This window comes from Hordeum vulgare, chromosome 7H (genome assembly GCF_904849725.1).
Source record: "Hordeum vulgare subsp. vulgare chromosome 7H, MorexV3_pseudomolecules_assembly, whole genome shotgun sequence".
NCBI classification, from domain to species: domain Eukaryota; kingdom Viridiplantae; phylum Streptophyta; class Magnoliopsida; order Poales; family Poaceae; genus Hordeum; species Hordeum vulgare.
This window is the reverse complement of record NC_058524.1, coordinates 381632612-381776790: the sequence shown is the minus strand read 5'-3', so window position 1 is coordinate 381776790 and position 144179 is coordinate 381632612.

Sequence of the window (144179 nt, the reverse complement as noted above, 5' to 3'; positions counted from 1 at the left end):
CGGGATCTATGGCAGCAGCGACTTGGCCAACCTGCGGCATCGGGAGACGAAGCAGGGGAGGTTAGGGCAGAGGGAGAATGAAGAAGGGGGGAGAGATGGGGCGGCGAGGTCGACCCGGCGGCCGGCGGCGAAGGCTGGCGCGGCGACGGGGTGCTGCGAGAGGAGGTCCCGACGGGAGCAGGGAGCTGCATGCGAGCGGCGGCGGCGGATGGGTTCGGTCGGGCCCGATCTGGGCCTGGTGGGCCTATGGGAGGAGAGAGGCTGGGGCGCTAGGTAGCGGCTGAGGGTTGGCTCGGCATGGGGATCGAGGAGGATTAGGGGCAGTTCCCAAATAGGCAGGTTAGGTCTTCTTAAATAGGAAAGAGGCTCTAGGGTTAGGTGATTAGCCTGTTTTCGGACCCTCCGTTCGTGATCGGACGACACCGATTGCGGTAATGGCTAGGTGGCTTTGTGACTATGTAGAGAGAGGTGTTGGGCTAAGACAAGGGGGAGAAAAGGGCGACCCGGCAACGAGTTTTAAAAATACCAAAAAACGTCTGATGATAGACCGAAGACTGTGCCGTTACGGATGACCGTTCGGGTACTAGACGAATTCCGATTGCGACAAAAATTGGCAGCGACCTACCTGCAACTAAATAGGACCGCACGCCAAGTTTCAACCAAATCAGAGAAAGTTTTATACACACTTTTAAAACAGGGTTTTGACGATACCGCGGGCGCGTGCGTGTGTGGTCAGGCTCAGAACGGACAACAACGAGAACCGGCAACTAACAACGGATGCAAGTTTTGAAAACTGGCGGCAACGGGGTGCCGATGCAATGCAGATGATGCGCATGATGCGGTGATGAATGCAACTACCAAACGAATCACACGACGAGAACAGAATAAGAGGGAATCTTCTGGGGCGTCGGTCTCGGGTTGTCACAACTCTCCTACACTACAAGAGGATCTCGACCCAAGATCCAAGAATGAAAAGGGAAGAGGATGAGAAAGCAAGAGGTAAAACCTAGTCGCTTCTTTGACAAGCGAGTGAAACCAACGATCCTTGAAGGTTGCAAAGAGATGAAGAATGGTAAGAGAAACACGCAAGAATTCACAGAAAATTTTGGCAGCACTTCTGTAGGAAAAGGGGACAAAAATTCGATAAGATGGGAGAATTAGACAAGATTCATAACAAACAACGAAATAGAACAAGGGAACACCATGATCTTGATAGAACAACATGACTGACCCAAAAGAGCAACATCACAATGCCTCCGGAACAAGAGACTAAAACTAGATCATTGGGATCAAAGAATGAATAAGAGAATGACAACTACTAACACAAGAATCTTGAAGAACACTTGAGACAAAGAATTGATATCATGATCCCTCCGGAGGAACAATTGAAATCACTATGAACAAGAATAAGAATTATGTTATGCTTATCCTTCATCAAGTTTAATTGATGACAAGCAACAGATTTAGCATACCACTTATTCTTCTTGAAAGAAACTTGAAGAGAGAGATAGATATGCACCACTTGAAGCATAATTGAAGGAAGCACCGGTAAAAAATCACAATTGAATGGGAATACCAAGAATTAATGGAGACTCATGAGAATGAAGAGATCATGAGCCACCTAACAGAAACTTGGATGAGACACCAGAATACTTGAGAGACGAATGAAGAGACAACAATTGAGAAGAATTGAGGATGAAAGCTGAAAGCTGAGAACGAAGAATCTTCTGAAATGATGGCCTTTGGAGGATCGAGAAATGAACACAACGTTGAAATGCACCGAATAGCAAGAAAGGGATTACTCGTGACTGGGCATAATTCAAGATGATGGCATGAAGCTGAAATGATGAATCTTCAAGAGAATGAACCAAGATTTACGAGGAACACTCCTTCAAATCTTCAATGGAGAGAATGACAAGAAGAACATCACCAAGAATAATTGAGACACTCCGTACTAAAGAAGAATGAAAGGTTGAGCCGAATATGAGAATTAATTCAAATTGATCTTGAAGAAGGGATATGACTGATGAAATTCATACTTATGTCATAGTTGAAAAGAATTAGAGAACTCTGGAAAGATTACAAGAGCCAGATAAGATCCTGGGAAAGAACCTGTGGGTTATGGGCCCACTCAAAGAAACCACCGTTAGAAAAGATTGCTTAGAAGAGAGATATTGCACCGGTATAAAGAAAACTAGATGAGGTTGAGCACCTCGAAATAATTGAAGGATTGAAAATCAGGACTTCTGACATATCTTCAACACTCCGGATATAAAAGAGATGAATGAATAAACCAAATAGGCTGATAAGAATTTCCAACATAGGAAAGAATTAGAGGATGAAAAGTACATGATGAACACTGACAATTGAATTGAATTCACCGAAAAAGATTACAAGATTGAATAAATATGAACACGAAGCTCCTGAGAATCTTCACAACGAATCACCGGATACGACACAAAAGAAAAGATAGCGGAAGCATCACTGAATATAAAAGCACTTGGATGATGACTGAAACATTGAAGAAATGGGTGGGCGGGCTGGAAAAACAAAGTCAACTTCTGACAGATGAGACAAACTCCGGTAAGAATTGAGAGAATGATCTACAAATATTGGAGAGGATTGAATTCACTGAAGAGAAGCACACCGGTTGAAAAAGAATTAACATGACGACTCTGGTTGACAAGAATTGATAAGAAAACTGATTAAGCAAAAGGATTAGCACTCGCCACAAGCTACATCAGAGTCACATCAGTACAATACATAAAGATCATGAAGAAGAGCAGGGTCCGACTACGGTCGAAAACAAATGAGAAAAGAAAACGACGTCCATCCTTGCTATCCCAGGCTGCCGGCCTCGAACCCATCCTAGATCGATGAAGAAGAAGAAGAAGAAGCAACTCCAAATGAACAATCAAAGCGCTCGCGTCAAGTAACCTTTACTTGTACCTGCAACTGGTGTTGTAGTAATCTGTGAGACACAGGGGACTCAACAATCTCATTTCCAAAGGTATCAAGACTAGCAAAGCTTAATACGTGAGGCAGGGTTTAGTGGTGAGGTTGCGGCAGCGACTAAGCATTATATGAGGTGGCTAACTTACGAGTCCAAGAAATAAGAGGTGGAAGATCTACGCATAGCGGACGTGAACTATTGGTGATCAAATGACTAATCCTCAACACCTACTTACGTCAGACATAACCCCACCGTGTCCTCGATCGGAGAAAGAACTCACGAAAGAGACAGTCACGGTTACGCACTCACTTGGCAGGTTTTAATTAAGTTAACTTCAAGTTATCTAGAACCAGTGTTAAACAAAGTTTCCACGTTGCCACATAACCGCGGGCATGGCTTTCCGAAATATTTAACCCCGTAGGTGTGCTCCAACTAATCCATCACAAATTACCACAAGCCGCATAGAAATCCTCGATCACGAAACTCGCGATCTCATCGGACTCCTTAGTGGAAAACCTCAACTCTGAGATTATCCAAAGCATCACCAGAATCCCGATGCACAAGACATTCGTCAAAGGTAAAACTACTCCAGCAAGGCCGCCCGGCGTGTCGACGATCCACATAGGAGCCGCGTATCTCGTTCTCAGGACACGACGGATGAGCGATGGTTACTAGGCCAAACGCCGAGTTGCCCCGGGTAGCGTTAGTAAGCTGCTTTGATTTGGACCAGCACCATCAGCACTGGCCCTCCCTGTATTATGTAAAATTACTCCTCAGGTTCATGACGCCCTAAGCTTTGAGTATTAACAAAATTATTATGTTGGGCAAATGTAGTACCAATGTTGGGCCTTGACAAACCAGCTTTAATCTAAAACGAATTATCAAGGGGGTCCCCATAACAACCCCGATCGTATTAGGAGCGCTCAATTATGGAACATAACACCGGTAGCCGAAACTAAGGGGGCAAAGGTGGAACGAAACACCAGGCTAGAAAGGCCAAGCCTTCCACCTTTTACCAAGTATATAGGTGCATTAAATTAGATAGCATTTAATAGGGTGATATAACAAGGAACCCATGTTATCACATGGAAGCAACTGCACCTGCATCTAGCAACGTAACACATGGTTAAGAAAGCGGTAACATAGCCAATCAGTGGTTTGCTAGGTTGGATCAGGTTGAAGGTTTTCATGTCAATGTTTGGAGGCTGATATTTAACAGGTGGTAGGCAACGAGACATAATCGATAGAAACGGTAAAACTAGCATGGCAATGATAGTAATGGTATCTGGGAAATGGTCATCTTGCCTGAGATCCCGCTTGGAAGAAGAACGACTCCGTGAAGCATACGAACCGATCTTGTCGAACGGGTCCTCACAATCCGACACGCTTGTGGAACTCTATCAAGACAAAGCAAACCGGAAACAAGAATCAACACACGATATACACCACACGATGCACAACACATATGATGCATGAATGGAAGAATATATGCATGACATGGCATGTCAATTCACAGCAATCAAACACTACACATTAAGTGAAGTTCAACATGCAACGAGTTGCATATTGACGAAACTCCACATACAAATTATTTTGTTCTATCCCAATTAGGTACACGGCAATATTAAATGTGATTAAACATGGCAATAGGTGAAGCGTAATTATTCTACCTATCTAGGCATTTTAAATGAGGTCAGAAATGACATATAGCACCTCGGAAACGACCTCACATGTTAATTTATAATTCTGTATGGATCTGAACTAACACATTGAAATGTTTGTTAAACAACAAAAAAAATAGGTTCACGTGATTCTACGCGTCGTTACAAGCAATTTACACATAGAGAACATCTCCAACGGGGCTACGGTCCGAAAGACACGAACACCGCAAGATATGATGGCATGAATGCAATATGTGTGCAATGACAGTCACAAGCATTTCAAAACACACAACCAGCAAGATAATATGAAACTAAGCGAGATTCTAAGCAAGTTTCATATAGGACACGATCAAAACGGAGCAACGGTTCAACAACTACGAGCTAAAGAAGAAAATGACTAGAATGCCAAAATCAGACACATAGCATTTTCTACGCCCCACAACTATGAGCTACACAAAACCAATATGCTCAACCAAGGCATCAGGCGGTAGAGGGCAAGATGTACAACCACATGCAACTTATAACACCTAGCATGGAAGCCTGGATCACTAGGAAAAGAACTCACAAAATGGCATCCCACACACTGTTTCAGACTTAGAGAAAATAACAGTTTATGAAACTGCAGTTTTTGATCTGAAGGCATATTGATAGCACCAAAACCATAAGATACAAGACTCCAAATGACATGAAAATTGACAGCATGCTAGAGAATCCTAAAGTCTACAACTAACTCCATTGCACCAACCTCAAAAGAGCTACAGAACACCAGATAATATCAAGACAAGACAGCAACAAAATATAACAGATTTCAGACTTAGAAATATTTTAGCATCTCCAAATAAGCACTATTTCCTAGCAAGTTGAGAGCAAGCAAACCACACCTATACATGGATTTCTATTGCAACCAAAATTACCAGGGGCTAGACTAAACATCCACGAGCATATCTCTAGTTGACAACTCCTTCAAATCATGCACGGATTAAATCCAACAAAATAAACAAAAGGGCATCACGGCAAAATATCACGCGCACTAACTTGGTCAAAATCTAAAACTAAATGCACAGATAAATCCTATGGATTTTTCTACCCCGAAAACGTCTATAACACGTGGGGTTGCAAAATAAAAATAACGCCACACGTATATGCGGGAATATGTCCTAAACACGGTATAACAAACTAGCTACGGAATCCTACATGCAAAAATACCAGAAACTACTCTAAAGTACATGGATAAAGGTCCCCAAAAACATGAGCATTTTATCTACGGTGTTTGAGCAATCCGGACACGCACGAAAAATAAATACGAAACAAAACCCTAATAGGACAGCATGCAAAACTAGGCATATGGCAAGTCAACTCACTTCAAACATGCATGCAAGATACAAATTACGAATCTACGCGCAAAACTACACAAGTTTCATATACAACTCGCCTCGATCCGACATACGGTTTAAAAACCACAAGTATTTGAAAATATCTATATATTCCTGAAATTGATTTAATCTCCGGAAAATTCTAAAATCTAAAAGGGCCTATATGCAAACAGGCCTAAATCTGGGCAAGCGCGAGAGATCTATCTAGCGGCTATGGCGCCATATAGGGCAGGCAGGGGGGGTTCTCACCTCGGGTCAATGGACCGGCTTGGTGGGGAGCTTGGGCCGGCGGGGGAGGCCGTACTCGGCCATGACACGCTGGTTTGGCCTGGGGTGGCGAAGTGGCCAGCTGGGCCGGCTCGGTCGTTGGGCCTCGTCGGTGGGGGAGGCAGCTGGGCCAGCTGCTGGCCACGCGCGGGCGAGCGCTGCAGTAGGCTGGGCCGAGGGGTGGCATGGGGCGACTGGCCCAGGTGGCGGGGCGAGCGAGGCCTGCTCCCTCGCGTTGCCCTCGCTGCTTTCCATGCCAGGGAGCACGAGGCCCATGGCCATGGCGGCTGTCCTGCGGCGGGAGCACCACCTGCGGGCGCCATGAGGCCGACGGTGGGGCTTCAACAGATCTCGGGAGGCACCGCCAGATCCGGGAGCGGCGCAAGAAGGACGCCGGGGCGAGCAAGGAGCTGCGGAGCGGGATCCATGGCGGCGGCGGCTAGGCTAACCTGCGGCATCGGGAGAGGAAGCAGGGGAGGTTAGGGCAGAGGGTGAAGGAAGAAGGCGGGAGAGATGGGGGCGGCGAGGTCGACCCGGCGGCCGGCGGCAAAGGCTGGCGCGGTGACGGGGTGCTCTGGGAGGAGGTCGCGACGGGAGCAGGGAGGCGCACGTGAGCGGCGGCGGCGGATGGGCTCGGTCAGGCCCGATCTGGGCCTGGCAGGTGCACGGGAGGAGAGAGGCTGGGGAGCTGGGTGGCGGCTTAGGGTTGGCTCGACGTGGGGATCGAGTAGGATTAGGGGCAGTGCCCAAATAGGCAGGTTAGGTCTTCTTAAATAGGAAAGAGGCTCTATGGTTAGGGGATTAGCCTCTTTTCGAACCCTTCGTTTGTGATCGGACGACACCGATTGCGGTAATGGCTAGGTGGCTTTGTGGCTATGTAGAGAGGGGTGTTGGGCTAAGACGAGGGGGAGAAACGGGCGACCCGGCAAAGAGTTTTAAAAATACCGAAGAACGTCCGACGATAGACCGAAGAATGTGCCATTACGGACGACCGTTCGGGTACCAGACGAACTACGATTGCGACGAAAATTGGGGCGGAGTGGGGGAGAGGAAAAAGAGAGGCAAAAAAGTAAATGCAAGAGATGAGTTTGCGACACTTACTTGGATGAGATCTTGACTTGACCCTCCCCGACAACGGCACCAGAAATTCTTCTGTTGCGGCAACAGACAACAGTGCCAGAGATTGACACGCTGACGGAGGCTGGGCTTGCGTTGGTTTTTCCCTTGAAGAGGAAAGGGTGATGCAGCATAGGAGCAGTAAGTATGTCCCTCAGTTTGAGAACCAAGGTATCAATCCTGTAGGAGAATCTCGACAAGTCCAGGGTACCTGTGCAAACACAAACGAGCTTGCACACAACCCTATAAAGGGGTTGTCAATCCCTTCAAGATTGATTGCAAAGTGAGATCAGAAGGCGGAAAGTGCAACGAAGTAAAAGAGTAAGGCTGAAAATATGGTGTGGAGTAGACCCGGGGGCCATAGTGTTCACTAGAGGTATTCCCATTCGTCATTCCCGGTACATTCCCGGTAACTCCGAAAACCTTCCGGTAATCAAATGAGGTAATCCTATATATCAATCTTCATCTCCGGACCATTCCGAAAACCCTCGTGACGTCCATGATCTCATCCAGGACTCCGAACAACATTCGGTAACCATCCATAAAACAACGTCGAACCTTAAGTGTGCAGACCCTGCGGGTTCAAGAACTATGTAGACGTGACCCGAGGGACTCCTCGGTCAATATCCAATAGCGGGACCTGGAAGCCCACATTGGATCCTACATATTCTACGAAGATCTTATTGTTTGAACCTCACTACCAAGGATTCATATAATCCCGTATGTCATTCCCTTTGTCCTTCGGTATGTTAGTTGCCCGAGATTCAATCGTCAGTATCCGCATACCTATTTCAATCTCGTTTACCGGCAAGTCTCTTGACACGTTCCGTAATACAAGATCCCGCAACTTACACTAAGTCACATTGCTTGCAAGGCTTCTGTATGATGTTGTATCACCGAGTGGGCCCTGAGATACCTCTCCGTCACACGGAGTGACAAATCCCAGTCTTGATCCATACTAACTCAACGGACACCTTCCGAGATACATGTAGAGCATCTTTATAGCCACCCAGTTACGTTGTGACGTTTGATACACACAAGGTATTCCTCCGGTGTCAGTGAGTTATATGATCTCATGGTCATAGGAACAAATACTTGACACGCACAAAAACAGTAGCAACAAAATGACACGATCAACATGCTACGTTCATTAGTTTGGGTCTAGTCCATCACATGATTCTCCTAATGATGTGACCCCGTTATCAAGTGACAACACTTGCCTATGGTCAGGAAACCTTGACCATCTTTGATCAACGAGCTAGTCAACTAGAGGCTTACTAGGGACAGTGTTTTGTCTATGTATCGACACAAGTATTGTGTTTCCAATCAATACAATTATAGCATGGATAATAAACGATTATCATGAACAAAGGAATATAATAATAACTAATTTATTATTGCCTCTAGGGCATATTTCCAACATTGAGTTCATGACGAACAGAGTAACGCCTTAAGCAAGATGACATGATGTAGAGGGATAATCTCAAACCAATGATGAAAACCCCATCTTTTACCCTTGATGGCAACAACACGATGCGTGCCTTGCTACCCCTTCTGTCACTGGGTGAGGTCACTGCACGGTATGAACCCAAAACCAAGCACTTCTCCCATTGCAAGAACAGAGATCTACTTGGCCAGACAAAACCCACAACTCGAAGAGAATTACAAGGATATGAAATCATGCATATAAGAGATCAGAATAAACTCAAATAAAATTCATAGATAATATGATCATAAATCCACAATTCACCGGATCTCGACAAACACACCGCAAAAGAAGATTACATCAGATAGATCTCCATGAAGATCATGGAGAACTTTATATTGAAGATCCAAGAGAGAGAAGAAGCCATCTAGCTACTAGCTATGGACCCCTAGGTCTATAGTGAACTACTCATGCATCATCGGAGAGGTCATGGTGTTGATGAAGAAGCCCTCTGTATCTGAATCCCTCCTCCGGCAGGCACCAGAACGTGCCCTAGATGGGATCTTGCGGAGACATAAGCTTGCGACGGCGGAAAAGTACTTTCGATGATCTCCTGATTTTTTTTGGAATTTTTGGGAATATATAGGCGAAAGACCTAGGGCAGGGGAGGCCCAGGGAGCCCACAAGCCTGGGAGGCGCGGGCCTCCTGGCCGTGGCTAGGGGGCTTGTGGGGTCCCTGGAGACCCCCTGCCTTGGTTCTCAAGCTTCCTGATCTTCTTCTGTTTTGGAAAAAATCTTTTTGGAAGTTTTGTTCCGTTTGGACTCCGTTTAAAATCCTCCTTTGAAAAGGGTAAAAAACACGGAGAAAACAGGAACTGGCACTTGACACTGAGTTAATAAGTTAGTCCCAAAAAAGATATAAAAGGCATACAAAACATCCAAAGTTTGACGAGATAATAGAATGAAACCATCAAAAATTATAGATACGTTGGAGACGTATCAAGCATCCCAAAGCTTAACTCCTGCTCGTCCTCGAGTAGGGAAGTGATAAAGACTGATTTTTTGATGTGGAATGCTACCTAGCATAGTTTTCCTGTGTAACTTCTTTCATGTGACATGAATGTTCCGATCCGTAAGATTCAAAACAATAGTTTGCTATTGACATGAAAACAATAATACTTCACGCAAACTAGCAAGTTAATCATGAACTTTCAAAATAACAAGGCCAAAGAAAGTTATCCCTACAAAATCATAGTCTGGCTATGCTCCATCATCCTCACACAACTAATGTAAATCATGCACAACCCCGGTATTGGCCAAGTAATTGTTTTCGCACTCTTACTTTCTCAAACTTTTTTTAACTATCACACAATACATGAGCGTGAGCCATGGATATAGCACTATAGGTGGAATAGAGTGTGGTGGTGGTTGTGAGATAAAAAGGAGGAGATGGGCACATTGGCTTGGCGTATCAAAGGGCTATGGAGGTGCCCATTTAATAGATATCAATGTGAATGAGTAGGGATTGCCATACAAGGGATGCACTAGAGCTATAAGTATGTGAAAGCTCAACACGAGAACTAGTGGGTGTGCATCCAACTTTCTTGCTCACGAAGACCTAGGGCAATTTTGAGGAAGCCCATCATTGGAATATACAAGCCAAGTTATATAATAAATATTCCCACTAGCTTATGGTGGTGACGAAACGAGAGGCTCTCAATCATGAAGAACATGGTGCTATTATGAAGCACAAGTGTGGAAAAAGATAGTAGCATTGTCCCTTCTCTCTTTTTCTCTTTTTTTATTTGGGCTCTTGGTCCTCCCTTTTTTTATTTCCTCACATGGGACAATGCTCTAATAATGATGATCATCACACTTTTATTTACTCACAGCTCAAAGCTTAGAACGATGATGACTCCATAGGAAATGCCTCCGGCAGTGTACCGGGATGTGCAAAGATCTAGCTTGATGTATGACGTTGAAACATCTCGCTAGCTATCTTAAAATCATGCAATGGCAATATGAGAGTGACGGCACAAGTCATGAGATGGAATGGTGGGAGTTGCATGGCAATATATATCGGAATGGCTATGAAAACGCCATAGTAGGTAGGTATGGTGGCTGTTTTGAGGAAGGCATACGGTGGGTTTGTGTACCGGCGAAAGTTGTAAGGCACTTAGAGAGGTTAGCAATGGTGGAAGGTGAAAGTGCATCTATACCATGGACTCACATTAGTCATGAAGAACTCACATACTTGTTGCAAAAGATTTTATTAGTAATCGAAACAAAGTGCTAAACGCATACTCCTAGGGGAAGGGTTGGTAGGTGTTAACCATTGCGCTATCCCGACCTCAACACAAAGGATGACAATCAATTATGCTCCAACTTCCTAACATAGCGGTTCACCATACGTGCATGCTACGGGAATCACTAACTTCAACACAAGTATTTCTAGATTCACAACACCCTACTAACATAACTCTTAATATTACCAAATCCACGTCTCAAAACTAATTGAGAGGAATCAAGACTTCTCTTTCTACTCAATGCACATTAAGATGGAGGTTTTTGTATCCTGTTTGGGTACCTATCACCTTTGGGACTACTTTCATAGCATAAGTCAACTACCAAGTCACGCACCGCCGTGCTCTAAAAGATCTAAGTGAAGCACATAGAGCAAAATTATCTAGCTCAAAAGATATAAGTGAAGCACGATGAGCATTCTAGCAAAATCACGATGAGTGCATGTCTCTCTCAAAAGGTGTGCAGCAAGGATGATTGTGACACATCAAAAATAAAAGACTCCTACGATACAAGACGCTCCAAGCAAAACACATATCATGTGGTGAATAAAAATATAGCTCTAAGTAATGTTACCGATGGATTGAAGACGAAAGAGGGGATGCCTTCCCGGGGCATCCCCAAGCTTAGGCTTTTTGTTGTCCTTGAATTTGGCTTGGGATGCCTTGGGCATCCCCAAGCTTGAGCTCTTTCCACTCCTTATCTCTTTGTCCATGAGAACATCACCCAAAACTTGAAAACTTCACAACACAAAGCTTAAACAGGAACTCGTGATATCATTAGCACAAGAAAACAAACTACCACCCCTTTAGGTACTGTAGCAATTTTGAATTCTATTTATATTGGTGTTGGGCTACTGTATTCTCACTTTTCCATGGATAGTATCCCCCGATAATATCCATAGTTTCATCAAAACAAGCAACCAACTCAACAAAAACATAATCTGTCAAAAACAGACTAGTCTGTAGCAATCTGTATACTTCGTTTACTTATGGTACCTCAAAAATTATGAAAAATTACGAATTTCTGGGAAAAAGGCATATCAACCAGAAGCAAAAAGAATCTACTCAAAAGTTATTTCTGAAAAAAAAATAAAAATCATCTCGTGAGCGAAAAGTTTCTGTTTTTTTCCAGCAGGATAAAACAACCATCACCAAGACTAGTCATAAAGGTTTTGCTTGGCTCAAACACAAAAAGAAACACAAAAGACACAATCATAACAGAATTATGATGGTGTGGACGAAACAAAACAGAAATAAAAAGATAAATTCATTGGTTTGCCTCCCAATAAGCGCTATTGTTTAATGCCCTTAGCTAGGCATAAAAGCGATAGAATCACGTATCGTCGTCTTTGGAGCTCAAACCATAAGTAACGTGATCACTCATCATCTTAAGGTCTTCATATTTCTTACTAGATGATTCAGCACTATTTTTAGGAACAAAAATAGACTTGGTGACCTTATTGTGGGCAAAATTTGCAGTATTCTGCACAGCGGCAAAAGCGGAACCCAAGTTGGTTATAACATCCTCTAGTTTGCCAATCCTAGCGGAATCATGACCTAGTTTTTCGTTAACTGTGGGTTCCTTCTCCTTTAAATTTTTCAAAACCATTCCCACCTTGGATCCGTACTAAGTGATTTGATCGTGGATCTTTTTATCCAAATTCTCAATAAGTTCGATCGTAGCAACTTTATTTTCAATGACATCCAGCCTACACATCACATGTTCCAGAGTTAAGGTAGTTCCATTAACCATGAGTGGGAGTTAGCCTACTAAAATTTATTACAGCTCCATAAGAATCAACGGTATGGCTACCCAAGAAATTTCCACCTACGATGGTGTCAAGAATATACCTATTCCAAGGAGAAACACCCACATAAAAACTGCGAAACAGGAGAGTAGTGGATTGCTTATGAGTGGATCTACTCTCAGCAATGTAAATCCTGTACCAAGCATCATTTAAGTTTTCTTTCTCAATTTGTTTGAAATTAAGGATTTCGATCTCGGGAGTATCATTCGAAGTGGTGGGTCTAGCAATGAGTGACAGGTAGACTATCCCACACAAACGAACAGAAAGCAAGCGAGAGCAAAGGGCGAACGAAAAGGCAAACGAAAAAGGCAATTTGTTTTTTGTAAATTTTTGTTTTTTTCAGAAGTGGGGGAGAGGAAAACGAGAGAAAAAAAAGTAAATGCAAGAGATGAGTTTGCGACGCTTACTTGGATGAGTTCTTGACTTGATCCTCTCCGGCAACGGTGCCAGAAATTCTTCTGCTGCGGCAACACACAACAGTGCCAGAGATTCACACGTTGACGGAGGCTGGGCTTCCGTTGGTTTTTCCCTTGAAGAGGAAAGGGTGGTGCAACACAGGAGCAGTAAGTATTTCCCTCAGTTTGAGAACCAAGGTATCAATCCAGTAGGAGAATCTCATCAAGTCCAGAGTACCTGCGCAAACACAAATGAGCTTGCACCCAACGCTATAAAGGGGTTGTCAATCCCTTCAAGATTGATTGAAAAGTGAGATCTGAAGGCAGAAAGTGCAACGAACTAAAGGAGTGAGGATGAAAATATGGTGTGGAGTAGACTCGGGGGCCATAGTGTTCACTAGAAGCTTCTCTCAACATAGCAAATATTACGGTGGGTGAACAAATTACTATCGAGCCATTGATAGAACCGTGCAAAGTCATGACGATATCTAAGGCAATGATCATACATATAGGCATTACGTCCGAGACAAGTAGACCGATACTTTCTCCATCTACTACTATTACTCCACATATCGACCGCTATCAAGTATGCATCTAGTGTATTGAGTTCATGACAAACAGATAATGCCTTAAGCAAGATGACATGATGTAGAGGGATAATATCAAACCAATGATGAAAACCCCATCTTTTTACCCTTGATAGCAACAACACGATGCGTGCCTCGCTACCCCTTCTGCCAGTGGGTGAGGTCACCGCACGGTATGAACCCAAAACCAAACACTTCTCCCATTGCAAGAATCATAGATCAAGTTGGCCAGACAAAACTCACAACTCGAAGAGAATTACAAGGATATGAAATCATGCATATAAGAGATCAGAAGAAACTCAAATAGGATTCATAGATAATCTAATCAGAAATCCACAATTCATTGGATCTCGACAAACACACCGCAAAAGAAGATTACATCGGATAGATGTCCATGAAGATCATGGAGAACTTTGTACTGAAGATCCAAGAGAGAGAAGAAGCCATCTAGCTACTAGCGATGGACCCGTAGGTCTATGGTGAACTACTCACGCATCATCGGAGAGGTCATGGTGTTGATGAAGAAGCCCTCCGTATCCGAATCCCCCTCCGCCAGGGCACCAGAACGTGCCCCAGATGGGATCTTGCGAAGACAGAAGCTTGCGGCGGCGGAATAGTACTTTCGATTATCTCCTGATTTTTTCTGGATTTTTTTGGGAATATATAGGCGAAATAACTAGGGCAGGGGATGCCCAGGGAGCCCACAAGCCTGGGAGGCACGGGCCCCCTGGCCGCGGCTAGGGGCTTGTGGGGTCCCTGGAGAGCACCTGCCTTGGTTCTCAACCATCCCGATCTTCTTCTGTTTCGGAAAAATATTTTTGGAAGTTTCGTTCCGTTTGGACTCCGTTTAAAATCCTCCTCTGAAAAGGGTCAAAAACACGGAAAAACAGGTACTGGCACTTGGCACTGATTTAATAAGTTAGTCCCAAAAAAATTATAAAAGGCATACAAAACGTCCAAAGTGTGACAAGATAAGAGCATGAAACCATAAAAAATTATAGATACGTTGGAGACGTATCACGTGCGTGTGTGGTCAGGCTCTGAACGGACAACGACGACAACCGGCAACTAACACGGATGCAAGTTTTGAAAACTGGCGGCAACAGGATGCCGATGCAATGGAGATGATGCGCATGATGTGATGATGAATGCGACTACCAAACGAATCACACGACAAGAACAAAATAAGAGGGAATCTTCTGGGGCGTCGGTCTCGGGCTGTCACAATCTACCAGTCTCTATTCCTCAAACACTTGATGAATTTCACTAAGCAACTAAAATTCTTCACGTGATTCCTCAATTGTGAAAAATTCTCGAATCTGTACAACTCTGGAACCCAAGATCAGAGTGCTTAGACAAATTCCTCAACCCACTGGTCAAATTCCTCAACTTCAAATTTTTTCAATTTCTTCAAATCTGAGAACGCATATGACCTCTCCAAATTCCTCGCACCTATACTCTGTTCACAGGTACAAAAATGTCAGCTGATGAATCTCTAGGTTCTCATCAACTTAACTCATTTGCACATTGTCTTGAAGAAAATCTGCGAGTGTCATCAGAATCCTCAAGAGCTCAAATTCCTCAGCAAAATCCTCAGCTGAAGAAAATGGAAGATGACACGAAGCAAAAGGGTGGTAAGAAACTCGAACAAAACAGTGCCATTGATATCCCTGAGGATATATACTTGGACTATTGCACACCATATGAGCAAGAACCAATGCCTAAGAGGAAAATCAGGCTCCAAAAGATAGAATGCAGGTGGGCTAAGGTGTGGAAGGAATACTGCTTCTTCACTCCAAAGTACGCGAAGAAATTCGCTCTTAAGCCACCTGGCAAAAGGCCTCCTCTCGAGGATCATCAAAATGCTCATCCTTCAAGCCTCAAGACTATTGATGATTATCCTGAGGAAAAGGACAAACACTTGTCAAAGCTTCAGAAGCAAGCGGAAGCTGCTATGAGGAAATTCAATGAAGAATCTGCTGCTGCTGCTGCTACAGCCACCTCCTCAACTGCTGAAACTTGAGGCATGGCCATTCCTCAAGTGAAGCCTGTGCCACAGAAATCAAAGGCTTCAAAGCCTAAAGAGCAATTGCTTCAGATGGTTGCAGCTGCGTCTGCGCCCAAACCCTCAACAACCACACATGCTTCAAAGCCTGAACACAAGCAGATTGTCAAGCAACAACCTGCTATCTCCAGCTCCTCTGTTCCATCTGCCACGAGCTCGAAGACAAAGTCTTCACCAACACCGTTGAAGACTAAGATGACTCCTGGAAGAGGAAACAGAACCAGCCCAGGCAAAGTCATCAAAGTCCCTTCTGCATCAGAAGGAAGTGATGAATATGACGAGTAAACACTGCAAGCGATCCTCAGAAACAAGCAGGAACATGTCGCTCAAGCTTCACGCATCGCCATTCATCTTGCCATGGACCCAAAAGTCCTGTTGGACTACATCAGTGTCTTGTATGATGACCCTAACACACCCATTGATGACTTGAAGCTTCCCCCGGGCATCAGCCATATGGTGGCCACATTCATCAATGAGGCCAAATGGAAGGAGACGCAAGCCAAATAAGCAAAGGCTGCAAAGCTGAAGAAGGAGAAATTCCTCAGACAGAATCTCCTCAGCCTGTCGCGTGATGCTCTTGTGTCAACCCAAGCAGAATCAAAGTCTCAAGACCAATTTCATCAAGTTTGCAACCAATGCAGTTGATGATTACAACAAGAAGGCTGCTCCTCCAGCAAAACCCCAACAGCCTGAGTAGTCTGAGCCTAGCTATTCTGTTCAACACAGAAGGGAAGATGAAAAACAAGCAACCCCTGCTGAGGAAATGACTCAAGAAAGCCGTGCTAATGCTCCGGCTATTGAGTAAATAGCTAAGGATATTCCAGCTGATGCATCTAAGCCAGCTGATGAATCTGCTCCAACTGAAGAAAATGCTTCAGCTGAGGAAACTGCCAGGATGGATACTGCTCCGCCTCCTGAAGAGAAAATACCTTCACCAAAATCCTCAAAGGTGAAGAAAATGACTCCGTCTGCATCAGACATGAAGAAAACCAGGGCTGTAGAAAAAGAAGCAAAGAAAAGAAAAGCTTCTTCAACCCCAGAATCATCAGAGGCCAAGCACCTCAAATATCTTGATGAAAATGCTCCTTTGGATGTTGTGCCTCTCAAGATAGCTCCATCCTACACTATGATTCCCTTCGAAAGCGAAGATAAGGAGCATCTGAGTAATGAGGAAATGAAAACTGCTACGTGTGAGGAACACACATATGAGGAGGTTCAAATTGGTGATATTCCTCGGACATTCATTCCTCCTGATGAACCTGCTCAAGGATCAGCTGCAACAGCTGAATAATTTGGCTCCTCCTCCAAGCAAATTCCTCAAGCTGAGGAAAACCATGGAGAAGATCCTTAGCCCAAGGAAAATCCTAATCCTGAGCAAGACACTCAACGTGAGGTTCAGGCTGAAGAAAATCCTAATCCTAAGCAAGACCCTCCACCTAAGGCACAGGCTGATGAAATTCCTCAACCTGAGGAACATGCTGAAGAAAATGCTCCTGCGCCCAATACAGAAACTGCTATTGTAGTTGTCAACACGGAGACTGCCATGATTGTATCTCCTCAAGAGAAGCAGCAAAATCTTCAGCCTATGCAAAATCAGCCTTTCTCAAGGAGGCCAAAGTTTCAGAAGGAAGCATTCTATGAAGAACGTATGTATTTCATCGGCGACAATCCTTATGACAAGCTTCACATCAGGCACTGGAAGTTTTGGACAAGGACTCAGCTCAACTATTATGCATCCGTGCTCTGTGGAAGAAACAAAATATTTCAGCACATGCATATTCCTCATGTTGAGTTAGAAGAAATTCCTTGCTTCGCCCCAGTCCTCAACATTTTTCATGAAGCCGGACTGCTGCCACTTTGCACTGATATCTATGATTGGAACATCGACATTGTTCTTCAGTTCTATGCAACTTGGCACATCTCTGGAGATCCAACAGATATCAAAGCTTGGGTGCTGGATTGGGTGACGCAGCACACACACTACAAGGCCCCTGCGAATGAGCTGCTGTGAGTACTTCCCGTTTCAATTCCTTCAGAACATGCTGTGAAGATGTATGATCAACGGGAATTGCCCAATAAGCTGATGGAAGGCCTCATGAAGCCTTTGGCCAAGGATCAACCACCAAGAACGACTTTTCTGGTCCAAGATCTGAAGTATGAACCGAGGACTGTCTACGGGATTCTGTGCAGTGTCATTGCTCCAATCAAGGGCCATGATGATGAAGAAGATATTGTAGGCATCATGAAGAATATCCTCTTCAACATCATCCATGGCATCCCCATAAACCTTCACGACTTCTTCCTGAGGACGATGGCTTACAATGCTATGTCACCTTTCGACCTGAAGATTTATGCTCCATGGATCATGAGATTCATCAGACGCAGGTCAGGCATCAACTATCATGCTGATTTCAATAATCACATTGGATATATGCCTCCAATCAGAGTCAACAAGAAGACTTTCGAGCGAGTTGAATGAAAAGGCAAGTTTATGATCAATGAAGGAAGTCGGCCCCTTGATGGCGAGTTTCGTGAACCAGATGCATATTCTTCATGGGATGATACTGAAACTCAAGAGACGCCTAGCCCAGTTGCCCAAAGGGCGATGACTAACAGAGAGCTACTCCTCAGTCTTCATCAGAAGGTCAATCACAATCACAAATGGGTCAAACGCCAATTTGGTGCCATAGTGAAAACCCTCAATGAAACTCAGAATGCAGTGAAGATTAATCACAACTATCTTCATGAGGTTTTTGATCGCACCTGGGCCACACCTGCTCATTTGAAGACTCGAGAAGAACTTGATGAATTGGAGTTTACACAGGACTTTGACTGGTAATGGCCACCAAAGAAGAAATTCAAGCCAATTCCAGTTCTAGACCTTGAGGACAGTTCATTTTCTTCATTTTGCACTGCAGAACCTGATGAAGACCAAGAAGACACTGCCACTAGTCCAAGGAGGAATCCTACACCCAAGAATCCTCATGCGTCTTCCTCAATTACCAAGAAGTGAAAGTCTTCACAGGGCGTTAGTCCTCAACTTTGTCCATTTTCTTCACTTGATGACAAAGGGGGAGAAATCTGAGAGTTAGTCTTCATGCGGGATATATTTTGGGGCTTATGAACTTTATTAAGTTACAAACTCTTGGTTCTTCTGAAGTGTTTTATGTAATGAGTTGCAACTTAAGTCCGATGGTACTCTGACACTTTTGAACGTTTTTCTTCGCATGCTTATTCCTCAAAATATTAATGCACGCGATAAAGGGGGAGATCTCCATGATATAAATCATCCATGAGCATTGTTGACATGCAACTATTCCTGACTTGATGCCTCCTCGACAATGGAGCCAGAAAAGAGCTGCTTCCAGTTGCTCAACAATTAGCAATTGTCTTGCAATAGCCCATGAGCGTGTGGGATCACGACAGTTTTCGAGGGTAGAGTATTCAACCCAAATTTGTTGGTTCGACACGATGGGAATGAAAGGATATTCTCTAGTATTAGCAGTTGAGGCGTCACCTCAACCACACCTGAAAGATTAGTATCTGCAAGGAGGATATAAGCAGCAAAGGTAGTATGATAGCAACGGTGCCAGAAACGATCTGTTGACGAGGCAGACTATTCCTAACTGTTGTATTAATGGCGCCAGCAAAGGTAGTATTGTAGCAGGTAGGAGTAGTGTAACGAGTAACAACAGTGGCAATGAACAGCAGTAGTGACAGCAGTAGCTAGTAGCAACAATAGCGAGTAGCAGCAGTAGCAAGTAGCAACAATAGCGAGTAACAGCAGTAGCAACAGTAGTGGCAGCAGCAACAGGACAAAGCAAGTAACAGTAGCAGCAACAGTAGTAACAGCAGCAGTAGGACAAAGCAAGTAACAGTGGCAGCAAGTAACAGTAGCATCAACAGTAGTAACAGCAGCAGAGCAAAACAAGTAACAACAGAAGCAAGAGTAGTAATAGCAGCAGAGCAAAGCAAGTAATAGTGGCAGTGGGACAACCTCGTAGGCAATGGATCGGTGATTTGTTGGATGACATTCATCATGCAACAGTTATAACACGGAGAGATATGTGGCTAGCTCCCGTTCGTCGATGTGATGTAGGCATGCATTCCATGTGTAGTCATACGTGCTTAGGGGAAAAAACTTGCATGACATCTATTGTCCATCCCTCCCGTGGCAGCGGGGTCCAAATGGACACTACGGGATATTAAGGTTCTCCTTTTAATAAAGAACCGGACCAACGCATTAGCACTTGGTGAATACATGAACTCCTCAAACTCTGGTCATCACCGGGAGTGGTTCCGGTTATTGTCACTTCGGGGTTGCCGGATCATAACACATAGTAGGTAACTACAACTTGCAAGATCGGATCTAAAACACACATATATTTGTGACAACATAATAATTTCAGATCTGAAATCATGTCACTTAGGCCCTAGTGACAAGCATTAAGCATGTCAAAGTAGTAGCAACATCAATCTCAGAACATAGTGGATACTAGGGATCAATTCCCGTCAAAACTAACTTGATTACATGATAGATCTCATCCTACTCATCACCGCCCAACGAGCCTACGAATAGATTACTCACGAACGATGAAGAGCTTCATGGAATTGGAGAGGGAAGAAGGTTGATGATGACGATGGCGACGATCTCCTTGATCCGGAGCCCAAAACAGACTCCAGATCTGCCCCCCAGATGAAGAACGGGATGTGGCGGCGCCTCTGGATCGTGAAACGCGATGAAATCTTCTCTCTTGATTTTTCCGGGACGAAAGGGAATATATAGAGCTGAGTTTGGGGGCAGCAGAGCCACGTGGGCCTCACAAGCCCTGACGGCGTGGCCTGGGGGGTGGCCGCGGCCATAGGGCTTGTGGCCCACTGGCTCACCCCCTCCGGTGGATCTTTGCGTAAGTATTTTTCATATTTTCCAGAAATATTCTCCGTAAATTTTTAGGACGTTCCGAGAACTTTCATTTCTACACAAAAACAACACCATGGTAATTCTGCTGAAAACAACATCAGTCCGGGTTAGTTCCATTCAAATCATGCAAATTAGTGTCCAAAACAAGGGCAAAAGAGTTTGGAAAAGTAGATACGATGGAGACGTATCAACTCCCCCAAGCTTAAAACCTTGCTTGTCCTCAAGCAACTTAGTTGACAAACTGAAAGAGAAAGAAAAACTTTGACAAACTCTGTTTGATCTTGTTGTTGCAACTATGTCTAACTCATAACCAGAATTTCAGCAAGATCACAAGTTAACCACATAAGCAAGTGACACAAAGGTCTCATAAACAGCTAGCGAGCAAATAATAATGAGTTTCAGATACCAACAATTCAATCAAAACAAGCATGAAGCAATATGAATAGGTGGTATCTCGCTAGCTCTTTCTGAGACCGCAAAACGTAAATGCAGAGCACTTTCAAAGATCAAGGGCTGACTAAACATTGTAATTCATAGCAACGAAGATCCAGTCATAGTCATACTCAATATCAATCAAAAGCAAAGCATAAAAATGACAGAGTTGCTCTCTAATTGGTGCTTATATAAGAAGAGGATGACTCAACCGGAAAATAAATAGACAGGCCCTTCGCAGAGGGAAGCATTGATTTGCAGAGGTGCCAAAGCTCAAGCTTTGAAAATAGAGATAATAATTTTGGGTGGCATGCTTTCATTGTCAATGCAATGACCAAGAGTTATCAATATCTTCCATGCTACTCATGCTATAGGTGGTTCCCAAACAGAAAAGTAAAGTTTTAACTCCCCCACCACCAATCAATCACACTCCACAGCTAGCCGAATCCTCGGGTACCGTCCATACTAACATCAATCCGGGGGGAGTATTGTTTTACAGTTATGTTTTCGATTTAAGCGTGGAACTGGCCATTCCAATTACCGGCCCCTTTCTCGTGAATGACAGTGAATAAACACATGTCGAGGATAACACGCCTAACATGGAAGATACAAATAGCCCCCTTTCACCACATGAGCGGTACGGGCGTGCAAAACAGATTATTTCTTGAAGGTTTAGCGGATGGCACATGCAAATTTACTTGGAATGGCAGGTAGATACCGCAAATAGGTAGGTATGGTGGACTCTCATGGAAAAACTCTTGGGTTTATGGAGATGGATGCACAAGCAGTATTCCCTCTTAGTACAAGTGAAGACTAGCAAAAGAATGGGAAGCGACCAACTAGAGAGCGACAACAGTCATCAAGATGCAATGAGTTTGACTAACATTGAGTGCAAGCATGAGCAGGATATAAATCACCATGAACACGAACATCATAGAGGCTATGTTGATTTTGTTTCGACTACATGCATGATCATGTGCCAAGTCAAGCCACTTGAATCATTCAAAGGAGAATACCATCCTATCATACTACATCATAGTCATCTCAAAATCTATGTTGGCATTCAAGACAAACCATTATAAGCTCCTAGCTAATTAACCATGGCATCAGAATCTATGATCTCTAAGTTGTCATTGCAGACATGGTTCTCTCTCAACAAAGCTGAATCTGGGACAACAAGCTAGTCATATTTACAAAAACAAAATAGATAGAGTTCATACCATCTTTTCCAGTCTCAGTCACTTCATCATATATCATCATTATTGCCTTTCAGTTGCATGATCGAACGATGTGAACAATAATAAGAGTGCTCGTGCATTCGACTAAAGCTGGAATCTGCAGGCAAACACAAAGGAGAAGACAAAGTAATATGGCTCTTTGAAAGCTAAACAGGTATGCATGCAAGAGCCACTAAACATTGTAACCAATATCTTCTACCTTGACCCAAAGAAAAAGAAAACTACTTACACGGGAAAGTTCCCAACAAGCGAAAGAAGAAAGGAAAATCTTTTTGGTTTTTCTCAAACTAGACAGACACAAGAAAAGAAAACGAGAAAAAGGAAGTAAAATAGCATGGAGAATACAGTGGCAAAGTGTAAACACCGACTAACAAAGTGAAAGCATAAGCATGAATGTAAAGTTGGTGCAAACACGTACTCCCCCAAGCTTAGGCTTTTGGCCTAGCTTGGTCTACTCCCAAGGAGGGAAATAACCAGCTCCGGGATACTCCGGAGCGGAATGTGGATGCCACTGTTGTGTGAGCTCGTCTGGCTCCCATTGATAAACTGGCGTGTGGTACTTGACTGGCGGCTCGGGCACGGGCACTTGTGGTTGGGCCAAGCCCCAATACGCGTAGATGTCCGAGGCATAACAATGTACCTGCCTGCATAAAGGTTGAACAAAGAAGGAGCAGGCAAAGTAATAGTCTCTCGAGTACCCTCACTAAATAACAGGTTATAAATCATCCGTCTACTAGCATCTCTATCCAGAAAATCATGGTGAACCATGCTGTCATAATCCAAATATTTCTCAGGAAGAAGCATTTCTTCTTCCTCGCGAGGTCTAATAGGTATCTCAAAGTGTCTAGCAAGACGAGTAGCATAGATACCTCCATAGACGACACCTTTGGAACGGTTTGTGTTCAACCGCTGAGCTACTATAGCACCTAGGCTATAAGTCTTATTGTTATAAAGGCCTTCGCGCAAAACCGCAAGGTCTGGGGAGCTAAGTGATCCAGGCTCCCCACGGCCAATCAAACATTTTCCCACAGATAATGAGAAGTACCGAAGCACAGGAAAATGTATGCTAGCAATTCTAGCGCGAGACACTCCTCTCTCCTCTCCAACAGCAATAGTTCCTATGAAAGCCTCCAAGTCCCGTGGACGAGGATCAGGAATATCCCCAACATAAGGTAATTTGCACACATTGCAAAAATCCTGTAGTATCATGCACTGGGGGATATCGTATAACATGAACTCAACCATAGGAGGATTCTTCCTTGGATAAAAGTTGAAACTTTGAACGAAAATATTGGTGAGGAGGAGGTATTGTGCGCACTTATCTTCAACGAACGCGGTAAAACCTGCGTTCTCCACCAAGTAATAAAAGTCTTCATAAAGCCCGGCGGCGCGCAAAAATTCATCACTTGGCCACTCGCACGCTCCAACTTTCGTGACTCGAGGAACCACATACTTGGGGTGGTTCTTCTCATCCTCCTTGGGGTTACAGCTTGAAGAGCCTCTCAAGAACCTCCTCATCTTTTCCTTTTTCTAGCTCTGAAAAATTCTAAAATTTTTAGTGACTTCGAAAGAAAAGTGAGTAAGGATTAACTCAACTCGTAGCAACTACTCCTACTAGTGCCTAGAGACCGTATCACACGCTAAAACTACTTGGGACCAGCTAAAATCTGCATGCAAAGCTCAAGAACAGGGTCACCAAGGTAGCAAGAATACGCGAAGGATAAAGCACTAGAGTAGAAACTAATTGGACCAATCGAGGAGTCACTTACCAAGGAGTAATTTCCCCAAAACGGTTCGGAGAATGGTGCTTTGAGCAAGGAGATCAAAAATCACAGCCAAATGAGCAAGAACACGGGTTTGAGCTGCGAAATGATTTTTTCTGGAGGTAGAAGAAGAGGATGGGAGCTGGAATGAGTGGAGGGGGTCCTTGTGGGCCCCACAAGCTTGGTGGCCGCGGCCAGGAGGGAGGCCGCGTCGTCAGGGCTTGTGGCCCACTGGTGTGGGCCCCAGGCCAGCTCTCAGTCCCAGTATTTTTCAAATATTCCAGAAAAAATCATACTAGATTTTTACAACGTTCGGAGAACTTTTGTTTTTAGGGTACTTTTCCACCGGATGCTAAGACAGAAAACAGGGAAAACTAAACTAAACCTATCATTTGTCTACTAAGCAACATAAATTGAAAGCTTAAAACAGAGGTATGTGACTCCTTGATTCATCCATTTCGTGGTCATCGAAAGAAATCCGTCAATGGGGTTGATCAAATCCTCATGAAAAAACCTTTTTAAATCGCAAAAGGAAATGGAGAATTGTCGAATAGCCACTAAGTCACCTCAATGGGGATATGAATCTCCCCAACAAGCAAAACATACTTCATCTTGTCACGAGGAATAGGGCATTCAAAGCTCCCAATAAGTATCGATGAAGTTTTTTCGATAGCATTGATGCAATGTACTTGATATCGTTTCTTCGGAGAGTGCACTGTATGCTCATTACCGTTGACACGCAAAGTGACATTGCCTTTATTGCAATCTATAACAGCCCCTGCAGTGTTTAAAAAGGGTCTTCCGAGGATGACAGCCATGTCATCGTCCTCTGGAATATCCAAGATAAGAAAGTCTGTTAAGATAGTGGTGCTAGCAACCACAACAGGCACATCCTCGCAAATCCCGACAGGGAAAGAAGTTAATTTGTCGGCCATTTGCAGGGAAAGAAGTCCGTCAATAGGGTTGATCAAATCCTTATGACAAAATTTTCTCGAATCGCAAGGGAGAACGAAGAATTGTCGAATAACCACTAAGTCACCTCAATGGGGATATGAATCTCCCCAACAACCAATTCATACTTCGTCTTGACAAGAGTAATAGGGCATTCAAAGCTCCCAATAAGAATCGATGAAGTTTTTTCGATAGCATTGATGCAATGTACTTGATATCGTTTCTTCGGAAAGTGCACGGTATGCTCATTACTGTTGACATCGAAAGCGACATTGCCTTTGTTGCAATATATAACAGCCCCTGAAGTGTTTAAAAAGGGTCTTCCGAGGATGACAACCATGGCATCGTCCTCGAGAATATCCAAGATAACAAAGTTTGTTAAGATGGTGGTGTTAGCAACCACAACAGGCACATCCTCGCAAATGCCGACAGGGAAAGCAGTTGATTTGTCGGCCATTTGCAGAGAGATTTCAGTGGGTGTCAACTTATCCAGTTCAAGTCTACGATAAAGAGAGAGAGGCATAACACTAACACCGGCTCCAAGGTCACATAAGGAAGTTCTAACGTAGTTGCCTTTAATGGAGCAAGGTATAGTGGGCACTCCGGGATCACCAAGTTTCTTAGGAGTTCCACCTTTGAAAGTGTAATTGGTGAGCATGGTGGAGATCTCAAGATCTGGTATTTTCCATTTATTAGTCACGATATCTTTCATGTACTTGGCATATGGAGACATTTTGAGCATATCAATTAACCGCATCTGCAGAAATACGGGTCTCAACATTTCAATAAAGCGCTCAAAATCCTCATCATCCTCTTTCTTGGATGGCTTAGGTGGAAAGGGCATAGGTCTCTGAACCCATGGCTCCCTTTCTTTACCATGCTTCCTAGCAGTGAAGTCATTCTTATCGTATCTCTTAGGTTGTGGGTTATCAGGATTAACCGTAGGTTCAATATCCACATCCTCACTATTGCTAGGTTGAGCATTATTATGAACATCGCTGTCCATATTGTCACCAGGTTCATGTTCATCACCAGATTGTGTTTCTGCATCATACACAGAAATATCATTTGGTTCTTCAGGAGTGATAGTATTTGGTGAACTGACATGTAGGTTTCTATCATACTTCTTCTTCTTCTTAGGATGACTGGGTGTATCAATATTAATTCCTTGAGAATCTTGATCAATTCTCTTAGGATGGCCTACATGATACAAAGGTTCCTGAGTCATTTTGCCTCCTCTAGTAATGACTTTGACACAGTTGTCATTTAATTCATTGAGCAAGTCATTCTGAGCTTTAAGTACTTGTTCTACCTGAGTAGTAATCATAGAGGCATGTTTACTCAGAAGCTTCAGATTATTGACATTTCTGTCTACACAAGCACTTAAATGACTAAGCATACGAGTACTTTGTTCCAATTGTCTGCTAACATAATCATTGAAACTCTGTTGTTTGGCAACGAAGTTATCAAATTCATCAAAGCATAGGCTAGCAGGTTTATCAAAAGGAATATCACTCTCATCAAACCTACACAGAGAATTTACTTCTACTACCTGTATCGGGTTATCGAGACCATGGATCTCTTCGATAGGTGGAAGATTTTTGACATCTTCAGATTTAATGCCTTTCTCTCGCATAGATTTCTTGGCTTCTTGCATATCTTCGGGACTGAGGAATAGAATACCTCTTTTCTTAGGAGTTGGCTTAAGACGTGGTTCGGGAATAGTCCAAGCATTATCGTTGATCAAGATGTTATTCAGTAGGATCTCAGCTTGTTCTATAGTTCGTTCCCTAAAAACACAACCGGCACAACTATCTAGGTGGTCTCTAGAAGCATCGGTAAGTCCGTTATAGAAGATATCCAGTATCTCGTTCTTCTTAAGAGGGTGATCAGGCAAAGCATTCTGTAGCTTGATGAGCCTCGCCCAAGCTTGTGGGAGACTCTCTTCTTTGAGTTGAGCAAAGTTGTATATTTCCTGCAAGGCAGCTTGCTTCTTATGGGCAGGGAAATATTTCTCATAGAAGTAATAGGCCATATCCTGGGGACTACTCACACATCCAGGAGCAAGAGAAGTGAACCAGGCTTTAGCGTCATCCTTTAGAGAGAAAGGAAACAACTTAAGGATATAGTAGTAGCGGATCTTCTCCTCACTAGTGAAAAGGGTGGCTATATCGTGTAGTTTGGTAAGATGGGCTACGACCGTCTGAGACTCATAACCGTGGAAAGGATCAGATTCGATTAGAGAGATAATCTCAGGGTTGATAGAGAATTCATAATCCTCATCGGTGATAAAGATAGGTGAAGTGGCAAACTTCGGGTCGTATTTCATCCTAGCTTTCAGAAATTTTTCCTTCCACTTGAGAAGTAATTTCTCAGCGTCTTATGCATCCATACACGCAAGAAAATCCTCAGCTATCTCTCCCTCCATAACATAACCCTCAGGTATATCAGGCAATTCATATCTAGGAGAGCTAGATCTAGCAGGAGCAAAAGCATATTCTATCTCAATAGTATCGGCAGTTTCAGAAGCATCACGAGCATTGGCAGTAACTCTAGCAATATGAGCATCAAGGAATACCCCTAGTGGCATATCAGGCAAAGTAGTATCTCTAGCAGTATTAAGCATAGCATCATCAGGCAAAATAGCATCTCTAGCATCATCAGGCAAAGCAGTATCAAGCATAACATCTCTAGCAGTATGAGGCATAACATCTCTAGCAGTATCAGGCATAGCATCTCTAGCAGTATCAGGCATAGCAGCATCATAAGCATCATCAAACACAGGCGACATATCAAGATTTCTAGCAGGAGGTGGTGTCGCAAACTTAGTCATAACTCAAGGTGAATCAAGTGCAGAGCTAGATGGCAGTTCCATACCTCCCCACGTAGTTGAGGGCAAGACTTTGGTTCTTGGATCTTTCAGATTCTTCATAGTGATCAGCAGATATAGATCCCAAGTGACTCAGAGAATATAGCTATCCTTCCCCGGCAACGGCGCCAGAAAAATGTTGTTGATGTGCAACTATTCCCGACTTGATGCCTCCCCGGCAACGGAGCCAGAAAAGAGCTGCTTCCAGTTGCTTAACAATTAGAATTTGTCTTGCAATATCCCACCAGCGTGTGGGATCGCGGGTTTTCAAGGGTAGAGTATTGAACCCAAATTTGTTGGTTCGACACAATGGGAATGAAAGGATATTCTCCAGTATTAGCAGTTGAGGCGTCAGCTCAACCACACCTGAAAGATTAGTATCTGCAAGCAGGATATAAGCAGCAAAGGTAGTATGATAGCAATGGTGCCAGAAATGATCTGTTGACAAGGCAGACTATTCCTAACTGTTGTATCAATGGCGCCAGAAAAGTATAATAGCACGTAGCAGCAGTGTAACGAGTAATAGCAGTGGAAAGGAACAGCCGTAGTGACAGCAGTAGCAAGTAGCAACAGTAGCGAGTAACAGCAGTATCAAGTAGAAGCAGTAGCGAGTAACAGCAGTAGCAACAATAGTGGCAGCAGCAGTAGGACAAAGAAAGTAACAATAGCAGCAACAGTAGTAACAGCAGCAGTAGGACAAAGCAAGTAACAGTGGCAGCAAGTAACAATAGCATCAACAGTAGTAACAGCAGCAGAGCAAAACAAGAAACAGCAGAAGCAAGAGTAGTAATAGCAGCAGAGCAAAGCAAGTAACAGTGGCAGTGGGACAACCTCGTAGGCAATGGATCGGTGATTTGTTGGATGACATTCATCATGCAAAAGTTATAACACGGAGAGATATGTGGCTAGCTCCCGTTCGTCGATGTGATGTAGGCATGCATTCCGTGTGTAGTCATACGTGCTTAGGGAAAAGAACTTGCATGACATCTATTGTCCATCCGTCCCGTGGCAGCGGGGTCTAAATGAATACTACGTGATATTAAGGTTCTCCTTTAAATAAAGAACCGGACAACACATTAGAACTTGGTGAACACATGAACTCCTCAAACTATGGTCATCACCGGGAGTGCTTCCGGTTATTGTCACTCCGGGGTTGCTGGATCATAACACATAGTAGGTAACTACAACTTGCAAGATCGGATCTAAAACACATATATATTGGTGACAACATAATAATTTCAGATCTGAAATCATGGCACTCGGGCCCTAGTGACAAGCATTAAGCATGGAAAAGTAGTAGCAACATCAATCTCAGAACATAGTGGATACTAGGGATCAATCCCCGTCAAAACTAACTCGATTACATGATAGATCTCATCCTACTCATCACCGCCCAGCGAGCCTACGAATAGATTACTCACGAACGATGAAGAGCTTCATGGAATTGGAGAGGGAAGAAGGTTGATGATGACGATGGCGACGATCTCCTTGATCCGGAGCCCAAAACGGACTCCAGATCTGCCCTCCAGATGACGAACGGGATGTGGCGGCGCCTCTGGATCATGAAACGCGATGAAATCTTCTCTCTTCATTTTTTCCGGGATAAAAGGGAATATATAGAGCTGAGTTTGGGGGCGGCAGAGCCACGTGGGCTCCACAAGCCTGGGGGGTGGCCGCGGCCACAGGGCTTGTGGCCCACTGGCTCACCCCCTCTGGTGGATCTTTGTGCAGGTATTTATCATATTTTCCAGAAATATTCTCCGTAAATTGTCAGGACGTTCCGAGAACTTTCATTTATGCACAAAAAGAACACCATGGCAATTCTGCTGAAAACAACGTCAGTCCGGGTTAGTTCCATTCAAATCATGCAAATTAGAGTCCAAAACAAGGGCAAAAGAGTTTGGAAAAGTAGATACGATGGAGACGTATCATGCATTTGCTGTGAAAAGCAAATTCCTCAAAGTATGCACATCTTCAGGGGAAATCTCTCAGTATCTTGATTTCAAATTCCTCAAATGAGTATTTACACTTCATACTTTTATCCTCGTTGAAGACTTAACCTAATTGTCATCAACCACCAAAAAGGGGGAGATTTTAAGTGCATCTAGTGCCCCTTAGTGATTTTGGTGGTTTGAAGACTTATAGGTTAAGTATCTAATGTGTTCATGAGTGTACACAGGATCTATAAGACGCTGAGGAGTTTGAAATATACGATGAATATCGACCCATAAAAATGTATATCTTCGGCTAAAGAAATTGGTCTTCTGCTGAAGACTTGAATCGCGAAGAAATTCCGATGAAATTGATATTCCTCATGAAGACATTGAAGATGATGAATTCGGTGTGTCCTGAAGAAAAATGATCCGAAGGCTTCAAAGCGTGAAGATTTATTCTTTCTGTTTCATTTTCTTCACTACTGAGTCATAGGAACACCATACTGTTAAAGGGGGTCGAGGTAGCACTTCAGAATGAATTTCCTCCTCATGCTCAACCCAAGCCTAATCCTACCAAAAGCCTCAATTCAGGAATATGAGAGACATGAGGACTCTTACAGTTGAGGGTCCCGACCGTTGCGGCAATTCGCGCCACATTACCAATCTTATCAACACCAACGGTCATATTATTTAAGGGCATTAATGTCAAATCATGTGGGGATGCTCCCAGGCTATAAATAGCTGCCCCCACAACCATTAGCTGGTTGGCTGCTCCGTTAGCAACTGACACTTTTCATAAGAGAAACCCAAATTCCTCAGAGTCTTTGAGATTAAATCATTAGTGAGAAAATACCCCAAACACCAAACCACAAACCAAAAACCAAGTGATTGAGCATCACTTAAGAATTTGTTCCTGTGTAGGACTGAAGCCTTTTACCTTTGAGGACTGTGCATCCTCCAGACGGTTACGCGTCATGGTCTAGAGCAATCCAGCAGTCAATTGTGGATCGCGAGGTGACCAAGTTTGTGAGGGTTTGGAAGTCTGCCCTCAAGACTTACCACGAGAGTTGGGCGAGGACTGAGTGTTCTTAGCTCAAGGAGAATACGGTAGGGACTGTGTGTCCCGGGACTATGTGTCCCGGGACTGTGTGTCCTTTGATTTCAATACCAAGCCGCTCCAAACCAGATGTACAACTGTCACAACAGTTGGAACTGGGTCATGAACCATTGTCTTCACTGTGAAACGGGTTCTATTTCTTCAACTCTTTAAATTCTACAATATTGTATGTTGAAGATTTTCAATGTCCCTGTTTGAAGAATTTACTGAAGACTTCCTCTGAATTTCCTCAACCCCAAATTCTTCACTCGAGTTAATCATCACCTGCTTACTCTGTGCCTGCATACTGTGCAAACTGCTTTTCATTTTCCTCATCTTGAAAACTGTTGTAGTGATACTTTGCACTCCTGATCCTTGGCTCATCCGCTGCAAGTTAGTCATCAGTGAGGAATTTCCTTAGTGATGAAATTCTAAAAATCTCCTATTCACCCCCTCTAATCGATATAATGCACTTTCAGAATAAAAAAGACTGGCCTAAGCATTTCAACAAAGCGTTAAAATTCTTCATCATCTTTTTTCTTAGTTGGTTTAGGTGAATAAGGCATCGGTTTTTGAACCCATGGATCTCTTTCTTTGCCATGTTTTCTAGCAACAAAATATCTTTTATCATAATGTTCATTCTTAGGTTGTGGCTTATCAAGATCAATAACACGTTCTATCTCAACATCATTATCTGGTTCTTTATCATTATCAAGTTGAGCATCTACATGAGCATCATCATTATCATTTTCATTATCACTAGGTGAATGCTCACTACTAGATTGAGTTTCAGCATGAGAGATAGAGATATCATTAGCATTAGTAGAAGGTTTTCCTACTTCAGGTTCACTAGAAGTATGCAAGGTCCTATCATTTTTCTTTTTCTTTTTCTTCCTAGAAGGACTAGGTGCATGGATATTAATTCTTTGTGAATCTTGTTCAGTTCTTTTAGTCATTTCATGAGTCATTGCTCCTCCTCTAGTCATTACTCTAACAACATGGTCATTCATATTATTAGTCATTTCATGAATAACTCACTTTGTGATTTAGCAACTTGTTCTAATTGGGTTTGAACCATAGAAGCATGTTTTCCTACACCTCTTACTTCATTGGTGATTCTAAATAACAAGTCACTTAAGCAAGCAATCATATCAGAGTTTTATTTCAATTGTTTCATGACATAGGAATTCAAATGATCTTGCTTTATAATATAATTATCAGACTCATATAAGGATTGACTAGGATGTTTATTGTAAGGGATGCCACCTTCATCAAACTTTAGAAGAGAATTTACATCTACCATGTGTGGTATTGTTTGGAGAGCATGTATTTCTTCGATAGGTGGTAAATTCTTAACATCTTCAGCTTTAATGCCCTTTTCCTTCATACATTTCCTTGTCTCTTGCATAGTTTTAGGACTAAGGAATAAGATACCTCTCTTCTTTGGAGTTGGTTTAGGTGGTGGTTCAGGAAGTGTCCATTCATCATAATTCTTCAATATATTAGTCAATAATTCCTTAGCTTGTTTCATAGTTTGTTCCCTGAAAACACAACCAGCATAACTATCTAGGTGGTCCCTAGAAGCATCAGTTAGTCCATTATAAAATACATCAAGTATTTCATTTTTATTAAGAGGATGATGAGACAAAGCATTAAGTAATTGGATAAGCCTCCCCCAAGCTTGTGGGAGACTCTCTTCTTCAATTTGCACAAAGTTAAATATTTCCTATAAGGCGGCATGTTTCTTATGAGGAGGAAAATATTTTTCACAGAAGTACTAGATCATATCATGGGACTACGCACACAATGAGGGGCAAGAGTATTGTACCAAATCTTAGCATTATCCTTTAACAAGAACGGAAATAATTCGAGGATATAGTAGTAGTGAATTTTCTCATCATTAGTAAATAGGGTGGATATATCCTTTAGCTTAGTGAGATGTGCCAGAATAGTTTCATTTTCATAGCCATGAAAAGGATCAGATTCAACCAGAGTGATTATCTCTGGGTCGATAGAGAATTCATAATCCTTATTGGTAACAAAGATAAGTGAAGTTGCAAATGTAGGAACATATTTCATTCTAGCATTGAAATATTTTTCTTTCAACTTGCATAGTAGTTTCTTATGATCATCTCTATCCTTACAAACAAGAAAGTCTCTAGTAATTTCTTCATCCATAACATAACCTTCAATTATTTCAGGCATTTCAGTTCTAGGATAGTCGTGGCTAAAAGGTATTTCAATATTTTCAATAGCAAGGACTTCATCAGTTTCAATAGTGTCATCAATTTCAGCATGCTCAATTTCTTTAGCACTAGTAAGTTGTTCATCAAGAAATTCACCTAGTGGCATAGTATCATCAAGCAAGGTACTAGCAGCATCATCAACACCATTCATAGCAGAGGTATCATCATCAATTACTTGCGACATATCAGTATTAATAGCATGTGGTGGTGGTGTTGCATGTCTATTAAAAACAGAGGGTGAATCAAGTGCAAAGCTAGATGGTAGTTCCTTACCTCCCCTCGTCTTAGAGGGAACAATCTTGGTTCTTGGATCTTTAAGATTCTTCATAGTGATCAATAAATAGATATCCCAAGTGACTCAGCAAATATAGCTATGCTCCCCAGCAACGGCACCAGAAAACATTCTTGGTAACCCACAAGTATATGGGATTGCGATAGTTTTTGAGGGTTGAGTATTCAACCCAAATTTATAGAATCGACACAAGGGGAGCCAAAGAATATTTGCAGGTATTAGCAGACGAGTTGTCAATTCAACCATACTTGGAGATTTAGTATGAGTAGCACAGTGATCAGTAGCACAACAATATGATAGTTTTGATAGCAAGCAGCATGAGTAACACTAATGATGATAGCAGTTTTGTAGCAGTTGTAACAACAGTAGCAACAGTAGTAACTTAGCAAGCACAATATATGGAAAACTCGTAGGCACTAGATCGGTGATATTTCTGGATGATATTCATCATATAATTGTCATGAACATAGGGTGACACAGAACTAGCTCCCGTTCATCAATATAATGTAGGCGGTTATTCGGTAAATAGGCATACGTGCTTATGGAAAAGAACTTGCATGGCATATTTTGTCCTACACTCACGTGGAAGTGGGGTCCATAAGGAAACTAAGCCCTAAGGGATATTAAGGCATCCTTTTAATAGAGAACCGGTACAAAGCATTTACCCATAGTGAATACATGAACTCCTCAAACTAAGGTAATCACCGGAAAGAATCCTAATTATTGTCACTTTGGGGTATGCAGATCCTAACACGTAGCAGGTGCATATAACTTGCGAGATCGGATCAAGAACATAGATATAATGGTGAAAACATAAATGGTTCACGCACTCAGGCCCTAGTGACAAGCATTAACCATAGAAAAGTCATAGCAACATTTATCTCTGAACATAGTGGATACTAGGGATCAAGCCCAAACTAAAATAACTCGATCACATGATGAATCTCATCCACCTCTTCACTGATCAACAATCCTAAGAAGGGATTACTCACTCCCAGTGGAGAGCATCTTGGAATTGGCGATGGAGGAGGGTTGGTGATGATGAAGACCGAAGATTCCCCTCTCCGGAGCCCCAAACGGACTCCAGATTAGTCCTCTGGATGAAGAACATGAGGTGGCGGCGGCTCCGTATCGTCAAATGTGATGAAACCGCCTCTCTGATATTTTCTCCGAAAATAGGAATTTATAGCGCTGGAATTAGGTCAACGGATCCACGTGGGCCCTGATACGTCCCAAACGTATCTATAATTTCTGCTTGTTCCATGATCTTTTGGGTGACATTGTTATATGTTTTGCTACACTTTCATACCTTTTTACACAGGCTTGGAGTAACCTACTAACTCAGTGCACCCATGCCAGTTTCTGTCTGCTGATGTCTATTTTGCAGGGACTTTTACCCTAATTTATAGAGTCCCAAAAATCCCGAGAAAAATATATAAAAAATCAGCATGACGGAAGCTTCTGGAGCACCAAAGGTGGGCCACAGGGGAGCCAGGGCCTACCCAGGCGGCCTCCCTGCGTGGCCTGGCCCCTCGCCGCGCCCACAGATCGCCTGGGTGGCGCCCACCTCCTCTGGTGCCCTCCTTCGGCCTATATTTACCTCTCTGATCGAAAACCTTCCATCATATCCAGAATCACAAATTTCGCCATCGTTCCGCCGCCGCAGCGCTTCCGAGATTGGGAGCGTGAGGAGACCTCTTCCCGGCACCCTGCCGGAGGGAAGATTGACCTCCGGGAGCTTCTCCACCGCCATGGACACTTCCCGGACGTGCCGTGAGTAGTCCTCCTTGGACCATGAGCCCATGACCAGTAGCTATGTGATGTCTACTCTCCATTCCTGTGCTTCAGTGATTGGCCCTTGTGAGCTGCCCTACATGATCAAGGCATCTATGTAATTTTCTTGCTATTGCTATGCTTGGTTTGCTGTGATAGGATGGATTATGAGATTATGTTCAGATTGTGATGAGTTATATATTTGATTATCCTTTTATATTATGTTCTTTAGTGATTCATGCATGTCCTCCGTTGCTCTTTATTGCTTTGGCCGAGTAGTAGATTGTAACTCCAAGAGGGAGCGTTATGCATGATTGTGGGTTTATGCCCTCTGATGTCTAGCTTGAGTGAAAGAAACATGAGACTAGGGGATGTGCTGTTGCCACCAGGGAGAAAACAACGGTGCTTGTGACCGCGGTTGCAAGTATTGTTTACCTTACACAAAGTTCATTAATGCATTTGTCCGTTGCTTTGAGTTTACACTTTGGGTGGGGCTCGCAACTTAATACTAGCGAGATGTTCTGGATAGATATCTCAAGGTGTATGATTAGTAAGTAGATGCTGATGAATAAACGGTATATTTGCCTTGGCATACTGCCCATTACTATTGAGCCTCTCACTTTCAAGTAGTATAATTAGCATTGCGGTGTGTTTACAATTCTGTCAATTGCCCAACTGTAATTTGTTTACCCTGCATAGTTGTTTATCGTCTTTTGGGAGAGAGACATCACTAGTGAACATCATGTGACTCAGGTCCATATTACCACCATTGCTTACACCTCCATCATTTACTGCTTTCATTTACTTTTTCGTTGCAATCACTATCACTATTCCCTCTTGTGTTTTGATCCTTTGCAAACTACAAGGCCGGAGAGATTGACAACCTCTCTGTACTCGTTGGGAGCAAAGTTATTTGTTGTGTGTGCAGGTCCACATCTTCTGCTAGCGCCAGAGCAGCGGACACCTACTTGTTGATCCTCGAAGTCCTCCTGGTTTGATAAACCTTACAGTCCCCATGTAAGGGAAATCTGCTGCTCACTACATCTCCACCTTCCACTTGGGTAACCAACAAGGGGAGAGTAGTATATCCATCAACTCGTCATCAAGCAAATTTCTAGCGCCGTTGCCGGGGACAACAGTCTTCAAGATAGGGGAGTTGCACACTGTCTTTTACCTTTGCTTTGTAGTCTTGTTAGTTTGCTTTCTAGTTTTTTGCTTCAGAGTCTTATACCAAAAAACCACAAAAAAATTAGTTGATTTGCCTTTAGTTGTCCTTTCTACTTAGTCTAGCATGTTAGGGTTTGATGCCTTGAGGAAATCTGAGGTTCTATCACAATCTTAATTTGTTTTCACTAGTTAGGCTTAATGGAAAACAACAAAAATATGAGAGAGCTTTATAAACTTTATCTTGAACTATGACATGAAGTGTTTGACAAGAAAATTAAAAAACCTATGGAACTTTATTATTTGCATAACAATTATGATGGTGGCAATGTTATTAGTATGCTTTCTTTGAATATCAATATTGCTAATGACATGGAAAGCTCTAAGCTTGGGGATGACGGGTTTGATGAACATGATATTTTTAGTCCCCAACTTTTGAGGAGAAAATTTGTTTTGACGATACTATGCTTCCCAAATATGATGATTACCATGATGATAATGATTTCCTTACTCTCACTATTCCTAATAAGAAATATTTTGCTTATAAGCAGAGTAATGATACTCTTATGCTTTTGGATCATGAAAATAATGCCTTATGTGATAGTTATATTGTTGAGTTCATCCATGATGCCGCTGAAATTTATAATGAGAGGGGGAGACATGGATCTAAATATCTAAAAAATAAGAAATTCCCTCTCTTTATGTTTAAGGTTTTGAAGCCGCACTTGTTTTGCCTTCCTATGCTTATTGCTTTGTGACTCAATGAATTATTCTATTGCAATATTCCTATGAATAGGAAGCATGTTAGACTTAAATGTGTTTGGTATTTTCTTCTTGATGCTCTCGTTTGTTCTACAACTCTTATTCCTACGATAGCATCATTAAAATCTTAAGCCTATCTTCCTGGCTATAAAGAAAGAGCTCTAGGGAGACAACCCTTCTTATCTTTACTTTGAGTTTTTACTTTTAGTTTTTAGTGGTCTTGATGTGTGTTACTACTGTAGCAACATCATTGTACCTTTATTTTCAAGCTTTGTGCCAAGTTTTAGCCTCCGATTGCAAGAAAGTTCAAAAGTTGTGACATGTTGTCCAGAAACAGATTATGTCTGCTTGACGGAAACATTTGCCAAAAATCACCAGATCATCTTTTTGATTTGATTGTTTTGGACAGTATGCCCTATATAATTGTATTTCTGGCGTCTGTTCTGAGTTTTTTGATTTGAGTTGCAGAAGTGACCCAAAAAAATTATTTACTACGTGATGTTCTGTTTTTCACAAATTCTGCCACGTTTTGCGTTTTCATCATTTTGCAAATCTTATGCTTCCTTTTTTTGGCAAAAAACTTTTGGCAATCTTTAGAAACAGTAGATATTCATGAACAACTTTATTTCCAGTAGAGAATAAATTATTTTACTATGGGTACTAACCACTCTAATCAGCTTATGAGTTTTCAAGTATGCGATGGAAGATGATGAAAGAAGATCTAGGATTGTCAAGCGCTCAATCTTGGGGATGCCCCCATGCACCCCAAGAAATATTCAAGGGGACTCAAGCGTCTAAGATTGGGGATGCCCCCGTGCATCCCCTTCTCCATCAACAATCATCACTTCGTCCATCTCCATGCTATATTTTTATCACTTCATATGTCATGTGCTATGCTTGGAGCATCCCGCTCTTTAATTTTTAGTTTGTTTTAGTTTTACTTGATGTTAATAACAAGTTGGAACCTATCCTTCTTTGTTTGGGAGAGAAACACGTTCCACTCCACCCTAGAAGACAACATAGGTTTTCATGCTTATCTTTTTGTGTGTTCTTTATCTTTTCATAGCTGCTGTCATGCTTATCTCTTAGTTTTCATGCTTTATCTTTTTAAGAGCTTTTATTTAGGTTTCTTTTGGAACTCTGTTGAGTTATCATGCTTATCTTGTTTAGAGAGTTGGCTTGTTGCACTGAGTTGTGTGTATTTCATGAGTATGTAATTGAGGTTGCTATTTAAGTATAGTAGTAACTTTCAATAGTTTTGAGGTATTTATTGGAGTAATGTTTGGACTATTGGTGCCAAGCGGTTGAGCCTATCAGTGATAGGTGTCGTATTTTGGGAAATCCATGTGTTTTTCAGAAACTAAGAAAATTAGTTGAGAACTCTAGCTACTAGACTGATCACTAACCTCTGGAGTGGTTGGAATATATAGAGTACTACTGGTTATTGAATTGCCGGGCATGGAAGAACCGGTTTTTCGGCAAGAGTTTGTGAAAGACGAACATGTGAACTAGGACGCTTCCCAGTCAAAATGCATGTATGTTAAGGCAGATGGCATGGGTTCACGCTTTCAATGGTTTGGCCTTAATGGTGTTTATTTGTATCAGACGGTACATATGGATGTAAGACTCATTTTATTCAGCTTCTGTGTGTTCAGTGAGCATTGATCTCAGAATGTACACCTGCATTCAGTGATCACGACTTACAAGTCGGGGTCCCCACAGAGCTGGTATGAGAGCCATGCTGACTGTAGGAAACCTTAGTTAGCATGGACGTTAGGTAGGATGAAACCCCCTTTCAAAAGTCATACCTAGCCTTTACACTTAGGAGTTTCTGCATCTCTCACCTCTTCCACTCTATTTTCAAAACCGTTCACTAGAACCTCTCCTTAAACCTTGTAGATGGCCATCATACTCGAAAGCCTCCTAGAGTCCGGCTTTCCCCTACTCCTTGAGAGGACAGCCTGGAGAAGGGTCAGGTATGCCGATCACCCATTTTCCTCTACCACGAGCACTAGGTCGATGCCACCACAAAGGAGTACCACATTGATTTGGCCCTGAAGGCAAATGACTCGCCAACTAGTTGGTTCTTTGAAGGACCGCAAATGGAGACTCTGGTGTTAGGAGTCGAGACAGCGGCACAGAAGGCGCTCATCCACCTTCGCGACATCCTTCCTGAGATGGCCGACGAACCAGCTACTCGTCACTTGCCTTTCGTGAAGGACGAGGTTGGAGGGAGTTGGACATTGACCCCATCCCCGGAAGAAGGAGCATCACTCAGATTCCAGACCTACTTTAGCCTCTCCGTCGATAGTCTGGCTCATAACCTGATCAAGGAATCCGTGAAGCTCCGTCAGGAACTTCACCACATTGTGAATTACTCCGTCAAGCTAAGACGAAGACATGCAAGATCAAGAAGGATGGATCCCCCGAGGGGCAACCCGTTGTCGCGTACAGAGGAGGAATACCTCCAGCTATAGATACACCGACACGGCGTCATCGCATGAGTGCAAAGGAGTATCGTGAGCTCTTCACCGCTCCACTGACAAAGTGTCATTGGGATGGACCTCCCCGTTTCCCGACTCCCTTGACAAGAGATGTTGCCCATACTGATGATGACCAGGAGGAAGACCCAGAGGAGCGTGAGTACGAGACCGAGCACTCCACTACTTGAGTCCGAGAACCCCTAGGGTAGGACAAGCTGTGAACCCCTCATGCGAAGTCAAGTCCGTGTAATGGTTCAGATGAAACCTTGTGTGCTTGTTGTTTGCTTTTCTATTTGTGTTTCAATGCAAGTCACGCTTTTGCCTTAGGCAACATGTAAGCGACTACATCGCTTATCTTATCTTAAGGTTATGTGATGGGTCTTTTGACCCTTTTGTTTGACACACTTACACTATACCAACCCCCTTTTTAGGCGCGTTTCCCTCTTGTGCTTTCCGTTTCATCTATTCCAGTTGTTTGACTTGGCTGCTCCAAACATGATAGTGACTGCTACTTGCACTAGTACTTTTGGCAACCCCAACAATGGCGATTCTAGCTAGCAGCCAGAAGCCGGTGGGTCTACTCAAGCTGGAGCTCACCAGGAGCAGCCACAGGACGGTATTCCCATGCCACCGCTTCCTCCAGAGAACCTGACTATGGCCCAGTTTCTCCAAGCTCTTCGGGAGGAACGCCAAGAAAACACTGCCGCTATCGAGCAGATGGATCAGGTTCTCGTGGACAACCCACAACATGGTTGGAACGACAATGGTCGTTCCACTCTGTCAGAGTTCATGAGGTCTTCGCCCGCGTCCATCACTTAGAGAGCTCAACCTTTGGATGTTGATGACTGGATCCGCACCATCGAGGACCTCCTTGCACTGGTCAACTGTAAAGAGGACCGTGAGAAGGTTCTTTATGCCTCTCACTGCCTGAGACGTACCACGAGAGCTTGGTGGGACAGATTCAAGGTCAGGCAAGCCGAGCGTGTTATCACCTGGGATGATTTCAAGCAAGAATTCCATACTGCCCATATCCCCTCTGGGATTATGGCCATCCAGAAGCGGGAGTTTCGAGCACTGAATCAAGTAAGTGGCTCAGTCAAGGAGTACCTGTAGAAGTTCAACCTCTTATCAAGGTATGCACCTCATGATGTCAGCACTAAGGCAACCAAGATAGAATGCTTCATGGAAGGGCTTCAGCAATCGGTGCAGTACCAACTCGTTGTTTGTGATTGTCGAACCTTCTTCGAGCTGGTGAACAAGGACCTCATGCTTGAAGATAAGGGCCATGCTATGGAAGAAACATGCAAGCGCAAGCTGATCAACATCGGTGGTTCCAGCAACCAGAAGACTCGCCCATGGCAATCAGCCGTGACGAAGCCAAATTATCAGCCTCAGCACCCCAGGACTCCTGCGCTTCGTTCGAGCTACCAGCCTCAACCGTATGCCAACTCCAAGCCGGCATACAACCCTCCCAACAACAACAATGGTGGCAAGACCAACAACTTCGGGCAGGTCATTTGCTTCGGGTGTGGTCAGCCTGGACACATCTCAAGGCAGTGCCCCAACAAGAAGCGAGATGGACCGCACCCTAATGCGCCAAACCAGGGACAAGGGTGTGTAACACCACCTAGGAACCAAGCTCCACGCAACCCGCCCAATAATGTCAGGGGTCGTGTGAATCACATCTTCACAGAGGAACCCTAGGAGGACCCGAATGTCATACTGGGTATGTTCCTTGTCAACTCAACCCCAGCGATAGTTCTGTTTGATTGTGGTGCTTCACATTCTTTTCTCACCAAAAAGTTTTCACTAGAGAGTGGCTTGAAGCCTACACTCTTGAGCGGTCACATGACTATACAAACCCTGGGTGCAGTATTGAGTACCAAGCGAGGGTGTAGAGGAGTTGGGATCAACATCAACGGGGTAGACTTCTTAGGAGATCTCATCGTTCTTAAGTCACAAGGCTTGGACGTGATCCTTGGCATGGACTGGTTAGCCAAGCACCAAGGCTTGTTGGACTGTGCCAAGAGTGCTATTATGATGACCAATAGCTAAGGAGTTGAGGTCAAGTACGTTCCGAACCCTACCTCCAACCAAGCCTCTGAGGTTAATTGCCTTTCGGGAGTAGAGATGGATCAAGTACCAATGGTATGTGAGTACTTAGATGTCTTTCCTAACGGACTGCCCAAAATGCCACCTGATCGTGACATTGAGTTCATTACTGAGCTAACACCCGGAGCTGGACCCATCTATAAGAAGCCCTATAGAATGGGATCCAAAGAATTGGCTAAGCTGAAGGAGCAACTAGGTGAGCAGATCAGAATAGGATTCATCCGTCCTAGATCCTCTCCTTGGGGATCGCCTATTATATTTGTGACAAAGAATGACGGGACCATCCGGCTCTGTGTGGATTACCGTTCCCTCAATGGAGTCACAATAAAGAACAAGTATTCGCTCCCTGAGATTGAGGACCTGTTATATCAACTGAATGGTGCCAAGGTGTTCTCCAAGATTGATCTGAGGTATGCATATTACCAGTTGAAGATCAGACCCGAGGATATCTCGAAGACAATGTTCATGACCAGATATGGCCTGTATGAGTACACGATCATCCCATTCGGGTTAATCAATGCCCCAGCCTACTTCATGTACCTCATGAACAAGGTCTTCATGGATTTTTGGACAAGTTTGTTGTTTTCTTCATCGACGACATACTCGTCTTCTCCAATTCTGAAGAAGAGCATGAGCAACATTTGAGGATGCTGCTGTTAAAGCTTCGAGAGAAACAAATTTATGCTAAGTTCAACAAATGTGAATTCTGGTTGCATGAAGTTGGGTTTTTGGGTCACGTGATGACGAGAGATGGATTATCAGTTGACCCTGCTAAGATTAAAGCGGTGACAAAGTGGAAATCACTGATCAATGTGAAGGAATTCAAAAGCTTCCTCGGACTCGTGGGATACTACCGCAAGTTTGTAAAAGGATTCTCAAGCATCGCCCGACCTATGACTCAATTCTTGAAGAAGGACAAGAAGTTTGAATGGACATTGAAGTGTGAGGAAAGTTTCCGGGAGCTCAAGAAGAGGTTGACGAGAGCCACAATTCTGGCCACCCCTGATATTCACAAGGAGTTTGTGATTTATTGCAATGCATCAAGGACGATGCTTGGTGGTGTCTTGATGCAAGAAGGCAGAGTCATCGCATATCTGCACCGACATCTGCGTCCTCATGAAGAGAACTACACCACTCATGATCTTGAGTTGGCGGAAGTGGTTCATGCTTTGAAGACGTCGCGACATTGCCTTTTGGGGAAACAACGTGCGATATACATGGATGACAAGAGCTTGAAGTATATTTTCACTCAGAAGGAATTGAACATGAGGCAACAGAGATGGTTGGAGTTGATTAAAGATGATGACCTCAGTATTCAATACCACCCCGGGAAGGCCAATGTGGTAGCAGATTCCTTGAGCAGAAAAGCTTGTTCCTTGAACTCTATGATCAGGGAAAGGCTACCCGCCTTGTATGAGGAACTTGAGAGCTTAGGGTTGGAGCTAGTCACACCAGGATTCCTGGCCAACCTCGAAGCAAATCCTACATTGATGGACCATATCAAGGAAGATCATAAGGGACAGGAGAGCATCAAAGGTATCAAGAAGAAGATCAAGGATGGCAAGGCCCCAAGATTCTCCATGGATGAACAAAGAGTCATATGGTTTGGGGACCGCATTTGCGTACCCAACAAAGCTGATCTCAACAACCTAATCTTGCAAGAAGCACACGACACTCCATATTCCATTCACCCTGGAGGAACCAAGATGTACCAAGACCTCAAGGCAAGGTTCTTGTGGCATGGCATGAAGAGAGAGATATCATCTTATGTCGCTAAATGCAACGTATGCTAGAGGGTGTGGGCTGAGCATCAACGACCCGTTGGACTGTTACAACCTATCTAAGCGCATGAATGGAAGTGGGACAAAGTTGGGATGGACTTCATCACCGGTGTGCCCCGATCAAGCAAGGGACATGATTCCATCTGGGTCATTGTCAATCACCTGACCAAGGTGGCCCACTTCATTCCTGTCAAGACGACCTACACCGATAACTAGTTGGCAAGTCTCTACATCAATTGCATCATGAGACATCATGGAGTTCCTGAGGAGATCTTGTCAGATCATGGTACCCAGTTCACCTCGAGATTCTCGAACAGATTCCAAGAGGCCTTCGGAACCAAGCTATTCTTCAGCACCGCTTTTCACCCTCAGACCGACAGGCAAACGGAACGAGTAAACCGGATACTCGAGGACATGCTCCATACCTATATCTTCGCATGTGGAGCCAAGTGTTAATATTGTTTTCCTTTTATCGAGTTCTCCTACAACAACATCTATTAGTCCAGCCTCTACATGGCACCATTTGAGGTGTTGTATGTTCGCAAGTGTCGTACTCCCCTCAACTGGTGAGAAACTGGAGAAGGGCAGGTGTTTGGACGAGATGTTCTCCGTCAAGCATAAGAGCAGGTTCAACTTGTCATGGAACATCTAGAGGCCGCCAAATCAAGACAGAAGAGCTAAGCTGACTTCCATCGTCGAGACATGAGATTCCCTATTGGTGACTATGTATATCTTCGAGTTACGCCTCTCAAGGGAACCAAGCACTTCCACGTCAATGGAAAGCTTGCACCAAGGTACATTGGCCCCTTCAAGATCACCGATAGGCATGGAGAAGTTGCCTACCAGCTGGATCTACCACCTGAACTGTCGGATGTGCATAACGTTTTCCACATGTCGCAACTCCGGAAGTGCCTCCAAGTTCCCAACCGCCCTGAGCTCTACAAGGACATAGATCATCAAGCCATCAATCTTCAGCCAGACCTCACTTATCGTGAGAGGCCAATCCGCATCCTGGATGAAGCCGAGCATTGTACCAGAAGCCGCACCATCAAGTACTTCAAGGTCCACTGGAGCAACCACACTGAAGCAGAAGCAACATGGGAGCGTGAATACTACCTCAGATCCAAGTTTCCTTATCTTTTTAGCGCCTAGCATAGGAACCTCGGGTACGACATTCTTGTAACGGGGGTAGGTGTGTCACAACATGTGTTTGTACCATTTTTGCCACATGTTTCTTTATGAAAATTTGGAACCAATTAAAACTTTTGGATGTTTTTGATGATTGATTTCGGTTGCAACTTGCTTGTGTGACTGATTGAGTTTTGGAATCACTATAGTTGTACTCCTCTCTAAAACCTACCTTCTTGACCCCAAGCACTAGCCCAATGCCATGTGAACAGGGGCAGAAAACCATTTTTTATAAACTACTATTTTAACAAAAGGCTTTTAATAATTTAAATTCTCCAAAACCCCTCATTTGAGATTTGCACTTCAAGTCCCCGAATTAGGAGGGATGTTTTACATCAAAGGTTTTATTTGCGCCATATCATTCAAAAGACTTCCCAAAACCACAAAATAATTATTTTTAAAGTTATTTTCCTATTTTATTTAAATAGCTTTTTGTGCGGACAGAAATGGTATTTCACAGGAAAAAATTACTTTCCTCCTTCATAAATATTTGAGAAAATTTAGGGAAACTCAGTGGACAAATATTTTTCCATACATAAGAGTTTCAACACATGGTCATGTTCAAAATATTGGACAAAACCCCTCAAAACCCTTTGTGCCTATTTCATGCTTTTGAAATATTTCCAAAGGAAATATTCTCAATAAATCCCAAGAAAATACTATCAAGTCACACACGAAGTGTGGTGATCTTGCAAAGTTTCATCTCAATCCAAGTTGATTTGATCCACCTATTAACCCCAAAACACTTCTTGTCCAGAACCAAATTTGAGCAACTCTACATTGCCAAGTTTACCCAATTGCTCTCAAACTTTACATGAGTGATCCAGCCCCCAAATAAGGATGCCACACCAAGTTTTTCATTTGTGGGAGTCGACTCTATCAACTTGGTCCATAGAAATCCGATTCTTTCCATTTGTAGGGTTTTTCATGTCTACATTGTCAACCTTGCTCAAATGAGCTCAAACTTAGTGAATCCTATTGGTTCTGCTCATAATCCAATCCTGTTAAGTATCACTACAATAGGCGAGGTTTATCTTCCTCAAACCAGCATCAAACACCTTCTGGTGAATTGGTAAAGTTGCTACTTTCATCGCCTACACTGTTCTCCTTCACTCCAATTTTTTACCACAAGCCCACAGAGTGACTCTTCACATGCAGTAGCAAGATGCAGCTATATTTCAACCATGGAGTTAGACAAAAACACCCAATTACCCCTCTGGTACAGCCTGGCAGAAGCTTTTCACCCCTCTCCCTTTGACCACAGTCCACCCCCTTGGTTCCAAGGCATCACGGGAGCATCCCCACATACCCCAGACACTAGAGGACAAGGCGCTCTGGCCATGCCGTAGTGTGCACCCGCACATTGGGAGGCCAACCCCGGTCAGCTATGGTAGCGACCGTGTTTTTCAGAAAATAATATCCAGGAAACAGGTCTTTGCGTTTACCAGCCCCAGGATTGTTGTTAGCTGGTAGACAGTTACTTGATACAGAATATCCAAGCAAAATACAAAATATGGGTTACAAGACCATGAAGGTCTATTGGGTTGGACAAAAGCCTGAGATTGACGGTGGAAGCGACTCGAGGAATTCTCCCGTGCCCATGGGACTGCATTCCCCCAGGAATAGCTGACCTGGATAAGTTCATATCTCTCAAGGTTGCTATCTTGGACTCCTAGGTTCCGGGGTTGACGGCGTCATGCTCCGCTCCGAACGCAATCTGGCCAAGACAATAGCCAGGGACAAGCCAGTGAGTACTTTGAATGTACTCGCAAACATCAAGAAAACAAATAAGTTAAAGTAGGTGAGATGCATGCAAATTCCACTAACAATTATATCATGCCATTAGAGTTTAATTCATGAATGCATTTATGCGGATATGCTATTTTCCACCAATGTTGTATAAACAAGCAAGGAAGGTAATAATGAATAAGTAATAATATGCGTGCAACAGTCAGGCGTCTAAGCGACACCACGGAAGGGGCTTATAAGAAGTAATAATAAGCATGCCTCAAGCACTAAATGATCTTTGAAATGCCACTTGAAAGGAAAAGTTTTTGAAAAGAGGCTTTGAGAAGAGCTATGAAGCAATTTATTTCTCAAAATTTTATAGTAAGCAATATTTTATTTCAGAAAAATATTATTAATATTTTGGGGTGTGACAGACAATATCCCCTTAAAAAAATATGATCCCCGAGATTTTCTTAGGGAAAGAACATAATTCACTCATGAAAACACGGAACACGATCACTCAATTCTAGGCGCAAACAAAGCAATCATATAGCAACATTCGCTCATATGCAGGTGTGAAGAATGCAATCAAATGATGCACCACTGCTCACCTAGCATGAGGAAAACATACTGCTGGACTAACGTACACTCCGAGGGCGGTCAACGGGATACATGCAAGGGGTTCCCGAGAAAATACTCTTGGTCGGGGAAAACACATTCTACTTCTTCTAGAAGGAGTTTTTGAGAACGTGTCCCCTTGGTCTGACAACAAGTACCTACCAATCGAAGATCTGAAAATTTTCCACTAGTCTGTGTGTGGAATTATTCCACTCGTTGATGGGTCAACACCCTTGGTGATGACCTGAAGGGCAAGGGATGGGCACACCAGGGCTGCTCTATAATGGGCTGCGAGGCAACACAGTTACCTTTGTGGGGTTGCATCCAGAACATCCGGATGAATCCTAGTGGGTACTCATGGGAAGGACTGACTCGGGGTAGCACACTTCATGAGAAGTGCTAGGTGCGGTAATGGGTGGTCTTACTAGGTACTTGGTTTAGGGACACACAGTATGACACCGGTGTGACCTTGTTCACCTGGGTGAAAACTCGGGTATCAACTCCCAAGTGATACATCACTTAGTTAGCTGGCTTGGTGGCTAGGTGGTCACGCCCAAAAATTTAAACTAAGTCCACACAGACTAGTTTACAGAATTTTACTTATAAAAACAAGGTGTGCACGCATCCTGTAATTTTATTAGAAACCGTTCTAGCACAAATACGTGAATACAACGTTATATGGTAACGCGGTTACTAGGGACTGACAGCTACTTTGACGGACTCGCTCTGCCTTCGTTGACCTCTGAGCCGACGAGATCAATAACCAATAAGGCTCCTCTATTTGCCGAGGCTCCTGAGTCAACAGGGCCATGGAACGGGGCTGTAGGGTTTCGGTGCCGACGACGTCTTGGACGACGCGTCCTTGGCACAACTTCATTGCAGAAGGCATCCAAACTTCGGCGAAGCTCTATCGGGGTCATGGTCGGTGGGGGCAAACCTTAAGGATCCAATAGGTCTTCCAACCAAGATATGCTGGTTGCTAGAGGCGGTTGTGACTTCATGGCTTGCCGGGGTCCGGCGAGCAGTTGGCATGTGGCTCATGACCAAGTCAGAGGTGATCTGATCGATGAATGCCTCCTGCGCTCTCAAATAGTGCACAACCTGCACCAGGGCGGGGTCTGCCTCAAGGTCTTTGCTGGCGACTCGGGTCAGACTACCATAGACTTCGCGACTAGTATAGTAGCAGAACGGTCAGCTATTCATCCATGGCGATAGATGTCGCAACTAGACTGTAGCTTCTCGGGCTGCAGGCTCACGAGCTTTGGCTTCGCTGGTGGCTGCTCTACCGGTAAAATGGCGAGGGCACTCTAGCGAGGGATTCCCCCCATAGATGTGCACCGAGGCCCAAAAGTAACGAATAACATCACTAGTAGGCTCCTCATGCACAACATACAGTGGAGGTTCTTCTATGCCAAAAACTTGACGGCTGAAGTCGGCGAGGATGACTATGAAGTCTCCAGGCTCGGACACGGTGGTCTCATTGCAAAGAACACGGCCAAGCATCTTGCATGTCAATGGGGTTTACTAGGGTAGTGGTCTCAAATTTGCGGTTTGCTGGTTTGGGGCAAGGCCTTACTATATAGGGTAGGGAGCCTTCTATCGCACGCTAAGGGAATGCGACAACTCCGGTGTCGGTCATAGACACACATCTTAAGAGTTAGGTTGACAGGTTAGGCACCGACTGCCAAAAGGTGTCGGATGGCCACTTGGGTTGCCTAGGCTAGGGGTGTGGATATATAAATATCCGGGGTAGGGATAGCGACCTGGCTAAGATATGTTTAGCCAATGGTCAGCCTGGATCTGATACCAAGGTTGTAGCGACCGTGTTTTTCAGAAAATAATTTCCAGAAAACAGGTCTCTATGTTTACCAGCCCCAGAATTTCTGTTAGCTGGTAGACACTTACTTGATATAGAATATCCAAGCAAAATACAAATTTGGGTTACAAGACCATGAAGGTCTACTGGGTTGGGCAGAAGTCTGAGGTTGACGGCGGAAGCGACTTGAGGAATTCTCCAGTGCCCATGGGACTCCATTCCCACACGAACAGCTGACCTGGATAAATTCCTATCTCTCAAGGTTGCTATCGTGGACTCCTAGGTTCTAGGGTTGACGACATCGTGCTCCGCTCCGAACACAATCTGGCCAAGACAATAGCCAGGGACAAGCCAGTGAGTACTTTGAATGTACTCACAAACATCAAGAAAACAAATAAGTTAAAGTAGGTGATATGCATGCAAATTCCACTAACAATTATACCATGCCATTAGAGTTTAATTCATGAATGCATTTATACGGATACACTTTTCCACTGATGTTGTATAAACAAGCAAGGAAGGTAATAATGAATAAGTAATAATATGCGTGCCACAATCGGGCGTGTGAGTGATACCACAGAGGCGGCTTATAAGAAGTAATAATAAGCCTGCCTCAGTCGGGTGTCTAAGCGACACCACATAAAGGGCTTATAAGAAATAATAATAAGCATGCCTTAGTCAGGCGTCTGAGCGACACCACAGAAAGGGCTTATAAGAAATAATAATAAGCATGCCTCAGCCGGGCGTTTGAGCGACACCACAGAAAGGGCTTATAAGAAATAATAATAAGCATGCCTTAGTCGGGCGTTTGAGCTACACCACATAAAGGGCTTATGAGAAATAATAATAAGTGAAGAATGTCAAGGAGGTAGAACCGTCCCAGGGATATTCAACAAACATAATTATAGGGGGTTAGTCCAGAGTAATAATAATAATATGGTCATCCACCACATTTCCGGATTAGTCTCACGATTTCTTTAACTTTCTCCGAAGACCGACACTCAGACCGACACTTGACTAGTCAACCAGTCGTCCTTGACCGCGGACATGGCTACTCAAATAGTTCAGACTCTGCACAAGGTGTACTCTTTACCCACAGCCCACGGGTTTCAATAGTCACTCGGACTAATCCCGCGTACAATATTTTAGAAGTAAACTCTGAGAACTAGTACACACCCATTTTTACCCCCGCGAAGCCTGGCTTCACCCGGACTACGCTGCTAGGGAATAACCATAAGACGGGGAGGCTCCGACCTTGACTATCATGGGGTCAAACTTATACCACGCGCTATTAGGGAAGGGGCATTCCCTCTCGGTCCCAGACCGGAGACACCCATGCCCCCTAACCGGATGACTGGATTTAGTCCAGGGCCATGGATACCTTCATCCTGACCTCTCTACTTCGTGTCTACCTGGTAATAGATTTACGACCTACTAGATCGTATCCCCTTTTGGGAAGACCTTTGGCAGCATGGAGGGTAAGGTTACACACAGACAAGACTCGATCTACGGTCGACTTAGGAGGTTTCATATTTTTCCTGCAAGGGTTAGTACCACACAATCTTGTTGAAGAGATTGTCTCACGATTACTACCATCACACCCCGACATGCTTTCACTGACCACTCTCGTCCCACGAGGTGTCAGCCTATGGTCTTATTTCCACCATACACACCTTACTCCGAGGTTGTCCAAACCAACGTAGCATACAAAGCATGAGGCAGTAACCACTCACCACTTGCCTTCCACAACTTAGCAACAACAATATCCATCACATGCTCTTATGCAAGGTATTATTTCATGCAAGAGTTTTATTAACATAATCTAAAATCACGCAATATATGCACCACCACAAACATCACACAACTTTATGCAAATTTGGATTCAAGATGCTTGCCTTCGGAATTGAGGAGGGTGAGGTGTACCCCAACATCTTGGAGTAGGTCTCCTCTCTTCAAAATCCTATTTTGAAAAATATTTGAATTAACACACAAACATAAAACAACACACAAAAGTTGTTTGAATATTTTTGAAATAAATATGTAGATACACTAGAGGTAATTAGAAAGAGGTATGAAAAAGAATCCGTCCATTTGGAGTTTCCTATAAAAAGTTAGAGCCCTATAAAGTTTGTGTTTTAATATGTTTTTCTGAAAATCTAATATAAAAGAAATGCTTCGGACAGAATACGCTTTCTTACAGGGAAGCGTACCAGGAGGGGTTGCACCACTCGGGGCTGAGGCTGGCTCGCTGAAAGGCGTGGCCCGCCTATCGGGTTCTTCTCCTTCCTCCCGCGTGAGCGTGGGCACAAAGGAGAGGCGCGCTCCGGCAAGGTTCTCCAACGGCACAGGGCACCTCCCGACGTGCTCCGGCTATACACACGCTCGTGGAAGGATGTCACATCCATTTTTTGAGGTTAGGAGAGCGGCGGAGCTCGAGGCTGGGCAGAGCTCCAACAATGGCGGACGGCGGCAGGGGCTCAGCAGGGCAGCGGGCAGCTAGCACACGATGCAGGGGAGAGGGCCGAGGGACGGGTGGCGCTCGGGAGGGGCTCGGGCGGCACCGACTACTATAGGGTCCGGAAGACGCCACGGCCGTCGTGCTGTCGTGACATTACTCCCGCACAGGTTGGCGACTGCTATTCGGGGAGGGGTTGACGCAGCTCTATGGGAAGACCAGAATGCGAGGACGCGTGGACGCAGCGGCTCTGCACGCTCACGTGCAAAACATGCGCTCTAGTGCGCCCAGAGCATGCACGACACTTGTTCGGCAGAATGCCAGCCACTCCTAACGACCACCAAAGCAAATCAAATCAGATCTGGACACGCTCCACATGTGCTTGATGAAACGCCAGAGGCTTCCAATGAGCTTTGATGTCCACCCAATTCTCTAGATCAGGGTCTCTCTAGGTGTTAGTCAAGATAATCAAGTTGGTTTGGCAAAAAAAAAACTTGTTAGTGCAATTGTTAGTGAAAGTCATATCTGGACATAAAGTTGAGGTTAATATCACATGCACTTAAAGTCATTCAATGGGGCTCAACTCGTGGAGTTAAGGTTTTGTTAGGGTGCCATACAAGAATGCAAAATATCAAAGAAAATAGAGCAAGGAAAAATATGGTTGTAGTGCAAAGTACCAGACTGGACCAGTACAGAAAAATGGATGTTTTGCTAAATTTTTCCAAAGCACAAGGTTGGGTTTTTGCATAAAAGTGAATCTCATGCATCTCTTGACATCCCCAAATTTTTATAGAACTTTCGAAAGATTATTTCTAGGGGTTGTAGTACAAACACAAATCGGGACCAGATTAGAAAAGAAGTTAATGTGCCCAAAATTTTCAAAATACTTGGCTAAGTTTTTGAAAAAATGTGATCCAGGGACATCACAGGTCATCTTCAAGTTTTTATAGAATTTTAAGAAAAAGTTATATAAGGTTTGTAGTGCAAAACATGCCGTTAAAGAAAATATAAGTCATGTTTGAAAAAAATAAACCTCTGCAAAATATTAAAATAAAATCTCCCATCAAATTGCAAAATGAAAATAAATGTTTTGATGCAAGCACTCAGGTTACAACATAAATTTTTAAAAACATTTAATTAGGGAAAGAAGCTTTATAAAGGAAAAAAAGGAGTGTTTCAAAGATTAATTGAAAACCCAGAAATTCAGATTTTAAATAAACATGGCCAAAATAATATCCCCATCTAATTAAATGAAGAAATAAAAATGGTCTCAAGTAAGGGCTCAAGCAATAAATGATCTTTGAAATGCCACTTGAAAGGAAAAGTTTTTGAAAAGAGGCTTTCAGAAGAGTTATGAAGCAATTTATTTCTCAAAATTTTATTCTAAGCAATATTTTATTTCGGAAAAATATTATTAAATTTTTAGGGTGTGACAACTTTGGGCCCCTCTGGTTGTCCCCCGTGCCCCCCTCGATGGCATGAGACTTGCGCCACGTCGTGCCCCTCCTCTCTCCACTTCTACTCCCCCTGCGATGCGTGCCCTCGACGGACGATTCGGTCAGATGGAGCACACCACCACAACACACCAGGAGCAAGCTCCCTGCTCCTCCTCGACCCCGTTCCAACCCCATACCGCATACATGAAGACTGCAGAGGCGCTCCCAAAGCCTCTCTCCTCCTCTGGCCGTCGCCATGGTCTCGCTGACGGAGGAACATTCGGTGCACCAAGCCCCGGCTACATAACGCCACCCAGAGCTTCCCTTTCCATCCCTTCGACCTCCTGCTACAACGAATCGCACCCCTGAGCCACCCATTCATCTTGAGGAGCCCTCAGATCCGCTGCATTGGTATTCTGGCAATCTCAGGGTACAAGGCTTCTCCGGGTCTCATTTATTTTCCAATGGGACTGCATCAGCTTCCTGATGCTTTCCCCTCTGTCCCCTGTTCTTTTTGTGTAGGTTTCGGCCCTAACGACCACCCTCCAGAAGCTCCTCCTCTTTGGGACCTCATCTTCGGCGACTCCCTACACCCCTGCTCCTACTTCCTCCACTAGTCGATCGGCGACTCATCCCTGGATCCATTTCCATCCCTAGCCGCACTCGACATGACCTCTGTCGTTGCCGGTGAGCTCGCCGCCCTCTTTGTCCTAAGGTTCAAGATGATAGGCGGGGGCCACTTATCATCCTCATATCTCCCTCGCTTCCCCTCTCTCACACTCGCACCTAGGCCTCGCCTCTCGGGTTTAAACCCTGACGGGTGCGCGCGCCTCGTCCGGTTGGGCTGGTTTGTTCACTGGGCCGATTCGGCGAGCAGCTCCAGGCCCATGAACTATGGCCCTTTTTCCCTTTTCATTTAAATTCTGTTTTATAAAAATTCCACAAGATTAAAAATCTTGTAATATTATGTAGTATTTTAGAGTGCCACTTGTGTAATTTTTACAAAGGTTGCATGCACCGTATTATTTTTAAACCTTGTTTTAGACATTTTAACACTATGTTAATATGGTTTTTGCAACTTTTTGTAGTCCAAAAATAAAACCCAATAATTTTTACAGAACCTAAAATCACCCTAGTACTTTACAAAAATGGTGTGACATTTTTCTGAGTAGAATATTTTCCTTGTTTTTGGTTGAGTGCTTATTTTTGCCAGTTTATATTGCAGCGATAGATTGCGTTGCTGACGAGGGGCTCGGACCAGAAGACCTCGAAGACCCAGGAGACCTATTTTAGCAAGGCAAGCATCCCTTGACCATGTCTGAGCAAATACTTTCATGCATGTCATATGAAGCATTGTATTCTGATGCATAAGACCACGTTGAATCGGTAACTACCTTGGTGGGGTGTTTCCGATAGTTCCTATTGACACTTGCACTTGGTCATAACCCTACCATCTATGAGGGTTGTGCGGTTGGGGGTAGTTAGGTTGCTAGTAGTGCTATGTATGGGAGTGCGCACATGGATGGTGACAGTAAAAGGAGGTGATTTCAAAGGTTTTACGAAAACCCTGTCGGGTGCCACTAATGCCCGAGGGAGATGGTGTGAGCTAGGTAACCACTTGAGAGAGAAGTGGCATACTCAGGCTAGTGAGTGTGTGGTTTTTAAAATCGTATTGGTTTAAGTTGCGAGCATTACTCCAAACTTACATGCGTGACAACGATACCCGTTATGGGAAGGGGCTTCACTGATTACTATGGTCGGTGCTAGTAAAGAGCCCGCATTACTAGTGGCAGGAGTGACGTGATCAATCTCGGGACAGGGTCGTGCCAGGAGAAAAGGCGACCATGGGCTATATTTACAAACACCGAGCACACCGTTGCTCCCTTCATGGATGGTACTTGTGACATACATCATGTGGGTTGTGTGCCAACGAGTGGACTCTTTGCTAGTATCGTCATGGTAAAGGTGATGTTTGGGTACTTACCTCGGATATGATAAATTCCATGAGTCATGTTCTGACACGGAAGTTTTCCGAGTCCTGTGGGTAAAGTGTGCAATCTCTAAGGAGTGTAAAACTATTCAATTAGCCATGTCCATGGTCAAGGACACTTGGATGACCACTCTTGGGCTACGTCCATGTTTACCAAAAAGTGTGTGTGTGTGTGGAAAGGGGTGGTGTATGGGTAATATGGTGCCTCGGATGAGTCGGATGACTTGGCATGATGGGTGAACAACGGTTGTCCAAGCCTTAGTTGATATTGACATATGTAACCCACTCTTGGTTACCGTTTACCTTATGATTCATGCCTCACGAGAAGTTGATCATGTTATTGCACTAGGAAAAGATCCGCTTTCCACAAAATAGAAAACTAGTGTTATGTTATACTTCATTGTTTCCTTGTTCCATATCATGGGTTTCTTGCGAGTACATCCAAAGTACTCATTGGCTTTCCACTGCTTATCTAATTGGCCATGCATGGAAGAACCATAGTTTGGGGAAGAGTTCGTCGAAGACGAACATGCGAACTAGGACACTTTCCATTTAAAATTCCTGTAGGTTAAGGCAGATGGCATGGGTTCACATTTTCAACCAAGATATCTGCTGCTAGTTTGTGTTGGTGTTTCGGCCTTCGAGACACTATCTATGTAATGACTTGGCCTTAAGTGTCTTTATTTGTATCAGACGGTATGTATGGATGTAAGACTCGTTTTATTCAGATTCTGTGTGTTTAGTGAGCATTGATCTCTGGGATCATTTTACATGTGCATTTAATGATCAGGACTCACAAGTCAGGGTCCCCACACCGGCAAGACATGCATGGACAACAGAGTCACACGAGGTTGTGCGTGTGGGCTCCGCCATTGGCTTGGCCATGGTGGTAGAGAGCGTGTGAGGGCGAGCTCACGAGAGAGAGGAAGGAGGGGGATGTGGCCCCGGGCTCAGAGAAACCGTTTTACATTGCGTTGCCAGCCCAGAGATCAAATATTCTGGCAACACTCAAGAACTTGGTACATGAAGATAACCGCTTTATTGATCTCTTGCGGATACAAAGTTTCAACATTACATTATAAGCGAGGCCAAGCGGCACGCACGGTGCAGCTGCACTTATGTACATTATTTAGTAGACAACTCGAGGGGCTTCGATGATAAGGAAAGCAACTACGTGGCAACGGAACAACGAAGTAGCTGGACTCCACTCCACAAGGACACTGCTCGGACACGATCCTAGGCAGTGTCATACCGATGGACATCGACACCTTGCATGGCTTCTCCTGCATGTGTCATGGTAAGCCAGGTGAGTAATTTTAATGTACACGCAAGCTCACGACAAACAAAGCAAGTACGACGAACAATAACAAGGCATTTAACAGGTTAATGCATGATTATAAACATGATGCTACCATGATGTGCATGTGAACTTAGTCTCATTCCCTCGGACCAACTTACCTTTTGAGGGTTACCTCGTAACTACCGCACACAACTTACCACCGTGATCCTCACTGATCACCAAGTGCTATCTCAGAGTTATTAAGTGTGTTGGTTATTTATTATCGTTGACCCATGCCGTGATCCTGAACAAGCTGTGTCCACAACCGAGGACGCGGCTAATAGGGATGTCATTTTTATCCATGGATTTGGATACCCGCGCACACCCGACCGGATTGGGCAAGGGTATGGGGAGCATTTCTCCCCATGGATCCTTGGATCTAGAAACCCATGAATAGCTGGGTTGGGCACAATCGTAATTTTTACTCCATGGATATCCAATGGATAGCCGTATGACACATGGGCGTGTATGGCACTGACACTAAACTAATCAAATGTCCATCCCCAAGTCACTCACAGTCACACAAGGTCAAAGGTCGGCCCATGTTATGTTCCCTAATCCCCACAACTCCAGTAACATAATTATTAAACCTAATTTTAAATAATTAATGATGTTGAGTTAATTTGATATGTGGGTAGGCTTCATGCTGATTTTTCTATGTCCATGGAGCTCCATGGGTATCTGGATATCCAATGGGTTTGGGCATGTGCACAATTTGTGCCCATGGATGTTTTGGTGGGTGTGCAGAGGGTAGGAAGATTGTCCATGGGTTGGATTTGAACCAGCTCCACCCGCTCCACAACCGACCTATTGCCATTAATAGATTATACACTCCCAAGAGTTTAGTACAGTGTACCCACACCATGGAACTCATGGCCTTGTGCTCCCATTCGGGTGGACAAACGATATTTCGACAAAACCTATCTATTGCATGACACTCTCCCGGACACTCTAAAAAACTCCCCTTTGGGATATGCCATGTGTGGCCCCATTGTCAACTCGTGACATCCGCCACCTTTGTGGACGCCACCGTCGTGGCATGACAAACTCGTCCGAAAAGGGGACATCGATACCATACAACTACGAGCACACAAGGTCATGACTGCCCACCGGGCCAGGGTAGCGCAAGCGCATGACCTTCCCTAGTTGGAGGCACCGACGAGAGGCACGTCAATAGACCGCATTAGGGCCTCCCATCCATGCATGTATGGTTGCATTGGTGAGCTCGATTCGGTGGCACCATGACTCGATCAAGAGATTGTTCAAGTTAAATTATCATCAGGTTTAACTTCAAAATTAAAATGATTCAAGTCATGATATGAAGTGAGTTGCATGGGTCATTATGATAATGTATCCATATGAATCACGACAATATGAATCTAAGTAGCTAATGCATCAATTGAATCGTGGCATGGATCATGAACTCTAGATGCCTAGCTTACAAATATGGCATGAAATGAGTGAGTCACATTGATTAAAATAACATGGGTAATTTTAAATTGTTATGCTTAAACAAAAAAGTTTAATCCAAATAAACCATCACCATTGCAATGCCATCCTTGCAAATGAATGTTTTGGCTTGCCTTAGTTAAGAGGAGTGTCATAATACTCCTATTCCCCTTGAAAGCAATTAGATTCTTCTGAAAAATAATATAAATGCAAAAAAAATGTCACATAAAGCATTTTATTGCAGCAGAAATTCCACAGAGCAAAGAAAATTCTCAAATTTGACACACAGAAAGTTTAGCTCAAGACTAATGCAAAAAAGATTCAACACAATTGGACTTATGGTTTAAAAGTTAGAGATGGTCAAAGTCTGGTCAAAATATTTGAATTTAAACAGAAAATCAGAAAATCCAGAGGCGGCCTCTAGTTGGCTAGCTCGTTGATCAATAGATGATCATGGTTTCCTGATCATGGACATTGGATGTCATTGATAACGGGATCACATCATTGGGGAATGATGTGATGGACAAGACCCAATCCTAAGCATAACACTAGATCGTATTGTTCGTGTGGTAAAGCTTTTCTAATGTCAAGTATCATTTCCTTAGACCATGAGATTGTGAAACTCCCAGATATCGTTGGAGTGCTTTGGGTGTATCACACGTCACAACGTAACTGGGTGACTATTAAGGTACACTACAGGTATCTCCGAAAGTGTCTGTTGGGTTGGTACGAATCGAGACTGGGATTTGTCACTCCGTGTGACGAAGATGTATCTCTCGGCCCCCCGGTAATGCATCATCATACTGAGCTCAATGTGAGTAAGGAGTTAGCCATGGGATGATGTGTTACACAACGAGTAAAGAGACTTGCCGGTAACAAGATTGAACCAGGTATAGGGATACCGACGATCGAATCTCGGACAAGTATCATACCGGTAGACAAAGGGAATTGCATACGGGATTGATTGAATCCCCAACATCGTGGTTCATCCGATGAGATCATCGTGGAACATGCGGGAACCAACATGGATATTCAGACCCCGTTGTTGGTTATTGACCGGAGAGGTGTCTCGGTCATGTCTGCATGGTTCCCGAACCCGTAGGGTCTACACACTTAAGGTTCGAGGGCGCTAGGGTTATTCTGAGAATAGTATACGTGGTTACTGAAGGTTGTTCGGAGTCCCGTATGAGATTCCGGACATCACGAGGAGTTCCAGAATGGTCCAGAGGTAAAGATTCATATATAGGAAACGGAGTTTTCATCGCCGGAAGTGTTTCAGGATTTGTCGGTAATGTACCTAGACCACCGGAAGGGTTCTCGGGGTCCACCGGGAGGGGCCACCAGCCCAAAGAGGCTACATGGGCCAAAAGTGGATGGTAACCAGCCCATAGGTGGGCTAGTGCGCGACCCACCTAAGGCCCAAGGCGCACAAGGGCAAGAGGGGCCAACCCTAGGGCATGGAGGGGCTTGCCTTGGGTGGCAAGCCACCCTAGGGCGCCACCTCCTCCTTCTCATTGGCCGCCGCACCTCCTAGGGTTTTCCTAGGGTGACCGGCCCTCCTCCTCCTCCCTCCTATATATCGTGGAGGGTTTTAGGGCTGCAACACACAAGTTCTTCCTCCCTCTCGGTGCAGCCCTACTCCTCCTCCTCCTCGTGCTCCGTAGGGCTTGGCGAAGCCCTGTCAGAATACCACGCAGCTCAACCGTCACCAAGTTGTCGTACTGCTGGTGCTCTCCCGCAACCTCTCCTCTCTCCTTGCTGGATCAAGGACTAGGAGACGTCACCAGGATGCACCTGTGTTGAACGCGGAGGCGCCGTTGTTCGGCACTTAGATCAGAATCCACCGCGATCTGAATCGCTGCGAGTACAACTCCATCAACCACGTTCTAGTAACGCTTCCTCTTAGCGATCTTCAAAGGTATGAAGATGCTCTACCCCTTTACTCGTTGCCGGTTTCTCCTAGATCAATCCTTGGTATGACGTAGGATTTTTTTTGAAATTACTACATTCCCCAACAGTTGATACCAAGGTAACTGTTCACACTGATGACACTGCTATTAAATAACTTATGGAAAAGAAAGATGCTAAACCTAGACTTATTAGATTGGTTATTCTTCTACAAGAATTTGATCTGCATATTATTGATAGAAAGGGCGCTGATGTAACAGCCCAGATGTATTCCTTACCATATTTGGCTCCTTTCCTATTTTGTGGAACCATGTTTTGGATGTTATATACAGTTATCATTTCATGTGGCTTCATTTTATGTCATCATCTTGCATCATGGCATCCTTTTCAATTGGATTGCTTTCCTTCTTGTGTTGCTAGAAGTTGATCCATCATGGTAGTGCTAGCTTGCTTTGAGTGGTGTGAGATGTTGTGGTGTTTTCAAACTATTCTTTCAAACTATGGTGCTTTCAAAACAATGCAAAACCCTTCCCCTTTGTTTATTTTAACTTGTGTGTTATACCTTTTTTGAACCTATTTTAAAAATGTTAAACATTCAGAGAATTTACTTGTGGTTGAGGGGTAGTTGTCATTGTTGTATTAAGAATTAGTTCATGTGGGGTTTTAATCAAAACATCATGTTAATTCCTGTTTTAGGTTGTAATTTAGTTTGTCTAAAATTCTGGTTTGCATTTTTATTAAATAGGGCATAAATCCCTCATGCCCTATTTGTTTTTATTTTCTTTTTCAAGCCCCTGTGTGGCTCTGAGGATTTAGTTTGTTGTTTTATTTATTTTAAAAAGGAAAAACCTTTTATTTTCTTTCCTCTTGTTTTAACCATGCGCAAGAGAAGCCGAGATGGACCGGCTCCCTCCTCTCCACCTAGGCCTCCTCTCCCTTTTCTCCCCCCCGCACGGCCTTCTTCGTGTCCCTTCTTCCTCCTCTGACGCCGTCCCCCTCTTGTTGCTTTCCGTCAGGGTTCAGAGAGAGAGGGAGGTCGTGCACGCCGTTGCCGTCTCTTCCTTACTCTATTTAAACCTCGGCGTGCGTGCCCGATAGTGTTTCCCCCTATTCCCCATCGCGCCGCCGCTCTCTTCCTCCTCCATCTCTCTCTCACTCTGAGGTAAGTCTTTGTAGTTTCAGAGAGAGTAGACCCAACAGAGAGAGAGCAGACCGCCGCCGTTCCCCTCCACGTTGTCGTCATCCGCGGCGTCGGCAGGCATGTCCAGGACCTCGGGGTTCTCCCCGCGTTCTGTTCCCGATGCTAGGAGCCCCGGAGGGCCACCGCAACGACGACCACTTCCTCTTCTTCCTCGTCGTTGTTCTGCTCCGCCGTGTTCGTCCTCCTTCGACTATAGTAGGCGTCCGCGTCTCTTCTTCCCCTGCGACGACTTCGTGTGACCCCAGGGTGAGCACACCGTCTCCTTTCCCCTCCTCCTTCTTCCCTAGTCGCACAGAAGCGCCTCGCCGGCCACCCACCGTTGCGGGCTCTCTCCCGTCGTGGTAAGCCTAGGAATTGGTTTCCCTGGCATCCCGCGTCAAGCGCAAGTAGTCTCCGCGCCGAGTAGATCACCGGAGTATCGCCGGAGGGAATCCCCTGTTCCGGCCGCGTTAGTTGCAGGTAGAGCAGAGGGGGCTGCTCAAAAGAGCAACACCTCCCTGTGTGTTAAGATTCGACAACCTAGCGCAGTGGCAACCGAGCCGCGCGCCTTCGCCAGCATCGCGGGTTCGAATCCCCCCCGGGCGCCATTTTTATTTTATTTTGCCTAGTTGTAGGTGCATCGCCAGAGGGGGCTTACCTAGCCTGAAGCCCTCTCTCTCGTAAGCCCCGATTGCCTAGCCCAGTGGTGCGTGTCTGTTGTTGCACCACGGGGTTGTGGGTTCGATCCCACACCCTTCCCTTGTTATTTTGATTTTGATTTTTATTCCTTTTGCTGTTATTTTGTGTTGCTAATTTCTGCCAGGGGTTTTGCTTGTTGTTTTCTCTTTTTTCTTTCACTCATGTGGCACTAGGGTGTAGTGTATGTGTGTGTAGATAGGATGTGTTGTGTGTGTGTGCATGAGTGTGCACATACACTTGTGCAAGAGGGCCTAATCCCTCATGTTTTCAAATAGACCTGTGGTGTTGTGTGAGTAGTTATTGTGTGTGCATGTGTAGGTGTAGATGGTGTGGTGTGAGTCCATATATATACATGTGCATGTGTATGTGTGTGCACATGTGTGTGTGTGTGTGGATGACCACATTTCTCTATGGTAGTGTGACCATGTTAGTGAGTGCATGCTATGCCTAGATAGGTTGATGTTGCCCTAGTGAATGTGCATGTGTAGACGATACCAAATGTGCTAGCTCTACATGCAATGATAGTCATTTGTAGCTTATAGGATTCCTTGTGATTTTTCGAGCTAGTTTTGTGCATTGTTGTTACATGCAAGTACCCATGTATGATATATGGTATTGTGGTAGAATCATCCCAGGAATCCAATGGTGCAGTAAGATTTCACTTTAGAGCAACTTCATAAAACTTTTATTTTCTGATGTGTTGCCATGTTTAGTGCTTTACATTAGGTGGTGCTTTGGCCCTTTGTGGATGATTCCTTGATGGAATGGCAGTGGATGAACCCCTCTATAGCATGGGGCCTTCATTTTGTTCTTGGGGATTTGTATGCACTTATTGTGCCCTGTCAAAGTAGACACTTGGCTGAAACTGTCAGATTTGTGAAACCCTGTGATTTTCACTAAGTCTGGGAATCTGGAGTTATTTTCTTCCCCTGTTGTCTTGTGTGCATTAGCTCCTGTGTTTGGAATTAGCCCATGCAACAAACTAGTGTTTGTGAACTTTTATGTTTGTTTAGCTCCCTGTTCAATTTTATGCTTATACACCTCCTGTAGATATCATTTTGGAGGCTGCCAAAATGCTTCAGAGCATAAGCAGGTGGTGAAAATATGTGATTTTCACTAAGTCCCAATCTGTGATAGTTTTTGTCCAAGTTAGTGTCTATAGATCTGCTCATGGATGATTCCTTTACCTTAGCTTCTTGTTCAGGGTTGTAGTGCTTTTGGATGGCTTTGGTTTCATGCCTTGTTTGAGTAATTTCTAGGGCTGTTGCTACTTTAGATCTTGTATACAAACTGTTATGTTGCTGTTGAAAACAGATTGTATGTTTGTATTGTTTTGAAGCTTGTGTGGGCATTGTTGATGGTGTGGTGTGTTCCCATGCACCACCCCACTTATAATTTGTTGCTTGATCATGTGGCAACCTGGTTACACCAGGGAGTGCCCATTAGAGTGTGTTTGTGGCTGTTTTGAACCGTAGGCCTTTGAAACTTGTTTTGTAGTTTCCGGTTGAACCGTGACTCCGTTCTCTACATTCTTTATATGTTTTTGCATCATTATCTCGTGATGCACATGTTCATGCCATATTCATGCATGTCAAGATAACTTAATATGAGGTTCTGTACAGAATTCAATCACCTCAACTAATGCATATGAAAGTGTCTAGAATAGTGATGCATGCTTCCTTCCTCACACATGCATCATACTGATTGTTGTTGTCACATCCGTGGAACCGTAACCAAAGTATAGCATTGTGCTCATATCTTCTTTGCATTGCATCCAAGAAAATTTCAACAAGATCAAAGCAAGTGGTGAAGCAAAACTCGAAAACCCCAGCCACTTCTCAATTTAAAGGAAATTCCAAACTTGTTAAAATCAATGAACCCAAAATGGCCTCCAGAAAAATTCAACTTTTCTGATAAATCATGAAAAAAAAATAATCAGGGACGAGAACTCTTTTTAAAACACATTTGGCATTTTATTTAAATTCAAAAAGCTACTGAATTCAAGTTTAAATTTGAATTCAAATATTTTCAAGTTTCAAAAATGTTGCAAACCTTAGGAGTGGTTGGAAATATTCCAACTAATATTTAAGCAAAAACAAATGGGAATTCAAATCAGTGGATAAAATAGAAAACAAAACAAGAAAAAAATAGCAAAACACCTACCTGTCGCTTACCTGGCCCAGGCCCAGCTCCCCTGTGTCGTCTTCCTCCTCGCCAGTGGGCAGCAGGAGGTGGGCGCCGCGAGGCCCGGCGCCTCTACGCAGCTCCGTGCCTGCCTGGATGTCTCGGTGTGCTGGCAAGACGGGGATAACCTCCCCGAGAACGACCCTATCCATCCCCGTGATCCATTCCTCCCCTCTCCTCTCGGTTGCTTCGTTCCCCACTGCCGCCATTGACAGGAGCTCGAGCTCGCGCTGCCCGAGCCCTCTAGCGGGAGGTTCTTCCCCCCGAGTGCTCTGTTTGCTCCCCCGCGACAAGCTGGCCATCCCTGCCGGAGAAGAAGACCCCCCGAGCCCTGCAACGCCAACGGCACCGTCGTCTTCAAGCTTCGGCCGCTGGCGAGCTTCGTTGGATTCATCGCCCACAGCGCCTCCCCGAGCCGTCTAAGCCTTCCACTGCACTCCCCGTGAGCTTGCGCTCGTTTCCCCTCTTCTTCCCCTCGGTTTCGTGCACCCGAGCTACTAGACCGACGAGCCCGAGTTCCGGCCGCCACCTCAGCTCGTCGCCGGTAACCTCCGGTCCTCCCCAGTCCTCCCTCAGGCCAGTACTGGATGAGGCCGAGCCTGGGGATCCTCCCAGTGCTCTCGGCCCTCGATCCCGAGCACCACAGCTAACTCCGGCGACTCTCCAGCAGAGACCCACCGCGGATCTGGTCGCCGCCGGTCAGTTCCGGCGGGATCTGACCTGGCCTCGCTAATCCACATTTAAAACACTAAGCAGTCACCGACCAGTGGGCCCCAGTCGCAAGTGAAACACAATCAGGGGCTGGTCAGCGCGGGATTATCCCTGTGAGGCTGACCAATGGGTCCCCCTGTCGGGTTTGACCTGACTAGGTCAGCCGACGGGTGACGCCATGCTGACGTGGGCCTGACGCAATAAGTAGTTTTTCTGATTTAAAAGAATTCCAGAAAATGCCCAAAACTTCTAAAAATCATAGAAATTAATCTATAACTCCACTAAAAATAATTTATATATGAAAAAGTATCACAAAAATCCAAGGAATCTGAATATGTCATTTTCAAAGATGTTTGAAAATGTTACTAGACCAAACATGTAGAATAATAAATAGGTTAAATTTAATAAATGCTTAGGAGTTGGAATTTGAAAATCATTTGAATTCCACTTCAAATGCTATGATCAAACATTGTTCAATCACAACCAGCAACTTAACATATCATTCCCATTAATGTTAAAAACAAGTTGATCTGAGCATCAGATCGGATCAATTAAAATGGTATTCAAGAATACCTCGTTTGAAGTGATATTTGAATCTGATTCAAATCCACTTCAACCTAATAATGGTAGCTACATTAGCATACCACCATGCATGTTCATGCATCATTTTGTTGCATATGATTGTTATTGATTGATGTCATTTCTATCGGTAGGCTCCGCTTCTCCGGATTCCACCGAATATCCGACTGACGGATATTGTCCCTCCGCTGAGCAACAAGGCAAGCAATCATTTTGATCATCCCTATAAATCCCATGTTCTCCCTCCTGCACTTACTTATTGCATTAGGATCAAATGCTTCAAATGCTTTTGCCATGTTAGTTGAACCGAGTTCCTTTGCATGACCTGTCTTTGTCACAGTAAATAGCTGAACCTTGCAACCTAGCATACCTGGTAGATGCTTGAGCCATGATGTGCCTTATCCTGCTATGCATGCTATGCTTAGAGTTGTGTATGGTTTGTCATATGGGTGATGAACAGAATTGTGAGAATGTGTTCAGTAAGTAAAGGTTGTGTGTTGAACCTGATTTGGTAAAGGTACTGGTGAAAGGCTATGTAGGAGTACATGGCGGGTAGTTTCATTGGAACCGTCCTTAGGAACTGAGTTCCGTGTATGTAATCCAAGACGAGATACTACCACATGCTGGGCCCTGAAATATGACCCCGCTCGACTTATTAATCGCCTAGTACTCGGTCCAGGAGTTGCAAGTAGTTTCTGGTGTTTATAGTCTACTGGATGCCGTGCATAGTGCTGACCTGAGAGGTGGGCTGTGATGCGGTAGGCAGTGGCACGGTGTACCAAGTGGTACCCGGATGGTGGGCTTGGGAACCCTGCGCACATTGTTTGGGGCCGTGGCGGAAACCTCAGCCGGACTTCCGTGAGGGTTACCCTCACATAGGCGATAGACCTGGACTATGTATTAGCGTGGTTAAAGGTCGTGGCCGACTCCCTTGCTGGGCTTCCGCTTGAAGGTTGCCGAGGTGCATGACGTGAACATGGCGATAAGTGGCGAGAGCGTGTGTGAAGAAGTACACCCCTGCAGGGTTATGATCTATTCGAATAGCCGCATCCGCGGATATGGACTACTTGGAGACATATGTTGTTCATAGATAACTTTAATGGCTACTCATAAAATTGTCAAGATAAGCGTGAGTGTCGTGGATGGCATTTCCGTATGGAGACGGAATGGTTCAACGATGGAGTATTGTTGTGGCGTTAGTGGACTCGTGTGCGAGAAATCTAGTTGTCAAAATTATTGAAAAATGCAAGTTGTCTAGCCACGAGTCAAATGCTGGCTTTCCGCATGAAACCCCACAATTCCTTATTGATACATTGCATGAGTAGATAGTTATCCTAAAGTCTTGCTGAGTACTCTTGTACTCATGTTTGCTTAATATTTGTTGCACAGGTTGTTAATGACCCTAATGGAGGGTTCTTCTAGACATCGACGACGACAAGTAGCTCGTATCCCAGCTACGATCTGGCCCTAGGGTGGGTCTGTAGTATAGTTAGGCCATGTGCCTTCTAGTTTCATCTGTCTGTACTCAGACAGTTTATCTACTTCCGCTGGCTTGTAACTTGAATGACTGTTATGATGGGTCGTGAGACCCCTTCTGTGTAATATTATGTGTGAGGCTCTTCCGAGCCTTTTAAATAAAGCTTGTATGTTTATGGTTATGTTGTGATGCCATCGATGTATCTATACATATCGGTATGCCATGCGTATGTGTGTTGTACTTGATATGTATGGGGTTCGATTACCTAGCCGTAGGCTTTAGTAGCATTCCTTACAGGGAAATGCCCCTTTGTGATCTAACGAGCCATGGTAGTTCGCTACTGCTTCGGACACATTGGTTGACCGGCATGTGTCCTTCTTAGCTGTTGTGTGTGTCCCCTTTGGGGAAATGTCACGCGATGTAATGGAGTCCTTGTAGCTTGCTACGACTCGTCTACATTCACTGGTGACCGACACCTGCTTTGCTGGGTCATGTATGCATGTCCCTGTGCGGAACTGCCGCTTTGGTTTATGACTAGACATGTCGATCCGGGTTCTCTGTCACTCGATTGCTAGCGACACAATTGCATACGCGAGTCAAAAGGCACAAACGGTCCCGGCTAAGGTAAAGCTGCAGCCGTGGGGATAACAGTGCGTGAGACCACAAAGAGATGCGATGTGTTACAGGCTGGATTCCTATGACTTAGGATCGGGGTCCCGACAGTTGCATTATGTTTTGCCGGTGTTCATTGGCTGTTATCTTATCTTGGGTAGCATCAGGAACGGAGAGTGAGTACGTGAATTCTGGAGGGTACGTGCATGTGACAGCCCGATGCCGATGTTCCAGAAGATTCCCCCTTCTTTCCGTTTTCGTCGTGTGTCTGTTTTATTTTGTTGCATCATCATCGCATCATTCGCATCATCTGCATTGCATCGGCATCTCCGTTGCCGCCAGTTTTCAAACTTGCATTCGTTGGTAGTTGCCGGTTCTCGTCGTCGTCCGTTCTGAGTCCGACCGCACTCGCACACGCCCGCGGCACCGTCGAAACCCTGTTTTTAAAGTGCGTTTAAAACTTTCTCTAATCGAGGTGAAACTTGGCACGCGGTCGTGATTAGATATAGCTAGGCCGCCTGTCGAATTTCGTCGCGATCGGAGACCGTCTGGTACCCGAACGGTCGACCGTAGCGGCACCGTATTCGGGCTACCGTCGGACGTCTGTCGGTGTTTTAAAATTCGTTGCCGCGCCGCACCGTTTCCCTCTCTTCCTCGGCTAGCCTACTCTACACGGTCATTTAGCCGACCCCGCGTCCGAGTTCGTTCGGTTACGATCGCGTGGGTGAAAACGGGGCCGGATTCGGATAAACCTAGCCCCTACGTCTATAAATAGGCAGCCACTCCTCTCTCATCCTCGAAATCCGCACCACCGAACCCTATTTCCCCACACTCTCTCCCTCCCCCACCAGTCCCAGCCGCCGTGGGCCCGCGAGGCCCATCTGGAGCCCGCCCGAGCCCGCATCGCGCCGCGGTGCAAGCCCGAGCCTCCGCCGCCCATGTTCTGCCTCCCGAGCGTTGCAGCCTCTTGCCCGCGCCGCCCCGAGCGCCTTCCGTGGCTCCTCGTCGTCGCCGGCCGGAGCTCACCAGAGCAGAGCCCGCCGGACCTCCTCTCCTCCCTTCCTCTCCTGCCTTCCCTCTCTCACCTCCTGTTGTCTTCCCCGCAGGAGCCATGGTAGCCATGCTCCCGATCCCGATCTCCTCGGCCGGCCTCCGCCACATGCCGCCGCCGGCGGGAATGAGAAGGGCGACCTCAGAACCGCCCGAATCTGCACCTCCGGTCCCTCCGCCTTGGCCGGAGCCGTTCGTCGCCAGGAGCCGCCGCCGGCAGCCGCCATGGGGCTCGGTCCCGTGCGGGAGGACGGGACGACACGACGCCCAGCGCCAGGCGCGCCCCCCGGCCGAGTCGACTCCCCGGCCCAGCTCCCGCGTTGACCTCCTCAGCGGCCCAGCGACGCGCCTCCAGCGCCTCGGCCCAACTGCCCAGCTGGCCAGCGCCTCCCCAGCCCAGCTCATCCCTCCGCTTGGGCCTTGGCCCACGAAGGTGAGGACCCCCCCTCCCCCCCCCCCCGCCTGAGCATCTTTTTATCAATCTTGCGCCTGTGTCGGCCCATGTAGTCTTTTAGGTCTTATATTTCGTTTTAGGTAATTCCAGTAATTAATGTATTTTGTTTCACCCGTAACTTTTAATCCGTAAGTCGGATCGCGATGATTTTTATATGCTTTTCGTGTAGATTTGCGTGTAGAACCCGTTTGTAGAACTTGCACATTTATTTGACGTAGTTTAACGTGCCAAATGCACTGTTTACCATGCTGTCTCAATAGGAAGTGCCCGCATTTATTTTCCACGCGTGTTTGATTTGCTAGAAATGCCTATGTTTTAGGGGCTATTTTTCCATGTATTTTAGAGTGGTCACTCGTATTTTTGCGTGTAGGATTTGCCTCTAGTTTATTTTCCCGTATAAAGGTTATTCTCCCGCATTATTGTGTGGCTTTATTTTGTGTAGCAAGCCCCACATATTTTATATGTTTCCGGGGTAGAAAAATCCCATGGATTTTTTTGTGCAATTAGTTTTAGCTTTCGAGTAAGTTAGTTCGCGCGATATTTTGCCGTGATGCCCTTTTGTTTAATTCGTAGGATTTATTCTGTGCCTTGTTCGAATTAGTTGTCAACTAGAGAGTTGATCTTGGATGTTATGTTTAGCCTCTGGTATTTTTAGTTGCAATAGAAATGCATGTTTAGGTGTGTTTTGCTTGCTCGCAAGTTGCTAGAAATAGTGCTGTTTTAGAGGAGCTGAAATATTTCTAAGTCTGGAATCTGTGATATTTTCTTGCTGTCTTGTCTTGCTTGCATCTTGTGATCTGTAGCTCTTTTGAGGTTGGTCCAATGGAGTTAGTTGTACCCCTTGTGTTTCTCTAGCATGCTGTGAATTTTCATGCCATTTGGAGACCTGTAGCTATAGATTTTGCTGCTGTCAATATAGCTTCAGACTGAAAACTGCACTTTCAGGAGGTGCTATTTTCACTAAGTCTGAAATTGTGTGTGAGATGCCATTTTGTGACTTCTTTCCCTAGTGATCCATGATGCCATGCTAGTTGCTGTTAGTTGTTTGTAGTAGTGCTTCTTGCCCTCTTCCGTGCCATGCCTTGCTTGAGCTTATCGGAGTTGTGTAGCCGAAGTTGTGAGGCGTAGAAAATGCTATGTGGCTGATTTTGGCAGATTGTAGGGTTTTCTTGTTTTGCTCGTAGTTTTCGAACCGTAGCTCCGTTTTGATCGTGTCCTACATAAAACTTGCTTAGAATCTCGTGTAGTTTCATTTTCTCTTGCTGTTTGTATGTGCTGAAGTGCTCGTAGCCGCCGTTGCACACATTTTTGCATTCATGCCATCATATCTTGCGGTTTGTATCTTTTGAACCGTAGCTCCGTTGGAGAAGTTCTTTATGTATAGATTGCTTGACTTGATGTGTAGAATCACGTGAACCTGTTTGTTTTGCTGTTTAACAACCAACTAAATGCATTAGTTCAGATCTGGACAGAATTGTAAATTAACATGTGAGGTCGTTTCGGAGGTGCTATATGTCATTTCCGACCTCATTTAAAATGTCTAGATAGGTAGTTTAATTTACGCTTCACCTCTTGCATGTTTGACAACATTAATATTGCCGTGTAAATAACCAGGATAGAACTAAATAATTAACGTGGAGTTTTGCATATTGGACTTCACTTAATGTGTAGTGTTTGATTGTGTGAAGTGTCATGCCATTTCTTGCTTGTTTTCAGCTGCTCATGCATCATATGTGTTGTGCATCGTGTGGTGAATTCCGTGTGTTGATTTGTGTTTCCGGTTTGCTTCGTCTCGATAGAGTTCCGCAAATGTGTCGGATGTGAGGACCCGTTCGACTACGTCGGTTCGTCTGCTTCACGGAGGCATTCTTCTTCCAAGCGGGATCTCAGGCAAGATGATCATTTCCCCAGATACCATTACTATCATTGCCATGCTAGTTTTACCGCTTCTATCGATTATGTCTCGTTGCCTACCACCTGTTAAATATCAGCCTCTCAACAATGCCATGATTACCATCAACCTGTTCGACCTAGCAAACCACTGATTGGCTATGTTACTGCTTGCTTAACCCTGTGTAGTGTTGCTAGTTGCAGGTGCAGTTGCTTCCATGCGAAAGCATGGGTTCCTGGTTATATCACCATATTAATGCTATTTAATTTAATGCACCTATATACTAGGTAAAAGGTGGAAGGCTCGGCCTTTTCTAGCCTGGTGTTTTGTTCCACCTTTGTCCCCTTAGTTTCGGCTACCGGTGTTATGTTCCATAAATGAGCGCTCCTAACACGATCGGGGTTGTTATGGGGACCCCCTTGATAATTCGTTTTAGATTAAAGCTGGTCTGGCAAGGCCCAACTTTGGTACTACATTTGCCTAAACACCTAATAAAATTGCATAGGGACTTTCTGGAACCCGAGGATAACTTAATCAACCCCCGGGCCAGTGCTCCTCATGAGTGTTGGCCCCACCTGAGCGATGTCCGGCGCCCCTCTGGTCACCCGGAGGTTTAGCGATCCCGACGTCTAGCTCATCCGCCGTGTCCTGAGAACGAGGTACGCGACTCCTATCGGGATCGTCGACACGTCGGGCGGCCTTGCTGGATTAGTTTTACCTTTGACGAGATATCTTGTGCATCGGGATTCTGGTGATGCTTTGGGTAATCTCAGAGTTGAGGTTTTCCACTAGGGAATCCGACGAGATCGCGAGCTTCATGATTGAGGATTTCTATGCGGCTTGTGGTAATTTGTGATGGACTAGTTGGAGCACCCCTGCAGGGTTAAATCTTTTCGGAAAGTCGTGCCCGCGGTTATGTGGCAACGTGGAAACTTTGTTTAACACTGGTTCTAGATAACTTGAAGTTAACTTAATTAAAATATGCCAACTGTGTGCGTAACCGTGAGTGTCTCTTTCGTGAGTTCCTTCTCCGATCGAGGACACGGTGGGGTTATGCCTGACATAGGTAGCTGTTCAGGATCATTCATTTGATCACCAGTAGTAACGTCCGTTATGCGTAGATCTTCCCCCTCTTATTTCTTGTACTCGTAAGTTAGCCACCAACTATATGCTTAGCCGCTGCTACAACCTCACCACTTAACCATGCCTCACCCATTAAGCTTTGCTAGTCTTGATACCTTTGGAAATGAGATTGCTGAGTCCCCTGTGGCTCACAGATTACTACAACACCAGTTGCATGTAAAGGTAAAGGTTACTTGACGCGAGCGCGTTGATTGTTCATTTGAAGTTGCTTCTTCTTCTTCTTCTTCATCGATCTAGGATGGCTTCCAGGCCGGCAGCCTGGGATAGCAAGGATGGACGTCGTTCTTCTTTTGTCGTTTGTTTTCATCCGTAGTCGGACCCTGCTCTTACTCTTGATGATTATGTAATGTACTGATGTGACTCTGATGTAGCTTGTGGCGAGTGTAAGCCAATTCTATAAATCTCCTCTTTTCAGTACATGTACTTGTAACGATATCCATTCTTGCGACACGACAAGATGCGCTTCTATCCCTGACGAGGCCCTCGTGCCAAATTGAGGATAGGGTCGCATCTTGGGCGTGACAGTGCAGGAAGAACAAGAGCAGTTCCAAGCTGATGACATCACAGGCAAGATGACTGATACTTCTCCATCGTATCTACTTTTCCAAACTCTTTTGCCCTTGTTTTGGACTCTAATTTGCATGATTTGAACGGAACTAACCAGGACTGACGCTGTTTTCAGCATAATTGCCATGGTGTTGTTTTTGTGCACAAATGAAAGTTCTCGGAACGTCCTGAAAATTTACGGAGAATTTTTCTAGAAAATATGAAAAATACCTGCGCAAAGATTCACCAGAGGGGGTGGGCCAGTGGGCCACAAGACCTGTTGCCGCGGCAACCAAGCTTGTGGGGCCCACGTGGCTCTGCCGCCCCCAATCTCACCTCCATAAATTCACTTTTGCCCAGAAAAAAATCAGAAGAGAATATTTTGTCGCGTTTGCGATACGGAGGCGCCGCCACATCCTGTTCTTCATCTGGAGGACAGATCTGGAGTCCGTTTTGGGCTCCGGAGAGGGGAAATCGTCACCATCATCATCATCAACCTTCTTCCCTCTCCAATTCCATGAAGCTCTTCATCGTTCGTGAGTAATCTATTCGTAGGCTCGCTGGGCGATGATGAGTAGGATGAGATCTATCATGTAATCGAGTTAGTTTTGACGGGGATTGATCCCTAGTATCGACTATGTTCTGAGATTGATGTTGCTACTACTTTGCCATGCTTAATGCTTTTCACTAGGGCCCGAGTGCCATGATTTCAGATCTGAAATTATTATGTTGTCACCAATATATGTGTGTTTTAGATCCGATCTTGCAAGTTGTAGTTACCTACTATGTGTTATGATCCGGCAACCCCGGAGTGACAATAACCGGAACCACTCCCGGTGATGACCATAGTTTGAGGAGTTCATGTGTTCACCAAGTGCTAATGCGTTGTTCCTGTTCTTTATTAAAAGGAGAACCTTAATATCCTGTATTATCCTTTTGGATTCCGCTTCCACGGGAGGGATGGACAATAGATGTCATGGAAGTTCTTTTCCCTAAGCACGTATGACTACACACGGAATGTATGCCTACATCACATTGACGAACGGGAGCTAGGCACATAACTCTCCGTGTTATAACTGTTGCATGATGAATATCATCCAAACAAATCACCGACCCATTGCCTACAAGTTCGTCCCACTGCTGCTGTTACTTGTTGCTACTTGCTACTGCTGTTACTTGCTACTGTTGCTACTTGCTACTGCTGTTACTACTACTGTTCCTTGCCACTGCTGTTACTCGTTACACTGTTGCTACCTGCTACAATTTTTGTTCACTCGACGTTGACGAGAAAATACAATTTCCATCAACAGGCAACTTCTATTGCCGTTGATACGACCATTAGAAATTGTCTGCCGTGTCAACAGATCGTTTCTGACACCGTTGTTATCATCCTATTTTGCTGCTGATACTTTGCTTGCAGATACTAATCTTTCAGGTGTGGCTGAATCTGACACATTCAGCTGCTAATACTCGAGAGTATTCTCTCACCTCCTGACTGGCGTAGCAACAAACTTGGGTCGAATACTCTACCCTCGAAAACTGCCGCGAACCCACGCGTTGGTGGGCCATCAACAACATTCTTCTAGTTTTGTTGCCGGGGAGTGCTAGCAGCATTCTTCTAGTGCCGTTGCAGGGGAAGGTGTGTTGTCATAGTAGCAGCATTTTTCTGGCGCCGTTGCCGAGGAAGTATTGCTATATTCTCTGAGTCACTTGGGACTTATATGTGCTAATCACTATGAAGAATCTGAAGGATCCAAAAACGAAAGTCTTGCCCTCAACTACGAGGGGAGGTAAGGAACTGCCATCTAGCTCTGCACTTGATTCACCTTCAGTTATGAGTAAGTTTGCGACATCACCTCCTACTAGAAATCTTGATATGTCTCCTGTGCTTGATGATGCTTATGATGCTACTACTAGAGATGCTATGCTTGATACTATGTCTGATGATACTTATGATGCTACTTCTAGAGATGCTATGCTTGATACTGCTTTGCCTTATGATGCTAGAGATGCTATTTTGCCTGATGATGCTTTGCCTGATACTGCTTTGCGTGATGATGCTAGAGATGCTATTTTGCCTGATGATGCTATGCTTGATACTGCTAGAGATACTACTTTGCCAGATGTGCCACTAGGGGTATTCCTTGGATCTCATAATGCTAGAGTTACTGCCAATGCTCGTGATGCTTTTGAAACTGCTGATACTATTGAGATAGAACCTGCTTTTGCTCGTGCTAGATCTAGCTCTCCTAGATATGAATTGCCTGATATACCTAAGGGTTATGTTATGGGGGAGAGATAGCTGAGGATTTTCTTGCGTGTAAGGATGCCTATGATGCTGAGAAATTAGTTCTCAAGTGGAAGGAAAAATCTCTGAAGCTAGGATGCAATACGACCCGAAGTTTGCCACTTCACCTATCTTTATCACCGATAAGGATTATGAATTCTCTGTCGATCCTCAGATAATCTCTCTAGTCGAATCTGATCCTTTCCACGGTTATGAGTCTGAGACGGTCGTAGCCCATCTTACCGAACTTCATGATATAGCCACCCTTTTCACTAGTGAGGAGAAGATCCGCCACTACTATATCCTTAAGCTATTTCCTTTCTCTCTAGAGGATGACGCTAAAGCCTGGTTCGCTTCTCTTGCTCCTGGATGTTTGAGTAGTCCCCAGGATATGGTCTATTACTTCTGTGAGAAATATTTCACTGCCCATAAGAAGCAAGCTGCCTTGCAGGAAATATACAACTTTGCTCAACTCAAAGAAGAGAGTCTCCCACAAACTTCGGAGAGGTTCGTCCAGCTACAGAATGCTTTGCCTGATCGCCCTCTTAAGAAGAACGAGATACTTGATATCTTCTATAACGGACTTACCGATGCTTCTAGAGACCACCTAGATAGTTGTGTCGGTTGTGTTTTTCGGGAAAGAACTGTAGAACAAGCTGAGACTCTACTGAATAACATCTTGATCAACTATAATGCTTGGACTATTCCAGAACCACCTCCTAAGCCAACTCCGAAGAAAATAGGTATTCTACTCCTCAGTCCCGAAGATATGCAAGAAGCCAAGAAATCTATGCAAGAGAAAGGCATTAGATCTGAAGATGTCAAAAATCTACCACCTATCGAAGAGATACATGGTCTCGATAACCCAATACAGGTAGTGGAAGTAAATTCTCTGCGTAGGTTTGATGAGATTGATATTCCTTTTGATAAACCTGCTAGCCTATGCTTTGATGAATTTGAAAACATTGTTGCCAAACAACAGAGTTTCAATGATTATGTTAGCACACATTTGGAACAAAGTACTCGTATGCTTAGTCATTTAAGTGCTTGTGTAGACAGAAATGTCAATGATCTGAAGCTTCTGAGTAAACATGCCTCTATGATTACTACTCAGGTAGAACAAGTACTTAAAGCTCAGAATGACCTGCTCAATGAATTAAATGACAACTCTGTCAGAGTCATTACTAGAGGTGGCAAAATGACTCAGGAACCTTTGTATCCTGAAGGTCATCCTAATGCAGATGCACCCAGTCATCCTAAGGAGAAGAAGAAGGTTGATAGAAACCTACATGTTAGTTCACCAAATACTGTCACACCTGAAGAACCAAATGATATTTCTGCGTCTAATGCAGAAACACAATCTGGTGATGAACATGAACCTGGTGACAATATGGACAACGATGTTCATAATGATGCTCAACCTAGCAATGATAAGGATGTGGAGATTGAACCTACGACTAATCCTCATAATCCACAACCTAAGAGATACGATAAGAATGACTTCACTGCTAGGAAGCATGGTTAAGAAAGAGAGCCATGGGTTCAGAGACCTATGCACTTTCCTCCTAAGATATCCAAGAAAAAGGATGATGAGGATTTTGAGCGCTTTATTCAAATGATAAGACCCGTCTTTCTGCAGATGCGGTTAGTTGATATGCTCAAAATGTCTCCGTATGCCAAGTACATGAAAGATCTCGTGACCAATAAACGGAAGATACCAGATCTTGAGATCTCCACCATGCTTGCCAATTACACTTTCAAAGGTGGAACTCCTAAGAAACTTGGTGATCCCGGAGTGCCCACTATACGTTGCTCCATTAAAGGAAACTACGTAAGAACTGCCTTATGTGACCTTGGAGCCGGAGTTAGTGTTATGCCTCTCTCTCTTTATCGTAGACTTGAATTGGATAAGTTGACACCCACTGAAATCTCTCTGCAAATGGCCGACAAATCAACTGCTTTCCCTGTCGGCATTTGCGAGGATGTGCCTGTTGTGGTTGCTAACACCACCATCTTAACAAACTTTGTTATCTTGGATATTCTCGAGGACGATGCCATGGTTGTCATCCTCGGAAGACCCTTTTTAAACACTTCAGGGGCTGTTATATATTGCAACAAAGGCAATGTCGCTTTCGATGTCAACAGTAATGAGCATACCGTGCACTTTCCGAAGAAACGATATCAAGTACATTGCATCAATGCTATCGAAAAAACTTCATCGATTCTTATTGGGAGCTTTGAATGCCCTATTACTCTTGTCAAGATGAAGTATGAATTGGTTGTTGGGGAGATTCATATCCCCATTGAGGTGACTTAGTGGTTATTCGACAATTCTTCGTTCTCCCTTGCGATTCGAGAAAATTTTGTCATAAGGATTTGATCAACCCTATTGACGGACTTCTTACGATGACCATGAAATGGATGAATAAAGGGTCACATACCTCTGTTTTAAGCTTTCATTTTCTTTTGCTTAGAATAAAAATGATGGGTTTAGTTTAGTTTTTCCTGTTTCCTGTTTTAGCATCCCGGAGAAAAATACCTCGAAAATAAAAGTTCTCCGATGGTCCTGAAAATCTAGTATGATTTTTTCTGGAATATTTGAAAAATACTGGGACAGAGAGCTGGCCTGGGGGCCACCCCAGTGGGCCGAAAGCCCTGTCACCGCGGGCTACCCCCCTGGCCACGGGGAGCAAGCTTGTGGGGCCCACAGGGCCTCCCTCCACTCACTCCAGCTCCGATCCTCTTCTTCTCCCTCTAGAAAAAATTGTTTCGCAGCTCAAACCCGTGTTCTTGCTCATTTAGCTGTGATTTTCGATCTCCTTGCTCAAAGCATCATTCTCTGAACCGCTTTGGGGAAATTGCTCCTTGGTAACTGACTCCTCCATTGGTCCAATTAGTTTTTGCTCTAGTGCTTTATCCTTCGCGTATTCTTGCTACCTTGGTGACCCTGTTCTTGAGCTTGAAATGTTGATTTTGGCTGGTCCCAAGTAGTTTTAGCGTGTGATACGGTCTCTAGGCACTAGTAGGAATAGTTGCTACAAGTTGGGTAATCTTTATTCACTTTTCTTTCGAAGTCTCTAAAAATTTCAGAATTTTTCAGAGCTAGAAAAAGGAAAAGATGAGAAGGTTCTTGAGAGGATCTTCAAGCCGTAACCCCAAGGAGGATGAGAAGAACCTCCCCAAGTACGTGGTTCCTCGAGTCACAGAAGTTCGAGCGTGCGAGTGGTCAAGTGATGACTTTTTACGCACCGCCGGGCTTTATGAAGACTTTTATTACTTGTTGGAGAACGCAGGTCTTACCACGTTCGTTGAAGATAAGCGCTCACAATACCTCCTCCTCACCAATATTTTCGTTCAACGCTTCAACTTTTATCCGAGGAAGAATCCTCCCATGGTTGAGTTCATATTGTACGATATCCCCCAGTGCATGACACTACAGGATTTTTGCAGTGCATGCAAATTACCTTATGTTGGGGATATTCATGATCCTCGTCCACGGGATTTGGAGGATTTCATAGGTACTATTGCTGTTGGAGAGGAGAGAGGAGTGTCTCGCACTAGAATTGCTAGCATACATTTTCCTGTGCTTCGGTACTTCTCTTTATTTGTGGGAAAATGCTTGATTGGCCGTGGGGACGCTGGATCACTTAGCTCTCCAGACCTTGCGGTTTTGCGCGAAGGCCTTTATAGCACTAAGACTTATAGCCTAGGTGCTATAGTAGCTCCGCGGTGGAACACAAACCGTTCCAAAGGTGTCATCTATGGAGGTATCTATGCTACTCATCTCGCTAGACACTTTGAGATACCCATTAGACTTCGTGAGGAAGAAGAGATGCTTCTTCCTGACAAATATCTGGATTATGACAGCATGGTTCTCCATGATTTTCTGGATAGAGATGCTAGTAGACGGATGATTTATAACTTGGTATTTAGTCAGGGTACTCGAGAGACTATTACTTTGCCCGCTCCTTCTTTGTTCGATCTTCATGCAGGCAGGTACATTACTATGCCCTCGGACATCTACGCATATTGGGGCTTAGCCCAACCACAGGTACCCGTGCCCGAGCCGCCAGTCGAGTACCAGACGCCACTTTATCAGTAGGAGCCGGAGGAGCTCACATAGCAGTGGCATCCACAGTCCGCTCCGGAGTACCCCAGAGCTGGATATTTCCCGCCTTGGGAGTAGACCAAGCTAGGCCAAAAGCCTAAGCTTGGGGGAGTACATGTTCTCACCGACCTTACATTCATGCTTGTGCTTTCACTTTGTTCGTCGGTGTTTTCACTTTGCCACTGTATTATCCATGCTACTTTATTTTCGTTTTCTTGTTTTCTTGTTTTGTGTCCTTTTGAGAAAACCCAATAAGATTTTCCTTTCTTCTTTTTCTTGTTGGGAGCTTTCCCGTGTAAATAGTTTTCCTTTTCTTTGGGTCAAGGTAGAAGATATTGGTTACAATGTTTAGCAGCTCTTGCATGCATACCTGTTTAGCTTTCAAAGAGCCATATTACTTTGTCTTCTCCTTTGTGTTTGCCTGCAGATTTCAGCTTAGTCCATTGCACGAGCACGCTTATTATTGTTCACATCGTTCGGTCGTGCAAGTGAAAGGCCATAATGATGATATATGACGAAGTGACTGAGACTGAAAAAGCTGGTATGAACTCTATCTACTTTGTTTTTGTAAATATGACTAGCTTGTCGTCCCAGATTCAGCTTTGTTGTGAGAGAACCATGTTTGCAATGACAACTTAGAGATCTTAGTTTCTGATGCCATGCTTATTTAGCTAGGAGCTTATAATGGTTTGTCTTGGATGCCAACATAGATTTTGAGATGACTATGATGTAGTATGATAGGATCGTATTCTCCTTTGAATGATTCAAGTGGCTTGACTTGGCGCATGTTCATGCATGTAGTTGAAACAAAATCAACATAGCCTCTATGATGTTCGTGTTCATGGTGATTTATATCATGTTCATGCTTGCACTCCATGTTAGTGAAACTCATTGCATCTTTATGACCGTTGTCGCTCTCTAGTTGGTCGCTTCCGAGTCTTTTACTAGCCTTCACTTGTACTAAGCGGAATACTGCTTGTGCATCCACTTCCATAAACCCAAAAGTTTTTCCATGAGTGTCCACCATACCTACCTATTTGCCGTATTTATCTGCCGTTCCAAGTAAATTTGCATGTGCCATTCTCTAAACCTTCAAGAAACAATCCGTTTTACATGCCCGAACCGCTCATGTGGTGACAGGGGGCTATTGGTATCTTCCATGTTAGGCGTGTTATCCTTGACATGTGTTTATTCACTGTCATTCACGAGAAAGGGGCCGGTAATTGGAATGCCCAGTTACACGCTTAAATCAAAAACATAACTGTAAAATAAGACTCCCCCCGATTGATGTTAGTATGGACGGTACCCGAGGATTTAGCTAGCCATGGAGTGTGATTGATTGGTGGTGGGGGAGTTAAAACTGTACTTTTCTGTTTGGGAACCGCCTATAGCATGAGTAGCATGGAAGATATTGAGAACTCTTGGTCATTGCGTTGACAATGAAAGCATGCCACCCAAAATTATTATCTCTGTTTTCAAAGCTTGAGCTCTGGCACCTCTGCAAATCAATGCTTCCCTCTGTGAAGGGCATGTCTATTTATTTTCCTATTGAGTCATCCTCTTCTTATATAGCACCAATTAGAGAGCACCTCTGTCATTTTTATGCTTTGCTTTTGATTGATATTGAGTATGACTATCACGGGATCTTCGTTGCTATGAATTACAATGTTTAGTCAGCCCTTGATCTTTGAAAGTGCTCTGCATTTATGTTTTGCAGTCTTAGAAAGAGCTAGCGAGATACCACCTATTCATATTGCTTCATGCTTGTTTTGATTGAATTGTTGGTATTTGAAACTCATTATTATTTTCTCGCTAGATGATTATGCCATTGATATTAGTTTACGTGAGACCTTTGTGTCACTTGCTTATGTGGTTAACTTGTGATCTTGCTGAAATTCTGGTTACGAGTTAGACATAGTTGCAACAACAAGATCAAACAGAGTTTGTCAAAGTGTTTTTTTCTTTCTCTCTCAGTTTGTCAACTGAGTTGCTTGAGGACAAGCAAGGTTTTAAGCTTGGGGGAGTTTGATACGTCTCCATCATATCTACTTTTACAAACTCTTTTGCCCTTGTTTTGGACTCTAATTTGAATGATTTGAATGGAACTAACCAGGACTGACGCTGTTTTCAGCGGAATTGCCATGGTGTTGTTTTTGTGCAGAAATAGAAGTTCTTGGAACGTCCTAAAAATTTACGGAGATTTTTTCTGGAAAATATGAAAAATACATGCGCATAGATCCACCAGAGGGGGTGGGCCAGTGGGCCACAAGCCCTGTTGCCGCGGCCACCCCCCTGGCCGCGGCAACCAAGCTTGTGGGGCCCACGTGGCTCTGCCACCCCCAATCTCAGCTCTATAAATTCACTTTCGACTAGAAAAAAATAGAAGAGAAGATTTCGTCGCTTTTCCGATACGGAGGCGCCGCCACCTCCTGTTCTTCATCTGGAGGACAGATCTGCAGTCCGTTTTGGGCTCCGGGGAGGGGAAATCGTCGTCATCGTCATCATCAACCTTCTTCCCTCTCCAATTCCATGAAGCTCTTCATCGTTCGTGAGTAATCTATTCGTAGGCTCGCCGGGCGGTGATGAGTAGGATGAGATCTATCATGTAATCGAGTTAGTTTTGACGGGGATTTATCCCTAGTATCCACTATGTTCTGAGATTGATGTCCCTACTACTTTGCCATGCTTAATGCTTGTCACTAGAGCCCGAGTGCCATGATTTCAGATCTGAAATTATTATGTTGTCACCAATATATGTGTGTTTTAGATCCGATCTTGCAAGTTGTAGTTACCTACTATGTGTTATGATCCGGCAACCCCGGAGTGACAATAACCGGAACCACTCCCGGTAATAACCATAGTTTGAGGAGTTCATGTGTTCACCAAGTGCTAATGCGTTGTTCCGATTCTTTATTAAAAGGACAACCTTAATATCCTGTAGTATCCTTTTGGACCCCGCTGCCACGGGAGGGATGGACAATAGATGTCATGCAAGTTATTTTCCTTAAGCACGTATGACTACACACAGAATGCATGCCTACATCACATTGACGAACGGGAGCTAGCCACATATCTCTCCGTGTTATAACTGTTGCATGATGAATATCATCCAAACAAATCACCGACCCATTGCCTACGAGTTCGTCCCACTGCTGCTGTTACTTGTTGCGACTTGCTACTGCTGTTACTTGCTACTGTTTTTACTAGCTACCGCTGTCACTATTGTTGTTCCTTGCCACTGCTGTTACTCGTTACACTGCTGCTACCTGCTATAATTTTGGTTCGCTCGGCGTTGACGGGAAAAGACAATTTCCGTCAACGGGCAACTTCTGGCGCCATTGATACGACCGTTAGAAATAGTCTGCCGTGTCAACAGATCGTTTCTGACACCGTTGTTATCATCCTATTTTGCTGCTGATACTTTGCTTGCAGATACTAATCTTTCAGATGTGGTTGAATCTGACACATTCAGCTGCTAATACTTGAGAGTATTCTCTCACCTCCTGACTGGCGTACCAACAAATTTGTGCCGAATACTCTACCCTCGAAAACTGCCGCGAACCCACGCGCTGGTGGGCCATCAACAACATTCTTCTAGTTTCGTTGTCGGGGAGTGCTAGCAGTATTCTTCTGGCGTCGTTGCAGGGGAAGGTCTGTTGTCACAGTAGCAATGACCGTGACCTTGATACCGTTCCTAGCTTTGTTATGCTTAGAATCAAATTTCCTTCATTACATGCACGCTGCCTACCACTTGATGTAAATGCCACCTGTCTTTGACATGAACCCCAAACACCTCCCTGACCTATCAAATGTTGTTTGGCTAAGTAGGCTTGCATAACCCCTAATGGATAGCTTTGCTAGTTGCAGGTGCCAGCTGTCCCATGTGATAACATGGGTATTTTTTATATCATTATGTTTAAACTACTATTTAATTAATGCACCTATATACTTGGTAAACAACAAAAGGCCTAGCCTTTTGCCGGGTGATTTGTTCCGTTGTTACCGCCTTAGCTTCGGTTACCGGTGTTTGATTCCATAACTGATCGCTCCTAACACGCTCGGGGTTGTTATGGGGACCCCCTTGATAAATCGTGTAGTGTTAAGACTCGTCTGGCAGGACCCAACATTGGTTTTAATCTGCTAATAACCTAAAGATAATTTGCATAGGGAATAGCTATCCCGAGGATTTAATCAACAACCCGGGCTAGTGCTCTCATGAGTGTTGGTCCAAACTAGAGCACTGTGCTGGGCCAACTCAGGGCAACTTGAGTGATTTCTATCAGGACACTGTACGCGTCGCTTATCCGTCGTGTCCTGAGAACGAGATACGCGGCTCCTATCGGTAGCGTCGACACATCGGCATGTCTTGCCAGATTTGTCTTACCTTAGCAATATATCTTGCGTATAGGGGTTCCAGTGAAACTTTGGGTCTCCTCAAAGTTGAGGTTTTCCTCTAAGGAATCCGACGAGATCACGAGTTTCATGATAGAGGATTACTTTGCGGCCCGTGACAGTTTGTGATGGACTAGTTGGAGCAGCCCTACAGGGTTTAATCTTTCAGAAAGCCGTGCCCGCGGTTATGTGGAAAATGTGGATATTTTGTTAACATCTGGTTCCAGACAACTTGAAGCAACTCTAATAAAACTGCCAACGTTATGCGTAACCGTGACTGTCTCTTTCGGAGATCGTTCTCTGATCGAGAACGCGGTGCGGTTATGTCTGACGTAAGCAGGTGTTCAGGATCACTTTGTGATCAATCTAGTCTTCGATCGCTCGCGTAGACCACCATATGGTTACTATGATCAACGTAAGGTAGCCACCATATATGCTTAGGTTGCTGCAAACCCATACACTTATCCTTCCTCACCCAATAACTTGGCTAGATTCGATACCAAGGTCATTCGCTTGCTGAGTCCCCGTGGCTCACAAATTACTACAAATACCAACAGGTACAACCCGACGCAGGAGATCCCGATGACAACCAGCTAAAGTGGGAGTTCGATGAGGACTCTGGCCGACCGTACGTGAACTATCCGGAGAACTGAGGCCATGGCCGTGATCGTGGGGCCAGCATGCGGGATTTCATAGTTTTACTTGTTTCATGTCGTCCGTAGCGGGACTAAACTATGCTCTGAATGATGTGTGCCTGTAAGCTTAATGCTATACTCTTATCAGATGGCAAGTGTATGCCCTACTTGTCACTCTTTTAGTTATGTAATGTTATGATTATCTCGCTTGCAAAACATTTAGATGCGCCCCTTTCCCTTTTGAGGCCTCGCCCCCAAAATAGGAAAGGGCCTCATCTTAGTCGTTACAAGTTGGTAATCAGAGCCTTACGACCATAGGAGCCTATGTGTGATCGAACTTGGCCGAGTCGAGTCTAATAAAATGATTTGAGTCTTAGTTATATCGGAGAGTAGGTTTCTTTTTTCTCCTCTTCTATGCTCTGTTGAGGTTCTCGACTTAGGAAATCTTAATTCTACTCCTCTTCCCGCTCAAATTTTTTTAGGATCACGTGGTTATTTTGAAATCTATATGATATCGATGTGACGGAGTTCTGTCTCGGTGCCTCCTTTCTGACTTGATTTCTTCCGGGGAGTGGAGCTCTAGGGGATTCTTGTGCACATCGGCATCATTCAGATTTCTTGGTATCTCACGAGGGAGGATGTCCGTAATTACTTTAATACTAGGAGTGCCGAGAGGAGTCCGACTTCCCCAGTACTTTTTTTACGGCTTCCCCAGTACTGGTGCAGAGAGTTCCGGATGTATCGCCACACTTTGTATCGTTGTGACTACGTGGGTCTGTGTTAGATGAAGGTCCGAGATTCTAGTTATATGTTGATGGATGTGATACACTGGACGTGTTAGTATAGGAGTTGTGTGACATATTACTCCTTGTATCCGTGTACGAGATTGCATGACCAGATATTTCGGGAATTGATAGCTGGGATATCAGGTAGTGACTTATAGGATAATCTTCCTACAGATGCATGATGTGAGGTTGGGATTCGATATTCAGTTGGCACGTTTGTTCACGGTCGTCTTACAGCGGTTCTCGTTGTGTCTTAAAGAGTCCTTGTAGCTTGCCATGACTCGGGGACGCTTCTTAAGTCGTGTGCACTGCCTTGCACAGGATGGCTACTGTAAATTCGAGCCCGTGCGATCATATCCACGAAGATATCGGATGGAATCTCTGTCATACGTTTGTTCCGAGCAATTCTAGCTCATACTTGGTTTGCAAGTGGTCTTTAATCAGATATTGTCGACAATCACTTTGAGGAAGAATTCTGACTATTTTGTTCGAGTGCAATTGCTAAATATTCCTGTTCAGATATTTCTACCTGATTATTCAGCTTTACCTTGATTGTTATTATCTGGGCTAATGTGTTGTCCATCTTCAGGATGGCTCCACCAACTCGCCAGAATCCGAGTCGCGAGGGTGCTGATGCTCCGCCACCACCTCCTCCGCCGCCGCCTCCTCCTGCAGAGGCTTGGCAAGCGGTGATGGCTGCAACAAATGCTAACATCCAGATGTTAATTCAGCTGTTGCAAGAGAGGACCAATCAGCAGCAGGGCAATTTCAACCATGGTGCTCATCAGTTTGCATCTCTGAATCAATTCCTGGCAAACCAGCCGAGGTCCTTCACGTCTTGTGACCAGCCGTTCGACGCAGAGGACTGGATTCATGACATGATCAAACACTGTGAGTGCAGCAATGTCCGTCCAGAGGACTTCGTCAAGTTTGCAACGTTTCAGCTCAAGGGGAAGGCAGCAGTTTGGTGGCAACAGTTGAAGGACTCCGGGGGAGGCAGAATGATCAGTTTGGACGATTTCTGCAAAGATTTCAGGTCTCACTATATCCCGTCTAGCTTTGTGGAAGAGACGCGTGAGAAGTTCAGACGCTTGAAGCAGGTGGTTCCTCTGTGTACAACTACATCATCGAGTTCCATGAGCTGGCTCGATATGCTTTGTAGGACATTCCAGATCAGAAGAGCAAGATCTATCAGTTGCGAGGTGGTCTGAGAGAGCACTTGCAACTGTCCGTTGCCTTGCACGATCCCGATGAGTTTTATAAGTTCTATAACTTGGCTCTCAGGGCTGAGGCAGCTTTGCTCAGAGTGGAGAACTCGAGGAAGCGTTTCAGGTATTCCAGCTCATCGCCCTCAACTCAGGTGGTACAGAAGCAACATAAATAATAGGTGTCTCCTCCTCCTCCTCAACAGACTCAGCAGTTCAAGCAGTCAGGTGGACGTGGCTCTTCCCACCCACCCAACCCAGCTTTCCAGCAGAGGTTTCAGCAGCAGAAGCAAGGGAATCCTCAGGTGCAGTTTCGTCCGCTGTCAGATGTTACTTGTCACAAGTGTGGGCAGAAGGGTCACTACTCCAAAAAGTGCACTTCTCAACTGCGTCTTCTGCCCCCTCCCCCAGGGAAGCCTCCAAGCAGTGCTATGGTGAACTTCAACCCCAAGGCTGCGAGAGTCAGTATGGTGAATGCAGCTGAAGTAGACAACTCCTCAGACGTGATTATGGGTAATCTCTTAGTTAATGATATTCCTGCAAAAGTTTTGTTTGATTATGGTGTTTTCTCATTCATTCATGTCTAGATTGTTCTTTTCCGAGCATGATTTTGATTCTGAGTATTTGAGCAAGGCTTTGCGTGTGGTTTCACCCGACACTCTTATGAGCACCAACAAAGTGGTTCGGGATGTCACTGTCAAGATGGGTGATTATGCCTTTCTAGCCTCTCCTATTGTCCTTGGCAACTCTGGTATTGATTTGATCCTTGGAATGGATTAGTTGGGTATGAACAAGGCGTCTATTGATTGTGAAGCTAAAGAAGTGAAGCTAACTCATTCTTCGGATGACGTGATTATCTTCGCAGCGCGTGATGACACGGTCCATCTGTTTTCCTTGAATGAGAAAGGTGAGATCTCTCCAATTTCGCAAGTCCCAGTGGTCTGCGAGTATGAAGATGTTTTTCTGGAAGAACTGACAGGAATGCCTCCGCACCGAGCAGTTGAGTTCGTAATTGAGCTTGAGCCGGGTAGTAGGCCTGTGTGCAAGCGGCCGTACAAACTAGGTCCAGAAGAGCTGAAGGAGCTGAAGAAACAACTTGATGAGCAAGAGCGTCTGGGTCTGATCAGACCAAGCTCGGCTGTTGCAAGAGAGGACCAATCAACAACAGGGCAATTTCAACCATGGTGCTCATCAGTTTGCATCTCTGAATCAATTCCTGGCAAACCAGCCGAGGTCCTTCACGTCTTGTGACCAACCGGTCGACGCTGAGGACTGGATTCGGGACATGATCAAACACTTTGATTGCAGCAATGTCCATCTAGAGGACTTCGTCAAGTTTGCAACGTTTCAGCTCAAGGGGCAGGCAGCAGTTTGGTGGCAACAGTTGAAGGACTCCGGGGGAGGCAGAATGATCAGTTGGGACGATTTCTGCAAAGATTTCAGGTCTCACTATATCCCGTCTAACTTTGTGGAAGAGACGCGTGAGAAGTTTAGACGCTTGAAGCAAGGTGGTTCCTCTGTGTACAAGTACATCATCGAGTTCCATGAGCTGGCTCGGTATGCTTTGTAGGACATTCCAGATCAGAAGAGCAAGATCTATCACTTGAGAGGTCGTCTGAGAGAGCACTTGCAACTGTCCTTTGCCTTGCACGATCCCGATGAGTTTTATAAGTTCTATAACTTGGCTCTCAGGGCTGAGGCAGCTTTGCTCAGAGTGGAGAACTCGAGGAAGCGTTTCAGGTATTCCAGCTCATCGCCCTCAACTCAGGTGGTACAGAAGCAACATAAATAATAGGTGTCTCCTCCTCCTCCTCAATAGACTCAGCAGTTCAAGCACTCAGGTGGACGTGGCTCTTCCCACCCACCCAACCCAGCTTTCCAGCAGAGATTTCAGCAGCAGAAGCAAGGGAATCCTGAGGTGCAGTTTCGTTCGCTGTCAGATGTTACTTGTCACAAGTGTGGGCACAAGGGTCACTACTCCAAAAAGTGCACTTCTCAGCTACGTCTTCTGCCCCCTCCTCCAGGGAAGCCTCCAAGCAATGCTATGGTGAAGTTCAACCCCAGGGCTGCGAGAGTCAGTATGGTGAATGCAGCTGAAGTAGACAACTCCTCAGACGTGATTATGGGTAATCTCTTAGTTAATGATATTCCTGCAAAAGTTTTGTTTGATTCTGGTGCTTCTCATTCATTCATGTCTAGATTGTTCTTTTCCGAGCATGATTTTGATTCTGAGTATTTGAGCAAGGCTTTGCGTGTGGTTTCACCCGACACTCTTATGAGCACCAACAAAGTGGTTCGGGATGTCACTGTCAAGATGGGTGATTATGCCTTTCTAGCCTCTCCTATTGTCCTTGGCAACTCTGGTATTGATTTGATCCTTGGAATGGATTAGTTGGGTATGAACAAGGCGTCTATTGATTGTGAAGCTAAAGAAGTGAAGCTAACTCATTCTTCGGATGACGTGATTATCTTCGCAGCGCGTGATGACACGGTCCGTCTGTTTTCCTTGAATGAGAAAGGTGAGATCTCTCCAATTTCGCAAGTCCCAGTGGTCTGCGAGTATGAAGATGTTTTTCTGGAAGAACTGCCAGGAATGCCTCCGCACCGAGCAGTTGAGTTCGTAATTGAGCTTGAGCCGGGTAGTAGGCCTGTGTGCAAGCGGCCGTACAAACTAGGTCCAGAAGAGCTGAAGGAGCTGAAGAAACAACTTGATGAGCAAGAGCGTCTGGGTCTGATCAGACCAAGCTCGGCTGTTGCAAGAGAGGACCAATCAACAACAGGGCAATTTCAACCATGGTGCTCATCAGTTTGCATCTCTGAATCAATTCCTGGCAAACCAGCCGAGGTCCTTCACGTCTTGTGACCAACCGGTCGACGCTGAGGACTGGATTCGGGACATGATCAAACACTTTGATTGCAGCAATGTCCATCTAGAGGACTTCGTCAAGTTTGCAACGTTTCAGCTCAAGGGGCAGGCAGCAGTTTGGTGGCAACAGTTGAAGGACTCCGGGGGAGGCAGAATGATCAGTTGGGACGATTTCTGCAAAGATTTCAGGTCTCACTATATCCCGTCTAACTTTGTGGAAGAGACGCGTGAGAAGTTTAGACGCTTGAAGCAAGGTGGTTCCTCTGTGTACAAGTACATCATCGAGTTCCATGAGCTGGCTCGGTATGCTTTGTAGGACATTCCAGATCAGAAGAGCAAGATCTATCACTTGAGAGGTCGTCTGAGAGAGCACTTGCAACTGTCCTTTGCCTTGCACGATCCCGATGAGTTTTATAAGTTCTATAACTTGGCTCTCAGGGCTGAGGCAGCTTTGCTCAGAATGGAGAACTCGAGGAAGCGTTTCAGGTATTCCAGCTCATCGCCCTCAACTCAGGTGGTACAGAAGCAACATAAATAATAGGTGTCTCCGCCTCCTCCTCAATAGACTCAGCAGTTCAAGCACTCAGGTGGACGTGGCTCTTCCCACCCACCCAACCCAGCTTTCCAGCAGAGATTTCAGCAGCAGAAGCAAGGGAATCCTGAGGTGCAGTTTCGTTCGCTGTCAGATGTTACTTGTCACAAGTGTGGGCACAAGGGTCACTACTCCAAAAAGTGCACTTCTCAGCTACGTCTTCTGCCCCCTCCTCCAGGGAAGCCTCCAAGCAATGCTATGGTGAAGTTCAACCCCAGGGCTGCGAGAGTCAGTATGGTGAATGCAGCTGAAGTAGACAATTCCTCAGACGTGATTATGGGTAATCTCTTAGTTAATGATATTCCTGCAAAAGTTCTGTTTGATTCAGGTGCTTCTCATTCATTCATGTCTAGATTGTTCTTTTCCGAGCATGATTTTGATTCTGAGTATTTGAGCAAGGCTTTGCGTGTGGTTTCACCCGACACTCTTATGAGCACCAACAAAGTGGTTCGGGATGTCACTGTCAAGATGGGTGATTATGCCTTTCTAGCCTCTCCTATTGTCCTTGGCAACTCTGGTATTGATTTGATCCTTGGAATGGATTAGTTGGGTATGAACAAGGCGTCTATTGATTGTGAAGCTAAAGAAGTGAAGCTAACTCATTCTTCGGATGACGTGATTATCTTCGCAGCGCGTGATGACACGGTCCGTCTGTTTTCCTTGAATGAGAAAGGTGAGATCTCTCCAATTTCGCAAGTCCCAGTGGTCTGCGAGTATGAAGATGTTTTTCTGGAAGAACTGCCAGGAATGCCTCCGCACCGAGCAGTTGAGTTCGTAATTGAGCTTGAGCCGGGTAGTAGGCCTGTGTGCAAGCGGCCGTACAAACTAGGTCCAGAAGAGCTGAAGGAGCTGAAGAAACAACTTGATGAGCAAGAGCGTCTGGGTCTGATCAGACCAAGCTCGGCTGTTGCAAGAGAGGACCAATCAACAACAGGCCAATTTCAACCATGGTGCTCATCAGTTTGCATCTCTGAATCAATTCCTGGCAAACCAGCCGAGGTCCTTCACGTCTTGTGACCAACCGGTCGACGCTGAGGACTGGATTCGGGACATGATCAAACACTTTGATTGCAGCAATGTCCATCTAGAGGACTTCGTCAAGTTTGCAACGTTTCAGCTCAAGGGGCAGGCAGCAGTTTGGTGGCAACAGTTGAAGGACTCCGGGGGAGGCAGAATGATCAGTTGGGACGATTTCTGCAAAGATTTCAGGTCTCACTATATCCCGTCTAACTTTGTGGAAGAGACGCGTGAGAAGTTCAGACGCTTGAAGCAAGGTGGTTCCTCTGTGTACAACTACATCATCGAGTTCCATGAGCTGGCTCGGTATGCTTTGTAGGACATTCCAGATCAGAAGAGCAAGATCTATCACTTGAGAGGTCGTCTGAGAGAGCACTTGCAACTGTCCTTTGCCTTGCACGATCCCGATGAGTTTTATAAGTTCTATAACTTGGCTCTCAGGGCTGAGGCAGCTTTGCTCAGAGTGGAGAACTCGAGGAAGCGTTTCAGGTATTCCAGCTCATCGCCCTCAACTCAGGTGGTACAGAAGCAACATAAATAATAGGTGTCTCCTCCTCCTCCTCAATAGACTCAGCAGTTCAAGCACTCAGGTGGACGTGGCTCTTCCCACCCACCCAACCCAGCTTTCCAGCAGAGATTTCAGCAGCAGAAGCAAGGGAATCCTGAGGTGCAGTTTCGTTCGCTGTCAGATGTTACTTGTCACAAGTGTGGGCAGAAGGGTCACTACTCCAAAAAGTGCACTTCTCAGCTACGTCTTTTGCCCCCTCCTCCAGGGAAGCCTCCAAGCAATGCTATGGTGAAGTTCAACCCCAGGGCTGCGAGAGTCAGTATGGTGAATGCAGCTGAAGTAGACAACTCCTCAGACGTGATTATGGGTAATCTCTTAGTTAATGATATTCCTGCAAAAGTTCTGTTTGATTCTGGTGCTTCTCATTCATTCATGTCTAGATTGTTCTTTTCCGAGCATGATTTTGATTCTGAGTATTTGAGCAAGGCTTTGCGTGTGGTTTCACCCGACACTCTTATGAGCACCAACAAAGTGGTTCGGGATGTCACTGTCAAGATGGGTGATTATGCCTTTCTAGCCTCTCCTATTGTCCTTGGCAACTCTGGTATTGATTTGATCCTTGGAATGGATTAGTTGGGTATGAACAAGGCGTCTATTGATTGTGAAGCTAAAGAAGTGAAGCTAACTCATTCTTCGGATGACATGATTATCTTCGCAGCGCGTGATGACACGGTCTGTCTGTTTTCCTTGAATGAGAAAGGTGAGATCTCTCCAATTTCGCAAGTCCCAGTGGTCTGCGAGTATGAAGATGTTTTTCTGGAAGAACTGCCAGGAATGCCTCCGCACCGAGCAGTTGAGTTCGTAATTGAGCTTGAGCCGGGTAGTAGGCCTGTGTGCAAGCGGCCGTACAAACTAGGTCCAGAAGAGCTGAAGGAGCTGAAGAAACAACTTGATGAGCAAGAGCGTCTGGGTCTGATCAGACCAAGCTCGGCTGTTGCAAGAGAGGACCAATCAACAACAGGGCAATTTCAACCATGGTGCTCATCAGTTTGCATCTCTGAATCAATTCCTGGCAAACCAGCCGAGGTCCTTCACGTCTTGTGACCAACCGGTCGACGCTGAGGACTGGATTCGGGACATGATCAAACACTTTGATTGCAGCAATGTCCATCTAGAGGACTTCGTCAAGTTTGCAACGTTTCTGCTCAAGGGGCAGGCAGCAGTTTGGTGGCAACAGTTGAAGGACTCCGGGGGAGGCAGAATGATCAGTTGGGACGATTTCTGCAAAGATTTCAGGTCTCACTATATCCCGTCTAACTTTGTGGAAGAGACGCGTGAGAAGTTCAGACGCTTGAAGCAAGGTGGTTCCTCTGTGTACAAGTACATCATCGAGTTCCATGAGCTGGCTCGGTATGCTTTGTAGGACATTCCAGATCAGAAGAGCAAGATCTATCACTTGAGAGGTCGTCTGAGAGAGCACTTGCAACTGTCCTTTGCCTTGCACGATCCCGATGAGTTTTATAAGTTCTATAACTTGGCTCTCAGGGCTGAGGCAGCTTTGCTCAGAGTGGAGAACTCGAGGAAGCGTTTCAGGTATTCCAGCTCATCGCCCTCAACTCAGGTCGTACAGAAGCAACATAAATAATAGGTGTCTCCTCCTCCTCCTCAATAGACTCAGCAGTTCAAGCACTCAGGTGGACGTGGCTCTTCCCACCCACCCAACCCAGCTTTCCAGCAGAGATTTCAGCAGCAGAAGCAAGGGAATCCTGAGGTGCAGTTTCGTTCGCTGTCAGATGTTACTTGTCACAAGTGTGGGCAGAAGGGTCACTACTCCAAAAAGTGCACTTCTCAGCTACGTCTTCTGCCCCCTCCTCCAGGGAAGCCTCCAAGCAATGCTATGGTGAAGTTCAACCCCAGGGCTGCGAGAGTCAGTATGGTGAATGCAGCTGAAGTAGACAACTCCTCAGACGTGATTATGGGTAATCTCTTAGTTAATGATATTCCTGCAAAAGTTCTGTTTGATTCTGGTGCTTCTCATTCATTCATGTCTAGATTGTTCTTTTCCGAGCATGATTTTGATTCTGAGTATTTGAGCAAGGCTTTGCGTGTGGTTTCACCCGACACTCTTATGAGCACCAACAAAGTGGTTCGGGATGTCACTGTCAAGATGGGTGATTATGCCTTTCTAGCCTCTCCTATTGTCCTTGGCAACTCTGGTATTGATTTGATCCTTGGAATGGATTAGTTGGGTATGAACAAGGCGTCTATTGATTGTGAAGCTAAAGAAGTGAAGCTAACTCATTCTTCGGATGACGTGATTATCTTCGCAGCGCGTGATGACACGGTCCGTCTGTTTTCCTTGAATGAGAAAGGTGAGATCTCTCCAATTTCGCAAGTCCCAGTGGTCTGCGAGTATGAAGATGTTTTTCTGGAAGAACTGCCAGGAATGCCTCCGCACCGAGCAGTTGAGTTCGTAATTGAGCTTGAGCCGGGTAGTAGGCCTGTGTGCAAGCGGCCGTACAAACTAGGTCCAGAAGAGCTGAAGGAGCTGAAGAAACAACTTGATGAGCAAGAGCGTCTGGGTCTGATCAGACCAAGCTCGGCTGTTGCAAGAGAGGACCAATCAACAACAGGCCAATTTCAACCATGGTGCTCATCAGTTTGCATCTCTGAATCAATTCCTGGCAAACCAGCCGAGGTCCTTCACGTCTTGTGACCAACCGGTCGACGCTGAGGACTGGATTCGGGACATGATCAAACACTTTGATTGCAGCAATGTCCATCTAGAGGACTTCGTCAAGTTTGCAACGTTTCAGCTCAAGGGGCAGGCAGCAGTTTGGTGGCAACAGTTGAAGGACTCCGGGGGAGGCAGAATGATCAGTTGGGACGATTTCTGCAAAGATTTCAGGTCTCACTATATCCCGTCTAACTTTGTGGAAGAGACGCGTGAGAAGTTCAGACGCTTGAAGCAAGGTGGTTCCTCTGTGTACAACTACATCATCGAGTTCCATGAGCTGGCTCGGTATGCTTTGTAGGACATTCCAGATCAGAAGAGCAAGATCTATCACTTGAGAGGTCGTCTGAGAGAGCACTTGCAACTGTCCTTTGCCTTGCACGATCCCGATGAGTTTTATAAGTTCTATAACTTGGCTCTCAGGGCTGAGGCAGCTTTGCTCAGAGTGGAGAACTCGAGGAAGCGTTTCAGGTATTCCAGCTGATCGCCCTCAACTCAGGTGGTACAGAAGCAACATAAATAATAGGTGTCTCCTCCTCCTCCTCAATAGACTCAGCAGTTCAAGCACTCAGGTGGACGTGGCTCTTCCCACCCACCCAACCCAGCTTTCCAGCAGAGATTTCAGCAGCAGAAGCAAGGGAATCCTGAGGTGCAGTTTCGTTCGCTGTCAGATGTTACTTGTCACAAGTGTGGGCAGAAGGGTCACTACTCCAAAAAGTGCACTTCTCAGCTACGTCTTCTGCCCCCTCCTCCAGGGAAGCCTCCAAGCAATGCTATGGTGAAGTTCAACCCCAGGGCTGCGAGAGTCAGTATGGTGAATGCAGCTGAAGTAGACAACTCCTCAGACGTGATTATGGGTAATCTCTTAGTTAATGATATTCCTGCAAAAGTTCTGTTTGATTCTGGTGCTTCTCATTCATTCATGTCTAGATTGTTCTTTTCCGAGCATGATTTTGATTCTGAGTATTTGAGCAAGGCTTTGCGTGTGGTTTCACCCGACACTCTTATGAGCACCAACAAAGTGGTTCGGGATGTCACTGTCAAGATGGGTGATTATGCCTTTCTAGCCTCTCCTATTGTCCTTGGCAACTCTGGTATTGATTTGATCCTTGGAATGGATTAGTTGGGTATGAACAAGGCGTCTATTGATTGTGAAGCTAAAGAAGTGAAGCTAACTCATTCTTCGGATGACGTGATTATCTTCGCAGCGCGTGATGACACGGTCCGTCTGTTTTCCTTGAATGAGAAAGGTGAGATCTCTCCAATTTCGCAAGTCCCAGTGGTCTGCGAGTATGAAGATGTTTTTCTGGAAGAACTGCCAGGAATGCCTCCGCACCGAGCAGTTGAGTTCGTAATTGAGCTTGAGCCGGGTAGTAGGCCTGTGTGCAAGCGGCCGTACAAACTAGGTCCAGAAGAGCTGAAGGAGCTGAAGAAACAACTTGATGAGCAAGAGCGTCTGGGTCTGATCAGACCAAGCTCGGCTGTTGCAAGAGAGGACCAATCAACAACAGGGCAATTTCAACCATGGTGCTCATCAGTTTGCATCTCTGAATCAATTCCTGGCAAACCAGCCGAGGTCCTTCACGTCTTGTGACCAACCGGTCGACGCTGAGGACTGGATTCGGGACATGATCCAACACTTTGATTGCAGCAATGTCCATCTAGAGGACTTCGTCAAGTTTGCAACGTTTCAGCTCAAGGGGCAGGCAGCAGTTTGGTGGCAACAGTTGAAGAACTCCGGGGGAGGCAGAATGATCAGTTGGGACGATTTCTGCAAAGATTTCAGGTCTCACTATATCCCGTCTAACTTTGTGGAAGAGACGCGTGAGAAGTTCAGACGCTTGAAGCAAGGTGGTTCCTCTGTGTACAACTACATCATCGAGTTCCATGAGCTGGCTCGGTATGCTTTGTAGGACATTCCAGATCAGAAGAGCAAGATCTATCACTTGAGAGGTCGTCTGAGAGAGCACTTGCAACTGTCCTTTGCCTTGCACGATCCCGATGAGTTTTATAAGTTCTATAACTTGGCTCTCAGGGCTGAGGCAGCTTTGCTCAGAGTGGAGAACTCGAGGAAGCGTTTCAGGTATTCCAGCTCATCGCCCTCAACTCAGGTGGTACAGAAGCAACATAAATAATAGGTGTCTCCTCCTCCTCCTCAATAGACTCAGCAGTTCAAGCACTCAGGTGGACGTGGCTCTTCCCACCCACCCAACCCAGCTTTCCAGCAGAGATTTCAGTAGCAGAAGCAAGGGAATCCTGAGGTGCAGTTTTGTTCGCTGTCAGATGTTACTTGTCACAAGTGTGGGCAGAAGGGTCACTACTCCAAAAAGTGCACTTCTCAGCTACGTCTTCTGCCCCCTCCTCCAGGGAAGCCTCCAAGCAATGCTATGGTGAAGTTCAACCCCAGGGCTGCGAGAGTCAGTATGGTGAATGCAGCTGAAGTAGACAACTCCTCAGACGTGATTATGGGTAATCTCTTAGTTAATGATATTCCTGCAAAAGTTCTGTTTGATTCTGGTGCTTCTCATTCATTCATGTCTAGATTGTTCTTTTCCGAGCATGATTTTGATTCTGAGCATTTGAGCAAGGCTTTGCGTGTGGTTTCACTCGACACTCTTATGAGCACCAACAAAGTGGTTCGGGATGTCACTGTCAAGATGGGTGATTATGCCTTTCTAGCCTCTCCTATTGTCCTTGGCAACTCTGGTATTGATTTGATCCTTGGAATGGATTAGTTGGGTATGAACAAGGCGTCTATTGATTGTGAAGCTAAAGAAGTGAAGCTAACTCATTCTTCGGATGACGTGATTATCTTCGCAGCGCGTGATGACACGGTCCGTCTGTTTTCCTTGAATGAGAAAGGTGAGATCTCTCCAATTTCGCAAGTCCCAGTGGTCTGCGAGTATGAAGATGTTTTTCCGGAAGAACTGCCAGGAATGCCTCCGCACCGAGCAGTTGAGTTCGTAATTGAGCTTGAGCCGGGTACTAGGCCTGTGTGCAAGCGGCCGTACAAACTAGGTCCAGAAGAGCTGAAGGAGCTGAAGAAACAACTTGATGAGCAAGAGCGTCTGGGTCTGATCAGACCAAGCTCGGCTGTTGCAAGAGAGGACCAATCAACAACAGGGCAATTTCAACCATGGTGCTCATCAGTTTGCATCTCTGAATCAATTCCTGGCAAACCAGCCGAGGTCCTTCACGTCTTGTGACCAACCGGTCGACGCTGAGGACTGGATTCGGGACATGATCAAACACTTTGATTGCAGCAATGTCCATCTAGAGGAGTTCGTCAAGTTTGCAACGTTTCAGCTCAAGGGGTAGGCAGCAGTTTGGTGGCAACAGTTGAAGGACTCCGGGGGAGGCAGAATGATTAGTTGGGACGATTTCTGCAAAGATTTCAGGTCTCACTATATCCCGTCTAACTTTGTGGAAGAGACGCGTGAGAAGTTCAGACGCTTGAAGCAAGGTGGTTCCTCTGTGTACAACTACATCATCGAGTTCCATGAGCTGGCTCGGTATGCTTTGTAGGACATTCCAGATCAGAAGAGCAAGATCTATCACTTGAGAGGTCGTCTGAGAGAGCACTTGCAACTGTCCTTTGCCTTGCACGATCCCGATGAGTTTTATAAGTTCTATAACTTGGCTCTCAGGGCTGAGGCAGCTTTGCTCAGAGTGGAGAACTCGAGGAAGCGTTTCAGGTATTCCAGCTCATCGCCCTCAACTCAGGTGGTACAGAAGCAACATAAATAATAGGTGTCTCCTCCTCCTCCTCAATAGACTCAGCAGTTCAAGCACTCAGGTGGACGTGGCTCTTCCCACCCACCCAACCCAGCTTTCCAGCAGAGGTTTCAGCAGCAGAAGCAAGGGAATCCTCAGGTGCAGTTTCGTTCGCTGTCAGATGTTACTTGTCACAAGTGTGGGCAGAAGGGTCACTACTCCAAAAAGTGCACTTCTCAGCTGCGTCTTCTGCCCCCTCCTCCAGGGAAGCCTCCAAGCAATGCTATGGTGAAGTTCAACCCCAGGGCTGCGAGAGTCAGTATGGTGAATGCAGCTGAAGTAGACAACTCCTCAGACATGATTATGGGTAATCTCTTAGTTAATGATATTCCTGCAAAAGTTCTGTTTGATTCTGGTGCTTCTCATTCATTCATGTCTAGATTGTTCTTTTCTGAGCATGATTTTGATTCTGAGTATTTGAGCAAGGCTTTGCGTGTGGTTTGACCCGACACTCTTATGAGCACCAACAAAGTGGTTCGGGATTTCACTGTCAAGATGGGTGATTATGCCTTTTTGGCTTCTCCTATTGTCCTTGGCAACTCTGATATTGATTTGATCCTTCGAATGGATTAGTTGGCTATGAACAAGGCGTCTATTGTTTGTGAAGCTAAAGAAGTGAAGCTAACTCATTCTTCGGAGGACGTGATTATCTTCGCAGCGCGTGATGACACGGTCCGTCTGTTTTTGTTGAATGAGAAAGGTGAGATCTCTCCAATTTCGCAAGTCCCAGTGGTCTGCAATTATAAAGATGTTTTTCCGGAAGAACTGCCAGGAATGCCTCTGCACCGAGCAGTTGAGTTCGTAATTGAGCTTGAGTCGGGTACTGGGCCAGTGTGCAAGCGGCTGTACAAACTGGGTCCAGAAGAGCTGAAGCAGCTGAAGAAACAATTTGATGAGCAAGAGCGTCTGGGTCTGATCAGACCAAGCTCATCTCCTTGGGGTTGTGGAGTGCTTTTCGTCAAGAAGAAGGATGGCATGGAACGACTCTGTGTAGATTACCTTCCATTGAATAAGAAGACGATAAAAAACAAGTATCCACTTCCCAACATCAATGAGTTGGTTGAGAAATTGAGAGGGGCTAAAATCTTCTCGAAGCTTGATCTTAGGATGGGTTATCATCAGATTCGCATTCGCTAAGAGGATATTCCCAAGACTACTTTCAGAACAAGCTTTGGCTCATATGAGTACACGGTGATGTCTTTCCATCTGGCCAATGCTCCACCGACATTCTGTCGGATGATGAATCATATATTCTCCCCATTCAAGAATGAATTCGTCTTGTTGTACCTTGATGATATTCTGGTATTTTCTAAAACTGAGGAAGAGCATGAAGAACATCTCAGGCTTGTGCTTGATAAGCTAAGAGAGCATAAGTTATATGCTAATTTTTCCAAATGTCAGTTCTGGTTGAAGGAAGTTGTGTACCTTGGGCACATCATCTTTGCCGAGGGCATCAAAGTTGATCCGTCGAAGGTGCATGCCACTGTTGAGTGGGAACCTCCGCAAAATGTGAAGCATCTTAGAAGCTTTCTCGGGCTTGCAAGCTATTGCAGAAGATTCATTGAGAATTTCTCCAAGATTGCTAAGCCTCTCTCAAGTCTTCCTCACAAGGGTGTGAAGTATGTCTGGTCTCCAGAGTGTCAGTTGGATTTCGACACACTCAAAGAGAGGCTCACTTCTACTCGAGTCTTGGTTCTTCCTGATGACTCCAAACCTTATCAAGTATTCTGCGATGCCTCTCTTGAAGGTCTTGGTGCAGTTCTGATGCAAGACAAGAAAGTGGTAGCTTATACCTCGAGGCAGTTGAAGACGAGTGAGAAGAATTACCCCACTCATGATCTTGAGTTGGCGGCAGTGGTACATGCTCTGATGACTTGGAGACACCTCTTGTTGGAAAGAAAGGTTGAAGTATTCACCTATCACAAGAGTCTCAAATACATCTTCACCCAGCCTAACCTCAATCGTCGGCAAACTCGTTCGGTGGAAATGCTCCAAGATTTTAATCCGAGCGTTGAGTACAATCCAGGAAAAGCTAATGTCGTGGCAGATGCTTTGAGTAGGAAGTCTTAGTGCAACAGTCTCATCCTGAAGCCTATCCAGTGTGATCTTTGTGAATCTTTCAGAAAGCTCAACCTTTAGTTAGTACCTCAGGGATTTCTTGCTAATCTTCAGATTTCTCCTACCTTGGAAGATCAAGTCTGACAAGCTCAACTTCTTGATGCAATGGTGAAGAATGTTAAGATTGGCTTCACAAAGGGAGTTCCCAAATATAAGTGCTGTAGTGTTGATGCGAGAGATACATTGTTCTTTGAGGATCGCCTTGTCATTCCTTTGGCACATCAACTTTGCCGAGGGCATCAAACTTGATCTGTCGAAGGTGCATGCCATTGTTGAGTGGGAACCTCCGCAAAATGTGAAGCATCTTAGAAGCTTTCTCGGTCTTACAAGCTATTGCAGAAGATTCGTTGAGAATTTTCCAAGATTGCTAAGCCTCTCTCAAGTCTTCCTCAGAAGGGTGTGAAGTATGTCTGGTCTCCAGAATGTCAGTTGGATTTCGACACACTCAAAGAGAGGCTCACTTCTACTCTAGTCTTGGTTCCTCCTGATGACTCCAAACCTTATCAAGTATTCTCCGATGCCTCTCTTGAAGGTCTTGGTGCAGTTCTGATGCAAGACAAGAAAGTGGTAGCTTATACCTCGAGGCACTTGAGGACGAGTTAGAAGAATTACCCCACACATGATCTTGAGTTGGCGGCAGTGGTACTTGCTCTTATGACTTGGAGACACCTCTTGTTGGAAAGAAATGTTGAAGTATTCACCGATCACAAGAGTCTCAAATACATCTTCACCCAGCCTAACCTCAATCTTCGGCAAACTCGTTCGGTGGAAATGTTCCAAGATATTGATCCGAGCGTTGAGTACACTCCAGGCAAAGCTAATGTCGTGGCAGATGCTTTGAGCAGGGAGGCTTACTGCGACAGTCTCATTCTAGAGCCTATCCAGTCCGATCTTTCTAAATCTTTCAGAAAGCTCAACCTTCAGTTAGTACCTCAGGGATTTCTTGCTAATCTTCAGATTTCTCCTACATTGGAAGACCAAATCCGACAAGCTCAACTTCTTGATGCAATGGTGAAGAATGTTAATATTGGCTTGGCAAAGGGAGTTCCCAAATATAAGTGCTTCAGTGTTGATGCGAGAGATACATTGTTCTTTGAGGATCGCCTTGTCATTCCTTGGGCACATCATCTTTGCCGAGGGCACTAAAGTTGATCCGTCGAAGGTGCAGGCCATTGTTGAGTGGGAACCTCCGCAAAATGTGAAGGTTCTTAGAAGCTTTCTCGGGCTTGCAAGCTATTGCAAAAGATTCATTGAGAATTTCTCCAAGATTGCTAAGCCTCTCTCAAGTCTTCCTCACAAGGGTGTGAAGTATGTCTGGTCTCCAGAGTGTCAGTTGGATTTCGACACACTCAAAGAGAGGCTCACTTCTACTCGAGTCTTGGTTCTTCCTGATGACTCCAAACCTTATCAAGTATTCTGCGATGCCTCTCTTGAAGGTCTTGGTGCAGTTCTGATGCAAGACAAGAAAGTGGTAGCTTATACCTCGAGGCAGTTGAAGACGAGTGAGAAGAATTACCCCACTCATGATCTTGAGTTGGCGGCAGTGGTACATGCTCTGATGACTTGGAGACACCTCTTGTTGGAAAGAAAGGTTGAAGTATTCACCTATCACAAGAGTCTCAAATACATCTTCACCCAGCTTAACCTCAATCTTCGGCAAACTCGTTCGGTGGAAATGTTCCATGATTTTAATCTGATCGTTGTGTACAATCCAGGAAAAGCTAATGTCGTGGCAGATGCTTTGAGCAGGAAGGCTTACTTCAACAGTCTCTTTCCGAAGCCTATCCAGTCTGATCTTTGTGAATCTTTCAGAAAGCTCAACCTTCAGTTAGTACCTCAGGTTAGTAGCTTTGTCGGACTTGCAAGCTATTGCAGAAGATTCGTTGAGAATTTCTCTAAGATTGCTAAGCCTCTCTCAAGTCTTCCTCAGAAGGGTGTGACGTATGTCTGGTCTCCAGAGTGTCAGTTGGATTTCGACACACTCAAAGAGAGGCTCACTTCTACTCCAGTCTTGGTTCCTCCTGATGACTCCAAACCTTATCATGTATTCTCCGATGCCTCTCTTGAAGGTCTTGGTGCAGTTCTGATGCAAGACAAGAAAGTGGTAGCTTATACCTCGAGGCAGTTGAAGACGAGTGAGAAGAATTACCCCACTCATGATCTTGAGTTGGCGGCAGTGGTACATGCTCTGATGACTTGGAGACACCTCTTGTTGGAAAGAAAGGTTGAAGTATTCACCAATCACAAGAGTCTCAAATACATCTTCACCCAGCCTAACCTCAATCGTCGGCAAACTCGTTCGGTGGAAATGCTCCAAGATTTTAATCCGAGCGTTGAGTACAATCCAGGAAAAGCTAATGTCGTGGCAGATGCTTTGAGTAGGAAGCCTTACTTCAACAGTCTCTTTCTGAAGCCTATCCAGTCTGATCTTTGTGAATCTTTCAAAAAGCTCAACCTTCAGTTAGTACCTCAGGTTAGAAGCTTTGTCGGACTTGCAAGCTATTGCAGAAGATTCGTTGAGAATTTCTCTAAGATTGCTAAGCCTCTCTCAAGTCTTCCTCAGAAGGGTGTGACGTATGTCTGGTCTCCAGAGTGTCAGTTGGATTTCGACACACTCAAAGAGAGGCTCACTTCTACTCCAGTCTTGGTTCCTCCTGATGACTCCAAACCTTATCATGTATTCTCCGATGCCTCTCTTGAAGGTCTTGGTGCAGTTCTGATGCAAGACAAGAAAGTGGTAGCTTATACCTCGAGGCAGTTGAAGACGAGTGAGAAGAATTACCCCACTCATGATCTTGAGTTGCCGGCAGTGGTACATGCTCTGATGACTTGGAGACACCTCTTGTTGGAAAGAAAGGTTGAAGTATTCACCAATCACAAGAGTCTCAAATACATCTTCACCCAGCCTAACCTCAATCGTCGGCAAACTCGTTCGGTGGAAATGCTCCAAGATTTTAATCCGAGCGTTGAGTACAATCCAGGAAAAGCTAATGTCGTGGCAGATGCTTTGAGTAGGAAGGCTTAGTGCAACAGTCTCATCCTGAAGCCTATCCAGTGTGATCTTTGTGAATCTTTCAGAAAGCTCAACCTTTAGTTAGTACCTCAGGGATTTCTTGCTAATCTTCAGATTTCTCCTACCTTGGAAGATCAAGTCTGACAAGCTCAACTTCTTGATGCAATGGTGAAGAATGTTAAGATTGGCTTCACAAAGGGAGTTCCCAAATATAAGTGCTGTAGTGTTGATGCGAGAGATACATTGTTCTTTGAGGATCGCCTTGTCATTCCTTTGGCACATCAACTTTGCCGAGGGCATCAAACTTGATCTGTCGAAGGTGCATGCCATTGTTGAGTGGGAACCTCCGCAAAATGTGAAGCATCTTAGAAGCTTTCTCGGTCTTACAAGCTATTGCAGAAGATTCGTTGAGAATTTTCCAAGATTGCTAAGCCTCTCTCAAGTCTTCCTCAAAAGGGTGTGAAGTATGTCTGGTCTCCAGAATGTCAGTTGGATTTCGACACACTCAAAGAGAGGCTCACTTCTACTCTAGTCTTGGTTCCTCCTGATGACTCCAAACCTTATCAAGTATTCTCCGATGCCTCTCTTGAAGGTCTTGGTGCAGTTCTGATGCAAGACAAGAAAGTGGTAGCTTATACCTCGAGGCACTTGAGGACGAGTTAGAAGAATTACCCCACACATGATCTTGAGTTGGCGGCAGTGGTACTTGCTCTTATGACTTGGAGACACCTCTTGTTGGAAAGAAATGTTGAAGTATTCACCGATCACAAGAGTCTCAAATACATCTTCACCCAGCCTAACCTCAATCTTCGGCAAACTCGTTCGGTGGAAATGTTCCAAGATATTTATCCGAGCGTTGAGTACACTCCAGGCAAAGCTAATGTCGTGGCAGATGCTTTGAGCAGGGAGGCTTACTGCGACAGTCTCATTCTAGAGCCTATCCAGTCCGATCTTTCTAAATCTTTCAGAAAGCTCAACCTTCAGTTAGTACCTCAAGGATTTCTTGCTAATCTTCAGATTTCTCCTACATTGGAAGACCAAATCCGACAAGCTCAACTTCTTGATGCAATGGTGAAGAATGTTAATATTGGCTTGGCAAAGGGAGTTCCCAAATATAAGTGCTTCAGTGTTGATGCGAGAGATACATTGTTCTTTGAGGATCGCCTTGTCATTCCTTGGGCACATCATCTTTGCCGAGGGCACTAAAGTTGATCCGTCGAAGGTGCAGGCCATTGTTGAGTGGGAACCTCCGCAAAATGTGAAGCTTCTTAGAAGCTTTCTCGGGCTTGCAAGCTATTGCAAAAGATTCATTGAGAATTTCTCCAAGATTGCTAAGCCTCTCTCAAGTCTTCCTCACAAGGGTGTGAAGTATGTCTGGTCTCCAGAGTGTCAGTTGGATTTCGACACACTCAAAGAGAGGCTCACTTCTACTCGAGTCTTGGTTCTTCCTGATGACTCCAAACCTTATCAAGTATTCTGCGATGCCTCTCTTGAAGGTCTTGGTGCAGTTCTGATGCAAGACAAGAAAGTGGTAGCTTATACCTCGAGGCAGTTGAAGACGAGTGAGAAGAATTACCCCACTCATGATCTTGAGTTGGCGGCAGTGGTACATGCTCTGATGACTTGGAGACACCTCTTGTTGAAAAGAAAGGTTGAAGTATTCACCTATCACAAGAGTCTCAAATACATCTTCACCCAGCTTAACCTCAATCTTCGGCAAACTCGTTCGGTGGAAATGTTCCATGATTTTAATCTGATCGTTGTGTACAATCCAGGAAAAGCTAATGTCGGGGCAGATGCTTTGAGCAGGAAGGCTTACTTCAACAGCCTCTTTCTGAAGCCTATCCAGTCTGATCTTTGTGAATCTTTCAGAAAGCTCAACCTTCAGTTAGTACCTCAGGTTAGAAGCTTTGTCGGACTTGCAAGCTATTGCAGAAGATTCGTTGAGAATTTCTCTATGATTGCTAAGCCTCTCTCAAGTCTTCCTCAGAAGGGTGTGACGTATGTCTGGTCTCCACAGTGTCAGTTGGATTTCGACACACTCAAAGAGAGGCTCACTTCTACTCCAGTCTTGGTTCCTCCTGATGACTCCAAACCTTATCATGTATTCTCCGATGCCTCTCTTGAAGGTCTTGGTGCAGTTCTGATGCAAGACAAGAAAGTGGTAGCTTATACCTCGAGGCAGTTGAAGACGAGTGAGAAGAATTACCCCACTCATGATCTTGAGTTGGCGGCAGTGGTACATGCTCTGATGACTTGGAGACACCTCTTGTTGGAAAGAAAGGTTGAAGTATTCACCAATCACAAGAGTCTCAAATACATCTTCACCCAGCCTAACCTCAATCGTCGGCAAACTCGTTCGGTGGAAATGCTCCAAGATTTTAATCCGAGCGTTGAGTACAATCCAGGAAAAGCTAATGTCGTGGCAGATGCTTTGAGTAGGAAGGCTTAGTGCAACAGTCTCATCCTGAAGCCTATGCAGTGTGATCTTTGTGAATCTTTCAGAAAGCTCAACCTTTAGTTAGTACCTCAGGGATTTCTTGCTAATCTTCAGATTTCTCCTACCTTGGAAGATCAAGTCTGACAAGCTCAACTTCTTGATGCAATGGTGAAGAATGTTAAGATTGGCTTCACAAAGGGAGTTCCCAAATATAAGTGCTGTAGTGTTGATGCGAGAGATACATTGTTCTTTGAGGATCGCCTTGTCATTCCTTTGGCACATCAACTTTGCCGAGGGCATCAAACTTGATCTGTCGAAGGTGCATGCCATTGTTGAGTGGGAACCTCCGCAAAATGTGAAGCATCTTAGAAGCTTTCTCGGTCTTACAAGCTATTGCAGAAGATTCGTTGAGAATTTCTCCAAGATTGCTAAGCCTCTCTCAAGTCTTCCTCAGAAGGGTGTGAAGTATGTCTGGTCTCCAGAATGTCAGTTGGATTTCGACACACTCAAAGAGAGGCTCACTTCTACTCTAGTCTTGGTTCCTCCTGATGACTCCAAACCTTATCAAGTATTCTCCGATGGCTCTCTTGAAGGTCTTGGTGCAGTTCTGATGCAAGACAAGAAAGTGGTAGCTTATACCTCGAGGCACTTGAGGACGAGTTAGAAGAATTACCCCACACATGATCTTGAGTTGGCGGCAGTGGTACTTGCTCTTATGACTTGGAGACACCTCTTGTTGGAAAGAAATGTTGAAGTATTCACCGATCACAAGAGTCTCAAATACATCTTCACCCAGCCTAACCTCAATCTTCGGCAAACTCGTTCGGTGGAAATGTTCCAAGATATTGATCCGAGCGTTGAGTACACTCCAGGCAAAGCTAATGTCGTGGCAGATGCTTTGAGCAGGGAGGCTTACTGCGACAGTCTCATTCTAGAGCCTATCCAGTCCGATCTTTCTAAATCTTTCAGAAAGCTCAACCTTCAGTTAGTACCTCACGGATTTCTTGCTAATCTTCAGATTTCTCCTACATTGGAAGACCAAATCCGACAAGCTCAACTTCTTGATGCAATGGTGAAGAATGTTAATATTGGCTTGGCAAAGGGAGTTCCCAAATATAAGTGCTTCAGTGTTGATGCGAGAGATACATTGTTCTTTGAGGATCGCCTTGTCATTCCTTGGGCACATCATCTTTGCCGAGGGCATTTAAGTTGATCCGTCGAAGGTGCAGGCCATTGTTGAGTGGGAACCTCCGCAAAATGTGAAGCTTCTTAGAAGCTTTCTTGGGCTTGCAAGCTATTGCAAAAGATTCATTGAGAATTTCTCCAAGATTGCTAAGCCTCTCTCAAGTCTTCCTCAAAAGGGTGTGAAGTATGTCTGGTCTCCAGAGTGTCAGTTGGATTTCGACACACTCAAAGAGAGGCTCACTTCTACTCGAGTCTTGGTTCTTCCTGATGACTCCAAACCTTATCAAGTATTCTGCGATGCCTCTCTTGAAGGTCTTGGTGCAGTTCTGATGCAAGACAAGAAAGTGGTAGCTTATACCTCGAGGCAGTTGAAGACGAGTGAGAAGAATTACCCCACTCATGATCTTGAGTTGGCGGCAGTGGTACATGCTCTGATGACTTGGAGACACCTCTTGTTGGAAAGAAAGGTTGAAGTATTCACCTATCACAAGAGTCTCAAATACATCTTCACCCAGCCTAACCTCAATCTTCGGCAAACTCGTTCGGTGGAAATGTTCCAAGATTTTAATCTGAGCGTTGTGTACAATCCAGGAAAAGCTAATGTCGTGGCAGATGCTTTGAGCAGGAAGGCTAACTTCAACAGTCTCATTCTGAAGCCTATCCAGTCTGATCTTTGTGAATCTTTCAGAAAGCTCAACCTTCAGTTAGTACCTCAGGTTAGAAGCTTTCTCGGGCTTGCAAGCTATTGCAGAAGATTCGTTGAGAATTTCTCCAAGATTGCTAAGCCTCTCTCAAGTCTTCCTCAGAAGGGTGTGACGTATGTCTGGTCTCCAGAGTGTCAGTTGGATTTCGACACACTCAAAGAGAGGCTCACTTCTACTCCATTCTTGGTTCCTCCTGATGACTCCAAACCTTATCATGTATTCTCCGATGCCTCTCTTGAAGGTCTTGGTGCAGTTCTGATGCAAGACAAGAAAGTGGTAACTTATACCTCGAGGCAGTTGAAGACGAGTGAGAAGAATTACCCCACTCATGATCTTGAGTTGGCGGCAGTGGTACATGCTCTGATGAATTGGAGACACCTCTTGTTGGAAAGAAAGGTTGAAGTATTCACCAATCACAAGAGTCTCAAATACATCTTCACCCAGCCTAACCTCAATCGTCGGCAAACTCGTTCGGTGGAAATGCTCCAAGATTTTAATCCGAGCGTTGAGTACAATCCAGGAAAAGCTAATGTCGTGGCAGATGCTTTGAGTAGGAAGGCTTAGTGCAACAGTCTCATCCTGAAGCCTATCCAGTGTGATCTTTGTGAATCTTTCAGAAAGCTCAACCTTTAGTTAGTACCTAAGGGATTTCTTGCTAATCTTCAGATTTCTCCTACCTTGGAAGATCAAGTCTGACAAGCTCAACTTCTTAATGCAATGGTGAAGAATGTTAAGATTGGCTCCACAAAGGGAGTTCCCAAATATAAGTGCTGTAGTGTTGATGCGAGAGATACATTGTTCTTTGAGGATCGCCTTGTCATTCCTTGGGCACATCAACTTTGCCGAGGGCATCAAACTTGATCTGTCGAAGGTGCATGCCATTGTTGAGTGGGAACCTCCACAAAATGTGAAGCATCTTAGAAGCTTTCTCGGTCTTACAAGCTATTGCAGAAGATTCGTTGAGACTTTCTCCAAGATTGCTAAGCCTCTCTCAAGTCTTCCTCAGAAGGGTGTGAAGTATGTCTGGTCTCCAGAATGTCAGTTGGATTTCGACACACTCAAAGAGAGGCTCACTTCTACTCCAGTCTTGGTTCCTCCTGATGACTCCAAACCTTATCAAGTATTCTCCGATGCCTCTCTTGAAGGTCTTGGTGCAGTTCTGATGCAAGACAAGAAAGTGGTAGCTTATACCTCGAGGCACTTGAGGACGAGTTAGAAGAATTACCCCACACATGATCTTGAGTTGGCGGCAGAGGTACTTGCTCTTATGACTTGGAGACACCTCTTGTTGGAAAGAAATGTTGAAGTATTCACCGATCACAAGAGTCTCAAATACATCTTCACCCAGCCTAACCTCAATCTTCGGCAAACTTGTTCGGTGGAAATGCTCCAAGATTTTAATCCGAGCATTGAGTACACTCCAGGCAAAGCTAATGTCATGGCAGATGCTTTGAGCAGGAAGGCTTACTGCAACAGTCTCATTCTGAAGCGTATCCAGTCTGATCTTTGTGAATCTTTTAGAAAGCTCAACCATCAGTTAGTACCTCAGGGATTTCTTGCTAATCTTCAGATTTCTCCTACCTTTGTAGACCAAGTTCGACAAGCTCAACTTCTTGATGCAATGGTGAAGAATGTTACGATTGGCTTGACAAAGGGAGTTCCCAAATATAAGTGCTTAAGTGTTGATGCGAGAGATACATTGTTCTTTGAGGATCTCCTTGTCATTCCTTGGGCACATCATCTTTGCCGAGGGCATCAAAGTTGATCTGTCGAAGGTGCAGGCCATTGTTGAGTGGGAACCTCCACAAAATGTGAAGCATCTTAGAAGCTTTCTCGGGCTTGCAAGCTATTGCAGAAGATTCGTTGAGAACTTCTCCAAGATTGCTAAGCCTCTCTCAAGTCTTCCTCGGAAGGGTGTGAAGTATGTCTGATCTCTAGAGTGTCATTTGGATTTCGACACAATCAAAGAGAGGTTCACTTCTGATCCAGTCTTGGTTCCTCCTGATGACTCCAAACCTTATCGATTAATCTACGATGCCTCTCTTGAAGGTCTTTGTGCAGTTCTGATGCAAGACAGGAAGTGGTACTTTATACCTCGAGGCAGTTGAAGACGAGTGAGAAGAATTACCCCACTCATGATCTTGAGTTGGCGGCAGTGGTACATGCTCTGATGACTTGGAGACGCCTCTTGTTGGAAAGAAAGGTTGAAGTATTCACCGACCACAAGAGTCTCAAATACATCTTCACCCAGCCTAACCTCAATCTTCGGCAAACTCGTTCGGTGGAAATGCTCCAAGATTTTAATCCGAGCGTTGGGTACAATCCAGGAAAAGCTAATGTCGTGGCAGATGCTTTGAGCAGGAAGGATTACTTCAACAGTCTCATTCTGAAGCCTATCTAGTCTGATCTTTGTGAATCTTTCAGAAAGCTCAACCTTCAGTTAGTACCTCAGGTTAGAAGCTTTCTTGGGATTGCAAGCTATTGCAGAAGATTCGTTGAGAATTTCTCCAAGATTGCTAAGCCTCTCTCAAGTCTTCCTCAGAAGGGTGTGATGTACGTCTGGTCTCCAGAGTGTGAGTTGGATTTTGACACACTGAAAGAGAGGCTCACTTCCATTCCAGTCTTGGTTCCTCCTGATGGCTCCAAACCTTATCAAGTATTCTGCGATGCCTCTCTTGAAGGTCTTGGTGCAGTTCTGATGCAAGACAAGAAAGTGGTAGCTTATACCTCGAGGCAGTTGAAGACGAGTGAGAAGAATTACCCCACTCATGATCTTGAGTTGGCGGCAGTGGTACATGCTTTGATGACTTGGAGACACCTCTTGTTGGAAAGGAAGGTTGAAGTATTCACCGATCACAAGAGTCTCAAATACATCTTCACCCAGCCTAACCTCAATCTTCGGCAAACTCGTTCGGTGGAAATGCTCCAAGATTTTAATCCGAGCGTTGAGTACACTCCAGGCAAAGCTAATGTCATGGCAGATGCTTTGAGAAGGAAGGCTTACTGCAACAGTCTAATTCTGAAGCCTATCCAGTCAGATATTTGTGAATCTTTCACAAAGCTCAACCTTGAGTTAGTACCTCAGGGATTTCTTGCTAATCTTCAGATTTCTCCTACCTTGGAATACCAAGTCCGACAAGCTCAACTTCTTGATGCAATGGTGAAGAATGTTAAGATTGGCTTGGCAAAGGGAGTTCCCAAATATAAGTGCGTCAGTGTTGATGCAAGAGATACATTGTTCCTTGAGGATCGCCTTGTCATTATGAAAGGGGGCCTCAGAAAGGTTATCATAGAAGAATCTTATAACTCTCTACTCTCGATACATCCAGGGAGTTCCAAGATGTATCAGGATCTGAAACAGACTTCTGGTGGACTCGCGCGAAGCGTGAAATTGCTCAGTTTGTAAATGCATGTGATGTCTGTCGAAGAGTGAAAGCAAATCATCAACATCCAGCAGGTCTTTTGCATCCCTTGCCCATCCCCGAGTGGAAGTTCGACCATGTTGAGATGGATTTCGTCACCGGGTTTCCGAAGTCCAAGAAAGGTAATGATGCCATCTTTGTCGTCATCGACACGTTGAGCAAAGTCGCTCATTTCCTTCCAGTCAAGGAGTCTATCTCAGCAGCTCAGCTTGCAGAGCTGTATACGTCATGGGTAGTCTCATTGCATGGTGTTCCAATGCTGATTTCTTTGGATCCAGGAAGCATCTTTACTTCCAAGTTCCGGGATTCATTTCAGTCTGCGATGGGTACTAAGATTCGACTCAGTACAGCCTTCCATCCCGAGACTAGTGGGCAAGTTGAGAGAGTCAATCAGGTCCTCGAGGATATGCTAAGAGCCTGTGTCATTTCCTTTGGCATGAAGTGGGAAGACTGCCTACCTTTTACTGAGTTTTCATATAACAACAACTATTAGGCAAGTTCATGCAAAGCTCCGTTCGAGATTGTTTATGGCAGGAAGTGTCGTACCCCGCTCAATTGGTCAGAGACAAGTGAGCATCAGGTTCTTGGGAATGACATGATTGCTGAAGCAGAGAAAGTAGCAAAGTCCCGCCAGAAGAGATACTACGATATCAAGCATCGTGACATGGTTTATCAGCTCAATGACTTCGTCTATCTCAAAGTCTCTCGCATGAAGGGCACTCAACATTTCGGCATCAAAGGAAAGCTTTCTCCTCATTTTGTTGGCCCTTTCAGAATTGTTGGCAAGAGAGGCGACCATGCATATCAACTAGAGCTCCCTTCAAATTTCTCAAATGTGCATGACGGGTTTCATGTCTCTCAGCTCCGGAAATGCTTCAAGACTCCCGAGCGCACACTTGATCTTCAGGATATCGACCTTCAACCCGACCTATCCTACCGTGAGCATGCAGTTGAAGATCTTGAGGCGACTGAGTGCCAGACCCGCAATAAGTCAATCAAGTTTCTCAAGGTGCAATAGTCACATCATTCCGACAAAGAGCCACTAGGGAACGCGAGGACCACCACCGTTCTGAATTTCTAGAGTTCTTTAAGTCCTAGATCTCAGGTCGAGATCTTCTTGTAGTGTGGGAGAGTTTCTAACAGCCCAGATGTATTCCTTTCCATATTTGGCTCCTTTCCTATTTTGTGTAACCATGTTTTGGATGTTATATACAGTTATCATTTCATGTGGCTTCATTTCATGTCATCATCTTGCATCATGGCATCCTTTTAAATTGCATTGCTTTCCTTCTTGTGTTGCTAGGAGTTGATCCATGATGGTAGTGATAGCTTGCTTTGAGTGGTGTGAGATGTTGTGGTGTTTTCAAACAATGTTTTCCAACTATGCTTTCAAACTATGGTACTTTCAAAACAATGCAAAACCATTCCCCTTTGTTTATTTTAACTTGTGTGTTATACCTTGTTCGAACCTGTTTTAAAAATGTTAAACATTCAGAGAATTTACTTGTGGTTGAGGGGGTTGTTATCATTGTTGTATTAAGCTTTAGTTCATGTGGGGTTTTAATCAAAACAACATGTTAATTCCTGTTTTAGGTTGTAATTTAGTTTGTCTAAAAATTTGGTTTGCATTTTTATTAAATAGGGCATAAATCCCTCATGCCCTATTTGTTTTTATTTTCTTTTTCAAGTCCGTGTGTGGTTCCGAGGATTTTGTTTGTTGGTTTATTTATTTTAAAAAGGAAAACCTTTTATTTTCTTTCCTCCTGTTTTAACCAGGTGCAAGAGAAGCCCAGGTGGCCGGCTCCCTCTTCTCCACCTCGGCCTCCTCTCCCTTTTCTCCCCCCTGTGCGGCCTTCTCCGCGTCCCTTCTTCCTCCTCTGACGTCGTCCCCCTCTTGTTGCTTTCCGTCAGGGTTCAGAGAGAGAGGGAGGTCGTGCACGCCGTTGCCGTCTCTTCCTTCCTCTATTTAACCCTCGGCGTGCGTGTCCGATAGGGTTTCCCCATATTCCCCATCGCGTCGCCGCTCTATTCATCCTCTTCCTCCTCCATCTCTCTCTCCCTCCCACGTAAGTCACTGTAGTTTTAGAGAGAGCAGACCTGAGAGAGAGAGAGAGAGAGAGAGAGAGAGAAGATCGTTGCCGTTCCCCTCCGCGCTACCGTCGTCCCCGGTGTCGGCAGGCATGTAGGGTTCTCCCCGCGTTCCGTTCCTGGTACTAGGAGTCCCGGAGGGCCACCGCAGCGACGGCCACTTCCTCTTCTTCCTCGCCGTCATTCTGCTCCGCCGTGTTTGTCCTGCTTCGACTCCAGTAGGTGTCCGCTGCTCTTCTTCCCCTGCGACGACTTCATTGACCCCAAGGTGAGCACACCATCTCCTTTCCCCTCCTCCGTCTTCCCTAGTCGTGCCGATGCAACGCTCGCCGCCTTGCTGTCGCTGCCGTGTCAGTAGAAGCGCCTCGCCGGCCACCCACCTTTGCACGCTCTCTCCCGCCGTGGTAAGCCTGGGATTGGGTTTCCCTGGCATCCCATGTGAACCGCCAGTAGTCTCCGCGGCGAGTAGATCATCGGAGTATCGCCGGAGGGAATCCCCTGTTCCGGCCGCGTTAGTTGCAGGTAGAGCAGAGGGGGCTGCTCAAAAGAGCAACACCCCCCCTCTCTGTTAACATTCGACAACCAAGCGCAGTAGCAACCGAGCCGCGCGCCTTCGCTAGCGTCGCGGGTTCGAATCCCCCACGAGCGCCCTTTTTCTTTTATTTTTGCCTAGTTACACGTGCAGTGCCATAGAGGGCTTACATAGCCTGAAGCCCCCTCTCTGGTAAGCCCCGATGGCCTAGCCCAGTGCTGCGTGTTTGTTGTTGCACCAGGTGGTGGTGGGTTCGATCCCACACCCTCCCCTTTTTATTTTTATTTCGATTTTTATTCCTTTTGGTGTTATTTTGTGTTGCTAATTTCTTCTAGGGGTTTTTCTTGTTTTTTTTTCTTTCACTCATGTGGCACTAGGGTGTTGTGTATGTGTGTGTGTAGATAGGATGTGTTGTGTGTGTAGATAGGATGTGTTGTGTGTGTGTGCATGAGTGTGCACATACACTTGTGCAAGAGGGCCTAATCCCTCATGTTTGCAAATATACATGTGGTGTTGTTTGATTAGTTCTTGTGTGTGCATGTGTAGGTGTAGATGGTGTGGTGTGAGTCCATATATATACATGTGCATGTGTATGTGTGTGCACATGTGTGTGTGTGTGGATGACCACATTTCTCTATGGTAGTGTGACCATGTTAGTGAGTCCATGTTATGCCTATATATGTTGATCTTGCCCTAGTGAATGTGCATGTGTAGATGATACCAAATGTGCTAGCTCTACATGTGATGATAGTCATTTGTAGCTTATAGGATTCCTTGTGATTATTCGAGCTAGCTTTGTGCATTGTTGTTACATGCAAATACCCATGTATGATATATGGTCTTTGGGTAGAATCATCCCAGCAATCCAATGGTGCAGTCATATTTCACTTTGGAGCAACTTCATAAAACTGTTATTTTCTGATATGATGCCATGTTTAGTGCTTTACATTAGGTGGTGCTTTGGCCCTTTGTGGATGATTCCTTGATGGAATGGTAGTGGGTGAACCCCTCTACAGCATGGGCCCTTCATTTTGTTCTTGGGGATTTTTATGCACCTATTGTGCCCTGTTAAAGTAGACACTTGGCTGAAACTATAAGATTTGTGAAACCTTATGATTTTCACAAAGTCTGGGAAACTGGAGTTATTTTCTTCCCCTATTGTCTTGTGTGAATTAGCTCCTGTGTTGGGAATTAGCCCATGCAACAAACTAATGTTTGTGAGATTTTATGTTTGTTTAGCTCCCTGTTAAATTTCATGCTTATACACCTCCTGTAGATATCATTTTGGAGACTTCCAAAATTCTTCAGAGCATAAGCAGCTGGTGAAAATCTGTGATTTTCACTACGTCCCAATCTGTGATAGTTTTTGTCCAAGTTAGTGTCTATAGATCTGCTCATGGATGATTCCTTTACCTTAGCTTCTTGTCTAGGGTTGCAGTGCTTTTGGATGGCTTTCGTTTGATGCCTTGTTTGAGTAATTTATGGGGCCGTAGCTACTTTAGATCTTGTATACAAACTGCTATGTTGCTGTTGAAAACAGATTGTATGTTTGTATTGTTTGGAAGCTTGTGCGGGCATTGTTGATGGTGTGGTGTTTTCCCATCCATCACCCCACTTATAATTTGGTGCTTGATCAAGTGGCAACCTGGTTACACCAGGGAGTGCCCATTAGAGTGTGTTTGTGGCTGTTTTGAACCGTAGGCCTTTGAAACTTGTTTTGTAGTTCCCGGTTAAACCGTGACTCCGTTCTCTATGTTCTTTATATGTTTTTGCATCAATTTCTCGTGATGCACATGTTCGTGCCATATTCATGCATGTCAAGATAACTTAATATGAGGTTCTGTCCAGAATTCAATCAACTCAACTAATGCATATGAAAGTGTCTAGAATAGTGATGCATGCTTCCTTCTTCACACATGCATCATACTGATTGTTGCATTCTGTTTTGCCGGTGTTCATTGGCTGTTATCTTTTCTTGGGTAGCATCGGGAACAGAGAGCGAGTACGTGGATTCTGGACAGTACGTGCTGGAAGAACAAGAGCAGTTCCAATCTAAAGACATCACAGGCAAGATGACCGTGACCTTGATACCGTTCCTAGCTTTGTTATGCTTAGAATAACGTTTCCTTCATTACATGCTCCTTGCCTACCACTTGATGTCAATGCCACCTGTCTTTGACATGAACCCCAAACACCTCCCTGACCTAGCAAATGTTGTTTGGCTAAGTAGGCTTGCATAACCCCTAATGGATAGCTTTGCTAGTTGTAGGTGCCAGCTGTCCCATGTGATAACATGGGTATTTTTGATATCATTATGTTTAAACTTCTACTTATTTAATGCACCTATATACTTGGTAAATAACGGAAGGCCTAGCCTTTTGCCGGGTCATTCGTTCCGTTGTTTCCGCCTTAGCTTTGGTTACCAGTGTTTGATTCCATAACTGATCGCTCCTAACACGTTCGGGGTTGTTATGGGGACCCCCTTGATAAATCGTGTAGTGTTAAGGCTCGTCTAGCAGGACCCAACATTGGTTTTAATCTGCTAATAACCTAATGATAATTTGCGTAGGGAATACCTACCCCGAGGATGTAATCAACAAACCGGGCCAGTGCTCCTCATGAGTGTTGGTCCAAACTAGAGCACTGTGCGGGGCCAAGTCAGGAAAACTTGAGTGATTTCTATCAGGCCACTGTATGCGTTGCTTATTCGTTGTGTCCTGAGAACGAGATACACGGCTCCTATCAAGATCGTCGACACGTAGGGAGGTCTTGCCAGATTTGTCTTACCTTAGCGATATATCTTGCGTATAGGGATTTTGGTGAAACTTTGGGTCTCCTCAAAGTTGAGGTTTTCCTCTAAGGAATCCGACGAGATCACGAGTTTCGTGATAGAGGATTACTTTGTGGCCCGTGGTAGTTTGTGATGGACTAGTTGGAGCACCCCCTGCATGGTTTAATCTTTCGGAAAGCCATGCCCGCGGTTATGTGGAAAATGTGGATATTTTGTTAACATCCGGTTCTAGACAACTTGAAGTATCTCTAATAAAACTACCAACTGTGTGCGTAACCGTGACTGTCTCTTTCAGGGATCGTTCTCCGATCGAGAAAACGGTGGGGTTATGTCTGATGTAAGCAGGTGTTTAGGATCACTTAGTGATCAATCTAGTCTTTGATCGCTCGCGTAGACCACCATATGGTTACTCTGATCAACGTAAGGTAGCCACCATATATGCTTAGGTTGTTGCAAACCCATACACTTATCCTTCCTCACCCAATAACTTGGCTAGATTCGATACCAAGGTCATTCGATTGCTGAGTCCCTGTGGCTCACAGATTACTCCAAATACCAACAGGAACAGGTACGCCTGACGTAGGAGATCCTGATGACACCCACCTATTGATGATAGCTTCCCTGATGAACAATTAGTTGTCATAAATGCTTCACGTCGTGCTCCTTGGTATGCTGATTATGCTAACTAGATTGTTGCTAAATTTATACCGCCTAGATTTACATACCAACAAAAGAAAAAGTTCTTCTATGATTTAAGACATTACTTTTGGGACGATCCACACCTTTATAAAGAAGGATTAGATGGTATTATTAGATGTTGTGTACCTGAGCATGAACAGGAACAGATCCTACAGAAGTGTCATTCCGAGGCATACGGAGGACATCACACTGGAGATAGAACTGCACACAGGGTATTACAATTTGGTTTTTATTGGCGTACTCTCTTGAATAATGCTCGTAAGTTTTTTTTGTCTTGTGACGAATGACAAAGAATTGGTAATATTAGTAGACGTCAGGAAATGCCTACGAATTACTCTCTTGTTATAGAATCATTTGATTGTTGGGGTTTTGATTATGTGGGACCTTTTCCAAAGTCCAACGGGTATACTCATATTCTAGTTGTTGTTGATTATGTTACTAAGTGGGTCGAAGCTATTCCAACTAGTAACGCCGATCATAACACTTCTATTAAAATGCTGAAAGAAGTTATTTTCCCCAGATTTGGAGTCCCTAGATATTTCATGACTGATGGTGGTTCACACTTTACTCATGGTGCTTTCCGTAAATTGCTTGATATGTATGATGTTAATCATAGAATTGCATATCCTTATCATCCTCAGTCTAGTGGTATACTAGAATTGAGCAATAGAGAAATTAAATTGATCTTGCAAAAGACCGTTAATAGATCTAGAAAGAATTGGTCTAAGAAACTTGACGATGCATTATGGGCTTATAGAACCGCTTACAAAAACCCTATGGGCATGTCTCCGTATAAAATGGTTTATGGTAAAGCATGTCATTTACCTCTAGAGCTAGAACATAAAGCTTATTGGGCAATTAAAGAGCTTAACTATGATTTCAAACTTGCTAGTGAGAAGAGGTTATTTGACATTAGCTCGCTTGATGAATGGAGAACCCAAGCGTATGAGAATGCTAAGTTGTTTAAATAAAAAGTTAAGAGATGACATGATAGAAGGATACCAAAGCGTGAGTTCAATGTAGGTGATCATGTCTTGCTATACAAGTCTCGTTTAATTTTTTTTGCAGGAAAGGTTCTCTATAAATGGGAAGGGCCTTACATTATCGAGGAAGTATATCGTTCCGGTGCCATCAAGATCAAGAACGCCGAAGGCACATACCTGAAGGTGGTAAATGGGCAAAGAATCAAACATTATATCTCAGGTACTCCCATAAATGTTGAAACCAATATTATCAATACCATAACTCTGGAGTAGTACATTAGGGAGACCTATCAGAACATTTCAGACTCTGAAGAGGAATATGTATGTGTTACGGTAAGCAAACCGACTCCAAAACTTTTCCAATGGCAATTTTTATCAGTTTTGGAATGTTTTTTAAAAAAGGAAAATTTAAAGTAGTCCGAAAAGTGCACGAAGAGGCGACAAGCCAGGGGGGCGAGGCCTACCCCCGTGGGCACGCCTTACAAGCTTGTGGCCACCCCGTGGACCCTCCGAACTCCGTTTTCTTATGGTATACTCTTTCGGGTCGGCATAAATTCATGATATAATCTCCCGAAGATTTTGACCTTCGTATCACGACAATATCTCCTGTTTTCATTTTGAGCTGTTTCCGCAGCAGATTTAAAGCAAGATGTCTTTGCAAGAGTCAGTCGGGGAGAGCCGAGCCTCTCACCTGACATCAGGGTCCGGAGCATTCAGCAAAACGGACCACTTCAGGAAGGCCATGGAGGAACATATGGAGGCCGACTTGAAAATGATAGATGCCATGGAGGAAGACCAAGAAGTTACCTCTCGTCTACAAGCTGGAGCCATGTTGGAAGAACTTCAGAGCTTAGCAATTCAGAATTCGGTTATCCCTCCCAATGCTAAATGTCTTACATATGAAAATATGTAAAAGGTGTTGCTTCTTCCCCCGCAACAATGAAACATGCATGGGTTATGGGAGCTCTAACCATCACTAGAAAACTTCGCAAGGAAATCATGTATGTAAGACAACGAAATAGTAGGATTGAGCAGGAGAAATGTATTCTGAGGGGCATCATCGCCAAGAATATAACATCACCACCTCTGAAGAAAGACAACTGAACATATGGGTACAGGGCACTCCCCTTGGATTGTGCCAAGCTTGGGGGAGGTGCCCCGGTATCGTATCACCATCACATCTTTTACTTTCTTCGTTTTTACTCTTTCGATCCTTTTGGTTATATCTTGATCTAGTAGAACAAAGTTTTAGTGAAATCTAGTTTTGAGTTTTGCTTTATGTTCCCCCTATGTAAGGAAGTCCGAGAGTTATATAATAAATTGTAGTTTTGAGTTGAGGGCTTTGCTTGCTTGCTATGATCTTAAGAAATAGAAATAGATAGAAATATAGAATAAAAGCAAAGAGTATATATAATGATCTTATGGGGACTAATGACTTCACATATGAAAGGTATGTCGATTGAAATTTGTTGTGAGTTGACAAACAAAGATATTGGTCATTGTTGCAATTAAAAGTAAGTAATAAAGAAAGAGAGGTTCACATATACATATATTATCTTAGACATATTTTGTGATTGTGAGCACTCATTAAAATATTATTATGTTAAGAACTTGATGTTGGACAAGGAAGACAACATAATGAGTTATGTTTGCTTATTTCCGAATAGAAGTTATATGGTTATAGATCCTTCAACATGTGTCGGTTGCTTCCACCCCATATCAGCCAAAAACTTCCGCACAAAGTAGAGATACTACTTGTGCACCCAAACACCTTTAACCTAGTTTTGCCTCGAGGGTCCACCACACCTACCTATGGATTGAGTAAGATCCTTCGAGTAAGTTGTGATCGGTGCAAGCATTGAAAATTGCTCTTTAAATGTGTGTAATCTATTAGTGTGAGGAAAATAAATTTTATACGGACTTGTCATATAGAAGAAATAAAAGTGACAGACTGCATAATAAAGTTCTTTATCACAAGGGGCAATATAAAGTGACGTTCTTTTGCACTAAAGGATTGCGCATCCAACTAGAAAAGCGCATGACAACCTTTGCTTCCCTCTACGAAGGGCCTATGTGTTACCTTTACTTTCTAGTACTTACCTTTATGTAAAAGTCGTGGTCATCTTCACCATTTCCTTTATTTTGCCTTTATCTTTTAGCAAGCGTCATGTGTTGGGGAATGATCTAGACAAATATATCCACTCGGATGTGGGTGATCATGAGTTATTATTGTTGACATTACCCTTGAGGTAAATAGTTGGGAGGTAAAACTATAAGCCCCTATCTTTCTCTATGCCCGAGTAGTGCTTTGACCTCATAGGTACCGCGTGAGTGTTAGCAATTATGGAAGACCACCACAAGATGATTGAGTATGTGGATTTGCTTTAGAAGCTCTTATATTTACTCTTTCCTACGTTGCGACAATTGGAATTGCTTCAGTGACTGAAATCATAGTTTGTTAGTCTCAATAGAGTTCTTGATTCATATTTTACCTTGTGAATGAATTGTTACTCTAGCATAAGATATTCTATGCGAATTTTTGTTGCCGTTCTAAATATAACCATGATTCTTCATGTCCGAATTTTATTTTATCGACACCTCCATCTCTAAATATGTGGGCATATTTATCGATCTTGATTTTCGCTTGAGGACAAGCGAGGTATAAGATTGGGGGAGTTGATACGTCCATTTTGCATCATGCTTTTATATCGATATTTATTGCATTATGTGCTGTTAATACACATTATGGTACAATACTTATGCCTTTTCTCTCTTATCTTACAAGGTTTACACGAAGAAGGGGAATGCCGACTGCTGGAATTCTGGATCGGAAAAGGAACAAATCTGAGAGACCTATTTTGCACAACTTCAAAAGTCCTAAAAACTTACGGAGATTTATTTTGGAATGTATAGAAAATATTGGGCGAAAGAGATACATCAGGGGACCCACAAGGTGGCCACAAGCCAGGGGGTGCGATCTACCCCCTGGGCACGCCCTGCATTCTTGTGGGCCCCCTGGTAGGCCTGCGCTGCCCATCTTCTGCTATATGAAGTGTTTTCACTTGGAAAAAATCATATCTGAACTTTCGGGACGAAGCAGCGCGGCCTCGAGGCGGAACTTCTGTAGAACCAATCTAGAGTTCCGGCGGAGCTATTCTGCCAGGGAAACTTCCCTCCCGGAGGGGGAAGTAGAAGCCATCGTCATCACTAACGATCCTTTCATCGAGAGGGGGTCAATCTCCATCAACATCTTCATCAACACGATCTCCTCTCCAAACCCTAGTTCATCTCTTGTATCCGATCTTTGTCTCAAAATCTCAGATTGGTACCTGTGGGTTGCTAGTAGTGTTGATTAGTCCTTGTAGTTAACGCTAGTTGGTTTACTTGGTGGAAGATCATTTGTTCAGATCCTTAATGATTATTAATACTCCTCTGATTATGAACATGAATATGCTTTGTGAGTAATTACGTTTGTTCCTGAGGACATGTGATAAGTCTTGCTATAAGTAATCATGTGAATTTGGTATTCGTTCGATATTTTGATGAGATGTATGTTGTCTCTCCTATAGTGGTGTCATGTGAATGTCGACTACATGACACTTCACCATTATTTTTTCCTAGGGGAGGCATTGGGATGTAGTAAGTAGATGATGGATTTCTAGAGTGACAAAAGCTTAAACCCTAGTTTATGTGTTGCTTCGTAAGGGGCTGATTTGGATCCACATGTTTCATGCTATGGTTAGACTTATCTTAATTCTTCTTTTGTAGTTGTGGATGCTTGCGAGAGAGATTAATCATAAATGGGAGTTTTGTCCAAGTAAGGTCAGCACCCAAGCACCGGTCCACCCACATATCAAATTATCAACGTAACAAACACGAATCATATGAGCGTGATGAAAATTAGCTTGACAGAAATTCCCATGTGTCCTCGGGAGCGCTTTGCTTTATATAATAGTTTGTCGAGGTTTGTACTTTGCTACAAAAAGGATTGGGACGCCTTGCTGCACCTTTGTTACATTTGTTACTTGCTACCCGTTACGAATTACCTTATCAGAAAACTATCTGTTACCGATAATTTCAGTGCTTGCACAGAATACATTACTGAAAACCACTTATCATTTCCTTTTGCTCCTCGTTGGGTTCGACACTCTTACTTATCGAAAGGATTACGATAGATCTCCTATACTTGTGGGTCATCACTCACTAATGGAAATACTTATTTGTATTGTGATGCATCTCCTCTCCTCTTCGGGGGAAACCCAACGCAGTTTACAAGTACGAGGAGGAATTTATGGCTCCTTTGCTAGGGAGACATCATCGAATTCTTATCATGTTCCTTCATACCAATTATGATTCACTTATTCTACTTTTTATTTTCCTTTATATTTGCTTGCCTAAAAATATCAAAAACATAAAAATATTTATCTTTGCTAGTTTGCTTGTTTGCTAGTTCTGTTGCTTCGTCACTATGTGTGAGCATAATACCAAGTTGTGTGACTTGTTGAATAATACTAACAATGATTTTATTAGTACTTCTATACCACCCACCACTAGTGTGGAGTTTTATGATATTAATGTTGCTTGATAAATATTGTTATTAAAGAACAATTTTCGAGAAGTCCTAATGAGGATCCAATTTCACATCTCAATACTTTTGTCGAATGATGTGATATGCAAAAAAGGGATATGGATAATGATGTAGTCAAATTGAAATTATTCCCATTTTCACTAAGAGATAAAACTAAAGCTTGGTTTTCACCTTAACCTTGTAATAGCATTGGAACATGGGATAAGTGTAAATATCCATTTATTGCCAAGTATTATCCTCCTGCTAAGATTAGTTTTCTTCCTAATCAAATTATGAATTTTAAACAACCTGATGTAGAATATGTTGCACAAGCATGGTAGAGAATGAAATTGATGATTAGGGATTGTTGTCGGTGTCAAAACCAGTAGACCTCACCTAGGAGGTTCAAACTGTGGATCTTGGATCGATGGGTAATAAGAGGCAAGGGAGACGGTGTTTACCCAGGTTCGGGCCCTCTTGATGGAGGTTAAACCCTACATCCTGCTCTTGTTTATATTTATGGTGGAGTACAAAGTACATAATTGATCTACCTCGAGATCGAATGTTGTGGTCTAAACCCTAAGAGTAATGATCTTAATCCTTTCTACGAACTAAAACCCTTTGGCTTATATAGATACCAGGGGTGCTAGGGGTTACACAATGTCATTTACAATCACAAAGGAAACATGGTGATCTGCACGTAGTCATGGAGTGCACGCCAAGTCTCCGAAAGAGTCTGTCTCGAATACATCACCACCTTTATCTATCCGGATTCCAACAATGGAAATATGTCTCCTCAGAAGTCTGGCTCATCGAAATAAATAAGCGGCCCAAGAACCCCTTATTACCGGATTCCCTCGGTAGCCCCCGAACTGACCTCCAACGCCATAGTTTCATCCAAAGTCTTCGGCTTGCGGGGCGAGTTTTCCCCTTATTTACATTCATCCGGTAATAATATGGCCGCTGATGACCTCCTTATTTCTATAAGATATAAGCATATATGTTCACAAAGATGAGATTTAACTTTCAGGCCGCCTGTTCGATCACAAATAGTGTTTTTTGACTGACACCCTTTCTAACGAAAGGTTGCAGCTGATTAAGACAAATGACCCATTACAGAAGCGCGGTTCGAGACCGTCTTTACTAATACATTCCATTACAGAGATCGTGATCCTCTTTTCGAGGGATATGGTTTATGATTTGGGTTATCCTACACGCGTATAACCACACAATTTTATCTGGAATCGACAAAGTTCACGTCACAGTAGTGGAGCTTTTGGTATTTTGGCAGTTCATAAAAGGAAAAACCATCACCACAACCTCTTCACGCATTCCAGATCTCACATCACCGTCGCCACTCTCTGCCTCCAAAGCTCCAAACTTCAAACTCTCCTCTTCCCTCCTTATCCCAGTCCGGACATGGCTAGATCGGGCTCAAAAGGCAAGTGGGAGGTCTCCTGCGTCACCGAGAAGGACATCCACGAGTTGAAGAGCGTCAGCTATTTGTCGGCGAACATTGCCCACCGTGTTTTGGAGAAAGATCACGTCATCCCCACGTCCGAAGAGGGCGAGAAGATAGTTTTTATCCCCCATTTTCTTTGGGGTATAGGTTTTCCTCTTCACCCCTTTGTTCGGGGTATAATTTTGATTACGGGTTAGATTTCCATGATCTCCCCCAAATTCTTTCTTGCACATCTCAGCCTTAATCATAGTTTGTGAGGCAATTTTGTGGGTCCACCCCCACTTCGTCCTATGGCTGAAAGTTCTCAATGTCAAGCCCAAAGTCGTGAATGGTGAACAAGCTGACAGAGGGGGAACAATGATTAGAAAACTCCCCCTAGTTCAATGGCCCAAGGGTACCTTCATCGAAACTGTCAAGGCATGACGAAAGGAGTGGTTTTATATCACCGAGCCACGCGATGCTGAAGGTGTTGCTACTCGTGCATTCAGATTCAACCCTCCTGGTCGACTAGTTTCCTAGATGGATAAATCTCTGGATTGGGGGGAGGCTGCAGAAGTAAGGCACTGAAGAACTACATTTCCGTGCTGCTGGAGAATAAAATTGATTTAACCAATTCCATGTCATGCTCCGTCGCCGCATCCTCCCCTGCCAACATCGAGCTACTCCGATGTGCGCTTACACTCCTGGCGATCCAACCACGGTGTAGAACTTTTTTATCATATCCCACGAGAAATTGTGGATGGTAATGTTGAAGTCTCAAAGGCCTTGGCCAGCCCAAGAGGAAGTCATCGATATCACCGTTCTTAACCGTGTCGGACCAGTAAGGTATTGTAATACGATTAGTTTCTTCCCCCCTTTTAACAAGGTTCTTACTTCTCTTTTCCTCCGTACTCGTAGAATTGGCTACGGCTAAAGGTTCTTACTTCTCTTTTCCTCCATACAAGTAGACCGATGTATACTTGCATCTAGTTCTATTACTCCACACATCGACCGCTATCCAACATGCATCTAGTGTATTAAGTTCATGGAGAAACAGAGTAATGCTTTAAGAACGATGGCATGATGTAGACAAGATCTATTCATGTAGGAATATACCCCATCATTTTATCCTTAATAGCATCGATACATGCGTGTCATGTCTCTTTCTATCACTGAGATTGAGCACCGCAAGATTGAACCCATCACAAAGCACCTCTTCCCGTTGCAAGATAAAAATATCAAGTTGGCCAGACAAAACCCAAATATCGGAGAAGAAATACGAGGCTATAATAATCAAGAATGGATGTAATTCCATAGTCTAATGATAAACTCATAATTCATCCGATCCGAATAAAACACACCACAAAAGATAGAGTTACATCAAATAGATCTCCAAGAGAACATTGTATTGAGAAGAAAAATGAGAGAGAAAGCCATCTAGCAACTGCCTATGGACCCGTATGTCTAATATGAACTACTCATGCATCATCGGAGGAGCATCAATGAGGATGATGAACCCGTCAATGATCGTGTTCCTCTCAGGAACGGGCTCTAGATTGGATTATGTGGCTTTTGGAACTTGCGGCAGCTGAGATGATTTTTTGTCTTAGATTCTAGGGTTTCTAAAATATTGGGGGTATTTATAGAGCTCAGAGGCAGTGAAGGAGGTGCCCGAGGCCCCCACTTGCCACCAAACTCCGCCAGGGGCCCACGGCGTGCCCTCGTGCCTAGTGGGTTGCGTGGCCTTCCCCTGGTTGGCATCCTTGGCCCTCAAGTTTCCTTCTGGTCCAATAAAATCTCCAAAAAGTTTTGTTGCATTTGGACTTCATCTGATATTGATTTTCCACGAAGGAAAAAATAGGAGAAAACAACAACTCGTTGGGCACTATGTCAATAGGTTAGTCCCAAAAAACGATATAAAGTTGCTCTCAAATGATCGTAAAACATCCAAGAATGAAAATATAACAGCATGGAACAAACAAAAATTATAGATATGTTGGAGATGTTGAAAGCACAATTGCTCCCTAAGGTTGTTTTGATAATTGATCACAACATTTGCATCATTGGACTAATAAGTTTTCCAAGTATATTTGAGAAAACTTCAAAAGATGCTATGGCTAAAGGCTTATGTGGAGATGCCCCTTGATGCAAGAAATGAATAATATTGGCTCAAGCTTAAAGCTAGAAGACTCTTCATTTTCTATTTTTTGAGAAATCACATTTGAGTCCATAGGAAAGCGAATACTATTAAAAGGGGTGAGGTAGTAAAATAAACTAATTGCTCAGAGTGCTCTAAGTTAGCCACAAAAATAATCAATCATTTTTCCCACAAAACCATCCTGTCAAATTCCACATACACAAATTCGGTGTCACCAACTTCCATATTTCAGACCCACCGAGTTTGACCTCAGACAGAAACCCTACCCACTGCCACCAAATCAGTGCAACCGAATCCATATTGGTGCTACTGAGTTTAGGTGACTTACTTTCGGGTGCCTCGGTACATAGAATTGGAATTTTGTAGTTTGAGTATCGGTGCCATCGAGTTTGGCCATCTGACCGTTAGCCACCTTTTCGGTGCCACCGAGTTTCATATATCGGTCTCACCGAGATTCAAAAGTTCACACCTTTGTGCTCATAGGTACCACCGAGTTTTCAACTTCGGTGTCACCAACTTTGCCACTTTGTGTGTAACGGTTGGATTTTGCTGCTGCCTATATATACCCCCTGACCCACCTCTCATTCATGGGAAAAGCACTCAGAACACACACTTCATTGCGAGATCCATTTTCTGAGAGAGAACCACCTACTCATGTGTTGAGACCAAGATATTCCACTCAATTCATTTGAATCTTGATCTCTAGCATCCCCAAACAGTTTTCCACCAAATCAATCTCTCCTACCCATGCATATTTTGTGAGAGAGTGATTTTTTGTTGAGGAGACTATCTTTAGAAGCACAAGAGCAAGGAGTTCATTGATCTACCACATCTATTACCTTTTGGAGGGTGGTGCCTCCTAGATTGGTTAGGTGTCGCTTGGGAAGCTCCTACTTCATGTTGTGGAGTTGAACCAAGATGTTTGTAAGGGCAAGGAGATCGCTTACTTTGTGAAGATCTACTGTGAGTAAGGCTAGTCCTCCATGGACGGAAGCCGTGGTGAAATAGATAAGGCCGCTTCTCTGTGGACCCCCCGTGGGTGGAGCCCTCCGTGGACTCTCGCAGCCGTTACCCTCCGTGGGTTGAAGCCTTCACTAACATGGACGTACGATAGCGCCACCTATGGGAACCATGCCAAAAATCTCCGTGTCAACCTCATGCGTTTGATCTCCCTACCTTACTCCTTTATGTTACACTTGCATGTTTTACTTTTTGCTGCTACACTCTTAGAAATGCATGTGTGGGGTGTACTTGACTTGCTGTAACTGCCATAGCTACCTCTCAACTAAAATTGGGAAAATGCAATTATTTTATCTTGTCAAGTAGTCTAATCACCCCCCTAGACATACTTTCGATCCTACAGGTGGTATCAGAGCTTTGGTCTCCATTGCATTGGTTTCACAACCTAGGAGAGTATGATGTCTAGTGAGGGAAAGTATCACCATAGAGGTCCATACTTTGATGGCACTAATTTTTCAAGTTGGAAGCATAAGATGAAAAATGCATATTCTTGGTTTTAATCCTCATGTTTGGGTTGTTATTCATGTTGGTGTGCAAGGTAATTTATTCGGAGAACGGTGTGAACTGAAGATTTTGGAACTTAATGCACAAGCCCGCGGCATCATCTTCAACTGTCTATGCCCCGAAGAATTCAACAAAATCAGCCGCCTTGAGAATAGAAAAGAAATTTGGGATACTTTGATCGATATGCATGAAGGTACTGATTTTTTTAGAGGATCTAAGTTGGATGTGCTTCAAAGTCAGCTTGACAAGTTCAAGATGAAGGATGGTGAAGGTGTCGCTGAAATGTACTCTAGGCTAGCTCTCATCACCAATGAGATTGCCGTTTTAGGAAGCAAAGAGATGACCGACAAATTCATCATCGAGAAGATACTTAGAGCTCTTGATGGAAAGTATGACACGGTGTGCACATTGATTCAAATGGTGCCAAACTACAAAGATCTCAAGCCAACTGAAGTCATTGGTAGGATTGTTGCTCATGAGATGTTACTCAAGGACAAAGATGAGATGCACGACAAGTCAAGTGGTGCTTACAAATATTCATGTGATGCTCCCGCTACTTCAGAGGACAATTTTGTCACTGATGAAGAAATAAGCCTCATGGTCAGAAAATTCAACAAGTTCTATAGGAGTAGAGGCAAAGAGAAGAGCTCAAGCTCAAGACATGATGAGAAGCGTTTGTCCATCCGTGACCGAAACTTCTACAATTGTAGGAAGCCTGGGCACCACTCCAATGAGTGCTCAGCTCCTGACAAACGAAGGAAGAGTCACCTCGAAGACGAAGCTCAAGAGATGTGTCTCCTCGCAGATAGAGAAGGAGTAGAGAAGATCGTCATAAACGAAGACACTCATAGAGAGGCAAGGAATTGGAGAAGAATGACAAATACACCAAGATCAGCTCAAGAAGAAGACATCAAGCTCAATTTGGTGAATGGGTCTTTGGCTCCGAGTCTGACCAATACTCTTAGAGAAGCTATCACTCCAACAACTACTATAGTCAAGATGAAGGTGTTGCTGGCATTGCACTCGTTGCCTCCCACTCCTACGACTTATCTGATTCACCAAACGAGGGAGTTGGAAACTGCTACATGGCTAAAGTCCCCAAGGTATCACACAGTGAGTATCTTGATTTCAATAGTACTTGTTAGGAGAAGATGACTTGCTCTGATTAGACTAGTGATTGCACTGAAAATGAACTTGCTAATTATCATGCTAGTCAAGAGAAATCGAATGATGATGATGATAAAGAGATTGAACGACTAACTCAAGAATTAAACACTCTTAAGTTAGCTCATGAAACTACTCTAGAAGATCATAGAGAGCTTGGAAGAACTCATAATAAGCTACACTTCGAGAAGCTCAATTTGGAGCAAGAGCATGAGTTCCTAAATGCAATCAATGATGATCTTCAAAAGAAGAGTTCCTCTTATCTAGCCAAACGATTACTCTTTTCTACTTTTGTTTCACAAGTTAAACCTAGGAACACTAGTAACAAAGGCAAGAAATGTTCCTCATCTAGTCACAACAATGCTAAAGCTAAACCTAATATTGTTGCTAGTATCTCTATTGATTCCACTAATGATTCTCTTACCCAAGTTACACTTGCGCGAGAAAATGATCTATTGAAAGGGATTATAGAGACAAGTTTCTTCAAGAGTCTTGCCAGAAGTAAACAATTTAAGGAAACTGTACGCAAGCAAGGAGGACATCGGAAGAAACAAGGTGTTGGCTACTTCAACGTCAATGGAGATGATTGGGAAGAAGGTCCATATCCCGTTCCTAAGTTTGTTCCTCAAGAGGAGAAGTATGATCCTACTCCTCCCATGGGAACAATGTCACAAGATGACCGTCCACCACCAGATTACAAGGGCAAGGGAAAGCTTCAAGAATACATTGACCTATATGAAAAATAACCCCAAGTCAAGGTCAAGTGGATTCCTAAAGACACTTCTAGCACTACCTCATCTAGTGCTACCACAACTCCGAGGATCCCCATCAAGTTGATGTGGATTCTCAAGAGGAAGAACTAGAGAGTTCTTGAGGGTTGACTCTGCCAATGAAATTCACTCTTATTCATTTTGGCAAGAACTATATGCAATAAACCTCAACCATATGCATTAATTCGAGGAGTCACACATTCCCTCAAGGGTAAGCAAAGGACAAGGTAATTAATGCATCTTTGGACATCATCCCATTTGTGTATCACTCCGTGTCCATAAATATTCTTTCATATGTTCCTTTTGCTTTGGGACTAACCCATGTAGGTGAGAAGAGTAAGAAAAAATAAGGATTGCTCCCAACTCAAGATGATCTTCATCAACATTGAGCACCTATTACTACTTCACATACTTGAAGTCTTCTATGACAAAGCCCAAGGTTAGTTTGTCCCTCTTAAGGGGATGTCATATCAAGGGGGAGCTTTACTCTAAATCTTGAGTACAAGAATCTCCTAAGGATATGAACACATTAATGCTTATGTAAAAGTGGTAAGCCCACTTGTGCTTAACGATGAGTATGACCTATGATCAAGTAGTCTTACTTGGCTCCTAAGTTAAAGTACTAATATATAGATGACTTTGTCATCGCCCATGTGCTTGATATTTGCTAGGATATTTGTGCATGTTCACCATGTTTTATCTATCATTCTTATTGTGTGAGCATGTTGGTCTGCATCTGTTTGCTCATTCGAGGACATCCAATTGTTGTTATTTGGTTTTTGATTTATCTTTTTCCAATTAGATGGACAAGAATGCCTAGGACCCTTCTCTAGCTATCTATTCTATGTCATCTCAAGTTCTATTCATGCTTCATCACAAAACTTGAACAAGCACTAGTTGATCCCTCTACGTCAAGGAGCACTCGGAGTTCCACATCGTCAATGGATGGTTTCCAAAACCTCTCCGAGAATGAACTCAGTGAAACCAACTTCAAAAACTCGGTTCCACTGATTCCCAAAGTTGATCTAGGATTTCATCTCGGTACCGCCGCCGTCGCCGTAGTCGGATCACCGCCAAGTTAGGGTATGGTTCGGATCCTCCTCCGCGTTCCTCCATCTAATTCTAACGCATTGGAAAGATTTATCAATGTTCCATCATGTGCAAACCTCCCCATCCACCAGAAAATCATGTAGATTAGCGGACGAGGACGTTTTTAGGGTTAGTAGTCCGCAGACCCCATCTCGGTGCCTCCGAGTTGTAAAACTCGGTGCTACCGATTTTGGACCTAGGGTTCCTGAGAATGATCTAGGTGAAACCGAGTTGTCATTTTCGGTGCCACCGAAAATGATGACCAAGTTTCTCTTAAGGAAATCATATGTCTCGGAAACTCCGAAAGTTCAAACCCGGTGCCACCAAAATGTGTTCTACAGAAAGTTAAAACTAAGGATTTCTTTGTTCAAATTTTTGAAAACATCTGAATTTTGTGATGCTCAATCCTTCTGTCTTTCCTATATCTTTTTCACTGGTTTTTCTGCTTGCTGCTGAGGTTCTACTTGCTTGTCAGAGATCTCTTGTTGAGGTGGCAGTCAGAATGATTTCGGGGAACCCAGTGTTTAGCTGAATTCAGGCACTAGTCCAGAGAAGTCTGACTCTGACCCTGGATCCTACAGCTCCCATGGCTTGCCCAAGGCAGCCACCAGGCAGAGCAAGAAACTTAATTCTAATGAAGAGGACTCAAACTTTGTTCCAGAAGAATCTTCAGCTCGTCCTAAGGCTCCTCCAAGGAAAGTTGTCACGAAGATATCTGCTAGTGCTGCTAATCTGAGAGCACCTGACTATGTGAAGAAAAACACAACACCTTCTACCGATGATGCCCCTAAGAAGGCTGGTACTAAGTGAGCAAGGAAGAGGGTAGTTCGTGTTGTTGGAAGACAAACCTCCATGTTTGAGGACCCTGAAAAAGCTGTTGAAGAAGAAGATGAGATTCCAGCTCCTCCAAAGAAGAAGCTCATGGCTGATGCTATGATGTCTACTCCAAAGCCTCCTAAGGACAAGAAATCTGTAGCTCACCGGACGACTACAAAGGACATTCCTGCAACTACTAAGAAGAAAGGCCATGCTTCAAGTGCCCCTGCTGCATAGGAAGAGGATGATGAGGATGCAACCATTCTCAGGAAGCTCTGACCACATCTGTCTATTCATAATTATGCTCATCCTATAGCTAAAGATATGAAGAAGAGAAAGGATGCAGGTCTAAGAAAGTATAGAGATGTTGACCTATATGCTTTCAGAAGAAGAACTGTTGTTGATCCAATGTTTCACACCAAGGAACAACAAGATTTTTATGAGACTGTCCTATTTAACAAGAGTCCAGGTGTCAGTGATATGAGGTATGTTGACTGGGCATATATCAAGGAGAATGAGAATTTCTTTCCCCATGTCCAAGAAACTTTTAGGCTAGTGGACATTGAGAAGTTTGTTGGAAAAGAGATGACCCCATGGAATGATGAGCTAATCATGCAATTTTATGCAACTATTCATTTCTATGGAGATGGTTCTTTGGTCTGGATGACTGATGGTCACAAGTACAAAGAAACAATTGATTAGTGGGCCACTATCATTGGTGCCCCTATGGAAAAATAGAGTGATATTGATGTGTATTATGAAGTAAAGAAGAGTCACAACTCCATGGCAAATATGTACAAGCTAATTCCTCATGATTATTTGGCTAGTCACAAGATGGGCTCAATTTACTTCTTACAAGCAGAAATACCCACAACAAACACTATTTTGAGATACACCTTGATGCCTAAATCAGGTGATGAGAAGATGATCAGAGGACACTGCATCAACTTGCTGCACCACTTGGACACTCACACTAGATTCAATTTTATAGTAGATACTATCCGAAGGATTGCTGCTGATCAAAATAGATCATGTGGATATGCCCCATACAATGCTCACAATGCCAAGGCACGCAAGCATGTATATCTACTTGATTGTCCCCATCTACCTCTTCAACCAGAGTTTGAAGACAATGAAGTGGCGATGGATGACAATGATCCCAGTTCTGTTGTAGCCAGGATGACAGTAGAAACATCAGAAGCTCAGGCTTCTAGAAACAGGCCACCACCAGTTCCACAACTCAAGACTCAAGCTGATCAAATGTCATTTCTAGTTAGCTCTGTCCAAGGCATGGAGAAGACCATACAGGAGATTCTGAAAAACCAGAAGAGCCTTGAGAGAGAGTTGTGGAGACAAAATTTCATGACAATCCAGCTCCACCTCTAGCATCAACTGAAGCACCTACAGTATCTGCAGAAGACATTGCGGACACTCTTCTGTCAACCCCATCATCAGCTGCCTAAAGAGACGAGTAGTTCTATACCTTTTGAACTTTTTGGTAACTTGTTGCCAAATGGGGAGAAATGTATAGATCATAGACTTCGTGTGAGAGAGAGCTTTTGATTTATTTGCTCTCGTTTGGTTTCAAAACTTTTTTCTTTTGGATGACTTTATCTTGTGTGTGATCATACACTTTATCTTGTGTGATGCTACATTACTATCTTGTAGCTATCCTTGTGATGACCATTCACTTATCTTGTTGGTGTCATGTGCGTACTATTCATTCTTACAATACATGAACCTTAGACTTTGCCGTCTGCCATGGCGGACGACAAAGGGGGCCACCCCGGACGGCAAAGGCCTTTGCCGTCCGTCAGCAGACGGCAAACTGGACGGCAAACAAAAATCTGGTGAAGGGCCTCTTTGCCGTCTGCATTGGGACAGCTGACGGCAAAGGATATTTGCCGTGAGGGGGCTAACGACAAAGAATATGGGACGGCACATCTGCGGGCACCTCCGTCAAGTGCTAATAGCGCCCTGCTGGGCCCACAGAAAGTTTGCCGTCTGCCCTTTGCCCTTTTGCCGTCTACCATGCTTGTGGACTGACGGCAAAGGCACCGCCAAAGTCCCTCTCATTTGCCCCTTTGCCGTCTGCCCTTTGACCCTTTGACCCTTTGCCGTCCGCCCACAAGCATGGCGGACGGCAAAGGGGGCACCCAGTTTGATTGAACATGCCAGTTTGGGCCCTTTGCCGTCTGCTGTAGCTCCTTTCCCGTCAGTGGTGAAAGTGCATGCTATGCCCCTAATCGACTTTTGGTGTTAATGACAACACATACATAGGAAACCAATCCTATTTGTTGAGTGTATCTCAGGATGACAAGTACTTTAGTAGATTGAGAATTATGTGCCAAAGGTGGTCTGAGAAGATCGGGATTGATATGTCAAGAAGGCTCGGGATTGATAAAAGATGATGTAGACTATCCTTTTGAGTTTACTATTCTTGAGTATAGGGATCCCGCACTATTAAGAGGGGATCACAGGTTTTGCGACGAACTTACTCATACCACATCTTCACTATTCTGCTCAATACCACATATTCTCTACTCTGCTGCTATCTCAAAACAGGTCTATTGCCTCGGACTTCCGGCTCCCTCCGGACGTCCGAGGGCCGGTCAAGGGTCGGACGACCGACAGGCTCCGGAAATCCGGAGCTCTGTACGAGAAGAAATTGAGCTCTATAACTCGGATTTTCGGCTCCCTCCGGACATCCGAGGGCCGGACGACCGACCAGCTTCAGAAATCCGGAGCCCTGCACCAGAAGAACATGAGCTCTATAACTCGGATTTCCGGCTCCCTCCGGACGTCCGAGGGCCGGACGTCCGTCCCCTTTCGGAAATCCGGAACCTCCCACCAGAAGAAGTGGAGTCGAATAACTCGGATTTCCGGCCTTCTCCGGACGTCCGGTCGCTGTTCAATTCACAGTGTTTCTAGTCATATCTACAGCCCTCGGACGACCGACCCCTGTCGGACGTCCGACCCCTTGCGGACGCCCGGACTTCCGTAAACTGTCGGATGTCCAGACCCTGTGTGACTTAAAGTGTCCCCAATGGCTATTTTACACTCCCCACTATATATACTCCTCTCCCACTTCGTGAGAGGGTGTTCAACACAGCTAGAACACATCCAAGAACACCTTTCTTCTCACTCACTCTTGTCTACACCAAATCTTAGATCCCAAGAGCATTTGTGAGTCCCTTTGAGTGTTGTTCCAATCAAAAGATAGATCGTCCCCTTCTCCTCCTTCCCACCAAAGTGATTTGTGATTTGAGCAAGTTTTGAGCAATCCCCGTGATCTTGTTACTCTTGGAGGTTGGAGACTCCTAGGCGGTAGGAGTCTTCGGAGAGGAATCAAACGATTGTGATTTCCCTCGGAAAGTTTGTGAAGGTTTGGAAGCCACATCAAGGCTTACCACTAGTGGTTGAGAAATGCCTTCGTGGAGTTATCTCAAAGGGAGAATAGGGTGAGCCTTCGTGGCGTTGGTGTGCCTTCGTGGTAACATCCGCCCCTCTAACGGTGATGTGGCTTCCCTCCAAGGAAGTGAACATCGGGATACATCCTTGTCTCTCTTGGAGTTTCGGTTATTCCTAACCCTAACTCTGTACTGGTGTTAATCCTTATTACGTACTTGTATTCGATTATTGTATACCACTTGCCTTACTTCACTCTAAATAGCTTACTCCTTGTCGTAGCAATTATTAGGCCTACACTCATATTCCGCACTTTTGCCTAAAATTGCTAAGTAATTATTAAAATTTGGAACTGGACCTATTCACCCCCCCTCTAGGTCCATCTCGATCCTTTTCAATTGGTATCAGAGCCTCGTGCTCTATTCTTGTGGCTTAACCGCCCTAGAGCGAGATGGACGGGATTCCAGCTACGGTAGCTCCAGTGCAGAGGGACGGGACTTCCACGGTAGTCATGTCTTTCACCTCTGAGGACCTGGAACGGGCCGTTGCCAAGCAAAAAGTGGAGCATGATGCTTCTCTTGAGGCCTTGGTCCAAATGAGACTGGCATCACTAACCACGGGGACAGCCACATCCCCGAGGGCCTCAGGGCCACATGTGCACGGTTCTTCATTTGGCCAACAACCTCCGGAAAGGAACCAAACCAGCGTTCCATGGCTTTATGCTATATCTCAAATTGAGAAACCTAAGTACAATCCTGGAGGAAAACCTCCCTTGCTTGATGACAATTCCGATTTTGCTTTGTGGAGACTTGGTATGCAGGATCATCTTAGGTACGCCAATGATGAGATGTTGGACATCCTCGAGCATGGGTACAATCCTGTAGATCCAAGGTGCCTCACTCCCAGAGAAACTTATGACAAGCATCTCAATGACACTGCGATCATGTGCATAAGAAGAGGAATGAATGACAAGCAACGGAGACCTTACATTCACATCACAAGTGCCAAGGAACTGTGGGATAGCATTACAAGGACCAAGACCGGTACCTCCACTCTTCGGCTTGCTCAATATGAAATTGCCAAGGGGCAATTATAGAATTTCTGTATGGAAAAGGGTGAATCTCCCAAGCAACTACTAGAACGGATCATGACTCTCGCCGCAGACATTGAGTCATGTGACTGTGACAAGACACAAGATGGTTTCAATCTGACCAAGAGATTTCTCGTGGACAAGTTACTTCATGCTCTTGCTCCGTATCACCATCAAATGGTATGGGACATGAGGCAGCACCATGGGTTCAAAGAAATGACTCCAGATGACATCATATCCACTTTCCAATTATTTGAAGAGTCAAAGGCAAATGCAACAAAGCACCTTGCCATGCATGGCACTTCAACATCAAAGATCAACCTTGCTTTGAAAGCCAAGCATGAATGTGACGAAGAAGAAAGTGAAGAAGAAGAGGGTGATGATGACTACAAACATGGTGATGATGTTGACTCTGATGAAAGCCCATCTTATGAGGACATTGCTCTCTTAGTAAAGAAGTTCAGTGCAGGAAAATTCAAGGGAAGATTCCCAAAGAAGAAGGTAAGGAAATGCTACAACTATGAGGAAACCAACCACTTCTCCAATGACTGGCCTTATGAGAAGAGAGAATACAAACTAAGGTTTCCAAAGACCTTTGTAAAGAAGAAGTTGCCAAACCCTATGAACTCCAAGCTCAAGAGGACAGATGGAAGAGCAATGGTTGCACAAGAAGAATCAGATCCAAAAGATGTTGGTGGGGTTGCCGGAGTAGCTCAGGATACACAAAACACCTTGAGGCTAGTCAACAAAAGTGGTGATGTTGTTCACTACAACTATATGAAGGACTACAAGGGAAACGCTCACAAGTGTTTGATGGCAAAGACTGCCACGGGAGATGAGGAAGACCAAAGCTCTAATGATAAGGTTAAGGTAACTCCACGGTTAAACTCCTTCAGTCTAGCTTCTACCCCATCTGATGAGTATCTTGATGCGGAAGATCACTATGAGGATAATGACTTAGATCATCCCATGTTTGCTAAAATAAACAAATTTATGTGCTCTCTTAAAGGAAAGAAGCTCACTATGTTTCGCATACTTATGGAAATGGTGAGTAAGCACACCAATACCATCAAGGAACTCGAAACCCTCGTCACTTGAGAAGGCTAGAAATGAAATCCTTGAGCAGAAAGTCCTATATGAGGAAGCACAAAATGATGCATTATGCTGAAAAGTAGGTGACAACCTTGATAAACATGCTAATGATCTTGCCTCCTTGAAAAAGGATGAATCTGTGTGCAAAGAGTTACTAAATGATAAAAACCGACTAGTGAACTCTCATGCTTCCCTTTCTAAGGACTGTGAGCGTCTATCCTAGTCTCTCAAAGACAAGGAAGAGAAACTCACTGTTCTTACAAAGAGCTTTGAGGCACTCAAGGTTACTTATCTTGACACTTTAGCTAAGGCCTTCTCCTCACCTATTATTAATGTTGATACCTGCACTACTAACTCTAGTAGTGAACTGGCATCTATCCTTGAGGAAAACTGTTCGCTAAAGGCACAACTAGACAGAGGTCTCATGACTTGTGCACATGGACAAAAGACTCTCAATGAGATCTTAAGTCGACACAATGGAGGCCTTGCCAAGGAAGGGCTTGGGTTCAACCCAAGCACCGCCAAGAAAAGTGCATCTCCTCTCAAGTGTACCACTCCACTTAAAGAGATATTTGTACGAGAGGGACACAAGGAGAAAGGTAAGGTTGTGAGTGGGTTGGCCACTAGAGGTTCGCCTACTCACAACAAGACAACTGAATTCATGCCTCCATCCTATGTACTATGCAAATCTAAGGAAGGAGAGGTTTATGCTAAATTCGTTGGTCCCCGTAATGCATTCGGATTTTATGCTATTTGGGTCCCTAAGACTCTTGTAACTAATGTGAAAGGCCCCGTGACGAAATGGGTACCTCAAACCAAGTCTTAATTCGTTACAGGCTGTTTTCTTCGGAGGAGCCAAATGGGTGATCGACAGTGGATGCACCAATCATATGACCGGAGATAGTAACTTGCTCTATGACTTCATGCAAGCCATTCGACCATACATGAGCATTGTATTTGGTGGAGGGTCGATAGGGCAGGTAATTGGGTTGGGCAAGGTGGCAATCACTAATGACATGTCTATTGCAAATGTCATGCTTGTCCAATCTCTTAAATATCATTTACTTTCAGTTCGCCAATTGGCTTCCGTTGGTTATGACACATTATTTGGACTAACGGATGTGAAAGTCTTTAAGAGAGACACTCTCGAAGTGGCCTTTGTTGGAGAGTTGGATGGCAACCTTTACACGGTTGATTTCTCGAAAGAGAGCACCTTCCATACAACTTGTCTAATGGCCAAGGCCGACATGGGATGGTTGTGGCATCGCCGGCTCGCTCATGTCGGCATGAGAAATCTTCAAAATCTCTTAAACGGCAACCGCATCCTTGGACTAACATATGTATCTTTTAAGAAAGATCGTGTGTGCAGTGCATGCATAGCTGGGAAACAACATGAATCAAAACATCCACCCAAGAACATTGTATCCACTTCGAGGCCGTTAGAGCTCCTTCATGTGGATCTGTTTGGGCCTCCTTCATGGGCAGGTCTTGGAGGGAAAAAGTATGGCCTAGTCATTGTTGATGATTACTCAAGATATACATGGGTGTTCTTTCTCAAGTCCAAGGACGAGACGAAGATCACCTTCATTGATTTTGCCAAACAAGCCCAACGGAAGTTTGACAAGGACGTCAAGGCAATAAGAAGTGATAATGGCTCTAAATTCAAGAACTTCACCCTAGAAGAATTCTTAGTGATCAGGGAATTGAACATCAGTACTCCGTACCTTACACCCCTCAGCAAAATGGTGTGGTAGAGAGGAAGAACCGGACACTTGTGGAAATGGCAAGGTCCATGTTAGACGAATACAAGTCACCACATAGTTTTTGGGCTGAGGCCGTCAACATAGCATGTCATGCATCAAACCGGCTCTTCCTTCGATCAATATTGGAGAAGACTCCATATGAGCTCCTAACTAGGAACAAGCCCAATGTTAAGTACTTTCGTGTGTTTGGATGCAAGTGTTTCATCCTCAACAAACGGGAACGGTTAGGAAAATTTCAATCCAAAACAACTGAAGGGATTTTGGTTGGCTATGGATCAAACTCTCATGCCTACAGATTCTACAACAATTCCACTGGATGTGTTATAGAAACATGTGACGTGACGTTTGATGAATTTAACTGCTCCCATGGGGAGCAAGTTGATCTAAATGATGCAGGTGAAGAAGACTCCTCACAAGATATCTTGAACATGGGTGTAGGTGCACTTCTTCCCATGGAACAAAGACCCCATGATGATGATGAAGATGATGAGAGTATTTCTCATCCTCAACACAGTTCACTGCCCGTACCTCCACAAGATTCTAGCACACATATCATGCTAGTTGTTGAGGATCAAGTGGGGGAACATGTCTCTCACTCTGATCACACTCAAGAACAAGTTGATCTTCAAGAGCTAGACCAAAGTATGGGTATGTTTGATGATGAACCTCAACAGGTGCAACGCGAAGAGGAATATCTTCCTCCGCACATAAATGATCCATATGTTGAGGACGTTGATGATGGAAACAAAGTTGAACCTCGTGAAACCCTGACCTCCATCATGCCACGTGTAGTCGGTCGTGTTGATATTGATCAAATCCTCACCGGTGTGTCGGAAGGTAGAGTGACTCGTAAACAATTAACAAACTTTTGTGCTCACTTTTCGTTTGTCTCTAGTACCGTGCCACACAGGGTTCAGGATGCATTGTGTGACAATGACTGGCTCCTTTCTATGCAAGAGGAGTTAAACAGTTTTACACGCAACGAAGTATGGTCATTGGTACAACGACCAACTGAGGAACATAATGTCATTGGCACTAAATGGATTTTCAAGAACAAGGAAGATGACAATGGGACTATCCTACGCAACAAGGCAAGGTTAGTAGCACAGGGGTACTCCCAAGTTGAAGGTTTGGACTTTGGTGAAACTTTCGCCCCTGTTGCTCGTCTTAAATCCATTCGCATTTTATAGGCCAATGCTGTTTTCAATGGTTTTACTTTGCATCAAATGGATGTGAAAAGTGCTTTTCTTAACGGTCCTCTACAAGAAGAGGTATATGTATCACAACCACCTAGGTTTGTTGACCCTCACCACAAAGACCATGTATACAAACTTCACAAGGCTCTGTATGCCCTCAAACAAGCACCTCGTGCTTGGTACAATCATCTTAAGAAGTTCCTACTCGATGATGGCTTTATGGTGTGGGTGATCGATCCCACTCTTTTTACTAAGAGGGAAAATGGTGATTTGATCTTATGCCAAATCTATGTAGATGACATCATTTTTGGTTCTCCTAACATCCATTTATGCAAGAAGTTTGCGGCTTCCATGACCAAGACCTATGAGATGTCACTCAACACGGAATTGAATTTCTTCATTGGGTTTCAAATACAACAATTTCAAGAAGGGATTTTCTTGTCTCAAACTAAGTACCTCAAGGACATTATTGAAAAATTTGATATGACAAATGCTAAACCAATGAAGACACCCATGGCCAGAGATGTAGTTCTAAATGAAGACACAAATGGTATTCCTTTTGACCCATCTACTTACCGCTCCATGATTGGTTCGCTAATTTATCTTTGCGCATCTAGACCGGTCATCATGTTAAGTGTAGGCATATGTGCTAGATTTCAAGCTTCCCCTAGGGAAAGCCATCATACAGTGGTTAAGCATATTCTTAGATACCTTGTTCACACCCCAAAGTTAGGCTTATGGTACCCTAAGGATGCAAAGTTCGATCTTATTGGGTACTCCGATGCGGATTGGGCTGGTGACAAAGTGGGACGGAAATCCACTTCCGGTGCATGTCAGTTTCTTGGACGCTCCTTGGTTAGTTTGTCCTCGAAAAAGGAGAATTGTACTTCGCTCTCCACGGCCGAGGCCGAATATATTGCAGCCGCAAGCTGTGCAACCCAACTACTATGGATGAGGCAAACACTAAAGGATTATGGTATCATGTATCGACACGTTCCTCTTCTTTGTGATAATGAAAGTGCCATAAAGATCTCTGAGAACCCCATTGATCACCCTCTCACAAAACATATTGATATTAGGTATCATTTCTTGAGAGACCATGTGCAAAAGGGTGACATTGATATTACCAATGTGGGTACCGACATGCAGCTAGCCGACATTTTCACCAAGCCACTTGGCGTAGCTAGGTTCTGTCAACTTAGGCGTAAACTTGGTATCTTGGAGTTTGACAACATAACTTGATACCTTGCACACATACACACACTGACATTATGTTTGTGTCTTGATGTGGGCATGCATTTAGGGGGAGTGAGTCTTAATTTTCTGTTTTTGAGCTTACAAAGTACGCATAAATCAATTTCTGTCCACAAGTAGTATATGTAATGCTTGTAGGCAACTATGTTCGTACTTTTTGTGAGAAACCATGAAAAATCATCATCTCATCATCAAAAATTCCAGAATCAGCCTCTACCTCCTCCTCTCTCTCGGTCGTCCGACGTGTCTCGGACGTCTGGCGGCAAATCTCATTCCGGTCGTCCGACCAGTGTCGGTCGTCTGACGGCACAATCCTCTCCGGACGTCCGACGCCTGTCGGACATCCGACGCATCAGGGCGTATAAATAGTTGGGCTCGGGGCTGGGCTTTGCACTAGCCCTCACGCGCCCCCTTTCCCCCTGCCACCGCCGCCGCCAGCTCCAGTGCGCTCGCCAGCGCCGCCACTCCCGAGATCTGCGCGATCTCCTCCGTGGATCCTTCTCTTCTTCCTGTTCCTCCTCCGCGGGATCCGTCTACAGGTATCTCCTCCGTTCACCTCGTGTTTGGTTCCCTCTCTCCCAAGTCCACGTGTTCGTTCCTGTGGTTTGACCATGTTCGTTCCTCATTTGGGGTTTCCATCCGTGTAGGTTGTTGTGCACCATGCCCAAGGTCAAGCACGCCGCACAGAAGAACGTTGCTGGCTCATCCTCTCTCGCCCCTACTAGCACGGGGTCGGACTCGGAAGGGCTACGTCGTCCCTTCAAACGGACTGCCCGACGTTCTCCGTATCCACAGCTCCCCTCGTCGTCTGATGGTGATGACTCCGACTTTGAGGATGAGATTGCCGCCGAGGACCTTGCTGACCAGCCCACCGATCGGAGGTCCAAGCCAAAGCCCGGGACTCGCAGGGCGTCCTATATGCCACCACCTCCTCCTGCTCAGCCTGCAGGTGAAGCTCGTCGCATCTCACTAGAACCCCCTGCTACCTTAGGTCGTGCAATCACGAACTTCACCACACTTGCCAAGTCTTCATACATCACTTTCCGCCGTGACATTGATCAATTCGTTGTAGTACGTGACTCTACGGACTCACGTTTCCGCACACACGTCCAGGCGGACATTTTTACTACAGTCATAGTTCCTAAGGGCCTCTCTGTTCATCTCTACATAGATCTTGAGCATATTCGCATGCACCCGGCGAAATACCCGGGTGCCATTGAGCTCATTGAGGCATCGGGGCTTACCGCCCCGTTTGCTTTTCATCGCGATTTTAATGTTGCTGCCATTCACCAGTTCTATGCCACATGCTTCTTTGCTCCAAACCACACTGTTAGCTGGATCACCGATGACTTTCGCTTCACAGCTTCTTATGATACATTTGTTTCCGCACTTGGTTTCCCCAACTCCGGCTTCAAAATACATAGGAATGATCCTAACTATGCACCTAAGTCCATTGAGGCATGTGGGTATCTTCTCAAACCACTCAGTGAGCTTGATGCGGATGAACGCATGAAGGATCTTAACCAGGTATCCATCCGGCGCTCACCTTACTTCATCATCTTTCAGTGTCTCATCCGCACCATCTATCCCAAGATGGGTGATAAGGGCTCTTGTAGTGGCTACTGTATTGACATCATGTCTCACTTGTACGAGCACCCCAAGAGCAAAATTAATGTGCCTCACTTTCTATGGCATGAGATTCGGCTTGCTAGCTTTCAATACAAGCGAGCCTTTCCTCATGCCCCCTTCATCCAAGCTCTTATTAATCATGTTGTTGATTTCTCTGTTGCTGTCACTCACACACATCGCAAGTGGGTCATTCCCGCTCACATGGCGGATAACTATGCTCCCAAGAAAGCCCCATCCTCCACATCCACTCGACCCACTGCTGCCCGGTCAGCCACCCCCTCATCTAGCTCTGCTCCTCTCGGTCGCATTGCCAAATTCCTTGGCAAGGCACATTCTGCTATGATGAAGGCCGTCTCTTTCCAGTGTGGTCAAACCCATGATGTGGTTTCTCGCCTAGTCTCCTCCAAGAATGCCCTCAAGGCTCGTCTGAGAGACTCGGGCGCTCTTGATGTGAGTGATGATGAGGCCCCTCCTGCTGCTCCTTCTTCTGACTTTGGCTTCCCATCTGGTCCTGAGTGGGCTGATTTCCTTGACGAGGCTGGTGGCATTCGCTTGCCTGACGATGAGGATGATGCTGATGATGATGCTGATGAGCTCTGAGCATGGTTGATGCTGTTGGTGCCTCCCTTTTTGGTACTTGGTGCCAAAGGGGGAGTAATGTATCGTAGTTTTTAGTCTTTGGAGATTGAATGTAATGGATAAACTCATGTATGGCTACTTATGAATGATTGTGATTGCTATGGATTGCTATGATATCATCATAGACTATTATGTTTTGCTCCACTACTTCTATGATGATCTATTGTCTTTCTATGATGATCTATTATCTTTACATGATGATCCATTATATGTTTGATAAACACATTAAAAGGGAGCTCCCATATTTTATCATGCACATACTAAGGGGGAGCTCCGTACTAAATATCTCCTAGGCTATAATGTATGATAAATCTTTTTGAAACCTATGTATATGTTGTCATCAACTACCAAAAAGGGGGAGATTGAAAGTGCATGCTATGCCCCTAATCGACTTTTGGTGTTAATGACAACACATACATAGGAAACTAATCCTATTTGTTGAGTGTATCTCAGGATGGCAAGTACTTTAGTAGATTGAGAATTATGTGCCAAAGGTGGTCTGAGAAGATCGGGATTGATATGTCAAGAAGGCTCGGGATTGATATGTCAAGAAGGCTCGGGATTGATAAAAGATGATATAGACTATCCTTTTGAGTTTACTATTCTCGAGTATAGGGATCCCGCACTATTAAGAGGGGATCACAGGTTTTGCGATGAACATGCTCATACCACATCTTCACTATTCTGCTCAATACCACATATTCTCTACTCTGCTCCTATCTCAAAACAGGTCTATTGCCTCGGACTTCCGGCTCCCTCCGGACGTCCGAGGGCTGGTCAAGGGTCGGATGACCGACAGGCTCCGGAAATTCAGAGCTCTGCACCAGAAGAAATTGAGCTCTATAACTCGGATTTCCGGCTCCCTCCGGACATCCCAGGGCCAGACGACCGACCAACTTCGGAAATCCGGAGCCCTGAAGCAGAAGAAGGTCAGCTCTATAACTCGGATTTCCGGCACCCTCCGGACGTCCGAGGGCCGGACGTCCGTCCCCTTTCGGAAATCCGGAACCTCCCACCAGAAGAAGTTGAGTCGAATAACTCGGATTTTCGGCCTTCTCCGGACGTCCGGTCGCTGTTCAATTCACAGTGTTTCCAGTCATATCTACAGCCCTCGGACGACCAACCCCAGTCGGACGTCCGACCCCTTGCGGACGCCCGGACTTCCGTAAACTACCGGACGTCCGGACCCTGTGTGACTTAAAGTGTCCCCAACGGCTGTTTTACACTCCCCACTATATATACCCCTCTCCCACTTCGTGAGAGGGTGTTCAACACAGCTAGAACACATCCAAGAACACCTTTCTTCTCACTCACTCTTGTCTACACCAAATCTTAGATCCCAAGAGCATTTGTGAGTCCCTTTGAGTGTTGTTCCAATCAAAAGATAGATCGTCCCCTTCTCCTCCTTCCCACCAAAGTGATTTGTGATTTGAGCAAGTTTTGAGCAATCCCCGTGATCTTGTTACTCTTGGAGGTT